The sequence below is a fragment of the Phragmites australis genome, chromosome 17 (genome assembly GCF_958298935.1).
Source record: "Phragmites australis chromosome 17, lpPhrAust1.1, whole genome shotgun sequence".
Taxonomy (NCBI): Eukaryota; Viridiplantae; Streptophyta; class Magnoliopsida; order Poales; family Poaceae; genus Phragmites; species Phragmites australis.
This window is the reverse complement of record NC_084937.1, coordinates 25348212-25476113: the sequence shown is the minus strand read 5'-3', so window position 1 is coordinate 25476113 and position 127902 is coordinate 25348212. Positions and strand designations below refer to the sequence as shown.

Below are 127902 nucleotides of genomic sequence, written 5' to 3'. Positions count from 1 at the left end.
TAGCAGAGGTTGACATGGTACTGCCACGGTGTGCCGCGTGCGTCCACCTCTACATGCATTGGTGACGAGGAAAGTTCGAAAGTCCACTGGCCTGTGCTGAATCAGTTCCACACGAACTGAAAAAACGCATCTTTTGCCTGAGGCCACAGTGTTAGCTACTATGAATTCTCCAAGTTACAAATGGTTTTTACTGGATCAACAGCTCAAGTATGATCGAACCAATTACGGGAAGCCGGCTCATTGTCAGAACCAAAAACGACTTGTGGGACAAAAGCAAAGGACACAAGTGCCAAAAACATGTGTTTGCTGTGTCGCCAAATTGAGGACACTTTTCTGCTCCTGATTGAATCTTCTTTTCTTTCAAAAAATCATCACGAGCACATGGCTAGCTGAAAAGCTCGTTTGGATGAAGTCGGTTCAGCCTGCATGGCTTATTTGTGTGTCTGCTGTTTTTACTGAAAACTGATACACGCGCCATTACAGACTCATTCCGGGACCTATGGCGTGTTTGGTTGGTGCCCTCCCAGGCGCCTCGGGCGTCAGGCAGCAGCGTCAGCCATAGCGTCCGAAATAGGACGCCTGAGCGTGCTGCCTGGCCAGGCGCGTCCAGCGAAGGCAGCAACCAAACTGATCCCTAGTACGTACAATTACGAAGCTCGAATTCTTGAAGAGATCACACTGGTGCAATTTTTAGAATTTGGTTCTTTTTAAAAACTTTTTCTACACAGAGATCTATGAGAAAATAATATCAAAAAATATACTAATTTTACAATGTCATGGTTGAATAGCATAGTGTCATGATAGTTGATGTTATGATAGCTAACACGTATGAACTTTCAAATCCAAAATAGAAGATCAATAGTGTGGCACAAAATATCATGACATCATGCAAAAAGATTTATTTTCAAAATTTGTTTTCGTGTGAGTCTGTTGGTAAAATATATTTTTAAAATAGGTCATAAATATAAAAGTTCCACCCGCACCAGCAGATTGCCGGAGCTAAACAAGGACAGCCACGGATAGTATGGGCTCTGTTGCGCCGAATGACGTTCGTTTGTACTTCAATCTCAGATTAATATGCTGTTCCTATCCTACTTAATTCCTCACTGCCTCTTACTGTTCTAATTCTGCTGTACGTCTGCACATTGTTTAGCTGCACGAATGCATTCATGTGTACTTCACAGCTCTTATATATACTTGGCGTGCTTCTGCGCTAATGCGTTCAAGTGCACGAAACAAACTACTCAACCGTATAGTTGGCTTCAGATTCTCATAGACCAACGGGGGTTCTACTCACAATTTCAAAACAGAGGGTGCGGTCTCTAAATTAGACTCAAATTTATCTTATATTACATTGCTCATGACAGCGAAATTATGATCATAGGAAACTACGTTCAATTGCGAATCCTATACTAATTTTACATCGCAAATCTAAATAGTATTAGACTAAGGGCCTGTTTGGCAGAGCTTCACCTGATTCAAATTCTCTAAAAGAATTGATTCTCTGAAGAAGTGATTCTGTGGCTGAAAGTGATTCTTAATGATTCTCTAGGATAAACTCTATGAATTAGGAGAATCAGCGTGGTCAGCTCCTCAGGAGAAGCTAATTTTTTCAGCTCCTCAGCTTCTAGTTCATTTCAGTGAATCAGGAGAAGTGATTCACTCAGGGAGCTAAAGTTAAATTCTGCCGTTTGGCAGAGCTCCTCCAGATTCAGCTCAGAAGCTGAATCTGGAGCTCTGCCAAACAGGCCCTAATTATTTGTCGAATGTTTAAAAAACTTGAATCACGTGCGACTTACGAAAAGAAATAGAGGAGCAGCAGTGATTCAAGCCTTCAAGGAGGCAGGTGGCGTAAAATAGTGAGCCCAAAACCCCATATCAATCAGTTGGAGCATTTTGAGGCAAATCCAAAGCTCTCTGCTGCAAACTTTTGAAAGAAGAGCTGGCTCGAAAGAGATTCTCCACCATTTGCATGCTCAATTGCAGGCTAGACCAACGGTTAAACTAAGGCAACAGACGTCTTGTCGAGCTCAAAAGCGGAAAGCTAGAGGCCAAGAACGTCCACGCCCCCATGTAACCCTCCGGTTTGTTGTCTCACTGGAGACTGTGCTGATTGTACGGACTTGCTATGCTTTTTTTTAAAGGCACATGAGAAACCAGCGGCGAGGATGCCAGAGGCTGGAAACTAGGGAATGTTTATCGAGGATTTTTTAATATTATTATTTTATTAAAAAATTATAAAAATAATAATTAAATTCATTAAATTACAAAAATGGATACTGAGTGCTAACTTTCTACGTGTTAGTGGGCTTAGGGACTATTAGTATGCATATGGTGCCGATAAGGCCTGTCAGCACACAGTCAGACACTGATACGATTATCGGGATAGCTAATAGCTGATAGATCTGAAGTATTCCACGTGCTGATAGATGATCTTTCTTTTTTTGTTTTTTTTATTAATATATTTTTTTAATTTGGAAGGAATCATGTATTAGATATAGCCAAAGTAAAACTCAATATACATTCGCGCAACATAAGAACTCAAACTCTTTCAAAAATGAACATCAACTATGGCTACGAAGAAGCTAAGGCAATGAGTTGCATGGATATTGAACGACCGAAAATATTTGTTGTGCAAATAGTAGTCTAAACGGCATCACAGAGTGGTTCATTTTTTTTCCTTAATCTTGGTTGGATGTAATTTTATCGACATTTCTTTATTTAGTTGATGTAAAATTATGTGAGTAATTTTTCTAGCGAAGTAAAGTTGGGAGGATACAAAATATAATTTTTCAAATAATAGTAGTTGTGAAGTATAATTATCATAGAATCTGACACAGAGTTTACACACGCTAATAAACATTACAGGGTTATGGGGTTTTTTTGTCACTGCGTGAATCGATACTAACCATAAAAAGATGACGACAATAAATATTGGTATGTACGGTACACCTAAAAACCAACATAATAGCGTGCTGCTGGTAAATCTAACATGACTTAAGAATTGAAAATAGATTGGATTACAATAGATGCTCTACTGAGTACACATATAATATTTACCCTTCATGAGGGCATCAGGGTCTATCGTCTTAGCGTGATAGGCCCTCTCCCGCTTCATTTCTCTCTTATCCTCGTGTGCTTCAGTCTCGCATGTTGGTTTGCTACCTTCCTCATGCGCTTCTCCTCCTAACGCTTCAACTGTAGTTCCTCCTGTTGCTCGTACCCTTGACGTTCATAAGCTTGCTTCCTCCACCACATGCTCATATAGACCCACCGCTTGTGATCCTTAGCTTGCTCCATGTCCAACCATCCCATGAAGTCATAGATAGGTGGAGAAGACTAAACACATGAAATAAGAGGGAAGATTAGTAAGACAGTGCATAAAATCGTATGAAAATTGCCACATGAGTGATCTATGTCGCTATACCGGTGGGTAGTCATACGATCAATGTCGAGACGGGTCGTACTAGTAGTTGGCACGCATGAAGAAGTATCTGTCATAGGTGTAGGAGATGTCATGAGACTTACGAAGCCTACAAGGATCGCCATAGAAGCACATCGGCGGTTCAACCCCGTGACATTGATAGATATTACCTGCGAACGTTATTTCTTGGTGTGATCATCTCTTTTTGTAAAAGTTCAGCAATGAGTTATTGTCACCTCTATATGGAAGGCAGAGAATCCTATGAAAACATTAGGCGTAGAAAAAATGTATTGGAATAATGATAAATCCTGACCATTTTATTGATGAAAGTAAAGTACATAACATATAAGGCTCACCGCAAGCATTCGTTGCTTGTATGTTGCTACAATACATAAGGCAACATGCACCGACTCGTACCCTATCCCTAGAAAATCTATGACAAGTTACAATGGCATGTAGTACCTCATCACTAAATGAAGTATGCCTTATGGAAAGACAGATTGTCGGGTGCAAGAAAACTTCTACTAGGTTGGTGGAAAAGATGAAGACTTCTCATTCAGATATTCCCAGTGGATATCTTAAAAGTTGCATCCATAGGGATATAGCTTCTTGCACACGTACCCTTATGCCAGTCCATATGTCATATGCCCCGGTATAGCCGGTAGGCCACACACGTATTGTGAAGGAACCTGCATGTTACGGTATATAGTGAGGTACTTATCTCACAACTCTTTATTGAGCTCTTGTAGCCTCATCTTCGATCGTTCAACATTTGCGCGCCTCATTGCCCCAACCTGCTCATAGTCTTAGTTGATGTTCGCATACTCTTCTTTGTCCGCATACCATTCGTACATGCATGTAGGCTTGTTGTACTGTTGGAGGGAAGCAGGTGAATTAGATGAAATTCGTAACACGGTAGGATATCATGTAAACTTACCCCACATCGGTACCAAGCAACCGTGGCAAGCGAGAATGATTTCTGGTGTGCTATTTTACCGTAGTCGCACCGTGGTATGCGTGTCTCGTGCGCTTCTATCTGCATCTCGATCTTCCTCTTCTTCTCCTCAGGGTCTTCATTTCTTTTTTCCTCTTCATCCTCGTACTTGAGTCTATCAAGGATGTTGCGCCATAGCTCGTAAGGGCCAATCTTGCTCTTACCCTTATTGGACTCAGACCTGGAAGCCATGAATGACATTGTGGTGAAGATGAAGTAGTCGGTCTATATGCACTGAAGTGTATTCGTCCTTAGGGTTACCCTTATATAGACTAGGTGGTGGTAGCATGTGTTAGAGATCTCAGGGAATCCAGCTATGTGTTGGAATCGAGTCACAGGCGCGCAATTTCCAGTCACAAGAACAACACATCTATAAATGTTAAGTGCTATCCCCAATAGGCTGGTACAGTATAGCAAATAGACTTTTCAGTGCTAACACTAATTGGTCGGTGCAGTCTAACCAATAGGCTTTTCACTGCTGCCACATCTATCCACTACCGTCGGGACATCTTGTATATAAACAAAACTCAGTCAATTTCTACTCACACATCTCCTAACCTCAAATTGAATTGAGGCAATGGCGTATCCTCATCCTCTAGTTTGCCCCAATGATCCACCCCCCACACCCCCATTTAGACATCTACGGTAGATATTACTATGGAAACCACAATGCTCTTCTTTGCTAGTTTTGGCTGCCATGTGTCACGTCTCAAATCCTTAATCACGCCATCAAGCATAATAATGCTTTTTAAGTATTATGTTTAATTTTGTGTAATTGTAATTCAGAATACTATTGCACTTCGTTAAAAGTCAATTGGATGAGATAAAAGAAATTCAGAAGGGAAAAGAATAAAATTCGCAGTCAAAACAGCCCCTTTTCTCTGAAACATAGGCCCCACATATGGGCCAACCACCCCACCATCCCAACCACTCAAGTGGACAACCTCACCTGCTCTCTCTCTCTCTCCTCCCTCACTCCCCATGCCCCCCACCGTGCTGCCAGCAGCTACAGCAGCCCCCCTCCCTCTCACTCCCCTCTCAAGCTCTCTCACTCTCCCTTGGATTTCTCTCTCTAGGAGCAAGGCTAAGGTATGCATGTGGTGCCATTGCATTCTCTAGCTCATGAGCTGCTCATCTATCCAATTCATTTCCATCTTCATGGTAGAATCGAGTAGTTCTTGAAGTTCTTGGCGTTTTTGAGCTTTTTGGAGCAAAAATGGAGTTTTGGGCGAATATGAGCTCTAGAGTTGTGTTGATAGTTGATGAGTAAGTTCCAGGACCCTTGGATTATCTCTAACATGTTCCCTTTAGGCTTGAAAAAGATTGCAACTCGAATCAACCAAAAATCCACTCGAGAGCAGTTTTCTGGGCTCACCCGGATATTCCAGCCTCACCCAGATACTCCGGGTTCAGCAGAAATTATTCGTCGAATTATGTTCAAAATTGGTTAGGGTTTAGAATGCAAAATGGGTTTAGAATCCTTTGGATAGAGCATATACATGTTTGTGTAGCACAGATTTGTAAAGTGAGTCGAATCACCGAGGGGAAAAGTTGTGGGAGAACCCAAGTCTGTATCACCCGGACAATCCTGGTAAGCCCGGAGACTCCGGGTAGCTGCGTTAACGAATATTCGAGAGCCTCTCCTGGAGCCTCACCCGGAGTGTCTGGCACATCCCGGATAGTCCGAAACAGCCTGGAGGTTCCGGGTTAAGTTAGAATAGTGGCCAACTGAGCGCCTTCACCGGAGGATGGCCCGGAGGCTCCGGAACCCGTATATTCTGGATTCACCCGGATACTCCGGGTCAGACAAGCAAAAAGCCGTAACAGAGCGCCTCTTCCGGAGGTTCACATGGAGGGTCCGAGCCTAAATATTCTGAACCAATCCGGATACTCCGGATGACTGTTATTTTCCGGATTTCGTTTAGATCATTTAGTATTGCATCGTTTCGCATATCTTATGCTTCTAGCATGTTGTTGAGCATTTCTACATACCTTATTGCATTCATTCATGCTCATCATTACACGCGTTCTTGTTTAGCGAGCAAGGAGCCGGAGTGGGAGACGACCGTGGTCGAAGGCGACTCCAATCTTTCATATTTTTGCGAGTGTTGCTTGGGTAACTATAGACAGCTACCTGAACAGTAAGGCAAGCATATATCATATTGTACCTTTATCGAATTGAATGAAATCTAAATATTGATAAACTATGCTTATGTATAGGTTTGCCTGTATAGGGAGTCGATGTCGGGTTTTTATGGGTAGAACCTATGTTGATTGCATAATCCCTACCTTGAATTGTTCATCTATATCCTTGTAACCTTGGTAACGTGGTAAATGTCTAAGAGTCGATCGAAATGCTTAGCAATGCATAGGTCTTCGGTAGAAGATGAGCAATTGTTCGACCGTTGTTCGCGAGCTTAGGGCTTACTACTTGTTCACGTATATGATTATGTGGATGTTGGTTGGATGAGTGGTGAGTATGAGACGAGATGTGGGCGGTGTTAGAGGTGATGTCTACCTCGAAGGAAAGTCCTTGGGGCAGTTCGGGAGAGGAACCCGGGTACCATAGACCGCTTGCATCGTTTATGGTCGATCATCGGGGTAGTTGGCTTTAGCACTTACCTTACTCACCACATGCCGATCTAATGGTAAGGCGAGCCGAATACCTTTGCAGCTGTGGTTTTGTGGGCCTGAACACCGACGGTGTGAGCGGGCGGGCTTGTAAGTGGTACTAGTTTGCTCCGGGAGTAGTTCTAGTACCGATGCGCCGAGCGATGCACGATCCACACGGTTGGGGCTGGTTGGGAAAGGTTGTCACGAGTACCCCCTTGTGTGCACTTTAGCGGGTGGCACAAGCCATATGGTCCTCGTGTCGTGTGGGTCCAGGAGTATCCCCCTGCAGGGTGTATAAACAGTTTGAACTGCCGCGCTTTCGGTCATGAGCATGCTATTATTTTATTTGCACCCGGTCGTAGATTTCTCGTTTGTGGGTGATGGTTCGAATATGTGGTTGATGGTTTGATTATTATGGTGGTGGTTGAGTTGGTTCAGTTTGCTTATATGTTCAAGTACATATGTTACATTTATGTTACAGTTTCATTTATGTTCAGTTGGTTATTGTAGGGTAGAATGGCATGTTTGGTTAAGTATAGTTGCTCACACATATATGTCTAGGTTGCCTACCGCCTATGTTTTACTTAACCTTATAGCATGTCCTTGCTAACAGCTCAATGCATAATCTTTGGAGTCGGAATATTATATACCCATATTGTGTAAGTATGACGAGTACCTTCGTACTCAGGGTGCTGCCTTTAAGTTGATGTAGGTATTGCTGCTGCCAAGGAAGAGGTTATCTTTGGCTACTTCGTGCCGGCCGATCAGGGTGACGGGCAAGAGTAGTTCATCCTACTCTAGGAGGTCGTGCTTTTGGGACGGTGCCTAAGGGCATGTGGCACCGCTCTCTCTTTTGTTGTATAGGTTTCTTCCGCTGCGTAGTTATTGTTTCCCTTTTGCTGTAAATTATTGGAAACCATTGCATGTTTAAATAACTTGTAATATAATGTTAATTACTCGCTCTTTATAAGCTATGTTGTGATGTATCATGTTGGAAGGAATGTGTTTCGATCTTGGGCACAAAACACGTGCCGGGACTACCGGAGCGGTATTCGGATTAATTGTTGAAGTCGTGATTAAGTAAATGGTCAACTTAATGATTAATTCAAATATTGTTTGGACGCCGACCATTGGCTTCGCACCATCGAGCAGAAGCTCGCTCTCCTTCGGTGCGAGGATCACGAGAAGGCGCTTTTCACCGCCCATCAACTTCAGGGTGCGGCGGGCGTGTGGTGATCCAACTATTTAGCCATGCACCCCGCCAATCATCGGGTGTCTTGGGTGGAGTTCCGCCAGACATTCCGTGACTTCTACATTCCTAAGGGTCTTATAGAGATCAAAAGAAGGGAATTCATGGACCTCAAGCAAGGAGGTAAATCAGTGATGTAGTACGTGCAGGTGTTCAACCACCTTGCGCAATATGCTCAGGATGAGGTCGACACCGACGAGCGGAAGCAATACCGCTTTGTCAATGGCCTCAACTTGAAGATGCAGGACCGACTGTCCGCACACGAGTTCACCGACTTCAACAAGTTGGTGAGTACGTCCCTCACAGTGGAGTTCAAGCTTAAGAACCACCAAGAGGAGAAGAAGCGCAAGAGGGGTCCGTCGCCTTTCGTGGGCGGGAGCTCTCAACACGCCCGCACGGAGAATCCATCTCCACCATCTCACATGTCGGCCTCGACAGCTCCATGATCGATGTGGATGGCGCGGCGCCTGTCTTTCTCCACTCTATAAGGGCAGCTTGCAAGACCCGTTGGCTCTCAAGTGAGTGTGACAGGTGGCCCCGGCGGCCTGTGCTACAACTGCAGCCATGTCGGCCACTATACTCGGGATTGCCCATATCCAAAGCTGGGAACCATGGTGACCGCTCCAAGGACACCACCTGCTCTATCTGCACCGCAGTCCTCTCAAGCTACGCACGTCCCCAAGCGTGGCTGAGCACGTCACACCACTGCTGAAGGAGTTCACGAGGGTGACAACGTACTGATGGGTATGTTGAATATGAGTTTTAATTCTGTCATCATTTCTGTAGTTGTTCTATTTGATTCTGGGGCTTCTCACTCCTTCATAGGTACGAGTTATGTTTGGCGACATGGGCTGAAAGTCAGTACCACTCCTACACCGTATGTTATAGACGCCTCCGGAGCCAAGGTTCTAGTTAACCAGTGTGTGACTAAGGCATCAGTGATCATCAACGAAATGCCTTTTGTTGCAAATCTATTGGTGATGGACTCGAAGGGGATAGACATCATATTAGGGATGAACTGGCTCTCTAAGAATAAGGTTGTCATGGATTGTGCTCAACAGATAATTACTCTAAATGGTCCGTCCGACACCCAAATTCAATTGAAGCTTGAGGGTGTCGATTCTTGTCTTTTTGCTTTGAAGGCTGTCCCCACTATAGATCTGTTGAGTATTCCTGTGGTGTGGGAATTCCTGGATGTCTTCCCGGATGAATTACCAGGGATGTCGCCCAACCGTCCAGTGGAGTTCTCTATTGATCTCATGCCTGGTGCGGCCCTAATTTCGAAAAAGTCGTATAAGATGTCGTCAGTGGAGATAGCTGAGTTGAAGAAGCAATTACAAGAGTTGTTTGTAAAGGTATTCATTCGTCCGAGCTCCTCACCCTGGGGATGTTCAACACTCTTTGTGAAGAAGAAGGATGACACTCTGCGGATATCTATTTTTCTTCTTCTCCAGCTTGCGTACCGGTACATGCCTAACTTGCTCACTAGATGCCAGAGTGTCCATCGGATGCTGATCGCACTGCCCCCTCGAATGTGGACCTCTGTAATGTGTTGATAGCGTTCAACAAGCCAACATATTGATCGTGGAGGACACACACGTTAGGCCTGTTACCAACAGCACCACTCTTTACCTACTGCAAGAACCATAACCAACTATCTGTAGACTCGTGTTCGACGAATGCAAAAGCCAAAAGGCTCAACCTGGTTCTCACCATCTACCCCGATAACTGCGATTATCTGCCCCCTATATTTGCCTATGAAGAATGTCTTGTCCACGCACATCACCGGTCGACAATGTCGACATGCCTTGATCATACAGTCGAACGACCAAAACACCTACTGAAGGACTCAATCTACATATAGATTGACAAAATTGTGAGTAGCAATACAAGTGCCCGGGTTCCCCCCTTGAATAACCTTTAGCAATGAAGGTATGTTGTGGTATGAGTCCTTATATGTGTCGAACCTCTTCTCTAAGACCTTCTGTTTCGCTCCCCATGCCATGTCATACGAAATCTCATACCCAAATATGTTGTCGATATCATTCATAATTCCTAACGAGGATATACTAGTCTTCTTCACAATATCTGGGTACATTTCCTTTGCAACAAAATCTATGGTCATGTTCCTGTGTGAATGCAAAGGTCGCCTCAAGTTGCAAGTATGCGGCTCAATAATAGGCACTACTCATACTGTGTCACACATCGGCATGAATCCATGGACTCACTACATGCAATCTTCTCCTAAACATTTTACGTTATATGAGGATTAGAAATTACCACCTTGCACTCCCTATTCTCCGAAAAACACTATCTCTTCACTGCTCCAAATGGACATTATCATGAAACTTCTGGCCTTTGGTCACCACGATAGAATCATACTCCCATGCCGACTCATGTCCATCGTTCACCGTCAACTTCTCCAATGCAAAATTTAATCATTCCTCCAGAATTTCTGCACCTGAGTCCACAAACGTGCAGAACTCATTGTCACCATTTGGTCCACAAGTGCCTCGTCCTGCTCCTCGTGATCTGCATGCATCGTGGCTTGATTATCTTCCCTGTCATTACGTTCTTCTGTTGACGTCTGTATCTCAACCAGTGCACTAGTCCGCAGGGGTATCTCCGGAAGCACACTCTCCTGCACCTCCTCATGGAAAACATTTTCACCTACTGCTTCTACGGTGCTAGACCCAGCTTCTGTCGAACCAAGATTGCTCGCTTCTACAAGCATGTAGTGGGAAAAAACATGTCTTAACATCAGTGACACAAATTGTTGTCATTGCTTCGACCATGTAAGCTCTCAGAGCTCCCACTGCCAGTCGATTTCTCGACATCTAGGAATCGGAACCTTCATCGTCCACCGCTGATGTGCTGAACTAAGTTACAGCACATTATACAGCCAACCTAACACTTAGTCCCACCACAACTCTCTCAGATTATTCAATTTTGTGTCCACACACTAGAAGTTACTCAAATCCACCCCACTGTTATATTGCATGACATATCCAATGCCGTAAAAAACCCTAAACCTCACTACAGTCGACATCCCTGATTCAATATACAATATCAATATTTCGTTAGCTAAATTTACTCTAATTACCTTACACATGATACTAAAATAACTATAAATGCTAAAATATATTGTGTCCAAATACCTAAATATTCTAACCGACAAATCCAATTTTAAACATACCGCAACCCCCTCTCCTCCGCGTGCCCCGTAACACCGCTCTCTCTCTCCTCCATGCGCCATTGCTCTCTGTCGCGAGCGCTGAGCGTTTGGGAATAAGACGAACTGATCGCTAGCCGTATAGAAATAATAGGCCTGTCGACAGGCCTGAGCTGGCACTTGTCGGTACTCGGAGTATCGACATGCAATGACGTGGTACCTGTCAGTACTCGAAGTGCAGACAGGTCTCCTCGGTCCACCAAAAGTCTTCGTGGCATCTCCGTTTCACCGAGCCCATGAACTATCGATACTCTGCATGTCGATAGATCCCCGGGTCCACTGCCACGTAAAAAGTCAGCACGCGGAGTGCCGATAGGTCTATAGTTAGCTCGCATAGCGACATGTACATATTCTTACAATTTAGTGAATTTGGCTCTTATTTTTGCAATTTTTCATTAAAAAAATTTGTTTATCGAGTAGAAATCTATAGCTTTCAAATGGAAAGAGTTCCAAGTTCTAATAAAAGAAAACTTTCAGTGAGATGTTTGAACAAATAATATCTAGCGGGAAAAATTATAGAAACCTAAACACTTAACTTGACATTGAAACTTCTACAGAAAAGAGTAGAGAAATTTCCAACTAAAAGGAGGCTCGTAAAGTTTTGAATTGACATTTGAAACTTTCACCTAGGTTTCAACTTATCTTGTCTTTTGAAGCATCTTGTTCGCCTGAAGGCATGGTTCCAACGGATGTGGATTCTTAACAACCAAGCTGGAGGTGCCGCATGTGGAGAGGGGCGTGCAAGCATTACTCCGTGGAGTCATATTAGTGTAGTGAAAACCATCGTGCAATACTTCACGTGTTGGGAAAGTAGGTCAAAAGTATTAGAAACGTACAATAAAACATAGGCAAGCAGAAGCAGACATACACAAGATAAGTATCATATGTGCAGTTGCGAAGTATTTTTTCAAGCAAATAGTTTGTGCATGCTTCTTAGGAAAAATTAATAATATTTCGTACAACCAACAATCATTAGACATGATATTTAAGGAATGTACATTCATACAAAATTAGATAAAAGTTGTCCTATGATATTTAAGGAATGTACATTCATACAGAAACAGACATACACAAGATAAGTGTCCTATGTGCAGTTGCGAAGTCTTTTTTCAAGCAAATAGTTTGTGCATGCTTCTAAGGAAAAATTAATAATATTTAGTACAACCAACAATCATTAGACATGATATTTAAGGAATGTACATTTATACAAAATTAGATAAAAGTTATGACAAAACCTAAAATCCTAGATGTAAGTCTTACAATAAAATCGTAGTACTTGAAAATCATATACTACCTCTAATCCCATATATAAGTTTATTTAGGTTTGTCCTAAGTCAAAAAATTTATCTTTATCATCAATAGCTAAAAATCATATATGTTGATAACATAAAATTGATGATACTAGATTTATCATTAAAAAAACTTTTATAATATATAATTCTTTCTATTTATAATAATGTATTTTTGAAGCATCTTGTTCGCTGAAGGCATCGTTCTAACGGATGTGGATTCTTAACAAACAAGCTGGAGGTGCCACATGTGGAGAGGGGTGTGCAAGCATTACTTCGTAAGGAGTCGTATTAGTGCAGTGAAAACCATCGCGTAGTACTTTACGTGTGGAAAGTAGGTGGAAAATATTAGAAACGTACAACAAAACATAGGCAAGCAGATGCAGACGTACACAAGACAAGTGTCTTATGTATAGTTGCAAAGTACTTTTTCAAGCAAATAGTTTCTGCATGCTTCTAAGGAAAAATTAATAATATTTAGTACAACCAACAATCATTAGACATGATATTTAAGGAAGGTACATTCATATAAAATTAGATAAAAGTTGTGACAAAATCTAGAATTCTAAATGTAGGTCTTACAATAAGAACATAGTACTTGAAAATCATATACTACATATAATCTCAGATATAAGTCTATTAAATTTGTCCTAAGTCAAACACTTTATCTTTGATCATTGATAACTAAAAAAACATATATATTGACAACATAAAATTGATACTACTAGGTTCATCGTTAAAAAACTTTCATAATATATAATTCTTTTTATTTATAATAATACATTTTTATAGATGTTACTAATCAAAATCTCATATTAAAGATCGTATTGATATCTAACGACTTATATTTAGGATCTAATGGAGTATTGAACACCGTACTAATAAAAGGCTGTACTCTAGCTTCATCTCAGAGCAAATCAAAAGCCACCGATCCACTCCAACCCAACAGCCATAAAAGTCCACAAAATATCCACCGGCCCGCTCACCTCCTCAATAATAGGAGGCACCGCTCGCCGCCTCCCCGGACCCGCCACCACCACCCACCATCACTATTGCACGACCCTGGCCTGTGCGAGTGAGCAGTGGCGCACAGGTGGTGAGTGAGTTGCGACTCGTGACGGGCAGGCGGGGCATCCCGGCGGCGGCCAATGGCCATGCATACACGGAGCCCCCCTGCACACCCAGGCGGGTTCGATAGACTTGACTTGAGACGCGTACGCCTGAAGCCGCCGTGCGGTGCGGCGTGGACGTAGCGAGGCGGGCGGGAAGGGCCCTACCGCCGGCCCCGATGCGGGAAGCCGACGCGGACGCAGGCAAGCAGGCACGGCTGCATCGATCGGTCAGCAACTGTGGCGCGCACAGCGCTGCTGCCGCGGTGCAGCGGGCGCACAGTGCCGCTGCCGTTGCTGTTCATGTCGCTGGCCCTGACGCTCGCCCGCTCGTGGCCGGCCGGCTTCGCTGTTGCGCTCGCACGTCCGCCTTACCAGGACGGGGCCTCCCCTGTGCGCGTGATGTGATCGCCGGAGACAGTTACTGTGCGCCGAATTGAAGACGGCACGGGTGGCGGACTGTTCCACCAACAAACGCGCGGCCGCCACTAACCCCGGGCAAGGCAAACGCAAAACCCCACGCCCGCCCGCGCCGCGCGTATATAAGGCGTAGGCCGGCGCAGCCGTTTAACCAGCAAGTGGGAGGCGCGTAGAACAGCAGCAGCGCTAGAAAAGAGAGCGTGGTGTTGTGGTGGCGGTGGCTGAGTGAGTGAGTGAGAGCTGAACTGAGTAGTGGGAGGGCGTGCACGAAGGGGAGCGGAGGGAAGGGAGGAAAGAGACGGCACCACCCACACGACACAGGCGCACACGCGCGCACACTGCACCAGACACGCCAAAGCGTTATTTTAAGGGCGGCGCCACCACTATTGTCGCCTCCTTCCTCCCTACTACTTCCAGTCTGAACCTTCTTCCCTCTCTCTCTTGCTTCTTCTCTCTAGCCAGAGAGGAGGGTCAGAGGGGGGCGGGCAAGAAAGCCGCCACAGCAGTGAAGTGAAATTGTAGGGTGCAGCACGGCAGCGGGTGGCAATGGAGACCGGCGGCAGCGTTGGCGGCGGCGGGGGAGACGACGTCCACGGGCTCAAGTTCGGCAAGAAGATCTACTTCGAGCAGGACGCGGCAGGCGGGAGCGGGACGGCGGGGGCGGGTGGCAGGAAGGGGAAGGGCGCGGCGGGGGCCGGGACCGGGACCGGGGCAGCTTCCTCGGCCGCGGCCGCTGCCACGCAGCCGCCGAGGTGCCAGGTGGCGGGGTGCGGCGTGGATCTGAGCGGCGCGAAGGCATACTACTGCCGGCACAAGGTGTGCTCCATGCACTCCAAGGCGCCGCGCGTCGTCGTCGCCGGCATCGAGCAGCGTTTCTGCCAACAATGCAGCAGGTACTCTTTAGACGCTTACTCCTCCAATCCCGGCCCAAATTGGGTTCCAAGAATTGGCTCTCTTGTGCCTCCAATTACTCTGTTTGGATTCCTCCCGAGCAGTGCGGGCTGCTGCTCCTGCTGCTTCGGCCTACTCTTCCACTTGTGGTGCCTTGGTAGCTAAGCTCGTCAGTGGCTCAATTAATGTACTGCATGTAGCTGTGGAGAAATAACAATTCAGAAGCCAATCTCTGCAATTGGCTCCTCTAACTTTCTTTAACTGAAAGACAACGAGTTCTGAAGATTTCTAACCAATCTCTGCACTTCTCTTCACTGATCGGTTCACAAATTCTGCTGCTGTGTTCATGCATCCGTGGTAAGTAACGTTCATAGGATGCTGGGTGTAGTATCCGTTGGTGCGCATTTGGTGGGTGTCAATTTGGTGTAAAAAATTTCGGCAAGCGAAATCTGACCAGAATAGTAAGGGACATAGTTGTGCACATTCAGAGTATCTTGTCTGAATAGCACAGATATATCAAGCCTATATTTATCTTTTTCTTATTCTACCGTAGGTAGGCTATGTGAATGGCTAGTAGTACAGTACACTAGTACATGTACGATACTATTTAATGCCCTAATGAAATGGAACAGAATGTCGGATATGAGATAAACAGGGGTGAAATGGAACAAATAAAAATGAATGAAAATTGCAATGATTGAATTTACTAGTTGCATTGATGCTGTAATAACATGCAGCAAACCAAGGGCAATTGTTATTTAGTTCTGTTAGCATGTTATATATTTGGCATTAGACCCGCTCATGCGGCTGTAATTGTGCATGCAGCCCTGCCGGCTGCCTATATATATCCTGTACATCCTATGGAATATATGCAATCAATTCCATCCACACTTTCAAGTTCAGTTCATCTGGTCACAAGTGGTTCTTGCTTGTCTAATCTACATTTGTATCAAGTGTAAGGGTACACACGCGCACATCATAGTCCTCAATGCTACTTTGATGAACTCTTTGGGGAAAAAAGATTGTGGCACGGCCATACTCACATTGTCAGGTGGCTTGTGGCCTTTTGCATCACCAGAAAAGAGAAGGTTCTGACCGTTCGTTGATAGTTTCATACAGATAACACATCACTTTACTAAGGCTTTATGCTTGTCCGCTTCCCGTGAATGATTGCAGGTGCTCTTTCCACATGGTAACCTTTTGTTTTCTTTTCCTGGGGCCCTGATGTATGGATCTAATAATGAAAGGCGTGTCTTTGGTTAATGTCGCTATTTTCAAATAAATATGTGTGGTTCAGGATTAGAAAAACACATGTGCCGCTTGTATCGATGCAGCTTTTCACGTGACATGTGGTTTGCTTTATTATTTATTGATCTGGTTCGTGTTGGTATTAAGATATAAGTTAGTAGCAGACTCTTGATTACTGTGTTAACAATTCCCCTCTTTCCATGTGCAAGCAGTTTTCTTCAGTCTGCTTTTGTTATGTAAAGTTCAATACTGTTGTGCATTGTAACCATAATGTTTGTAGGATCACGACATTAATCATTTTAGATTAACTCACCTGATTTAGAGATGCTGCCTATTTTACTGACATTTTTTTGTGATACTGCACGAGTAGTTGCCATATATAGTATATATAGGTTTTCTTGTGACACGCTTCAGTAAAATCACTTGTCAAGTTTGCACCATGAGTAAACTTTTATTCATGCCAATCACAGGTTCCACCAGTTACCTGAATTTGACCAAGGAAAACGTAGCTGCCGCAGACGCCTCGCTGGTCACAACGAGCGCCGGAGGAAGCCACCACCTCGCTATGGCCGTCTTGCTGCATCATTTCAAGGTATCAAGTGCAGCATGCTGTTGTGAATTCATTCATACTCGTGCTTTTCCAATGCATCTGCTAATTCCGCTGTTCCTCGGAACTCTTGTTTCTTCAGAACCTGGCAGGTTCAGAAGCTTCCTGTTGGATTTCTCGTACCCAAGGGTTTCGAGCAGCGCGAGGGATGTGTGGCCAACCATTCAGCCCACCGATCGGATGTCGGCTGCTATCCAGTGGCAAGGGAACCATGAACTTCATCCTCACCGCAGTGCAGTTTACAGCGACCATGCATACAGTGGCCATGGTGGCTCGGCGGCGGGGCAACCAATGCTCCCTGCCTTCGAGCTTCCGCCAGGCGGATGTGTCGCAGGAGTTGCCACCGACTCCAGCTGTGCTCTCTCTCTTCTGTCAACCCAGCCATGGGATGCTACCCAAAGTGCCAGCCACCACCGGTCCCCAGCAATGTCCACGGCCAGCGCCTTTGAAGGCACTCCGGTGACGCCCTCGGTCATGGCGAGCAACTACACTGCGGGAAGCTCCTGGACTAGCTCCCGGGGCCATGCTGAGGGCGCCAGGAACGTGCAGCATCACTCGCCGGCGCACGAGGATGCTCTGAAGCTGGTCCATCCAGGCTCGGTCCACCACGGCCACTTCTCTGGCGAGCTTGAGCTTGCGCTGCAGGGAAGCGGGCCGCCGAACCCGCCGCAAGTCGGCCATGGCACGCCCGGCACCTTTGGCCAGTCCAGCAATGCAATGAACTGGTCCCTGTGAGGACGGTCACGGACCCTTTCCCGGCGCTGCCTCCGGTCGCCACGCCATGAGACATGGAGCACTTGGGCGGCCTGATTTTGTGCGCCTTACCTTGCCGTTTTGGTTTTCAGGGTGGAAATGGAATTCCTAACTGGTAGCTCGTGAATTCCCTTCCCGTCTAGCGCAATGCGTCCATGAACTCGATCAAATACCTGATCCTATAAATGTAGAACTCAGTAGCCTGAATTATTCAACTATCAATGCTTGCCAAGTGACCCATTATTATTCCTCATGTTGTTCGGAGTCTACTTTGTCTTTGATCAATCCTCGTATCTGCAGCTTCTAAATTGTTTCAAGCAAATCTGTGACACGGCCGTGATCACACACATTCACTCGAGCAGAAAGTGAGGCCCCGTTTGGTTGCAAGAAATGTTTTAGATTCTCTGGTGATTCTTTAGAATTCCTGCCAAACGCATCAAAACGTGAAACGTTTCACCTTGAATCACCTGAAACGTTTCTTATTTTTAACACTACGAGGAGAATCACCTAAAATGTTGTTTCACCTGTTTCGAAAATCACTTGAGTCATTTTTCTTCAAGAATCCGAATCCAAAATTTCTGCCAAACATTTTTATAAAATTGAGGGTGATTCACCAGAGAAACGTTTTCAGGAAAAATCTGAAACCGAAACGTTTCTAGAAGAATCTGGAGCCCTATCAAATAAGCCCTGAGTCCGAATCCGATACGAGAAATGTTCTGGCCTTATAGAATTAGAATCGTATCCTCTCCGGAAGCGAGCGAGTAATCAGTGCTCAGTACGGTCTACGAAAGTTTCCAAACTTAGACATTGTTAGCTATAGCTATAGCTCTGTGATCTATCTAGGATCTAAAGTTTAATAGATAAAATAAAATAATTTAAATATTTATTTTTAGTTTAAAATAAAAATAAGATATCTAAATAAATACTCTCAATTTATCTATAGCTCCAACTTAAAAAAAATTCTTACAGCTTTAGCTCTGCCAAACAGCACTCTTAACCTGCACCCTCGGCCGTTCCCTGCGTCCATTTGCTATCTCCGAGGATGATCCCGACTCCAACTCGGCGTCGGGAATCGGAATCCTTGTCCGTTTCGGATACCACGTCGGCTCATCGACACGACCAAGCAACGCATAGCTCTATAAAAGTTCATGGAGAGCCGGCGAAATCTCGAAGCAGCGAGTTCGTTCGTTTGAGATGTGTTTGGCGCTGGCCATGTATGACTCGCACGACGGGAGCAGCATGGATCGACGGACATCACCGACGCCATCGACGAGGTGTTCGTGTCCGCGCCGTGCGCGGGCGACCCGGCGTGCTTCCTGCAGGTGGACGCGATCCCAATCCGTGAGTTGCTTGACAAGGCGGTGGACGCGCGACATGCGAGCCGAGGGCGGCCTGCGCTCCATCTCGGCGGCCATGTTCCGCAGCCGTCGCGCCCACGACCACCGGGCCCGCGCCGCCGAGTACCTCGAGCGGTGCAGCATAAATCTGGGCGCGCACAACGACGAGCTGTGCCGGAAGGTGCGGGCCGCGATGGACACCGGGGTGGTCGGCTTCCGCGCCTACTGCGGGTGCAACTTCTGCGTCGTGCCCGTGGCGGACGTGGACGCGGGCAGGGTCTGCGGCGTCTGCCGGCGGCCAGTCAGGGTGCACCAGCCGGCGCCGCTGGTCCGCGCGGCCACAGCGAACGGGGAGGAGAGGTGGAATGGCTGGCTACCGAGGTACAGTAGTAGACTGAACTAGACCGTAGCGTACACGAGTACTAGACTGTAGCCATCATCTCACTTATTTTTGTCCATTGATCAAGGGCGCGTACACGATTTTGATTACCAGCGGATCTGTAGCGCTGTTGTACTATACTGAACCCTTTTTCTTTCCATTATCTTTCCACATTGTATTCTTGGTTCTTATACATCATGATAGGCTATAAAAAAGACCACTCCTTGGCTTATAGAGCTGACCCGGTTCACTCTTGTAATCATATTTTCTATATACTCAATGTTTTGTTCTTGAGGTATTGCGGAACCTATTTTGGGATGATTTTCATCTATGTAAAGTTTCTTGTGTGCGAATGAAAATTCGGTGTTTATCAAAAAAAGACCATTCCTATTTATCATGTGTCTGTTTTTAATTTTTAATTTTTATTTTTAGGCAATGATTGTCACATCAACGACTCATAACTTTTCTTCAACCTCTGGATCCCACCCGCCCCCAGCCCTGGCCCCCGCCCAGTGATACCCCGCTCGCCTCGCTGCACTCGCTCCCTCGCCTCCCACCCACCTCCAGCCGTCTCCGACGGTGGCTCTGCCATCAGATCCACGACGGTCACAATGCTAACATCTCCATTTTCACACTCCCTCATCCTACCCTGGCCCACCGGCCGTCATCTACCGCTCGTGGCCGGCAATGCCCCCGCCACCTCTTCGCCCCATGCTCGCCTCCTCTACAGGGCCGGCCGGCCTCCCTCAGAGTTTTTTTTAAGCTTGGAATCCATAAGATCCTTCCAAACCCAAAAACTCCTTCTCTAACTCGTCGTCTAAGCACCTCGTTGATTCCAGATAACTGAAATTTAGAAAGTGTGTATAAAAAAAGTTAGCAGGGAATCAACAGAAGCTTCTGATATAAGCCAACTTGGTTTTGCTCTAGATTTTTTTAAGAGAAGGGCGCATGAAGCTTTATATTCTTAATATAAAGATTAGTAAATTAGAACAGGCAAACCCCTAAGGGCCAAACCGTAGGTTAAAAATAGAGTGGATATTTTTTGTTCTGTAATCGGAAAAACAGATATAGTTAGTTTTTCTCGGATATCAATACGAATATAGATAATTTTGGATTGGATACGGATACGGATATTTTTATCTAGATATCGATAAGGAAACAAAAATGATTTGGGTCGATAAGGATACGGAAATGGATATCCAGTTAGATTTAAAATGGATAATATCTGTTTTCAGATTTTTACCTGACCCATTAAAGATCAACCCTATGATCATCACCGACAGGGCAACAACCCTATGATCATCACCACGGCCCTAATTACTTAGAAATTTTCTTATGTGTAAAGTTATACTACATTGTTATTTTATTGTTTTTATACATATAATTTATTTGTCTTATGTGTGAAGTTATACTATATTGTTATTTTTATTATTTTTATACACATAATTTATTTCCCTTATGTGTGAAGTTATACTATATTATTATTTTTGTTGTTTTTATATGCACTATTTAAAGGTCTTTATCATTTGACAGATATCCAGATCCGTATTTATATTTTTTTTCTAATATTATTCATATTCATTTCAGTATTCAAAATTTCCATATTCATTTCTATTTCCAATTAAAAATACAGATAAGATATAAAATGAGAATTATCTCATTTGTATCATCTGTTTTACCTCTACCCGTCCATGACAACCTGGCCAAGCCAGATAAGAAGATCCAATAACCATTGAAAAGCCGCATGCAAGAAACCAATGAACACACATCAACAACCTTCTTCGCCTCTTGGTAGGATACAATCGCCGTCGCCATTCCCTCTGGTTGCAGGAACGTCAACACGAAGGATTATCCGGCGCTGCCGGACACTAGAAGATAGTGTTGACAACCCAGATGCAGTTCATGGCGTCGTCGTGGATGAGCAATCCAAATAGCGACCTAGAAAAATAAGCGCAACAGCACTGGGGCACACCAAATCCAGTAGCCCTGGAGAAGAGCACATGCTACGGAAGACATACCTCTCTCCGACTTTGCCAGAGAGGACGCTGGATCCACCAACGCCTGTATCGTCGGCCAGGACATCCGATCCGAGATCTTCACCGAAGAAGTCAGTAGAAAAATTATTCCCATACGTAGGGATCCTGAAGCTCCGTTGCCGGTGATTGATGGCAAGCAAACCATAGAACTAGTAGTTAAGGAACTAGGCACCTATCTATAGATCGCTTGGGGAGAATCGGGTCCCCTCACCTCCCGACGCCGCGCGGACACTGGAGCCGCCGAATGCTAGGGGGCCAGAGGAATCGTCGGTGAAGCTTAGAGCGGGGGGTTGTGCTAGATGATCTCCACTTCTTGAAACCACACCAATACGTGGTTTGGACGTGTGTGAACGAAAATGGCCTCGGAAACTCCTCTTTTGGTTGCAAATGGACCTTAGAGGTGAATTTTGGTCTGTTCACAATCCACCAGATCACTATTTGCAGCCCAACAAGAATCATTGTGGTGTTCCAAACAGAGCGAGCCGACCGCATCCGGGATGATGTCTAGTGATCCGTGTTTGGTGCGGCAGCCCAGAAAACGATGGCGCCTCCACGGCACGACAAGTCGCGGTGAAGGTGGGTGGGCTGGCTTGTTTGCCTACAGTAGTTAACCTATCAATTACATGTTTGAATGGTCATATTAGATGGACAGGAGAGGGGGACAGATCTATCGCACCTAGGTGCCTAGCCTGTGCCCCACCACGGCGGAGTAACCCAGCGTCGACGACACCGATCTACCTAGCCTCAGGATAGAGATGACAGGTGACGAGACCAATGGGTGATTGGGTTGGACGAATGGGTGACCACCCGTGGGTTTAACACATTCAAACTTGAAACAATGAACCCATTTTAACCTCATCCAACCTTTCATTACAAACCCAATCTAGCCCAACCTGCTAAGTAGGTAAACCCGATTAACAACCCAACCCGCTAAACCCATTTCAGCCCAACCCACTGGCAGGCCTACTCTCCAGCAAGTTATCATTCGTTGATGCAAAGGATAATCGTTTACTAACTTGGCTTTGTGCTGCAGATGGTTCCCTGAGTGGAGGAGTCAACAAGGAAGGGGTGGCTTTCTACAACAACCTTATCGACGAGATCATAGGCAGAGGTAATCAATCTGTAATAATTATTCTTTGCATTCATGCCGCATATATATAAATCCATCGTCAACGATAGCAATAACAAACAAAAAAGCATTGCAGGGATGAAGCCATTTGTCACAATCTTCCACTGGGACACGCCCCAGGCCCTGGAAACCAAGTACGGGGGCTTCCTCAGTGAAAACATCATGTATGTATCCAAGCACCTGCAGTTCGTCAACCACGCCATCAGGAACGGCGTGAACGTGAAGGGGTACTTCACCTGGACGTTCATGGACTGCTCTGAGTGGGGGGACGGCTACCTGGATCACTTCGGCCTCATCTACATCGACCGCCTCAACGGCCTCAAGCGCTACCGCAAGCAGTCCACCTACTGGATCGAGAGGTTCCTCAAGAGATAGATGATGATCCGATTTTAATTGGCAAGTGGCCATTACTCTCTCATCGTCATGAGCTCCATCTCCGATTTTAATTGGCTGCTGTTTACTGTTACGCCGTTGCTATTTGTTTCCACAGTAATGGGTGTTTTATGCCTGTATTCATGTGCTTATTGTACGTTGGTGTCGTTGAGTGGCCACTTGCCAGCCAATTGAAAATAAGGGAGATGCTATAATTCTATCATCTGAAAAATAAAAGATTTTACAGTCGACAGATCTCGCCCGTCGGATGGGATTTTAACGATGGACGGATCATCTTCAACATCCAGAGTGTTATGTTGTTCGCTCGCAATGCCATTCGATTCCTCCTGTCGGTGGTTCTCTAATCGCTGGATACACCATCATCGCCACCACAAGGGGTAGATTCGGGGGGACGGGAATCCTTTGACGTACTGCACGATCGCTAACACGTGAGATCCGAGTCCATATGTTGGTGAGCGTGTAATACGTCAGAGAAACCCTATCCAATTGGGGAGGGGGGGGGAGTTGGTTGAGTGGAGCCCCCTCCCACCACCAATTATTTGGAGCCATGTATGAAGGAAGGGAGAGATAAGAAAAAGAAGTAGAGAGAGAGGAAGAGAAGATGGAGAAAGAGGTGGAGCGCCTCCACCGGCCTGGCTTCCGTCCGTCATTGGCCACAACCCTCCATTGCTGGATGCCTATATATTTTTGCCCTCTAGTTGTTGTAGTTGGGTGGCCAGCAAAGGGAAAATAAAACCCACTGACAAGCTTTTTGTCGGTTTAAAATGTGACGTGCTTCCTTTCAAGCAAAATAAACCAACTTGTTATGTGAGGATCAATTTGGACGAATTGATTTTTTGCATTTAGGTTTGGTATTATACATGGCGGCTTTTGAAAACACCTATTTATTTCTAAGTTTGGATGTAACAGTTAGTAAACCGCGTATTTTTACAGCTCATGAATTCTACTATAATCTTTCAAGAACTCCTTTCTAACTAACTAGATTTCACAGCTAAAACAACACATTACATCACAAAAACCTCAAAGTGGCCATTACTTGTGACTGACTGAAACGTTTCTTTTGGCTTTCGCCCAATTTTCATAAAGAAATGTCTTTATTCACATTAAATAAAGTTTATTATTATAAAGTTTCTTTTGACTTTTGACTTAACCGTTTATTATTACAAAGTTAAATATTCACGTTAAAGCTACATCTAATTTATTGCATTACATGTTAAATACTCCCGCTGTTATTTTTTATTTGTTATTATATTTAAATCTATCAAGTTTGGCTATGTGAAAAACATATTATAAGATTTGACTTTAAAATATTATAATAAAATCATAATTTGATTAGTATGTACTGATATAAGGTTGAGAAGTAGTACTCAAGGTTACACTTCTAAGACCACGAAAAGTAAATAGGGATAAATAAAAAAGAAAGGCGGAAGTAATAATCTTTAGCAGCAAAATGGAAAATATAGGCACTCAGCTTGATCATCCAGCCCAATAGACACGACCCGGTCAACCTGCGAGCCAGCCTCAATATCCGGCCCCAATCCTTTTATGGAAGGTCTGGGCTGGGCCCATACGATTTCAGCGACCAGATCGCATCTCGGCCCAGGTGCCAAGTACCTTGAACGTGGACGGAATTTTTGGCGTTGAAGGGAGGTCCACGTTCAATGAACCTGCTCGTTGGAACCTGGCCGACCAGGCCATGGGTGCATGAACAAACAAGCAGCAGCTGTAGCAGCCTATTGCCCTAGTAGACTGGCTCTTCGCGGCAAGTTTGAGTTGCTCAGTTAGGTCTAGGATTAGCATCTTAAATATTCGATAAACTTATGTTATTTTCCTTAGGAAAATGGTTATGGTCTGAGGCTCCGACGAGCTTACCGCAGAAGCTGGAAAAAGTCAGCTCAAAGCGCAAGGGTGAAAAAAGAACGGGACATGCAGTTTTTTTTATTTTTTTATTTTTATGGATCACCCAAAAAAGCAACACATGTGTGGCCCTGAGGAGAGATGTTATGTTTGTCTCTTTTTTTTTTTCACTGGCCTTATGTGAATTAGCCATGTAGAATAGTGCATATGGGTTTAATAATGATGAGACTAATACACAGAGGATTTTTTATATTTGAACCCTTTTAAAAACATATTCTACGAATATACCTCTACAAAAATATTTTTTGAAAATAGTTCTTTTTGCATAGCATTATGACATTTGACATCGTGGTTGAATAGCACGGCTCTGTGATAATCGACGTCGTGCTAACTGGCTTGTATGATCTTCTAGTTTTGATTTGAAAGATCATATTGATAGTTACCACATCGTCAATTATCATATTATTCAACAACGGCATCAAATGTCATGGTGCTGTATAATGTTTATTTTTTGATATTGTTTCCCCATAGATCTATTAGTAAAAAACATTTTTGAAAAAAAAAACTAGATTTAAAAATTCCACCTAATGCACATGACATTTGGAAAATGTCTAACAAAAGTCAAAACATCTAAACAGCAGCAAATTGTGTGTAACATTTGTTTCGCGAGGTCATAAGTCTAGCATTTGACATTTTCACGGACAAATCCTCCTGTTATCTCCAGAATGAGTCTATAAATTTTTTTTTATGGTCAAATAGCGCAATGGTCTTAAGCTCCTTTAGTCCTTTTGCTCGAGAACCTGCTCCAAATTTGAAGCTTTTATAAGGCGTGTTTTAAAAGAAACTAGATAAAGAGAGAGGCAGAGTATGTCTTGAGTTCTACTAGCTCCTAATGGCATTGTATGTATCTAACGATTTTAGATACCGAGCAGACGTCATCTCCCTCATCTCTTCAAATTCATCATCTTCACCATCTTGACTCTCTCTTTTTCATTCCACTCCTTATCCCAACTATGACAGTATGTATAAGAGTGATGATCAGCACTAGAGGGAATAGTCGTTCTACGCGTAGAATCCTAAACCCTTAATCAAGCAAATCCATACGATCAACTAGATAAATCCCACACCAATGAAGCTCGAGATGGTTCCTCACTTGCTTGCAGTGATATTGTTGAGCAGAGTAACAATAATAATTCTGGGCGGTCTGACTTTTTGGAGCCCAACCGTTTGGCAGCTGTCCCAAAAAGGCCACAAAACATCGGTAGAGAGATCCGGAGCAGCGGATCCGCCGAAATACAAAAGCGGAGCGGAGGTCTCGCGTTGGTTCCGGCCATTCCTGCCCGCCCCCGTTTCTCTTTCTCCCTTGGCTGCTCGCCCGGAAGCGATTCCCAAATAAAAAAACCAGAAGAAAAGCGAACCTTCCCTTCCGCCTCCCGAGCAAATCCCCGTTCGCTCGAGCGAGATCAAATCGATTCGACGAGCAATCCTCTCGCATCCGCGTCGCCCTCCCCGTTCGCCGCCAAGTACGCACTGGCCTCTCTGATTGGTGATTGTACTTCTGCGATTAGGGTTCCCACTCCGCATGTCCGCGGATCAGCGGGGGGCGGTGGATGAGTTTTGCGCGTAACCGTCTCCCCCTATCGCCGCTTTAGGGTTGTTATCTGGTTCGGATTCATTTCTGCCCCCGAATCGCGAGGGCGGCGTCGGCGTGGAAGGTACGGATTCCTGTTAGGGGATGCGAAATTAGCAAGCGAATGGCGGAATGGATGGAATTGGAGTGTTCCAACATTTCCGTCAATTTTTTTTTGCTCGTACTGACTGTAATTTTTTTTGGCAGATTGGTAGGTCCCCGTTTTGGGCGGACAGATACTGGTTGCGGTGATCGTCTGTTGAATGGTGCCGAGAAGCTAGCCACTGGAGATTGGGTGGGTTTGATGTGGCTCGGTTATCTACCAGAGTGGTAGCTCTAATGGAGCAACTCGCAATGCTTGCGACGGAGTTGGGTGACTCGTCAGACTTTGAGATCGATGGCATCCACAACCTCACTGAGAACGATGTCAGCGATGAGGAGATCGAGCCTGAAGAGCTGGCACGGCGAATCTGGAAGGACAGGGTCAGGCTCAGGAGGATCAAGGAGCGGCAGCAGAGGCTTGCGCTGCAGCAGGCTGAGCTGGAGAAGTCGAGGCCGAAGCAGATATCTGATCAGGCCCTGCGCAAGAAGATGTCGAGGGCGCAGGATGGGATTCTTAAGTACATGCTCAAGCTGATGGAGGTGTGCAATGCACGTGGGTTTGTGTACGGGATCATCCCTAATAAAGGGAAGCCTGTCAGTGGCGCGTCTGATAATATCAGAGCTTGGTGGAAGGAGAAGGTGAAGTTTGATAAGAATGGTCCGGCAGCAATTGCCAAATATGAGTCTGAGAACTTGGTGGCTGCTGATGCCCAGAGCGGTGGAATTAAGAACCAGCACAGCTTGATGGATCTCCAAGATGCCACCCTGGGTTCTCTGCTTTCATCATTGATGCAGCACTGCAGCCCGCCACAGCGCAAGTACCCATTGGAGAAGGGCACTCCACCCCCATGGTGGCCTTCAGGGAATGAGGAATGGTGGATTCCCTTGGGCCTTCCCAGTGGTCAAATCCCTCCTTATAAAAAACCACATGATCTTAAGAAGGTTTGGAAGGTTGGTGTACTTACCAGCGTGATCAAGCACATGTCCCCCAGCTTTGATAAGATCAGAAATCATGTACGGAAATCGAAATGCTTGCAGGATAAAATGACTGCAAAAGAGAGCCTGATTTGGCTAGGAGTTCTGCAGAGAGAAGAAAGGCTTGTTCACAGAACTGATAATGGTGTATCGGAGATTACTCACCACAGTGTGCCAGAAGACAGAAATGGTGACACACACAGCAGCAGTAATGAGTATGATGTTGATGGTTTTGAGGATGCTCCTCTTTCTGCATCATCTAAAGATGATGAACAAGATCTGTCTCCTGTTGCACAGCCCGCTGAGGAGCATGCCCCAAAAAGAGGAAGGGAAAGGGCTTACAATAAACGCCCTAATCAAATTGTTCCTAACAAGGTAGGAACAAAAGAACCACCAAAGAGAAAAAGAGCACGTCACAGCTCCACTGTTATTGAGCCTGAGGCACAAATAGTTGATGACGCCCCAGAAAACTCAAGAAATTTGATTCCTGATATGAACCGACCGGATCAAGTAGAAATCCCAGGCATGGCTAACCAGATTGCCAGCTTGAACCATGGGGGCAATACAAGCGAAGCTTTTCAGCACAGAGGAGATGCTCAAGTACAGGTACATCTTCCTGGTGCTGAGGTTAATAACTTCGACAGTGCCCAAGCTGCAAATGCTACTCCTGTAAGCATATACATGGGAGGACAGCCTTTACCTTACCAAAATAGTGACAGTGCCTGGTCAAGATCCGGAAATACTTTTCCGGTTGATGCTGATTCTGGTTTGAATAATTTGCCCAGCGGTTATCAGACTTTACCTCCGAAACAGTCACTACCACTATCTATGATGGATCATCATGTGGTTCCCATGGGTATCAGGGCACCTGCTGATAATAGTCCCTATGGTGATCATATAATAGGTGGTGGAAATTCAACTTCTGTTCCTGGAGACATGCAGCAGCTAATAGATTATCCTTTCTATGGTGAACAAGATAAGTTTGTTGGCAGTTCCTTTGAGGGATTGCCTTTAGACTATATCAGTATCAGTAGTCCGATCCCAGATATTGATGATTTGTTGCTGCACGATGATGATTTAATGGAATACTTGGGGACATAACATAGGTAATTTCATTACATATCCATTTGCTTGCTGCTTCTTTCTCTTTGATCATTTAGTTTTATTTTTCCGTTTCATTTTCAGGTTAGGATGAGGTTGCTCGCATTTGTTTATCATCCATTTTGTCTCCCCAGAATCACCATCCTAACTTGATTATGAAGGCTAAACTTCTCATTTTGCTGCCGGTCTTGTTATTTGAGACCATTTGTAGTATGCTGAGTGATACTTGACTTGCTTTCTTTGGAAATAATGTATCCTATAGTGACCGAACTGTACATGTGGAAGGTGAAGATGCCTATGTCTTTCTGGATAAAATATCTGGTGAAGAAAGGACTAGCTTTTTGTAGTATTTGAATCTGTGATATATGAATGTTTTGCTCTTCTGCATCCTCTCTTTCTCTATTGCCTTTTGACCTCTACACAAACGTTGAGAATCCAACATTGTATATGCAATAATGAATTTTTTTTTCAGTTGAGGCATTCCTCTGTATATCTTTTCTTGTGTTTAATTTCATGTAGTGAACAAATGCTGTTTGTAGCATAACAAAGTTCACTGCTTGTGTCATTTGATGATTGTAGTTACACTGTGAAAAGTGTTACTATTACACCGTAAAATAATAAAAAATGAAATAATCACTGTTGTGCAAAAAAGTTCAGAAATGTAATATAACAGTAACAGGCCACCAACTGGTAACAATGGTGGTTATAACTAAATTGCAAGTGCCACTGGGCTACTAGCCTATATTATCCTCTTGTGCTATTTAGCACTGTCAAGTCCGAGATAACCCTGAAGATGTGTACAGTAGGCTTTTGTTGCTGAACTTTTTGGCATGGCTGGTGGTACAAATTCAGTATTTCTGAGAAGTATGAAGTTTCTTCTGTTGGAAGACCGTATATGTGTTATTGTTTCATATATCCTTTGTACTATAGGTCTTCGAAATAGTGTTATACTCCCTCCAGTCGTCAAAGAATGTCGTAAAAGCCTTGGGGGAAAAGTCCATGAGAGACTGTCGTTTGAGGTGTCCTAATCTGGTTTTCTCTCTCATTAGTGTACTTGAATGCATGCACATAACAGCTTCTACTTAATTGTGCTCTAGTGTTGGTTACTTGGTCTTGTGGGCTGAACTCCAGAACGGCAGTCTTTGAGGACTGGAGGGAGTATGTAATTACGTGATTTCGTCATAAAAGTTAACCCTCTTAGGCTTATTCTCTTTCTCTAGGCACCTTTTCTCCTATAATTTTTCTTTCACAACAAACTACATCTAGTTCACCATTTTTCTCTATTTGGCAAACCTTTTACCCTGCCAACAGTTTTCCTTCATATAATGTGCTTGCAGACTATCTCACGCTCAGAAGCACTAAGAATGTTAAATGTCAAGCACTTTTATATCACAATCGGAAACTCTTTTTATTATACTAATATTTTCAGCTGGGCTCATGGTCACAATGTTACCTAGCTGATTTAGACTTCAGATAGAGAGATCCATCAATTTATGTATTGGGCTGGTAGCCCTAAATTGATGATCTTGTTACTAAAGCAAATCATTTGTAGCTTTGCCTGTATACAATGTTACTTTGAAAATTTTGACTAACAATAGCTTTTAAAATATTTAGTTTGGAAACCTTAAAATCATATGTGTAGTTTTGTCTTCAAAAATGCTTTCATAGCATCACATATTATTGGATTTTATGAACATATCATAATAGAAAATAGTGATCAAAGCTATGCATCGGAGATCAGATCTTGTCCAAAATGTCATGTATTCGTGACTGGAGGGAGTACTAACTACTGTATTAAGGTAAAAAGGATTGCATTTACGTAATATTCCCTCCATTCACTTTTACTTGTTTTGGACATCCAACATGACCCCCAATTGGCAAATACAGACCATTGAACCAGTGACGGTTACCTTTTCTAACTGTATATTGCCAATAACTTTTCAATATACATCGATATTGAAGTATTTTTGTTATGATAAATCTGCTAACAGCATTTCCGTGTGACAAATATTAATACATTTGTGTAAATTAGTGTCGAATTTTTTAAGAGGTTGGATGCACGAATTATAGTACATAATTACTCAAAAGCGATTCTTACATTTTCTCCTGAACTGTGAAATATTCTGAAGACGAATGAGTTTACAGAAGCTTCAGGGGTGCACAGAAGTTGATGAATGATGACTATTGAAAGATTAGTAACTACAGTGATTGACAGTTGCCAAAGTAAGAAATGTATAATCTTTGTCTGATAACATTATCCACAATTGACAAATTTAAGCTAACATGTCTAATTATGGACTACACTGCAAGTGATAAATCAAAACCTTAAGCAAGCAATATGGCAGACTTGTGGGAACAAAATATCAAGGACATATTAATTTGTAAAGTTAAAATGGGCGCAACCTATTATCCTAAATGTCAGTTTGGCTACTCCAGCATTTTTCCTCACATGATTGTATAGTGCTGACTGCCAAAAAAAATAAAGTCCTCACATGATTGGGCAAATATTAAACTTGAAGAAGTAGATTTTACCTTTTGAATATTTCTTATATATTGCAGATGAACATTTGGATTTATTTGTGTTCTTCCACAAAGTATTCTCTTTTTTTTGGGGGGGGGGTGGGTGGGTGCGTGCACCTAATCCAATAATAACCACTGGATTGGACTAGATAGGTGTTTCTTCAGTTTTGATATGCATTAGCCCAAACATAACCAGATAACGCTAACAACTTTGACCTCGACAATACAATAAAATAAGGGCACTTAAGTTGGGAGTAGTTGTTTGATTGTGATAAATATTTTGTAAAGAAATTCTAGGACACATTACAGCCTGTAACTGTCAGTCACTTGTTTCTGCTTTATTGTCAAAGTAAAAAAAAGAAACATGTTGCTTGCTTTACCACTGAAGTTTCACAATGATACAATAAAATAAGGGCACTTAAGTTGGGAGTAGTTGTTTGATTGTGATAAATATTTTGTAAAGAAATTCTATTACCCATTACAGCCTGTAACTGGCAATCACTTGTTCTGCTTTGTTGTCAAATAAACAAAAGAAACATGTTGCTTGCTTTACCACTGAAGTTTTACAGTGATCCCAGCGTTCGAGTGTGTTAAGAAATAAGCCATCAGCGGAAGTAACGGATGGATCTATCGAGATGATACACACAATCACAGACGATACCAGGGGCACGATATTTGTTAACAAGGTTCAGCCGAAGCCTACATCTCGGGGCATGACTACAAGCGCTCATTCCTAACTAGCAACACCGGCCGCTTCCCAGGGTTCCCACAGACTCGCTGCCCTCCTGCGAACCTGTCGCTATGTTGTCATGGTTACAAACAACAACCCTCTTCTCATATTTATGAGGAGTCCTACTAGGATTCTATTAGAGTCCTACTAGGATTCCACCATGTATCGCTAATACAGCTCTAAGTTCTATACGTAATCAACTCCGTACGATTATTCGACACATATCCAACAAACTCCACCTTGACGAATAATTTGCCATCTTGAAGCCATCATGCGTGAACCTCCATGTACACCGGACTTGAGTTGTCGCATTTGCCGCTCAACGAGAGCTGGCTGATGAGTTTTACTTAGACTCACCACCTTCTAGAGACTCTGCTATCCCTGCAACTTCAGACTCTATGACTCCACTTGCAACAGAGCATATTTCTCTTTTATCAACACAACCTCTTTGAGCGAAATCAGATTTCTTGTTAGCCTTGACACATGCCTGACTCCCTGAAGCACACAACTCTATTATAGATCTTGATTTTGATAGCACCTTACTCTAACAGCACGGTAGCCCACGTCGTCACATAAGTAGATAAAACCAAAATCATCAGACTTCATGAAGAAAAAACCGCTCCCTGTTGGGCGTCATATGAAAAAACCAACTGAATCTGACATCCACACTCCCAATTGACTGCTTCTTGATATTGAGAACTTTACTGTTGCTTTCTAAGTCACACATAGAAATTGACATATTAGCATTGCTCCATTACCTGACTGTTTAGGTTATGATTCTCTGACGTCTTACACCGTAGCCTCCTGCAGTCCTAGACCAACCAAATTACTCCAGTTGCAAGTAAAGATCTCCACAATCTATACTTCCTTCCAATTCAGGCCTTGAAGATTCTTCACGCCCATCGATCCACACTTCAGAAATCCGTACGCGTACAACTCGAATCGAGCCGCACCCTTGCTGATTTGGAAACACGTAAGCCCTCTCCAATGCCATCATGCATCCTGAGCTCACGCCACGTGTTGCCACGCCACAGAGAATAAGCACCACCAGCCCTCACGCTCCTATGTCATTGTTGTCAGTCTCTTCATCTCCGCTACCTGCCGTATGACTGGCCTGTCGCCACCAGCCTATCCGCCCCGCACCACGGTATGTTCACCCTCCAAGTGAACTGTCCGTCAGCCTTCCTCGGACTGTCTGCCATGTGCCCGCAAACTGTCCGGCCACCACTCTCGAACTCTTATCAGTCGCCGTGTGCATCACGACAAAACACCATCGACAGTCAATGCTCATCATCGAGCACCGTAACACCGGCCTGAGGTCTGGTCAACTGGTCGACTGCCTCTCCTCATGTCGTGCGCCGCTCGACCTCCACCGGCCACGCGACCGCAGCTAGCTTCCCACATGTGCTCCTGTGACCATCAGATGATCACCCCACGCCTGCCCGCAAGCTTCCTGATCCTCTTCGAGTCCACCGTGGTTTCGGCCTCCGCGAATCTCACCTCGCATCCGTAACTCCTCGACGACATCTGCGTTGTCCACAAAAACGTCATTCGGATAGTAATCCTAGCCGCCGCTGACACTCACGTCAACCCGCCGCAGCTGTACGCATACCGCCTATGCGCACCAGTCGCCGCTATACTCCACCTTGCGCCGTGTCCGTCCGCACTGCTCGTGTGTTTTACAACGCCTTGTAGGAGCATAATCCTCGCACCTCCACGTGATCTTTGATGCAACGTCTCTAGATCCAATTCAACCATAGCTCTGATACCACTTGTTAGGAAATAAGCCATCAGCGGATGCAACGGATGGATCTACCGAGATGATGCACACGATCATAGACGACACCAGAGGCACGATATTTGTTAACAAGGTTCAACCGAAGCCTACATCCTCGGGACATGACTACGGGCGCTCCTCCCCAACTAGCAACACCGGCCGCTTCCCGGGGTTCTCTAACCTGTCGTTATGTTATCATGGTTACAAACAGCAGCCCTCCTCTCATATTTATGAGGAGTCCTGGAGACAGGAGTCCTACTAGGATTCCACCATGTATCGCTAATACAACTCTAAGTTCTATACGTAACCAACTCCATATAATTATTCGACACATATCCAACAGAGTGTAAACCCTTACTCTCTTTCGTGATTTTGTCATCTTGACTTACAAAATATATGATTTCTTTCCTTACCGCTGTCCAGTGACTAAGTTGACATGTCTTTGTAATTGTTCAATAATAAAGGTAGAGATCAAGCCACGCCATGACTGCTGTTAATCTTTTTAAAATTCGAACTGATGAAGTATTGAGATAGAGATATGAGGCGTCATGTCTGGTATGCTTGCTTTCAGGAAAGACAAAGGGAAAATCATTCTTTGTCCAAGTTGGAGCAGTCATTTCTACGAGATATTTCCTGTACTTGTGTAAGGCGAACAATATATCTTTCTCACAATTTCTGAAGTGGTAAAATTAAATGTTACATTCAGCAGCTTCTCAAGTCTCAGCTCATGCATCTCACCATGGAACTTCGGGTTTGTTTCCCTATGTGTTTTACTGTTGTAGTTATTTGTGATGTGGAATCAGTCTGGTTTTGTTTTTTAGCTTTGTTCCTTTAGCTATGTTCTTTTGTATGAAAGATACAAGATTTATCTCTCTTGGCCTAGGAGTTGTTGGGCTGCGGTTTTTGTGCACAAAATGGCAGGAGCCAACATTTGTGGGGTCCTCTAATCATAATCCTCATGCAGCAATTCTGTCACATGCATGGCATGCCTGTTGCGCGCTGGAGCATAAAGCGATCAGAGTTTCAGAATTCAGAAAGACTGGACCAGGGAAGAGCTCTGGCGAGCAGAATATAGAGCTGTGAAACGGGGTGTCAGGTAACCGTTTGACTTCTACCTGGAAATATTGTACTGTACTGGCATGCTCGACAGCCGTAGTTACATGAATCTTTTGTTCTTGCAGAAAACGGGATGACCCAAGGATGTAGGAAAAACAAGAGTAGAACCTTTTGCTTTTCACGTCCAGTGACAAAAGAGCATCTCTGCTCCTATCGAGGTGAGTCGCTAGGCAACTGCAATAATGATAGTATGCATTTCTGAATAATGCTAGTATATATATTGGGACTTCTTCAACAGACTCTTTTTTTTAATCCTTCAACCGAAAAAGAACCTCGGTTTGAACACGGAACAGCCAGGCTAAGGCTTCAACGCTTCTTTTCATCTTGCACGTCAGCTGAAGAAATAACGGATGGACTAGTCTGCACAGTTTCTTTAACCGCTCGATTGTTCACTGAATCATTTATTCTCACTACCTTCTCAGCAGTAACAAATCTTTGTAGCAGAGATGAGTAGATGACCATGCTATTAGGCCCTTCTCTGATCCGTCTGTATGTTTGGGTATCTGACTATCGTTAGACAAACTGGAAACTTTCCAAATACACTTTTCTGGACTATGAAACACCGCGAACAAAACGGTAATCTCATTTAACTTTCTTTTGCACCATATATAATGTTTTCTAACAAAGTAGCAAGCTGACGAATTTCCTGTTTCCTCGGCATCAAGCAGCAGTTGACGTACGGCTTCTCTAATCTGGATCACATGTTGTAAGTTTAAGAGGCTGCTTGTGACCACACAGATTGTTCCAAGTCTCTCCAAGTGACATGAGTAGCAAACTATTCAACGACTGAAAAGACCAATTCTCTACACCAAGCGAAGAATAATTATAGTTGCAGAGGAGCTCAGGAGTTGGCATATCGAGATCGCCAATGTCAAGATGTCATACATACACACACCACCCATTAATTTCTTCAGAATTCCTTCTCTCGCCCATCAGCTCTGATCACTCCATGCCAGGACAATAGTTTCTTTAAGCACAGCTCCATTCGCTTTTGTGCCAAGCTCATGTAGCATTTCGTGACAGTAGAATTTCTCTGGGTTTTTTTTCCCCAATGGAGGATTCAGATGTTCAAGGGAAAAAGGGTACAAGGCTCGGCTTGGAACGCGAGAATTCTATCCGATTCTTTAGAGAATTGAACTGATTCCTACGAACTATGTGAAAACTGGATCTTTGCAGAGTCTTATCCGCTAAGACTTGTTTCATTTACTTCGAATTGTTTGAAAATCCCGCGCTCCAATCGGACCCTGAGAAGGGAATTTCTGGGGAATTTGGAGCGAGAATTCTTGGTTTATAACTTGTAAGTACGCATAAATGTATTCGTAGGTACAATTCAATGACTTGTAACGACATATAAATTGCTACTTATAGCATTCCATGTACTCTAATGAAATAAATAGTACCCGCAGTATTTGATTTTACTCGACAAGTCTGTAATGTGAAAGTAAAATCCGAAAGCGACCGATGGGACAAATTACCAAGAATTTTCACGAACTTTTTCTGCCAATGCATTACATTAGGACACATTTGGAACGAGGAATTTCAAGGGAATCTCACGGAAATTATACCATTAATTTTCAAGCGAAATTAATGTGGTGTGATGAGAATGAGGCGAGGATGCGGCCACGTAAATGTGGGGAGGGTTCGTTCAACAGACTGATGATTTTGGGAGATGGGACAGTATACGTGCCTCGAGAGCAGCAATTCAGCAGAACAGAGCATTCACATACAAACTCTTCACCGAACTCTCTCTCTCTCTCTCTCTCTCTCTCTCTCTCTCTCTCTCTCTCTCTCTCTCTCTCTCTCTCTCTCTCTCTCTCTCTCTCTCTCTCTGCGCCTGAGGTGCGTGCATGCAGCTCCGGTTTTGGACCATGGCCAGGCGGGCGGTTCTTCTCGTGTCCCGTTCGCACTTCCGTCAAGCTATAGAGGATAGTTAAATGTAACTCGGTATGTTTGTGTACAAGTACAATTTATCTTGATGTTTATATCTAATGCTTATCTATTTATTATTATTTATTTTATTTTATAATTTTTTTCATCTATCATTTTAATATTAATTTTAATAAAAATAAACGGTATTGGTAAACCACGCCTCCCAGAGATATCACCTTGTCCTACTCTTTTACTTCTCACCGTGTCTTTTATTATGTGCCTTTTCCGACTAACTTTCCATGCACTTTTTTTTTGCACCGGTCCGTCGAACTGCCGACTTGAAAACTGTTTTGCTACGTAGAATGAACGATTGACTTTTACTGAAAGTGAAAATGGGAAGAAACTTCCTTAGAAAAAGATAAAATGGGGAGAAACTCTGAAGGGATGCCCTTTCCTCTGCAACAATCCCCATAAAAAAAGTTCTCTGACATCTGTGAGAAGGATATGTCTGCCTCTCTCTACAGCATTGCATTGCGTGGCCTACGTGCACTCTATCGGTTGTTCCGAATTCCAATAACTCTGAATTTTTAAAAATACATTGGACATGCTCTATCAGAGGGTGGAAAATGCATATAAAGAAAGGACAAGTATTTCGGTGCAAAAGGGAGAGAGCAAATTAAAGGCGGCAACGTCTTCTTCACCTGCTCTCTCTCTCTCTTCTCTCTCTAGAGTGGGTTAACGGAGAGGAAGGGAAGAGAAAATAAAGCCGGGCTGATCATTAGATGCAGCGAGCATGGAGCCAAACAGAAAGTCTGTTTCGCCATCAATGGCTCAACACCTTCCTTCCTGGAATCCATAGAGAGGAATGAGGCTAGAGATATATCAGCAAGCATTAGAGCACTAGAACACAACTACTAGTAAGTAGTTTGTTAGTATTAGATAGCTAGGTTCCAAGGGCCATCACAAATGACTAGAGTCCTAGAAAGATTTGGTCATGAGGTAGTTCGCTAGAGTGGAGGGATAGAGGTGTTGCTTGGCCGCTAGCCTCTCAAGTCAAAGCGTATTTAGGTCTCTGGCCGGAGTGGAGAGATACACGTACGTGTATGTCTAGCAGCTAGCCTCCCTCTCGGCGTGTGCGTGTCTGTCGGTGTGCGCCTGCAGCAGCAGCAGCAGCAGCCCTTTGATCGATCCCTGTGAAAGATCGATGGTGAGTGGCAGCAGCCTCAAGGAGCAGCAGCAGGAGATGAACATCTCCTTCGGGATGAACCACCATCACCATCACCATCACCCTCTTTCCTCGTCTTCCTCTTCCTCCATGCATGCCGCCGCCGCCGCCGCCGCGAGCTTCATGTAAAGTTCACAACTTGATCTCTTCAGCTGGTTTGCTTTGTTCTGGTTCTGCTAGCTTGTTCTTGAATTCTTGATCGATGGGTATCTCGGAATTTGATTTAGTCGGTGTTGGTCATGCCTTGTTTGATCATCTTTATCCATCGAATCGTTTCGGTTTTGCATGCGCTGGTTTTGAGTTTTCTTTCCTTTCTTTTCTTCTGATGGGTGTCTTGGAGTTTGATCTAGCCGGTCGTGCCTTGTTTGATCGATTGATTGTTTCGGTTCTTCGCTGATTTTGAGTTTTCTTTCCTTTCCTTTTCTTGTTATGTTTTTTTTTCTTGACAAATCCACTAGCTCGTTCTAGCTACCTAGGAAGTGCTGGGCACCGGCCTTCTTGCACTGAATTTTGCATGCTGATGATTTTGCCTTTGCGAGCTGATGGAAAATTAATTCTTATGCTTCTGCCTTTTTTTGCACTGAATTTTTGCATTTACTTGCGTTTGCACTGATCTTATTTGGTTTTGCTTTTTTTTTTTCCTGAACTCTTGTGGTTCTTTTGATTCTGCAACAAATCTATTGCAGCTCTTCTGCTATTCCTTAAAAAAATAATTGAGTGATCGTTGGACTATTTGTGATTTTGATATGACAGACTGGATTTGATTATTTGATTTCTTGTTCTTCCTTCCTTCTTCTAAGAGGACAAGAGTGGTAGATGCATGGTTATTAAACCAACTTTAGATTTAAAATTTGGCACTTTTGTTATTGCATCCACATAGTTGAATTGCTAGATGTGAATTAATTAACAGCTCACTATATAGTCTTTCATTTAAATCTTCGAGCCAAGGGCACTAATTGTTATCAGAACAAGGTAATTCAGGACATGTAACTGATATATTCCAGCCCATTTTTAATTTTATTTTTATTTCAATGAGCATAGCTTGCACACATGAAATTTCGAGAGTAGCTAGCTATATTTTCTGGGTTTTCAAGTAAATGCTACAAGCTAGAGAAGATTCCATGTTATTCTCCTGTTCCCATCCTGCAGAGGTTGGACCAGAGATAAAAATATCTGATACACACATACATCGGCTAGCTTATAGCAACATGATTTTCATGATGATGTATGGTGCCTGCCTCTCAGTCCTCAAATCCTGTGCATGCAAACGCATCTGTATAAATGTTACATCAGTTATTACAGGTGATTTCCTTTTTGTGTTGCACAAGCAGGAGCAACAAGGAGGCGTCAGGAGCTTATGACCATCTGGGAGATCTGGACCAAACGTTGTTCATGTACCTGGATCACGGCAGCCATGGCGCCATGCACCAAGAGCAAAGGCGTAAGTGTATCTGCATGCGAGAGCTAGCGTTTGCAGTTATCTGACCAGAATTCAACTGCACTTGCTGTGTTTTTGGCCAGTTTTGCAGGAAGTCAAATGCAGAGCAGTGATCAGCATTCAGCATGCAGTAGACTGTAGATCGAGTAGCCGTCACTGGGTTTTTTTTGCTGCATTTAGTAGTAGTACTACTAATAGTAATAGCAGCTAGGCCCAGAAACATATGCGATGGATAGACGTACGCACTACGAACGATACGTAGTGCGTAGCTGCAGGGATTCCTCCGATCCTCACGATCGATCGGTGCATGCAGATGCAGTGCAGAAAAGAGCATCCTTTTCCGGAGTCATGCATGTGAGATCAGAAACGATCGACGATATGGCCGGCCGGCCGGTCGGCGGGCCTGAAGCAGATTCTCAGGTACTCCATTTGACCAGGATCTGCTGCAAATCTGCAGCACTTTGGAGGATCAGGGAATCGCCGGCAAGAACATACAACATGCTCAAAGTCCACGCATGATGCCAACAAAGCACCCCCCCCCCCCGTCTCTCTCTAGCTTTTGCCTTTTTGTTTCTTACTTCTTCTCCTTTCTCCCCCCCCCCTATCCCCTCCTATCTCTCCTCTTTCTCTCTCTTCCCCTACCCCCGGCCGGTCGGACTGCGACATGTAACGGACTGCTCAATGATTTCCTGGCGATCGAGCTGCATGTGCCCGAGGCAGAACAGTACACGCAGAGGGGATGATCTCCAATTCTCCATCCAGTACGCCAGTAGCTGGCTAGTGGATGTGGATACAGTTCTCTCTCTCTCTCTCTCATGCATGCCCTCCTCCCTCTCCTCTCTGTCTCTCTCCTGCAGTGCAGCATCTGTGCATGCATGCATGTTTGACTCGATCCTATCCACTTCTCTTTCGGTTTCGGTACAAGCACGCCTTAGCTGTGCACATCCCTGCAGTCCCGTATCTCTTTCGCGTCCCAGCTTTCTCGTGCCACTGCTGGACTGGCACTGCCCAGCCCAGCCCAGCTAGTATTGCCATGATTGAAGACTGTTCCTGCTGCATGCTGCATGCAACGCTGCACAGCCTTTCAAGCTCTTCTTCAGAGTTCACTAGACATATATATATGTGTGTGTGTGATGAGAGTATATGGCCATCTCTCTCTCTCTCTCGCCCCAGACTCTCAGGCCCTTGCTTTGTTCTTTGTCTTGTTCATGGATGCAGAGACACTCAACATCTTCCCTTCCCAGCCCATGCATGTGGAGCCATCGCCGAAGGTACAGCAACCACATATCTCACATTTGTTGAAGCACTCATTGTCTTCTCTCTCTTTTTTTTCAGATGCACGATTGCTACTTGGTTGTTTGATTTGGTATTTTAATCTGATTGGTAGGGGGAGATTAGTTTAGTTCTGTCCCCAGGGACGGTGGGATCCAAGCAGCCTAGGTCACCGGATCACCATCGCCATCAGCAGCAAGCAGCAGCCATGGAGGAGTTGGCAGGGAGCAGAAGGCAGGATCACCGCCACCTGCAGCACCAACCCTTTGCTGCTGCTGAGACTGCAGCAGCAGCAGCAGGGATCAAGGATGTGAAGCCGGTGGCCAAGGTGAGTGAGTAGTTTGGAACTACTACGACTTAAATCAGTGGCAGATCCATGCACACACAAGCACATTTTGGATATTATATTATCTTAGTCTCTCTGATTTAACTAATGCGCATTCCATCGATCTCTTGGTGGCTGTAGAAAGAGCACAGGAGGGGCGCATCGACTGCTGAACGCGACCCAAAAGTAATGTATTGTGACACTCTCGAGTCTGAATTCTTGATAAATGAATCAATTATGGATTCTACTGTGAAAGAACACTACTAGTAGTCAATGTTGTTGTGCTGATTTTGTTTACTGTTTATACATCACCCTGTAATTGGCACGTGCAGACGCTGAGAAGGCTGGCCCAGAATAGAGAGGCAGCAAGGAAAAGCAGGCTAAGGAAGAAGGTGAGTGAATCTATATATAACCGACACCAAGATAGAACAGAAAAGACAATAAACAAGTGCCGATTCGTTCAAACGAAAAGAAAAGAAAAGCAAAAATCAAAACCAATCAATACCATCAGTCAAATTATTATTTCCTCGATTACGCTTATGCAGATTAATTCTGCTTCCCTTCATTGTAACAGGCTTACATCCAGCAGCTCGAGTCCAGTAGGATCAGGCTTGCTCAGCTCGAACAAGAACTGCACACTGCAAGAGCTCAGGTAAATTAATTAACTAATTAATTTAACCCAATGCATATATTCATGGACCCTTTCTGAAGTAAGTCTGAACTAATCTCTACGCAAATATGTATTCTGAAGGGAGTTTTCTTCCCCAACAGCAGCCTCCTCGCCGATCAAGGCGTCGCCGGCAAAGGCGTCCCCATCGGCGGCATCGACGGGCTCAGCTCAGGTATTACGCGTCCTCTCCTGTCCATGCATGCACATGGATTAGTTCGCACACATATATATATACCTGTGCTGACTATGTAAGCTGTCGGTCATGGATCAGAGGCGGCAATGTTCGACGTGGAGTACGGGCGGTGGCAGGAGGAGCACTACCGGCTGATGTACGAGCTGCGGGCGGCGCTGCAGCAGCAACTGCCGGAGGGGGAGCTGCAGATGTACGTGGAGAGCTGCATGGCGCACCAGGACGCGATGGTGGGCATCAAGGACGGCGTCATCAGGGGCGACGTCTTCCACCTCATCTCCGGCGTCTGGAGAAGCCCCGCGGAGCGGTGCTTCCTCTGGCTCGGCGGCTTCCGTCCGTCCGAGGTCATCAAGGTGCGTGCCTGCCCCTGCCTGGCGCCTCACTCTCGCACTGCATGCATATTCTACTTTAACATAAGGGGGGAAAGGTATATCTAAAGGGTGTTAGTTTTATAATGAAATTAGAAATTAAAAAGGTAACTGAATATGCAAGGAGAGGACGTGTATGAACTTATTGCAAAAACATTTGCCCTGGTATTTGTGACAAATTAGTCTTTTACATGGGTAAATTTGTATGTGTGGATTCAGGAATAGCAATGCATATAGTTATTTATCCTTACCATATAATATTTTTGAAATATTGCCTCTGATAGATATATATATTAAATTAGATATATTTAAATTGGAGATGTGTCATTTTAAGTCACCTTGTTAATTATATATTAACACAGAAGGGTCCTTTCCTGCTGTTCTCACTAAAAAATTGAACCCGAAACAGAAAGGTTGTCTAAACTTTCCTTGGTCAGCAAAACAAAACCTTGTGTCAACTATGTCTTAATCAGATACTCATGTCACACCAATTTCCATTTGGACTTGAGCACAAGAATTAAGATAGAGATACAATGACCCTATTACGCATCCAAACATCTAGAACTCGATCCTACATTCCTACTCATCATGTCACACTGCAATACCGCATGCGTTCAAGCCGTGCAAGAGGAGTTGGTGCCTGGCATTGCCTAGCGCATGGGTTCAAGTAGCATATCATGGGCGTTTTCCGGCTTCGGCAGTGCATGACGAGGGCCAAAATCCTCCGGTTTCCAGCAACGGACAGCGGAAGCCTTGCCCTCGCCGGCCGCGCTCCATGAAGCTTCCCATGGAACCGGACCGGGCGATCTCCAGGGCATTAAGTTTAAAGCAGCTAGCTCCCTGGGCCCTCGTCAATCTGTGTCGATCGATCCGTGCAGGCATGCTCCGCCATATTCGCGGCGCATGTATGCAGCACGAGATCTAGGTATGAATTTCGCGGCTGTAGTAATGCCAGGATGAGCAACTCGATCCCTGTTCTGTCTTTCTACTACTTGTGGAAATGGGGACAGATTTCAGGCCACGGCTGTTGGCTAGAGCCTAGAAGCAGAAGGAATCGTCGAGTGTTAATTTTACTGGTCGCTTGTTGAAGTAATATTACCATCCAAACTTTATCGACAACTAAGCTTTTGGGTGAACTGGACGGTACAAGGAACTCTCGCTATGAAAAGATTATGAGTTCGATATAGGCCTAAGCAATTTTAAATAAATACAAAACTATGACAAATTTGTGGTCAAGCTAAATTTCTCACTCCCTGGACTTACATGTGATCATCGTCATGTTAGTGGGTCCAAATGTAAATGGAACATATCCATGTACCTCATGCATTGTCAAGATGCATGCTCGTTCTGTGATTCTGTCAGCCTGTCACATCTACATGGATGCATGCATGCTCCTGGTCACGTATACATGACGAATCGCTCTTGTTGGATCGATGAATGTAGCAGATGCTGCTGAGCCACGTGGAGCCTCTGACGGAGCAGCAGATCGTGGGCGTGTACGGGCTGCAGCAGTCGGCGCTGGAGACGGAGGAGGCGCTGAACCAGGGCCTGGACGCGCTCTACCAGTCGCTCTCCGACACCGTCGTCTCCGACGCGCTCAGCTGCACCTCCAACGTCGCCAACTACATGGGCCAGATGGCCGCCGCCATGAACAAGGTCTCCACCCTCGAGGGCTTCGTCAGACAAGTAAGTAACCCCAAAGCATGCCTCCATCAATTAGTTAATTATCTTGCTTCAGTATTACTAGCACTCCTAATTTTCTGTCGCTGTAATGGGTTAGTTAGAGCTGCAACCAACACAAGGACCGATCAAGCACTTGTATATTCGTTAGTTGAAGCGAGGTACATTGGAAGGTGGATGGTTTACCTAATTATTTGAGACTGACAGTGCACTTGATTAATCAGATTAGACAAAAATTTAGATAATGAATCAGATTAAACAATGCTGCGCATATATGTAACAAGCACGCCAGGTGCAGGTCGGCCGGCAGAGCAGACGCATGGATTAGGTTCTGAACATTAAAAAGCACTCGCATCCCAAAAACGGAGAACCAGTGAAGGATTAGCTAGCTGGACGGTGCAGATGTGAATATAAAAATCTGCAGGGCTAGCAAACAGCAGAACTTAGCTTGTTTATAGGAGGATAAGACACACCAGGTCTTGCTCACTGAACTTTCCATGTTTGGGTAGGTAACCTTGATCACACATTGTTTGGCCTCTCAGAATATATGACAGTTTTAGGTTTAATTTTATCCATAAATAATTTATGAATATAAACTGATAAACTAACATGTTCATATTATCATATATGAAAACACTACATATGTCCAGATCTATTATACTTGAAATTAGGAACCGCGGAAAATAAAATACGAGTAACATGATTTTTATGTACGGGTCCTGCGTTGTGGAGTTTACTGAAGATGCTGATCGCACCATGTTGATGGCACGATAGATCTTACTGATGATGCGCTGAATTTGTTGACGATGACAACGGACGACGCCTAAATGACCGGAAAGACGAGCCGTAGTGAAGAACTTAGCAGTCGCAGAGCGCTTCTCAAAAATCTTATTCGTTCTCTCCCGGTGCAGTATCTTAAGAGTAATGGTTTTGGAGACATGCTTTCTCGATTGCCGGTGTACGTCAATGCCGGGATAGAGTAGACTACAATGACAGTGCAATAGAAAAAGAAAGAGGCAAAATCCTAACTCTTGTATAGACTCACGTAATAAGAGTGTTCCCAATTTAAGAAATACTATCAATTAGCAGTCTATTTTTTTTTCACCTAATGAGGTGGAGTCCTTACATATATAAGGAGAAACCCCTAACCTTCACATCCATTAGCAATATGGTACTAATAAAAGGTAAATCTCATCATGTGTCACCTCTCCACAATGTAAACCTTTGAGATTTGTTGATAATTATTATACAGGCTCCACCCCTATAATTTTAACATGGCCGCCCTTCACCTGCCCATGGCTGCCACAAAGAGAGATAGATGATCAATGGAGATGTATATTCCATATTTCCGTGTCGCTCCTGCAAGTTGCAATGCGTTTACTGTTAATTAAGCCGCCTGTCGATCATTGTATATACATAGATTAATCATATATGAATCCTAATATGAAATGCAAATACATATATAATACGTGGTGGCTGATTCTGGTGTGACGACGGCGAAACGTCAGATTTCGATAGATATTTGATCTGTCCTTAAATTTAATTTATTCTTGTGTGTTGTGTTTGTTTGGCTTCTGATCAGCATGCTTGCATGATGAACGCGTGATGCAGGCGGAGAACCTTCGGCAGCAGACGCTCCACCGGTTGCACCAGGTCCTGACGACGCGGCAGATGGCGCGGTCACTGCTGGCCGTGTCCGACTACTTCCACCGCCTCCGCACGCTCAGCTCGCTCTGGGTCACCCGCCCCAGGGCGCCGCAGGAGTAGCAGGGCCACAGCTAGTCGTCGTCGCCGTCAGCTGATCATCGATCGCAAGGACGCACGCACGCATGCGTCCATGCATGGAGCCATGGACGCATGCATGGTGTTCGTTCGTCAGTTCAAGGAACAGACCAGACCTTGCAGGTAGTAGCTAGCTAGTGAAGACTGAAGAGAGAGTGAGATCGAGGAATCAAAGAATGTTAGTAGCGACTGTCGTTGGCTGCTAGTAGCTAGCTATAGCTAGGTATAATCGATCGATCGGTCGGTCGGCTGGTCGGGCGACGCGGCCGATTGATGATCTTAATTAGTTATGTTATCACCAGATGCATGCATGCGTTTCCTGCAGGGTCACCGGCTCATCTGGGCACAGGATAACAGTGGCCAATGCCTCAATGGAGTACGTGTGATTGATGCGCGCGCGCGCGCACATGCATCGTAACTACGCCACCGTCTCTCGTAGCCTCGGGGTTGTCATCGCCGTGTCGCGCCACCGCCGCCGCCTCCATGCCTCCAGCTCTCGCCTCTCGGGAGTCGGGAGTGCCACCACTGCCGGGGGCGGCGTAATGTTAGATAGGTTCGGAGTCCGGCCGTTGAACCCGACATCCTAACCTTCGCCTTCGCCGGAGACAAAGGCGGAGAGGAGTGCCGTGCACAAATCTTTTTTTTTAATGGTGGAAGCTTTATTTAGACAAATCTTCATTTTTGCGTGCACAAATCCGTACAAAAAAATTCACATGGTAGGAAAATTTAACTGAAATACTTCATCTGTTTAAAAAATATAAGCCATATTTTGTTTTGAAAAGTCATAAAAATAAACTTTAACCATTAATTTTTTTAAATATGTTATCAATTACTATAAAATTAACATCATATTAAAAATACTTTGAAATACACATCTATTGAAATAAATTTTGTATACTAAACATGTATACAATTTAACTAATTATCGGTCAAAACTGATAAAGTTTGATTTTTTTAAAAATAAAATACGGCTTACCTTCTTGAATAGAGGGATTATTTAAAAAAAGAACTCTATTTCTCAGCATTCCTATCGAACTATTGTTCTGTGACACCAGTGGCTTAGTTTTTCGAATCCGCCTTGTGACCAGTTGCGATGAAAAAAGAGACGACTACACGAGTGGTCAAGCTGGCACATCTTAGAAGAAGTACCAAAAGTTAAATATGTCTCTAAGTTTCTAGTGCATGAAAACTCGATTGAGTTCAGATGATGGGTGTAAACGTCCATCTTCTTTGTCGGCGGGTTTTCTTTTGTTGGATTCTCCGTCTTCGAGCTTAGAGGGAGGTTGGAGGGTGATAGGTTGGCCTGACGGAGGAGATAGGCACCGAGGGCATGGTGGTGAGGCAGCGGGGATGCTGTTGGCTGCTGGTGGCAGAGGGCCACTGGATGGGCTAGTGCTGAGGTGGGGTGATAGAAAGTGTAACGTATTTGTGTGTGACGTTGTAGAGCTGATCAATCGTAGTCAGCTAGGTAGTTGTAGGTCATGCCGCACATGCCGGCTCAGACCTCGTCTAGCGGATTTGAGACCTGAATTCAGTTGTAACGAGTGCATGTAATCTTGTGTCTATAAATGAGATCGATCCAATCAGGGATCTGTGTTTTTTGGCAACTCTTTTATGGTATCCAGAGCCACGATTTTCTTCCACGATTAACCATGTCCTCTTCATCACAATCAGCCAACACCAATGCCTCTGCATCATGATTCATGTGAAACTCATGCAAGACAATTACCTGCTTTGGAAGACACAGTTCCTTCCGTATCTGAGAGGGCAAGGCCTCATCGGCTATGTCGATGGATTGATCTAGCGTCCGAGCCAAACCATTGGCGTTTTAGCTGAAGACGACGGCGGCACTACTAGGCGAATCATCCCCAATCCGGAATACAATGTCTGGTGCACTCAAGATCAACTTGTTCTGAGCATCATCATTTCCTCTCTCATCAAGGAAGTGCTCGGCAACATTGTGGGCATGACAACTACAAGCGATGCGTGATCGATGCTGGAGAAGATGTTTGCATCAACCTCGTGTGCAAGAGTCATGCAAATACGCATGCAGCTTGCTACGTTCCAGAAGAAGGACATGAGCATCACTGACTACTTACGCAAGATGAAGCGGCTCGCCGATACCCTGTCTGCCATCGGCAAGCCTCTCGAAGACGAAGAATTAATCTCGTACATGCTACGAGGTCTCGGCAACGAGTATGATCCTCTTGTGATGAGCATTACCACACGGGCTGATTCATACACCCTTAGCGACATCTTCACGCACATGATGAATTATGAGATGCGTCTCGAGCAGAACAACTCCATTGGTCAGGTATCTTCAGTTAATATTGTTAACAGAAATCAGGGACGCACCTCTGGTGGTAGGAACGGCTGTGGTTGTGGCCATGGTGGATCACCGCGTAACTCTGGAAGCCGCGGTGGTCGCGGAAATTCTGGAGGAGGCCAGCCAGATCAGAATGGACAGGGAGGAGTATCTTGTCAGGTGTGCAAGAAGATTGGCCATGATGCATTAAGGTGCTGGTACCATTTTGATCATTCCTACCAGGCAGATGACTCTATCAAGGTCGCAGCAGCAGCTGCCGGCAACAACTACACCATGGATCCAAACTAGTATGTCGATACCAAAGCCACTGACCACATCACGGCTGATCTCGAGCACATGACAACCAAGGACCGCTACACCGGCAATGATCAAGGTCAAGTCGCCAATGGGGCAGGTCTGTCTATTACCCACGTAGGATGTTCTTCTACTGCTGGTTTATCCCATCCTCTATACTTAAACAATATACTTCATGTTCCTAAAATAAATAGACACCTCATCTATGTTCGCAAGCTAGCAATCGACAGCAATGCAATTGTTGAGTTTCATCCTAACTCCTTTGTTAAGGACCGAGCAACGAAGGCTACGCTCCTCGCCGGTAGATGTAGAAATGGTCTCTACATGCTTCCTAATAACTGGCCTAGTCAAGCCCTGTTGTCAGCCAAAGTGACACAGGAACAGTGTCATCGACGACTTGGTCATCCTGCCACCCCAGTCACACTTCGCATTTTGCAGGAAAATAATATTGTTGTAGCCAAAGAAGTTTCTTCTTCTTTGATTTGTGATGCATGTTAGCAAGGGAAATCACATCCGCTTCCCTTTGCCTCCTCCTCTCATGTATCTACAGCTCCACTACAAATAATTCACACTAATGTCTGGGGACCGGCTCTTCCATCAGTCAACAATTCTAAGTATTATGTTTCATTCATTGATGACTACAACCAATATATGTGGATTTATTTATTAAAGTGTAAATATGATGTTGAGCATGTATTCCTTCAGTTTCAAAAACATGCTGAGCAGATGCTTGGTAAGAAAATTTGCTCGGTGCAGTCTGACTGGGGTGGGGAATATCATCATTTACACAATTACTTCGATAATTCTGGCATTGTTCATCGCATCTCATGCCCACATACCCACCAGCAAAATGGGACTACAGAGAGAGAGCATAGGCACATCGTAGAGACTGGTCTCACTCTGCTAGCTCAGTCACATTTGCCTCTACGTTTCTGGGATGAAGCCTTCAATACGACATGTTATCTGATCAATAGAATGCCCAACCAAACCATTTCTAATGACACACCCATGCACAAATTATTTGGCACAAATCCAGATTATTCCCTACTCAGAGTTTTTGGCTGCGCATGTTGGCCAAATTTGTGGTCATACTATGCTAGAAAACTCAATTTTAGAACCAAACAGTGCACCTTCTTGGGTTACAGTGCCTCTCACAAGGGATACAAGTGCTTTGATCCCTCCTCAGGCCGGGTATTTGTGTCTCGTGATGTCATTTTTGATGAAACTCTGTTCCCTTTTGCCATCAGTCCACCTCAAATATTCATCCACCTACTGCCTCTCATCATCCTACACTGTTACCTATGATGGCTAGACCAACTCTCTACACCGAGCAAGCTCTCATTCATTCTGCCACTACCTTTCCTTCCACTGAAGCAGTAGTAGATTATCCTCATGCATGTAATAACTCACCTAATCCTGTTGTTGACTCTGATATTCCCAGTGCTAGTGTGTTCCCTGCAAGGATGTTGCCTGAAGAAGCTATTGTTAGTTCTGATGACTCTCATCAGCTGCTCGCTTGTGATGCCAATGGGGCAGAAGCCCGTGTTCTTGACATTGTAACACAGGAACAACAGAGTCAGCATCCCATGCAAACTCGTCTTCGTGACAATATTATCAAGCCAAAAGAATTTACAGATGGTACTGTTCGTTACACAACAGCTACTGTCACTGACAAAATTCCAGCACAATCTACTGATAGAGGTCTGAAGAACCAGAGTGTAACTGAACCTCACAGCCTTCGGGAGGCCATGACTAATCCAGATTGGAAGAGAGCAATGGATGTTGAATATACTGCACTCCAGAAGAATGAAACTTGGGATCTTGTACCATTCAAGAAAGGGCTGAACTTAATTGACAGCAAGTGGGTATTTAAAGTGAAAAGAAAGGCTGATGGTTCACTAGACAGATTCAAGGCGAGATTAGTAGCGAAAGGGTTCCGGCAAAGGTATGGTGTTGATTACCTTGACACCTACAGTCCTGTGGTCAAACCCACGACAGTCAGAATAATTTTGTCTCTTGCTGTCTCACAAGGTTGGAGCATGCGACAGATAGATATACAAAATGCCTTCTTACATGGCTACTTGCAAGAAGATGTGTACATGAAACAACCCCTGGATATGAAGATCCAACTAGACCAGATCATATTTGTTGACTCAAGAAGGCACTATATGGGCTAAAACAAGCTCCTCGAGCTTGGCACTCTCGGCTCACTGGAAAACTACAGGAACTGGGATTCAGCTCTTCCAAGTCTGACAGTTTGCTATTCATTTTCTGACGACAAGCAACAACAATATATATGCTCATTTTTGTGGATGATATAATCATAGTAAGCTCTTCCTCCACAGCCACTCAGAAGTCAATTCAAGAGTTGATGAGTGAATTTGTTGTTAAGGATTTAGGGTCAGTGGAGTATTTTCTCGGCATAGAAGTTGTTTAGCAGAAAGATGGAGTTCTGCTATCCCAATAGAGATATGCACTTGATCTGCTCAAAAGAGCTAACATGAGCACTTGCAAAGCCATATCTACTCCCATGGCAACTGGAGAGAAACTATACAAAAGTCAGGGCGTAGTGCTGAAAGACAGAGAACAATTTCAATATTGAAGCATTGTAGGGGGGCTGCAATATCTGACGGTAACTAGACCAGACATGTTCTTTGCTATAAATCGTGTGTGCCAATTTATTCAAGCTCCTACTGACATTCATTGGACAGTTGTGAAGAGAATACTTCGGTATGTGAGAGAGACAATCAGTCAAGGTCTCAAAATTTAGAGATAAAAAAACACACTGATTAGTGCATTCTTGGACGCAGATTGGGCCAGAGGTCCTGACGATCGCAGGTCCACCAGCGGGTTTGCAGTATTCTTAGGTTCAAATCTTGTGTCATGGAGCTCTCGCAAGCAGGCCACTGTCTCCGGATCGAGTATCAAAGCTGAGTACAAGGTAATAGCGAATGTGACTGCAGAAATGATTTGGATTCAGTCACTACTGAAAGAACTGGGTGTGTTTATGTCTAGACCACCGCTGCTGTTGTGTGATAATTTTGGAGCAACATATCTCACCGCAAATCCAATGTTTTATGCAAGAACTAAGCATGTTGAGGTTGATTTCCACTTCGTTCAAGAGCAAGTGGCGTGCAAAGCAATGGAGGTGCGTTTTATCTCTTCAAGAGATCAACTTGCAGACATGTTTACAAAACCTCTGTCTCGAGCACCATTCCTGACAAACTGTCGCAATCTCAACCTGAAGATCCACATTGAAATTGAGGGGTACTGATAGAAAGTGTAACGTATTCATGTGTGACGTTGTAGAGCTAATCAACCGTAGTCAGCTAGGTAGTTGCAGATCATGCCGCACATGCAGGCTCATACCTCGTCTAGCGGATTGAGACCTGAATTCAGTTCTAACGAGTGCATGTAGTCTTGTGTCTATAAATGAGATCAATCCAATCAGGGATCTGTGTTTTTTGGCAAACTCTTTTATGGGGGAGACAAGTCGATTGTCCCGGTGATAAACAAAGAGAAGGTGAGGTGCTGAAGGTAGAAGACGATCTCTGGTGTAGCAAAAACGGTCTTATTAGATTATTATTGTGATTTTGGTGATTAATGATAACATAGTCAAAGAGATTAACATGTTTGTCAAAAATATATGTTAGTAGGTCTCATGGATGCAATACCTGAAGAAACCACCAAAGCCTAGATAAAGTTTGATTGAATTAAAGAAGTCTTACAGAAAATAACTACACCGGATAGTCCAGTGATACCAAAGGCATACAAACCAAAGCATTTTCTAGAAGGGTGGAAAACTGAGATAAAATCAGTTTGTTCTCACCGGAAGGTCCGGTGCTCAGGAGTTTGCACACACCGAAGTGTTTTCAATCAGAGGAGGAAATAAATGACTTGACCGGACAGTCTGGTGATCTATGTGCTTCACACACCAGTGTATTTAATAGAAGCTCTATAACTGCCAAAGATTGAAGATCAATACACCGAAAGGTCCGGTGATGAAAAGACAGTGTACACCGGAGTGTTTTCTAGAACTCAGAGAAGATAAAGTTATACACACCAGAAGGTCCGGTGATCAGAAGATCATTACACCAGACAGTTGAACAGTGAAGAAGTTGGCTCGATCAGGCTCAAGTATACACACTAAATAGTCTGACGATAGAGATGAAGTATGCACTGGACAATCCGATATTCAGAATAAGTTTGAGTGTAGTTCCAATGGCTAGTATCCACTGATGTACACACCGAATGGTCTGGTGCTTGTGCTACTATTGTCATCAGATCATCCGATGTTTATAGTAAAGTTGAGTCGTTGGAGCAACGGCTAGTCCGCAGGGTTAAGGCTATATATACCCCTCCACTCATCCATTTGAAGTGGCTGGAGTCCAGAGAAGTCTATATACATTTGAGAAGACATCCAAGACACCAAAGTACTTAAAGTATTCATCCAAGGTAATTTAGCATACCATTATAGAGTGATTAGTGCTATTAGGCCTAGAAATAAGTGTTGATGGGTCCTGCAACCTAGAGAGTGGATCAAGGAGTGATCCAACCGTGTACCGAGAGGTATGCTGGCGTCTTTGGAGTCTTGGTGACTCGCTGGTAACTTATTGACTCTCTGACTTAGTATGGAGCAGTGGCAAGAAAATTATGCGGGGATATAAGCTTCGAAGTGAAGACAACACATAAGTGACCAGAAGAGATGTTAGCGGTGAGACCTCGTCTTGGTGGCTTGGTGACTCATCGTGCTTGAGGCCTTGTCTTGGTGATTTGGTAGCTCAAAAGTCATGATCGGAAGAGATTTGGCGACCAGGAGCATATACTTTGTGGAGCACCAACGTGGACTAGGGGTGGATTGTGTGCCACCGATAATACGAGATAAAAATTCCTTGTGCCGAGTTTATCTCTCTATCTTATTTACGTTTTCGCATTTCCATACTTGCAATTTACCTTGCTAGAGTATGTTGCAATCCTCTTAAGCGATAGAGTAAAGCACATTTAGATAGAAATTAAGATATATTTATCTTGTGAAGTTTTTTGAGCTATTAGTTTTTAAGTGTCCTAATTCACCCCTCCTCTTAGGATGTCACCGTTCCTCACAATTAGTATCAGAGCCTCATTTAGATGTTCGGGGTTTAACCGCCTAGAGTTGTGATGTTCGGGGTTGGGATGGATACCCATAGCGCTCTACATTTAGATGACACTAATTTTTTCTGATGAAAAATTCTAATGACTTGTTATTTGTAAGCTAAAGATTTAGATGTTTGGAGAATCATCGAAGAAGGGATGAGGCAACATCTCACAAACAAAAAAGATAATTAGATGTATTAGCAAAGAGTATACTTTTATCATCTTTATGTATTAATGCATTTAATTGTGCTTATTATCTCACCAATGCACATGATATTTGGACTAGTCTCATTGAAATACATGAAGGCAGAAAAGATGCGTGCAATAAAAAATATCATGTGTTAGTCACTAAGCTCAATAGCATCAAACAACTTCCCCATAAAAATATTAATGATATGTACTCCCTTTTGAATATTCTTTTCAATGAGATTAATAAGCTAGGTTTGACACAAATTGAAGATGCTCAAGTGGTGAGAAGAATACTTCAAGCTCTTCTTCAAAGTACAAGCTAATTATCTCCATCATCTATGGCAACCATGACATGAGTAAGATGACTCCTAGCTAAGTTCTAGGCAAGATCATTGCTCATGAGATGACTATGAATATGAGGGTTGGAGCTTGTACCTCATCCGACACCAAAAACCTTGTTCTCATAAGCAAGCAAGCTCGATACCAACATACGAAGGCAAGGATGAGGAGATAAGAGCAAGGGTCAAGCTTAAGCGAAAATGATGGTGATCAAGATGAAGAGAGCGATGAAGAGAATGATCAAAGTACCTCCAGAGATGAAAAAAATTAATCCTAAGATGGCCAAGCTTATGTTACAAGTAGAGAAGAATATTAAGAGGATTAATGCCAAGATTGATTATCTAATCTCCTTAAAAGACTTGGTCAAAACAATTAATCATATCAAGAAAGAGAAGAAGCCCATGAACAAGGAGACAAAAGCAAGAAGCAAAACATTCGCAAGCATAGAAAGCGGGTGAGCGATGATGAAGAATTGAGTTCAAGTGATAAACTCACTATCCTCTCCTCCAAGAGAAGCTCTTTTTCAAGGCCGTCATCATGCAAGTCATCATCGCGCAAGTATATGCTCAAAGGTATAGATAGCAATGTAAGTGATGTAAGTGATGATAAATCCGATGATGATTTCTCTTCCCATGAAGAACTTCTTGATTTGATCAATGAGCAACAAAGGACCTTAAAAAAATAAGCTAAATAACTTAGAAAATTCAATGCCATTAATGACATTAATGCTACCTTTGTTTCTAATTATGAACAATTATTGAACAAATTCAATTTACTAAACAAAGAGTATGAAAAGCTTAAGGCTAAATTTAAGTGTATTGAATCTTAAACTAAAGTTCCTTTGAAGCAATCTACATCTCTCTTTAATTTAAAATCTAAGGTAGATGCTTTCATTTCTTGTGATGATTTGATTGATTTATCTAGCTCACACATTTGCAATGAGATATTAATTGAGAATGTTGTTGTAAAAATATCTAATAAACTCATTGCATAAGAGAATGATGAGCTTAAGAAAGAAGTGGAGAAGCTCAAGAGGGACTTGGCAAGATTAAAAGGCAAGAACTATGTCTAACCTCCTCAAGATAACCATACTACCATAGTGAAGAAGCTTGCGTAGGGGTTCACCATGATATGCTTCAAGTTCCTTAAAGAAGGCCACAAGTCCTTCTAATACAAGCAAGATAAGAAGAAGATTAAAGAGAAGAAGAAAATCATGAATCTCTCCAACAAGACCTTCAACATCTACACCAATCTCAACTATAAGACCAAGATCAAGAACAACCACTACAATATTAAGAAGAAGAAGAATTACAAAGTGGTTGCAAAAACGGTTGGGAGAAATGACCGGGTATTTGGGTGCCCAAGGAAGTCATCACCAACATGAAGGTGCCCCAATCGGTTTGAGTTCCAAAGAAAACTTGAAGTCCACAAGTCAGCTCGGGGAATTGGAGACTTGGCTCATAAGATGAAGTGAATGTTCAAGCGAAGAAGCCAAGTGTATAAGATTAGGCGTATTAATGAAGATCGTGATCATCAAATACCCAAATCTCCATCCAAAGGTAAAAGAGGTAATGGAGCTAGATGCAAAATCTTTCAATTATTGTAGGTCATGTGCATTACGTAGAATTGCAATGCCTCGATTCAACTTATTGCAATGTCTAGTGTAGATTTTTCATGGTAGGTTGCTTGTGTTTATCTCTTTCTTATGAGCAAACTACATGATTTATCAGTTGCATGTTACTTATATGGCACTAGTTCTACAATTGGTATCTTTTATGTTCTATGAACCAATCTATAGGATGTCCTCCTCATTGTTATCAATAACAAGTGCATATCTCTCACAAGTATTCAACACTTGCATGCACACATTTAGAGGAAGTATATCCTATGTGTTATAATTTTGAGACTAACATGTGTTGCTAGATATATCTTTTTAGTCTCATGGAGCAATCAACACGTCCCTAGAGGTATGTAATGCTTAAAGGCTTCAATTGGTATAATTATCAATCTATTTATCATTTAAGCTATCTTCATACATGATATGACTTAAACTTTCTACCTCTACTTATTATCTAGATGTGCATATATTGTTATATTTCCACAAGTAGTATTCATAAGTGAGTCGTATTATATGTATACACACATATAGGAGAGTTTAGATTATATCATGTGAACTTCATGAATTATGATCCTTGTTTGTCCTTTTCAATTGATATCAATATCTTTTATCCTTACAATTAGTATATCTATTAAATTGGTATCTGTCGGTGTATCGGGAACCAGGGGTCCCTGAGTCCCGAGGCCAGGCCAGCCATCCGCCACGTGTCGCCATCCCGCGAGGTCCCTCCTGCGGGGTGAGGAAAGTTCAAGTCCTGGGAGAAGATGCTCGAGGCCACAGTCCCTGGTTCCCGAGCACCCCAGTTCCCCGATGATCCGTAAAGTCTAAGTTCTGGGAAGAAAGTGCTCGGGGAAGTGCTCGGTCACCCCTGAGCACCCTAGTCCCCCGATGATTAGAAGAGCTAAGTTCCGGGAGAGAGTGCTCGGGGACTGCGTGCGGCAGCCCCCGAGAGCTCGGTTCCCCGAGGGTCAGTGTGAAAGTGCTCGGGAGAGAGTGCTCGGGGCTGCATGTGGCCGGGTGAAAATCCACCCTGCCCTCGGCCTCGCCGGAGACATGAAACCTGACCAACTTGCTTTTATTATTTAGTCCTTACAAATTCACAAATCACAAATCAGAATTCAGAAGGCACAACTAGCTCTTTCATAAGCTTACAAAGTCACAGTTCACAAGTAGATAACAATTCACAACTTCACAAGTCTCAACTACGATAACTAAGCTAGATAATTAGATAAAGATAACATTGTCCAAAAGCTCACAATCACTATGATAACCAAGCTAGATAATTGGATTGTTTGGCTCTTGCACACCCTTACAAAATATGATTTCCAGAAACTCCGAAACAAAAGAAACACATGCATGAATCATGATGCATTCATCAGGTTGTTCCACAGCTTGTAAGGGTAGCGGAAAGTGTATCTAGCCTCTAAGTGTGATTTTGGTAATTAATGATAATATTTATGGATGAACAATATTGTTAAGAATTGTTAGTAGGTTGTTCCATAGGTGATGCATAGAGAAGAGATATGCATCAAGATGAATAAGCTCTAGGTGATGCTCGGATAAGTGATGATAATACCTATAGAATAACAATTCTGTTGAGAATTGTTATTAGGTTATTCCATAGGATATGCATAAGAAATAAAATATGGATTCATTGGAGAATGATATAAGATAAAAAGAAATGCATTATTGTCATTGAGCTCTTAATGATGCTTATGAGAAGAAGGAGAAGCTCAAGAAGATCGGCGATATGCGTGAAGGCTAAGTCACTTATGGAGACTGAGTGGCTAAAAGTACAAGATTGTCAATTACGTTTTATGAATTAATCCATAGGCTTTGTGCTTGAGAGTGAGTTGGGGTTAGGTTCCATAAGAAGTAATGAGTTTAATTAAGATATTCAATACGCCATGTTGGAAGAGCAAGATCAAGATAAGCTTAGTGGACAACTTTCATGCTTGAATGCTTATAGTTCATGCCTCGGTGGTGAACAAAGTGAAGAACGTGAAGATGCCAAATACGAAGTGGCTTTTTTATGATAAGACGGTGAAAGACAAGCAATACTCGAGTGCGATCCATCCGATGGTGAAGGGCAAGCAAATGGCTTGGTGCCGAAGGACTAATGCGGTGGTGAAGTATGAATGAAGGCTTTGCGCCAATGGACCATGATGTCGTGGGAAGCTATGTGTGATTCGCATCAATCACATGAATATCAAGAAAGGAAGCGGGGATGAACATCGTCATCATGCTTAAGTGAAGAGTTGATGACAAGCTTTGAAGAGTTACGAGAAGCATCGTGACCTGGATGATGTGTTCGTCAAGTCCGATGGGATTGCTCAAGGCAAAAATATAACTAGAATATATTTTCTAGTTTTGTCGGTCTCAAGGAGTTTGGTGGGAGACTGGGTTATAGGTATGCCGCACTGTCAAGAGGTGCTGTCGAAAGCGTTGCTCTATTATTGTGTCGAGTGATCAAACCATGTGCTTAGTGCGAGATGAGTTTATGTTAAGAGTCCGCTTTAGGAGTTTGGTACTAAAAGTGTGAAACTAACTGAGATGGGTTTCATAGTATTTCTAGTTTGATACTATGCCTTTGAGATCATAATTTTTGTTGGGATAGGTAGCCCTTTGAATAAGCTTTCTGTAGAGTCTAAAATAGTTGAAATCGGACTTCGAGATCAAACATTATTGCCGTTTTTCAAAAGGTCGGTTATGCTAAACTTGGAAGTTTTGGGTTAGATCCGGAAGTTCCGGTAGCCGGAACCTCTAGATAAGCTCCGGGCAAGAGTGCTTACGGTTTGGATTTTTTAGTTTAACCCAGAAGTTTTGGATTGATCCGGAACCTCAAAATTCTAGTTTCCTACATCGGAACCTCTGGATTATTTCTGGATTGTGGTTTTTGGGTGCTCTTAGTGTACGGACTTGGTAGTTCTGGATGGGTTTGGAACTTCTAGATTCTTGTGATCTTTATCCGGACCATTCAGATGGATCATTTTGGGGTCCTCTGTTGCCTTGGTCTCGTGCCAACTTGGAAGTTTCGAGTTATACCAGGAAAATCCGGGTTAGGCCAGAAAGCTATGTAACAACTATTTTTCGACCGTTGAGATTTTTGGGACCCAGAAGTTTCGGGTTGTACCCGAAAGTTTCGGGTTGTGTAGAATCTGCCCAACAACTAGTTTTTTGAGAGTGTGGTATAAATACCCCTTGTCCTCCTAGCATGAAGGAGATTACTTGGATGGCTTTGTGCTAGTGGTTTGAGGTGTTTTGAACTTGGTTTTTCATCTTTGAGTGCTCCCTCTCCCTCTCTAACAAGATTTAGTGAGAATCAAGCCTTGGTGGCTTAATGAGTAGAGAGAGAGGTGCGAGAGGGTGTGGTGCTTTGGTAGCCCATGGATTACCGCATAAGTTCCATGTGTTTGAGCACTTGGCGTTGATCGTATGCCAGTTTGGGAGTTTGTTACTCTTGAAGCTTAGAGCTCCTAGGCGGCTAGACATCGCCGGCCAGTACCTAAGGTTGTGGTGTGCCGTGAGAAGTTTGTGAAGACTTGAATTTTGTCTCCACAAGAAAAAAAATCAAGAGTAAAAGTCCAAGCTCAAATGTGACTGAGCTTGGTTGAAAAAATGGTTGAAAGAGATTTGACTCAAGTGTTACAGAGCCTATAGCGACAATAATCATATTAGACCATGATTGTGATTTTGGTGATTAATGACAACATAGTCAATGAGACTAATATATTTGTTTAGAATATATGTTAGTAGGTCTCATGATAAAGTTGGACTGAATTGGAAAAGTTACAGGAAGATTTGCATCATCGGATGGTCCAGTGCTCTGGGTGTTGAACTCACCGGAGCATATTTGGCAAAATAGAGAGAGGCTTGATGACCTCACCCGAAGGTCCGGTGATCAGAGAAGATACACACCGGAGCATTTTGTCCAGAGAAGGTTGCAGCCATTGAAGTTTAAGATCAAAGCACCGGATAGTCTTGTGATCAATGTGTTGCACACACCGGATAATGAACAGTGCAAAGAGGCAGAACGAAGTTCAACACAACGGATGGTTCGGTGATGAAGGTTGTGCACACCGGAGTATTATTTCCAGAGAGGCTTGCATTGGCTCGGTTGATTGAAGCCAACTCACCAGATAGTCCGGTGATGAAGTGATGTGCACCGAATACTTACACCGGAGTAATTTACATAGAGAAGAAGAAAAAGGCTTGGATGGCTCAAGATAACTCACTGGATAGTCTGGGTGATAGAGATGAAGTATACACCGGAGTGTCCGGTATTCACAGAGGCTTTAGTGGGGTTCCAACGGCTAGCTTGTGAGAGTGTACTCATCTAATGATTCAGTGTTAGTACTATTGTTCTTAACGGATTATCCGGTGTTAACAACTTTTTTTAGTTGTTGGGTTAACGGCTAGTGCGCAAGTTTTAGACTATAAATATCCACCCACTGGGCCATTTGAAGGTGCTAGAGTCCAGAGAAGTTTATGTATACCTGAGAACACATCCAAGCCACCAAAGTGCTCAAAGTGATCATTCAATGGGATTAAGCACACCATTAGAGAGTGATTAGTGCTTATAAGCCTAGAGAGAATGTTGCTAGGTGATTGTTACCTAGAGAGTAGATCAAGGTGTAATCCAACCTTATACCAAGTGGTATGCCGACACCTTGAAGTCTTGGTGACTCGTCGGCAAGTTTGTTTACCCTTCAACTTGGTGTGGAGCGGTGGCAAGGTGATTGTGCGTGGACACAGAGACTCTTACCTTGGTGGCTCAAGCTCCAAAGTGATCATGACCGCAAGTAACCAGAAGAGAGGCTAGTGGTGAGACCTTGCCTTAGTGGTTTGGTGGATCGTCCGGGTGGAGGCCTTGTCTTTGTGACTTGGTGGCTCAAGAGCCTTGACCGGGTGTCGACTGGAAGCATATCCTTTATGGAGCTCCAACGCTACTTGAGGTTCCTATGTCTCTGTTGAGGGGCTCAGTCATACTTGAGACAATCTCTTTCAACTCTTTCCCTCACCAAGCTCGATCACACTTGAGCTTGGACTTTCACTCTTAATTTCTTCCCTTACGAAGGTGAAATCTAAGCCTTCATAAACTTCTTGCAGCACACCATAACCTTAGGTGCTTACCGGTGACGCCTAGCCATATAAGCTCCAAGCTTCAAGAGTAACAAACGTGACAACGAACTTCTTGCCGATGAACTCGAGTGCTCGAGAATGGAGTTCAGCTCACTTGCACTCAATATTTCAATCTTTCAACCTAACTCATTTTTCTTCTCAAATCTCATACTAAATCGGAGAGGTGAGAGCTCTAATAGCTTTGACTTTGAGTATTTTTTGGAGGCACCATCACTTCTAAAAGGAGGGGGTGAGGGGGTATTTATACCCAACACCCAAAATTTAGCCATTAAAGCCAACAAATAGCACAATTCGGAATTTCCGGATTACTCGAGTTAGACCCACCCAAGGACCCCCTATCTGGATCAAGTTCGGAACCTCCGAACTGATCACAGAATCTAGAACTTTTGGATTGAAACTTCAAACCATGATAGAGAACTCCAAACTGGATGTCATCCGGAACATCCGGAACTTACGGAATAGCAGAGCTGGCATCTGAAAAACGACGATAACTTTTGATCCGGATATCCGATTTTGATGATTTTGGACTCTACGAAAAGCTTATTCATAGGGCTACCTATCCCACCAGAAAACATGATCTCAAACATATTGCATCAAAATTCATAACACTTTGAAACTTGATTCGAACACTTCCACATTTTCAGCACTGGACTCCTAAAACAAACCCAAGTTGAAAACAGGTTCCCGGTGCTCGTGAGTATTTTGTGTCTCTCACTTTTGGGTTTGTTAGATACTCTTGAGCACTGAGGTATGTCAAAATGTTCTACATTTCATCCCTCTAATAGTGCGGCACACCTATACTCAAATTCAAATATAAGACTAGTTTGAACTCATGAGCCTTTGAATACCTCCAAATACTGCTTCTTTCTTTCAAACCTTGAGGGTTGCTAACGTTCATATAATATTCACTCAATCTCTTCTTTATTCTTAATGTTATTAGTGTGAATCACTCATAGCTTCTCATGGGCTCGCATAGTCCATTGGTGTAAAACTTTCACTCACTCTTCACCACCGCATTAGTCCTTCGGCGTCAAGCCTTTTGATTACCCTTCACCACTGGATGGTCCATTGCAGCCGAGCATCGCTTGCACTTCACCGTCTTGCTATAGAAAACCACTTTGTATCCAACATCTTTGATTAATTCACTTCATCATATATGGACTTCAATCTTTGTTCTTCACTCTTGGCAAATTGGATATCTCAATTTAACTCATGTCTTTTTATAGATCCTAACCCCAACTCACTCTTAAGCATAAAACACATGTGTTAGTCTATAAAACTTTATTGACAATTTTATACCTTAAGTTACTTAATCTTCACAAGTAACTTGGCATTCATGCTTATTGTCAATATCCTTGAGCTTCTTCTTCTTCTTCTTCTTCTCATGAGCATCACCTATATCTTTGATCTTCATGGCATTCCTCAATAAATCCATGTCTTATCACTTATACATCTCTTATGGAATAACCTACTAACAATTTTCAACAATATTGTTAGTCTATAGGTATTATCATTAGTTTACCTGAGTATTATTTAAAGCTTATTCATCTTGATGTATATCTTTCATCCATGTATCACCTATGAAACAACCTAATAACAATTCCTAACAACATTGTTAGTCCATACATATTGTCATTAATTACCAAAACTACACTTAGAGACTAGATGCATTTTCACCAGCTCAACTCCAACCACCCTAGAGCCCCCAGAGAGCACGGTGAGCATCCTCAGTGTCTTCTCTAGCTTTCCCAGCCCTCTTGTTAATCTCTTTGAGCCCCCACTGGTCCGACGCCATGTACAACGCCTCTGTCGCTCATCTTCTCCATCGTCGGTCACTGGTAGAGCCCAAATTCGTACTGAGGAAAAGGAAAGGAGCACCTCGCATTGCTTGGATGGAAAGCCCAAAACTAGAGGAAGGAAATGCACCCATCAATTGATGAAAATGGAGAATAGAAACCCGAGATCACCCCTGGATTCTCTCTGGTCGCAGAACCAAAACCGACCTCGGCACCTCTGAGCTATAAAAGGACCCCCAAACCCCCTCATTTGCATCCCAAAGCCCTCCGCCAGTTGTTCCTTTGAAATCCCGAGCTCCATCGCCGCCTAGGAGCTCTGTCGCTGAGCTCCCGCCTCCGCCGCATCCCCTCATCGTTGCCAAGCCACCTCATTGCCCTCCAATGCCAACACGTCCTCCAAATGGAGTCGTCATCACCCCAGGATGATTTTTCTCCGCTTATCATCAGGTTCTGAGCCATACTGCATCGTCTCCGCCTCTCTCTGACAAGTCTGTGCCACCCCGGGCTGTCGTCGAGTCGCTCCAAGCCGTCCCGACGTCAACGTGTACCCCCAATGGGTTCACCATCGCCCGACGACCTTGCTTTGCCGCTCGCCGTTGCCATTCGACCACTGGAGCCCAACTCCATCGAGATCTCGTGGCTGTGCTACCATGCCCAGCCGCCGTCGATGCCATCCCAAGCAGAAGAGAGGAGAAGGTAAAGCCCCACCGTTCGATCTGAAGTCAACTACTAGGATAGATCGCCACACATACCTCTTCAGCCGAGCCTAATCAGCAACTCTTAATCCGCGTCAGCAGCCACGTCAATGTGCTGCGTCTGCGAAATGCTACCAACAAGGCCGGTTGAGTTGTCACCATATAGGACGAAACCACCATTAAAATCGGTTAAGGAGGTAAATTATATCGGTCTAAATATTTTACGGGGTAAAATATCTGGTTTTGTGGTTGAGCGAAAAAATGGACTTGGACAATAGTTAAGGAGGCAAATGGACTTTTTTCCAATAAAAAATCTTTCAAATTCAAATGGGCCGAGTCGTATAACCAGGCCTAGCATCAATTGAAATGGGCCGATCAACATGTGCGGTACGTGATACAGGCCCCTTTGGTTGTAGGCTTAGAAATAAAAACCGTTCACTTCTCAGCCTAGCCTGATCCCAAAACAACAAACGGACAACAAAGCCCATCAAGCCGGACGCTGGCTTACAAATAGGACCAATCATGGATCAGCCCAGATACTAACCCAAATATATTCTCTATTATTTATTATATAAAACACGAGAGGTTCCGTGCTAGTTCCTCCCATACTCTATTATTATATAATAAAAATATCTAAAATCTAAATAATTTACTTATTTTTATCATTCATTCTCATCCTTAAACCTTCCAACCTCGTTACCAGTTACGAATATAAAATCCGTTTTACTAATAAAAATAAAATAAAATTAGAAAAGAAATTAGCAGGTAATCTTCTCGTATTTTTATGATCCTAGATATTGCTCTCCATATATTCGTTCGGTGGTACTATTATGGTATATCCATATTTTCATACTTTAAGTTTATGATAAATACTACTATATTTAATATTATATTTTTATTCTAAAACATAAACATTTAACTATTTTTCTTAAAACACCATTACAAACTGTAAACGCGCGTATATATTTACACTATTATACATATATATTCACATAACTTTTACTGACCATCAGAGGTATAGAAGTTGAATATTAACGAATTCACCGTAGACGCTTTGCTATTCACAGTCACGTTGCCGACCATAAAAAGGTTCCGTCTCGTTGAAACGCAGAAGAAGCAAGTTTAAGATTGAACCTGGGTAGGAGAAATACAAACCCAATTTGCAAATTTAAGATTGAGCCTGCTGGGTAGGAGAAATACAAACCCAATTTGACAAGCGCACCCCGACCCAAAAAAAATAAAATAAGCAAAACACAGTCATCCGGAGCAAAGCAACGCGAACCAGAAATATCTCCTTCGCTTTTGCGCTTTTGCACTTTTCCCCACACTCCACGCCACCCCCTTCCCGAGCCGGCGATGGCGATGGCTGGGGCTGGCGGCGAGGCGGAGCGGGTGGCGGCGCTGCTGCGCAGGATAACGGGGGAGGGCGGGTTCGCGTTCGTCGCCTCCGCGGAGAAGGCGGCAGCTGGGGACCTCCGGGCGGCGGAGGCGGCGCGGGAGATGGCGTGGGAGCAGCTGCACTCGGGGCCGTGGAGCGAGGTGGGCGCCGCGTGGAGGGACGCATACGCGCTCGCCTGCCTACACGTGGCGCGGCTCCGCGTCCGCGGCGGGGCAGGCGGCGAACGGCCCGCTGCGCTCCGGGCACTCGACATGGGGCTCATCATGGGGGGAAGCCTCCTCCGCGCCGACCTCGAGGCCGCCGTCGCACGCATCTCTGCTGAACCGTGTGGCGGCGGCGGCGGCGCGGAGGCCGTCGATGAGGAGGACGAGAGGTGGAGGGAGGGGCTCGACAGGAACCGAGACATCGCAGATGTGAGATCGCTACTGCCTTCGTAAGGTTTCGTGTTTGTGTATGTGCTTATCTGTGTCGATGTTTGTCTAAATCTGAATCGCGCCAAACTTTTGGGGGCTTGTTGTAGTATGCCGACTTTCCATTTAAGTGCACTATAATGTTAGGGAAACAATTGACTTGCTTAGAGAGAGTTGAGCTTGTTTCTGTGAAAATTAACTGCAACTAAATCAGTCACGCAACATTTTTAATAGAATGAGTGCAAAATGATGGGTTACATTGTGAATATTTGGACATAGCTACGATCAATCCTATAAAAAGATCCAGTCGGGCGACGGCACGCAGGCACGGTGCGGCGCATGTGTCGGCCTCTGATCCCGCACTACTGCGGCCGAATCCACGGCCGAGGATGGCGCACGCGGGAGGACGGGAGTCCGGGTCAGATCCGTTGGCCGGTAGGGGGAGCTGATGACAGGACAAGCCAGGGGCGACCCCGACGGAATCGGCTGGCAAAGGGGTTGGACGCAGGGCGGAGCCGGCGACGTGTAGGCATGGATCCGCCCGATAATGATGTAGGCGGGGGAGCTGGCAGCAGGGGCGACCCCGTGAGGGCGTCCACTGTAGATCTAATCATGATCGTGCCGGATGAGAGAGAGAGAGAGAGAGAATATATCAGGATGAGTTAAGTCGTCCAAAAAAAGAAAACCTAGCTCTGATACTATGATAGGAATAACAACTTGTATTCAATGGTAACCCATGTGAGCAATATATAGAGTACATGAGGAAAAACCTAAACTAGGGTATTACCATAATACCCTTGACTATTATACCCTTAACAAAGTTAAGCTAAATCATACCAAAAGTTGTGGGGCTATTTTTCATGGAAAGATCAATGCAGGCTGTATTGAATGGAATTTGTTTCTACGATTAATCCATTGCTTAGTTGTTTTTTGAATTTGTTGTTTGGAACTTTGGATCGATTTATAATTCATTGGTTTTGTTTCAGGCCCTCAAAATTCTGCCGGCACAGTCTTTATCTTGCAAGAAAGTCGAGAGGCGATCATGTATTTCCTTGGAGGAGTTTATATGTAATTATTTTTTACACGAGTCCCCTGTTATAATCAGTGGCACCATCGATCATTGGCCTGCAAGGACAAAATGGAAGGACATTAAATACCTCAAGAAGATTGCTGGAGATCGGACTGTTCCTGTTGAAGTAAATGCTTCTCTTTACACTTAATGTTGAAAGACTATGGAAACAGGCTGTTTGTATTTGATTAACTTAATTTCAATGTCTTCTCTTTGAGTGAGTATGTGAGTACTATTTTTTTCACTATACAAATGCATCTAAGAGATCAAAGAAATAAATTGTAAAACTCATATCCATGCCCTTTTAAGCTAATATAGTGCAAATAAGTGTATCTAAACATGATACTCAATACTATTACTTGTTTGTATAAGCTGTTTACATTGGAATTTTATCTCAAGCACGCCTGTTGTCAAGTAGCATTAAGTTTATCTTAAAAAAAATAGCATTAAGTAACAGTAGCACAGATTCTATCCTGCATTTGTCTTTGCATTGTATTAGTCAACACTGTGTAAATTGACTTTACCATATGTGCAATATTGAGATATGTAACACCGAGCTTTTGCCTTGGAAATCGAAACACTGTGTAAATTGGAGTTCTTTTAAACCTCTCTTCACATATGTTCATTTCATTTTCAGCACCATGTTAAAGCTCCAGCTGTACAAACTTATTTTGTTGAAAGAATTTGGTAATGTGATACATGTCCTTTTAACATGTTTAATTAGCTTTACTTTGCTATTAATCTTTTTTTTCCATATTTCTTGAACCATGCTAAATATCTAACTATTGCACGCAATGGAACCAATCTTCCTAAAAATGTGAGTGGAGTTTTAAATCTATGTAGTGTTGTTCCATAAACGCAATATCTGAAGGACTGAAAATGCTAGTTATTAAACTGCAATGCACTAGGATATTCCAACTCACGAGAAACACATGTTTTCTTGAATTTTGTAACAGTTGATTGCTTCTTACTGATTTAAGACTGCTGGTTAACTGAAGAAACAGAGCAAACCTTTTTTTCCTTGTATTGATTGTGCAATGATTATTTTCAGTGCACTTATGAAATTGATTCTTGCCAGGTTGGAAAAAATTATGTGTGTAGTGAGTGGAAGCAGGAGCTTATCACGTTTTCTCAGTTCCTTGAGAGGATGTGGTCAACTGGTTGTCCATCGAACTTGACATATCTAGCTCAGCATCCATTGTTTGAGCAGGTAGCCAATCTGTCATTGTTGATTCTCTAGTAGATTGCCTTTGTTCAGTTGTAGATTTTACTTCATAAGATTGGACAGATAAAAGAGCTCAGTGAAGACATAATGGTTCCTGACTACTGTTATGCTGGTGGAGGTGAACTCCAATCACTTAATGCTTGGTTTGGTCCACATGGGACAGTGACACCATTGCACCACGACCCACATCACAACATCTTAGCTCAGGTATAGCATGTGTACTCATTTTTCCTTGTTGGTTCCAGTGTCAGTTAAAAACTAGTGTACCTGTAATTTGAATTTTGCTCTATGAACAAATGTCAACTTTTTAAGCCATAGTTTTGCAAGGAGATATCTCCAATCATTTACTTGGCAACTATATGGTGAAAATATCTTGTAATATAACAGTTTTCTGTTATCTAACTATGTTAACAAGTGGTCTTGGTTTTGTTTTAGTTATCAGTTAGTATACAAGTAGCTTTGCCAATTTGGTCTCTCATGCATTTGAATTAGGTGTTATCTCAATGTGACAACAATATGAGTCCTCAGAATGGTCAGATCGTTAAGTTGGCCATAAACACTGCTTACCTTTCATAATTAAATACCGGGTAAAGATATTGGCGAATGGCTTTTGCTGGTGGCTGCCTGGTTCAGTGGTTCTAGATGTTTGTAGCTTAACATTTTCTCATAACTGTTAGCAGTTTCTTTATCTAAATTTATCAGCAGTTATTGGTTGACACTTGTTAGTTTCTCTTTTACAGGTCTTGGGCAGGAAGTATATTAGACTCTATCCTGCTTCCATAACTGAGGACTTGTATCCACACACAGAAACTATGCTGAGCAATACTAGTCAGGTACGTGTAATCTGTTCAAGTAGATATGTCTTTTGAATGAAAGACATTGTTGCAAATCATCATGATGTTACATATAGTTTTGGCAGTTAAAGATTCGAAATGCTGAATTTTCGGATTTTCATTGTTAATACTCTCTTCTCAATAAGTATGATATTGCAAACTGGGCCTACTTGCTAGTGCATTTTGATGGCCTAAATTAGAAAAGTTTCCATGCTCCCCTCTCCAGGTCATTACCTTTTCTCTTCACCTGTGTCTCAGCATTTTGTTTCCTGAAATTTGTTTTTTTTTTGTTTTTCTATTTCGGTACCTGTTGTGATCAGCCTCTGACAGCCCTGGTAGTTAGATTAATATGAAGATACTATGTTTGGTAGCCAATCTGTTATTACTTTTCTAGGACTGCTCATTATTATTGCTCCTTATGGACTATGGTCCATTTATCCACATAATTCTTATTCCAAAATTAATTCATTTTACTCAATGTAGTTAAAATGCACTTTTGTTGTGCTAATAAATGTCTATGTAGGTAGATCTTGATAACATCGATTTGAAGGAGTTCCCTAAGGCAGAGAGCCTGGGCTTCATGGATTGTATATTGGAGGAGGGTGACCTGCTTTACATTCCACCAAAATGGTGGCACTACGTTAGATCTCTCTCTACCAGTTTCTCCGTTAGCTTTTGGTGGCGTGCAACAGTTCAACCTTCAGGGGGTTCATAGCGTCATTCTTTTTTATCTCCCACATATCAGAATCAGATTGCAGAAGCTAAAGAAACCTGACAGGATCCTTCGTTTCAGGTGACATCTGCTATTGAATGGATGTAGGCATGCTATTACAGATATGCATTGTTAGTTTCACCATAGCGATTCAATTATTGAATTGCTTATATACCTCTTGTAACGCTGTTCATACTTCGTTGTGTTACCCTCTGTTGCTTGAAAGTTGATGTCGAAAGGGTCCAGCATCGCCAGCTTCATTTTGTTTTGAAGGAAGTATATGGTCCAACGTGATTAAAGTAAGTATATGTTCCAACGTGATTAAAGTTTAACATAGAAGGTTGCCGTACTGTTGTGGCCAGCGGACTTGTAACCAACCAAAGACAGTTTCGCATTTGCTGTACGAAGAGCCCAGTTGCACATCACTTGCCTGCCTGTAATCACAGGCATTGCTTGTATTCGGTGACCTGTACATGAAGTTTCATGTGTAGCGATGTGCAGGCTTGCCTATGAGTTCATGACATGGTTAACATGTAGTAAGTGCTTGAACAAGTGCACAGCGTGTTCAGAATTTCATATGGGATGTGAACGTGGCGTGAGAAACGGCCACCAGGTTCTGATTATGCCCTGGGCTTGGTGAAGAGGCACACAGAGTGGCGCCTGAGCTCGTGAGCGTAGGCCTTGGCAGCGACGGCTGTCAGGACATTGCTAGGCTTGAGGTTGTTGTGCATGACCGGCGGCTCGTGCTTGGCGTGGAGGAATGTGAGTGTGTGCACCGCATGACGGCTGGCGAGCCGCTTGGGCCAGTTCAGGAACCTCCTTTGCGGCAGGCGGAGTCAGCTCGGAGAGTGTGCCCTGTAGGGAGCCCTGGGGTGTGTACTCGAAGACAAGGAGGAACGGGTGCTCCGCGGCGGAGATGATGGAATCGTAGGAGTAGCCGAGGAGGGAGTCCGGTAGCGAGGTGATGAGGTGGAGCTTGTGCGGCGACGCGCAGGTCTTGACGGTGGTAAGGGAGGCATTAGGGAAGGTGGCGAGGTAGATCGGCGAGGCAGTGCCACAATCGATGAGTCGGGAGGCATGGAACCTGCTCGCGGCATGGTGCGGCGTGCGATGGGAGTAGCGATGCAACAGGCTGATCGGCACAGGTGGTGGGGAGAACATGAGCGCGGGTTGTCATGTGCGATGAGGTGATGGGGATCACTCTCCCTTATCCTCTCTCCCCTCTCTGTGCTAGATGGGCATTCGGGCCAAAATAGAATTATTGTTACATCATTAATTAGTTGAAACACTTCACAAGGGGATCCCTCACAGCCTCTTAGCCCTTGCGCTCAGAGTCCATCGTCTTCATCTCCACTCATGTTCCCGCAGCTACCCTTGTCACTCCTAATGGCGTCTTGCACCGGTAAAGAGTTAGATTTTCCCAAGTTCAAGTGCACTACGGCGAAGTTGAAGTAGATGTACGATAACTATTTGCTGCTTCGCCACCTTTCTTTGGGGTATCGCCCGAGGGAGGACGTGCTTGTCCCCCACAAGGGGGAGATCGTGTTGTTTGCCTCTTCTTTTTTGGCCAGCCTTATGCCGCTCTTTTCTGAATTCTTCACCACCATCATCTCCTTTTATGATATCTGTCACCTTCACCTCAATCCCAATTTCATCGTCATGCTGAGCATCTTTGCTCACATGTATGAGAAACTTCATTGGGGTCGAGCCATGCCTCGATCTCTTCATGTATTTTTACATGACCAGGTTGCAGATCAGGCTGGCCACCAGGAGCTATGTATTCCGCCTTCACAACGACATCGCGGGCTCCTACCTTGAGATAGGTCTTAAGTCGTCGTGGTCAGGCTAGAGGAAAGAATGGTTCTACCTCAAGACGGAGGATTCCTTGGACAACATTTGCGTACCGAACAGACCAGCATAGGTCTATGAGAGTTGGGGCAACTCCCCCGTGACCACTCCGGAGATGTTGAGCCTCGTAGCCCGGGTCAAAAACCTCGTGAACGCCAGGCTGACATGATCAGATGTTGTCTGTGACTTCATCAAGCGCCGGTTGTGCCCTTTGTGGAAAAGTGCACATCCAGCATATATGTATACTGGGAGTGACGACGTCACCAAGGAGAGATCTCTAGGTAACATCACAACCGCTTTCATGGCGCTCATTCGAGTGGTGTGTTAGTATCCCTCTTATGCAGATCTCCCTGATGAGTCTGTCGAGTCACGGGTCAATTCCTCATGGCGGTAGCCCCGAGAAAGGATGGCCCACTGCGAAATGCTCCTTCATGGTGCAACCTCTCGTCAAAGAGGGCTCAGCTCAGATTGGTATGTTTGGCATTTTCTCGGAACTTCCATCTCTAAGTATTCTCCTAGGTCAGGGTTTAATAGTTTGCGTCACTACAGGGTCTTCCCGAGGTTGATGTCTTGCGTCTAATAATCGACGAGATCATGGAGACCGCCCAGAAAGTTGATCTCGCTGCTAGCATGCCCTCTCCGTCACCCAGCGCCACCCCAAGCGGCCACCCATCTGGTCATGATGTAGGCCCAGCTGGTCGAGAAGGCGACAGATTGCTCGGAGTGAGGCAGCGGCCGCGGGCGATAGTTCTGTATGCAGCACCGATCTGCAAAGGGTTGACCAGCATTGCCTCGACTAAACTCACTCCGACCAGACTCGCTCCAACCAGACTCGTTTTAACCAGGCGCGCTCTGACCAGATCAGGAGCGGTCAGGCCACTGTTGGCCCAGCGCTGACGTAAGAGGGAAGAGACAGGTGGAGGGCCCGTCTACCATGAAGGCATCTAAACGTGCTCGTGGGACGCCGAGCTCTAGCGATTCGACTACTAGATTATCCTCCCCGACCAACCGACCCAACGGCTTTATGAGATTCAGGCTTGTGCTCAGCACTCTACCACCATGGTAAGGTTTCCGGTTAGGCGCCGACACCTCAAGTTTTCTTTCTTTTTCTGATTTCGTAAATCTGTTGTCAACGCAGGTCCTCGACCCCGCTCACGACCACATTTGTAACTCCTCCACCTGTACCTCAACAATATTTTTTGGCCCCCTAGCCTGTAGCAACTCTGACCTCAGGAGCATTGATCATAGCTCCCGCGCTTGCTCAGCTGGTCATTGAGCCCATTTCGACCTCCGACCTACTCTCTATGGCCACTTGCTTCCTAGCCTCTATCCACAAGTTGATTGACGATAAGGAAGCGACAGCCAACAGGTGCGTTGAACTGGAGAGGCAGCTGGCAAAAGAAAAGGAGGTGAAACTCGTGCTCCAACAGAAGTGTGGTGGGCTCTAACGAGAAAAAGCCATGCTCGCCGCCGAACATACCCAGCTCAGGGAGGACGAGAGAACCACTCATAGTATTCTCCAAGATGCATTTAAGGCTTTCAAGGAGCCCCTGAGGAGCCTCGATCTACAGATCATCGAGTCGAAGGACCCATGCACATCCTAGGCCTGGGCCTGGGCCTATGCCACCAAGGTTCTCTTAGAAAAGTTTTTCAATCTTCTGGGTATTTTGGCGGCGAGGGGTTCCGACGATGTGGCACAGACAGTAAGTGATGCGGCAAGGTACGTCCTCCAGTGCTATCGCAGCCGTGATCCCAACTTCAACCCTGAACTCACTCAGGAGGAGGTTGCAACAGCGGGGCCTGTTGTCGAGGAGAGACTGCAGGAGGAGTGCCAAGGGGCGGTGGACTATGTGGGATCCATCTTCTAGGTGGAGGCCGCTGAGGAGTAAATATCAAGCTGTAATTCAGGGTTCTGTATTATATTTGGATGAAACTTTTTTATTTCTCTGATGGGTTTTGTTGTTGCCGCCCTGATCGTAGAAGCCATGAAATGACTAAAACTCCCTTCCGCTCTAAGCCCCCGACCGCACCTACCAACAACGCCCACGACTAGTGCCGTCTGGAAGTGGCGCGACCAGAACTGGCCGACCCACCTGCTCGCCCTTGAACCCCTGACAACACTTATTGAAGATTTCGTTGACCGGCGTATCTAGGAAGCGGTGGTCGAGTGTGAGCTGGGATTTACAGTCGAGTGAGGGAACTTGTAGGGTGATCTTCGAGGTGTGTCGGTCCTACCACCACTTAGCCATGCATTAGTCCTAGGTTAGCCGAGTGAGACCCAATTGGCTGGCTTCTGTGTGATGTGAAACATTTCATTGACCAGCCTGTCGGGCGGAGCTGCTCAAAGCGGTGGAAATATTTCTATGATCGCCTTAGCTAAGCTTTTACACCCTTCGACTCACTGCTGCGGTCCGCCGATGTTTAGGTTCACCCAATGCCTGTGTGAAGAACCGTCCAACATTATTCTAATTAATCATCAGCAGGATTATTATTCATAATCACAACCTCGATGATTAATCAGAATATCATCTCGGTAGTCCCGACACGTGTTTGTGCCCAAGATCGGAACGCATGCCTTTCCAACATAAGCAATTATAATCAAACTTAATAAAGAGTGAGTAATTAAATCATATTACAAGTTCTTATCCATTTACAAGTTTAACAATTTACAACCAAAAAGATCTAGGATAATATTAAAATTGATCAACTCCTAGCCAAAATAGAAACTACGCAGCGAAAACAAAAGCTAAAGATAGCAAAAGATGGGTGAAGCCATATACCCTTAGGCTTCATCCCAAAAGCGCGACCTCTGAGTAGTTTCCTATTCATTGCTGCCGCTAGCATCGGCAGGCGTAAAGTAGCCAAACACCGCATCTTTCTCATCTGCAAAACCTGTAGAGCAGCTGAGTACGAAGGTACTCGTAAGATTTAATATATATAGGGTATATATAAATAACCCGACTCCAAGGATTATGCAATGAACCATTAGCAAGGAAAAATGCCACAAGGTTGATTAAAACATATGTGCCTGCAACCGAGACACATATGTGTGAGCATCTAAACATAACCAATAACAAAAAAAAAAACCCTACAATAATCAACTATACATAAATGTAACTGGAATCATCATGAACATATATGTAACACGAACCATCTCCACCATGACCAACATATCCAACCACAATCCACAACTCGTGACTCTACGATGGTGCACATGGACAAAAGGCATGCTCATGACCGAAAACGCGACAGTTCAAACTATTTTTACACCATGCAGGGGATACTCCTTTACCCACACGACACGAGAACCATTCGGCTTGTGCCACCCGCTAAAGTGCACACAAGGGGCACTCATGTTAATCTTTCCCAATAAACCCCAACTATTTGGATCGTGCATCGCTCGGTGTGGGGATATCTAGAACTACTCTCGGAGCAAACTAGATACCCTTACAAGCCCGCCTGCTCACACCGTCAATGTTTAGTCCCAAATGATCATAGCTACAAAAGTATTTGGCTCGCCTTACCATTAGATCAACATGTGGTGAGTACGGTAAGTTTTAAAGCCAACGGTGGCCAATGGTTGGTGCTTAAACAATGCAAAACGGTCTTTGATGTCTGGGTTCCTCTCCCAAACTGCCCCGAGGACCCTCCTGAGCAGAAAACACCCTCTAACACTGTCCACATTTCGCCTCATACTCACCACTCATCCAACCATCTCAACATCATAAATATATTCATAAACCAAAAGTGAGTACTATGCTCGCGAACAACGGTATCGCCGTCGCTCGACTTCTACCGAGGACCTATGTATTGCTAAGCATATCGAACAACTCTTAAGCTATACATCAATAACATTACCGAGGCGACAAGGATGAGGATAATCAACAACTCAAGGTAGAGGATATGCAATTCAACATAGGTTCTACCCGAATAAGCCCGACACTTGACTCGCTAAACATGTGACATACACAAGCATAATTTATCAATTTTAGACTTCATTCAATTGAACAAAGGGTGCAATATGCTTAGATACTTGCCTTGCTACTCTGTCGGTTGCCTGATACTACCTGTACAGAACTCACAAAAGTGCGGTAGACCGATGTCGTCTTCACTTGCTTAAACTGTCATATCAACACTCTCTAAAAGAAACACGGGTGCAATGCATAAATAAACGAACAATGCAAAAAGGATGCAATTTGCATGCTCAAGTAATAGTAGAGCGCTACGACTCAAAAACATCTGCAAAGGATTGCTAAAGGATTAGGGTTTCGAAGTTTGAAACCCTGGATAAGCTAACCTAATCTCACCTTAGCCTTCATAGGCTGGAGATGAGACTGGCCTCGGGGTGGCGGTCAGACCGGCGGCCAGCAGAGAGTTTTGGCCTCTGGCTGTTTGACCATAGGTGTGGTGACAGTTAGACCATCCACCAACAGTCAGAACGACCCAAGTGACGGTCATACTCCCATATAAGTTTTCAACTTGGATTCTTCAGTCCCAAACTGGTGGTCAGACTGGCCCTAGTGGTGGTCAAACCGCTAGACCTTGCCGGCTGCACCTTTTTGGGGTTGCCAGCGAGGATTCTGGCGAGACCTTCGACAACAAAGGGTACCAAAATGCTCTATGGGACTAGTGGAGTGTTTCTAAAGTGATTTGGACATCATTCACCGAGCTAAACTCAAAATGCCCCATGGATTGGATCTAGGCTAGGTTAAACTTAGGCCTAAATGACACGAGGGTCGAATCAAGCTCGGAAATAATGGGGAGACGGAAGGGGATAGCTCACCTCAGCGTATGCAAGCTTTATATTGGATTGGAATGCTTCGGGGAGGCTCCGATTCGCGGATTGGCGATTGGCTCCCGGAGTGGTGGTGAAGCTTTGCGGTCGATGAATGGGTCTCCGGCGAGGGAGAAGAGGGGGAAAACTTAGGGAAGCACATGCGACGATGATTATGCATGCCTAATTATGTAATTAGTATTTTGGGACGTGACAAACCTTCCCCCTTAAGAATAATCTCGTCCTGAGATTCAACAAACATAGGGCGAAGGTGACAGAGATGAAACAGAAAGAATTCTCCCACTACTAGAAAAGAATTACATCGGACATCGTTGAAGGAATGAAAAGATAGATAGCGGACCCTCTGTGAACTAGCGGTCAAACTGAGATAGTCTCGGTCAGATCGCGGCTTGGTTGGACCCCGTGTTCCACTGTTAGATCGCAAGTCATTTTATGGTCAGACTGCCTACCAACAGTCAGACTGGCAGGAGCACTGGTCAGACCGGGAGCCAGCAGAGAGCAAAAATAAGCTCATCCCGCTTCGAGTTGGATCGACTTCGAAACACAACTCTTTAAGACTTGACTTCCACTCAACATGGCGGTGAACACATACATGCTAGACATTCCAAACGTGTAATATTACAACGACTTTTACAAACTCTCAAAGAGTTCGGGATACTCGGAGCGGATTTTATCTTCCCGCTCCCACATCGCTTCATCTTCGGTGTGGTTGCTCCATTGGATTTCGATAAAATTAATCGAATGCCACTGAATTGAACACATATAGGTGTGGAGGTCCACTAGGGCTAATCCCGGAGCATCCTATTTACGCCTAAAGGTGATAATGTAGCTAGAACTATTCTCTGAGCAACGGGTACTCAAGATATTGTGTTTGGAGAGGTGTAGATAGATAGGACATAGTCTTGCTCGATCAGTCCCCTGAAGCAACAAGCAAGGGCATACCTCTATAAGCGTATTATGCCCATAACAACTATATGATATTACCTCTACAAACCTATTACACCCACGACACCATAGGCCAATAAGCTAAAATGTCACAACTACAAAAGGTATTCAGCTTATCTACCATTATATCGACATGTGGTAAGTACGGAAAGTGTTAAAGCTAACTACAATAACGGATGATGCTTAATCGATTCAAGCGAGCCTATAGCGTCTGAGACTCCCTTCTCAAGCCATACCTATTACCCGCCCGAATCTCGTCTCATCCTCCCTTACATATCCCATCATCATCATTGTATTTATAAAAAAAGTAAGCCATAAGCTCACGAACGATGGTCAAACCATTGTTCGACTTCTACAGATGACCTAAGCCTTGCTAAGCATAACACATTCATTTTAAGTTAGACCATTAAGTATTATTCCCCGGATTATAATAGATCAAAGGATAACAATACCAAGGAAGGGTAATGCAACAATTAGGATTTACTTTCAAAATCCCGACCTCAACTAACTATCATGCGTAATATACATATAGCATACTTTATAAAATTAAAGAAAGCATATGATCCAAAGTAATAGGTGCAACATGCTTAGATGCTTGCCTTGCTCAAGTGATTCACACACAATATCACAAGCAGATTCCACCTCAAGAATACCCCTTTGCTCTCTGGTTCATCGATTGCTAAAAGAAATAACAATGCTTCATAATTAATGTGACGAAATGCTATGATACATACACCAAATGGCATAAAAGTTGAATAGGATATGAGGTACTGAGTAAAGAATATGAGGCAACAAGAATCATATGAATTGAAGTATGAAAGCTCATGGTATAAAATATTTATTTAAGGAATTATCAATGTAAAGAATAGTGGGGTCCTTGGTGGGCGGACCCTCGCCAGTATGATATCAATAGATACCGTAAGCCACGTTTTTTCCGGAACCACAGTCTTCCCGCACGACCAGTCGACAACTGCGCGGCCAGTCAGTGACCACGTAACCCGACACTCTGACCGGGTTCCGCGACCAGTCCCCAGGTCGCAGGAGCAAACCCCGCAACCAGTCTCCTCTGGTCGCAGGGTAGGTCTGTGCCCTAGCAGTCTAATCACAATAAATGCTTTTTCATTTGAGTAGTTCCCTTCCCCAGGTCCCCCTTTCGGTCATCCACGGCGTGGTCGGCGCAGAGCGGTCGTGACCCGTCCCGTAGCATTAATCACTACGGGATGGCCTGACAAGCGTGACAGAAGTTCTTTTGCAGGTGCACAGGCGACGCGTGGGGATGGAATAGGACAGTTCAGACGACCGGGATGACGCAGGCAGTGGAGTAATGGGACAGGCTCTGTGGCGACGTAGAGCAAATGGGATACGTTCGCTTCTAGTAATGATAGATCTAGGTGAGTAGCTCGGGCTAGGCCTGAGTCTATGTCTCGGTTCATGTGTAAGTACTCTCTCCCTTTGATATATAAAGTGAAGAGTACCAGACTTGTTGAGGAGGGTTCTTTTCGGGGCTCAACAAGGAAAGGACTGGGTAAGAAGAGCATGGGTAACTGGCTTAGACCATATAAAGAAGATTACACAGGATGTAGGACTATTACCCTAAGGGGAGCCTGAACCGGGATAAACACCGGTATTCTTGTGCTACACACACAGCCGGATCCAACGTATGCTTTCCAAACAAAGATCACGCACCCATCATCCGATACACCACGAAATCACTGTCAGGGATTTACCCTCGATAGGTATGTTAAAAAAGACCATAATTAAGCTACCTATCAAGATTAAATGAGCTTCACAATTTAAACAAAATTTTCATACCAAAATATAATTTTCTTAGATAGCACTGATCATAACATGGATTGTTCAAGTGGTTTCATATTTTTAGGACATGATATTAATTAACTATGATCTAATTAAGCTAAAATATAATTAAGTAATTATTTATTTATTTATTTATTAAAAGACATTTTATTGGGTTACAATATTTTGTACATATAGTTCATCCTCATACGAAGCTAACTCAATCGGTTTTATGATTTTTGGAGTTCATATGAATTAACTACGAAATATACAAACAATCAGCAAAATTAATAAAAAGGAAAAAAAGCGTGATAAACAGTAGAATCCGAGGGGTCCAGGTTGAACTCGGAACCTTTGAGTACCGGATCTTCCGGGTGAACCTCTGGGTGGAGGTCCTCTGTTAAAAATTGCTTGGATTAACCTAGAACCTCCGGGTTGTAACAAAACACAAGTTTTTCGACGATTCTTTGACTAATTCGACTTGCATGTTAAAGTTTAATCCACATAAGGATGTATTGGCACTAATGTATGGATTCTAGACCTAATTTACCCAAGGTCTTGTTGGAGGGTGGTGGCCTTCGATTGGAGAAAAAATCAACAGGAGAAGCTCGGAGAAGCAACAAACGGACTGCTGAAATTGTAGGACAGAGAGATGACAAAACCGATTTGCAAATTGTGAGAATTTTTGGATGGATAGAGAGCTAAGGAGGTGGGAAATGCCTACCTTACTTTAGCTTACTTAGGGCAGATCCTTGAGGAGAAAAGAGAGAGTTTGAGAGGGAAAGAGGGAGGGGGCAGTAGCTCTGTTGCTCTTGTGGCTGGTTGGGAGTGAGAGGAGTGAGAGAGAGATGGTGCTGCTGGTGGAGCCGAGTGGGAGAGGGAGAAGAGGGTGGGGCCGGCCAGGGGGTCTCACTCGTTAGAGAGAAGCTAATTTTAGCTGCAAATTTTTATAAAAAAACATGAGCAGCGATTATAATTTCTAAGCGAGACTTAACTAAATGAAATTCTAACATCGGGTATTTTAAAAATACAAAACCATTATCAAACCACTATTTTAATTAACAAGCAAATTCAAGATGTTTATATTGTTTATGATATATGATTATATTTAATGATATAATTAAGAAATTAAGACATGACACTAGCGTTTGATTTGAAAGGACCGAAATTTGCAACTACTGTGGATCACTGTAGATCATATACCGAGGATTCCTATCCCACGCAATCACAGCAAAGAAAGAGGAAGAAGGTAGATACTGTGTGGACCGTGGAATCGAGGAAAAGCAAAGGTCCATGGAACAAAAGCCGAGGCCTTGCATTGCACAACAGTGGCCTAGTACTCATCCGCGGCATGGTTCAATTTTTACCGAGCTCCAGCAGTTAAAAAATTTGCTATAACCACGATAACCGCTAAAAATTTAAATAAAATTCAGACAAAATTTGTTTGATAAAATTTAAAATTTAGAAAAAAATTTATGAAATTGACCTCTCGGTAACCGGTCGAATTGAACCAGTTACCGAGCGATTTTCTCGATTTATCGAACGATTCTATCGAATTTTACGCATTGTCGGTAACCGCTCTGTTTTCTCGATTTATCGAGTGATTTTCTCAATTTTTAGTGAAGTTAAAAAAAATTAAAAATTATCTCAATCTTGTAAAATCAATAACTAATTCATCTGAGCTTCAAATCAAGTGAAATAAATTTTGTTGGTTTTCTTGTAACATGATCTACATGATAAAAGTATTTATATTCATAAAAAAGTTCAAAATTTTCTGTGAGAAAATGTATTTGTTAAACCAGGTTAAATGCATAGTTTACTCTTTACTAATAAAAAATCATGAAACTAATTTTGCTAGTCTTCTTACATAATCCTATGCCTTTTAAAAATACATGAACTCATGAATTAGTTATTGTAATATGCAGGATTGTGTAAATGTATTGTGACTAGATTAATTCATAACTGATCCATCACACCTCAAAAATTAGTGAAACCACTTTTATTAGTTTATTTATGATTTACGTAGAAAAAAAATAATAGTAGACATGAAAAATTTAATTACTATGCTGTTTCTTAACGTATTCATTTTATGCTTGTGAACTTTATAAAAATTATAGAGAAATTAATAAAACTCTAAATAAAATGAAATGAATTTTAAAGATCCTCTTAAGATACGTTCCACACAAAAAAATATGTTTTTGCATGTTAAACTTTTCTTTAACATGAGTTAATAACTGAGCCGCACGCTTTATTTTTTATTTTTCTCAAACTTCCTCCCTATAGAATATAATACAAACGACATTATTTTTGAATTTTTTTCACAGAATGTCTTAGAATTGTGTCTAGTTTTTTTTAGAATGTTTTTATGATATTTTAGAATGTTTTTTATTTTTTTCAAATTTTTTGAATTCAAATTCGGTTACTGTTCGGTTTCTGAAACCGAGCCGGACCTAGATACCAGATTATCGCACATTTTGATCGGTTATCGATGAATTTTTGAACCCTGCATCCGCCTAGTAATTTCATAATTCCATAAACATATATTGTATTTATTTTTATAAAAAGGTCCATATAACAAAAGCCTAATCTTTCATAATTTTATTATATTTTATAAAAAATATAATAAAAAATCTTCTATTATATAAAACACGAGTTATTTCCTGGGTTATTTCTTTCCCTACTCTTCTCTCATTTAATAAAAATCCCTAAAATTCAAATAATTTAACCATTTTTTCTCCATCATTCCTGTCTTGTATTCGGCTACGGATATAAAACTGGTTTTACTAATGATAATAAATTAAAAAAATTATGAGAAAAATTATCAGATAACCTCCTATTTTTCGAATCCATTTATAGATACCGTTTCTAACGTATTTATTGGACAAAACTCTCATAACACATCTATATTCATATATCTTAAATTTATAGTTAATATTATCGTATCTAATATTTATATTTTTCTTAGTAACTTAGCTAAGTATCGGTTAAAAGTCCTGGGAGACTTCGCCGAGAATATATGGCAGCAAAAGACAGACATCTTGGCCGGTTTCTTTTGGCATCAATTGCTCAGCAACTTCCTGCCAGTGTTATGCGTCGCTGCTGCATCTGCATGCACTCGCTGGGCCAGCCGCGACGCGGAAGGCGCCACGGAAAAGAAGCCAGCACCACCACCGTCCTGACCGATTCATCGAGCTGGTGCTGTGATCTGTCTGATGCGGCGATGCCTGTGTTCGTTCGTGTCCGGGCCGTCTCTACGAATTTGAGGTCTCTATGTGAAATGCAAAATAGGATTTTAAAATTGGAAAATTGATATAACCAAAACATATTTTCACTTAATTATATAACTTTAATACATATTATTTCTTACAATATTTAGGAATATATCATATATTAATGTAAAAGAGTAAAATAGTACTAAAACAATAAACTAACCTCATATTCTACTGAAAAACATCATATTTTTAGTATTTTTTAAAATAAAATCTTCAATTATATCTTTATATTTAATCTTCTCTAAGACATCATTTTTAAATGATATTGTGATCAATCTATTAAGTCTTTCTTATATCGTAGTAGAACGCAAGTAAGACTTTAACCACTCGAGTTTAGAAAAACTTCTTTCCGCAGATACAATAGTCACAAAAATAGTTAATAAAATTCTACATGTAATAACGGTTTTGCTAGCTTTTTTCCCTCTGATTAATTAAATACTTAAGTAAGTTAATTAGGATTTTTATGATCCCAATTATTTAAAGGCCCTATACGAGTGCGCATCCTGTCCCTGCTACTCGACGGTCCTGGTTCGTGTGCCACACAACGCAGCCGTTTGCAGCTTTCCTCGACAGGACAGTTCACCGCGGGCACAGTATCACCGTGTGCAGAGCAGGTCTGCAGCGAAAGGGTGGACAGGACAGTTCGCGCCACTCGGGCGGTAAGCCGTCAACCCGGGAAGCTTTCTCCTCCTCCCGTGCGAGAGTTGCTTGCTGAGCGCTGGAACGCGGGAATTTCGTAGGATTCCCGCGAGATCGACATGATTCCTGCCCAATTTCTGTGAAATTCATGCGCTCCAAACAGGCGGTCACTGTCCGCTCACTCGTCATGTTAGTACCATTTCTTGCAGTGTTATAGGTTACAACGAGGTTTTGGGTATGGTGGAAGAAGAAGAGAAAGAGGATAAAGAAGAATAAGAGGAGAAGAGAGGAGAATAGAGAAGAAAAGAAAAGGAGGATGGGAGGAGGAAGAATTTGAGGGTGGGCAGTTGGGCACCTTACTTCGTGGCTCTGGATTATCACTGGTCTTACAGATTTCTGTTGCAATGACAGACCACTCGGCACTTGGTTTCTACCTTCTTTTCTGCAATACGGATGCTCATTTTTTTTCTTGCTTAGCAGTTGGAGTTTCTGCTGCAGCAACACTGATGATTGAAGGGAGGAGCAGGTTAACAACATAGCCTAACCCACGGTAGACAGAAAGGACTAGGAGTTCACATGCGTCTGTTGACACGCTCAATTTAAGGGCTAAGCCACCTTCTAATATACACCATTTGTCCTGAACAACAATCCAGACAAAATTAACATTCTAGGCCTGAACAACAATCCTCATCCTGCTGTCCAAGCTGTTGTTTTGTTCCATGCTTTGTGCCAAGACAAAGGCATCCTTGGGGTTGCCTACCTGGTTTCGTTCTCTTGCTCACTGGCCTCTTTGCACATACCTTTTAAAAAAGAGCAAATGGGACACAAGACAAGGAAAAAAATTCACATCAGCGTTTAAAGGGGGAAGATACCCTCAAAGGTGTTTGGTTTAGTCCCTTTAGGCTTATCTTTGTGCACCAAACAGTGAAAAGTACAAACCTTTTTTGCACGTATTTTTGTAAGTGTAAATATTTTAACATGGTATACGTATACGAATCTTTTAACAATTTTTGTAAAGCACACATATCAAACAAACATAAATAAATGTATCTAAAACTAAATGTAGAATCACATTTCCAAAGATATGCTCAAAGTGATTGACTCAGGTTCTCTAGGTTTCACCAGGCTAGTCGCTAGTGGCCATGCCCTGTGGGCTGTGGCTTGACAATGAGATGTCCCATCCTGTTCTTCCGTTGGAAAAGCTCTCAAGGGTGTAATAGAGAAAAGAAAGGGTAGATCACCTTTTTGTTGGTTGTGTTGTCTTTGGCCAAAACATTTCTCCCAAATCTTTTGCTTGTTGATAATGTAGTCTAGTGCTCAGAATTTTCGGATTGGCCATAGCGCTAGGACCTTGAGCTTTGCATCTATATGCACTGACCTTGTTCCCAGGTTCTAATTCAACTTGCTGACTTGGGCTTGGGATCTTGTTAACTTTTTGCAATCAACTTTTTCACTGATCACTAGGCTCAAGACAACGTCAGGAAGAGCATGCTTCTAGAGATCGTCACCTCCATTAGATAATCAAGAAAGGGAGAACTTTGGAATTCTCCGGCTGATTAGGAACAATAAGAATGTTTTCGTCCTATCACCTTTTTTCTTTCTGAAAAATGGCTAGACTACGTAGTATGGCAGGTAATGGCAATTTCCAGGGACTCGTTTATGATTTATCGTTCCGGTGACGGGGAATGCTATATGAATCTTCGGGATTTAACTCAAATACAAACTTTTTTTAACAAAAAATAAAATTTAATCTGATGTCGAGAGCTATAATTGGACGATGCCCTGCATCTGCAAAACAGACCAGGGAGGCAGCAGAGCAGGAAAGCCTGCAGGGCATCACTACAGCAGTTTCATTAATTCTGCTCATTTCATAACCAGTGGGGAAGAGAGAGAACGACTAGTATTTGGCCCACCCCCACTGCCAACTACTCCAAAAATTGTGAAAATACTAGACTAAATCTAAGGTTATCTTGTAATCTCTATTTTAGTTTACTTGTCACTAGACTTGGCAACAGAGCGGGTCAAAGCCAGTGCAGCGAGAACATACTAGACCCGAAACCCAATACGCAAAAACCTAACCGACCCTAAAACTTCGGGTGAGAATTCACTTCTGGTCCCGAACCCGACGATCACGGGCAGCGATTCAGCGGCGAGCGAGAGGGAGCGGCGACGGCGAGCAGGCAGGAGCGACGGCGGCGGCGGGTGTGAGCGGTGGCTGTAGGTGGGAGCAACGACGGGAGCCAGGAGCAAGGCACATGCTAGGGTTATGGAGTGGGGTGGCGACTAGGCCGAATGGGTCGGTTTGAGCAGCTGGGCCGACATTGTGATTTGTTATCGGGTGCTCGCAGACATCCACAGATGAAAAACCGCTTTTGCACCCAACCTAAATATTTATCGGGTCCTTGACCCGTGATTCCCACGGGGCAAATTCTACACCCACCCCCGACGTCTAAAACCCGCGGAGACCCGACCTGCCTCAACCCGTTGCCCGTCTTACTTGTCATTGTCTTTTACTGTAGCAAATTTAACTAAGTATTTTTTTAAAAAAAGAATTTATAGATACTTACTAGTAAAGTTTTTTTAATGATAAATATAATAATATAAAAGTTTTAAGTATCTATAATTTTTTAGAAAAAAATGTACCATCAAATTTGCTGAAGTAAAAGTGACTGAAACTGAGACGGTAACAACGAAATTTATATATATAAAAGTTCAACTTCTAGAGATTCAGATGATTTTTTTGTGTGTTTCGTACAAGAATTACCATCACCAGTCAAAAATAAGTGTTCTCTCTCAAGAAAAAAGAGGTTTAAAAGTGCTCAGAAGATGCTGCTGGGCAGGCACGGTCATTCTCTTGAAATGTGATGTTCCCTCCACCACTTCACCTACCTCTCTACAATAACATCTCTCCCAAGAACTCCCTGCTACTATTCCTCCATTCCTTCTCCTCACTCACCCGTGCCTCCGCCTCCCACTACGTTTCCAGAATCACAAGAACTCGCTCGCCCTGCAGCAGCAGCTGCTTTGGAGCCAAAGGCGCAGCCTTTGACCCGACACTCGCCACCGTCGCCACGGCCATGGCCGCCGCCGAAGCCTTCGACCCAGCGGCGCCGTCCCCCGCCCCGGCCACGCGGCAGGATGTCCAGGACGCCATCGCCAAGTCCGTCGAGCTGCGCCAGCTCCACGCCGCCCTCCTCCAGCACGGCGCGCCCAATGCCCGCGCCAGCCGCAGCCCGGCCGTCATCCGCCTCCCGCCGGCAGCGTCTCCTGCGCGCTCCAGGATGGCGGACGAGGAGTACCCCGTGTTTACGCCGGTGAACGCACTTCACTGAATTATCATTTGCGTGATGCTTCGATTCGTCCCCTGACAATGGCGTTTCTTGCTCGGTTGACATGTTCGGCCAGGCCTACGATGGCGAGGAGCACGTGGCCGTGGCTGGACTGAACCACATTTGCCAGGACGACAGGAGCTGGTCGGAGAACTGGGCCGGCATCGCCCTGGACCCCGGCAGCAGCGACGCTGCCTTGTCAAACTACGATGGCCTCAAAGCCTTCTCTTCCTCGAACAGCGAGGTCCTCTTCCCTTCCTCCAACGACCACCGTCTCCGGAACAGAGGCGCGGTGTACAAGATCCACCCAGCCTTCCTGCACTGGGCGCAGTCGACCGACCGTTTCCTCCCGTCCGCCGGTCGGGCGGCGGCCTACACGTCGGAGCTCAAGCTGCCGCCGGCGACGTGTAACAACACATTCCGGCCGGCCAAGATCAGCAGCAGCACGGTGCCACCGCCGTCGGTGCACTCCCGGACGAAGCACAGAGGGCCGCAGATCCTTTCCTGGATCTTCCCCAAGTCGAGGAAGAAAGCCAAGCCGCCGGAGATGATGTCGCCGGCCGCCATCGAGTGCGAGAACATGTCGCGGCTTCTGACGGAATGGGGGGCGCTGTCTCTCGACTCCCTCAAGAAAGAGCTCGCTGAGGCCAACGCGCACCGGGACGCCGCGCTGCGCGAAGCTGCCGAGGTGAGGTCGTCGCTGGGTGAGCTGGCCACCAAGCTGGTGAGCTTGGAAGCGTACTGCTCGGAGCTCAAGAAGGCACTGCGGCAAGCGACCAACTCGCCGTCCGTCTCCCGGAGATCGACGAGATCAATCGACGCAAACCGAGAGCTCCCGATGCCGGTCAGCCACGACGTAATGGTGGAAGGGTTTTTGCAGATCGCGTCGGAGGCCCGGCTCTCGGTGAAGCAGCTCTGCAAGGCGCTGATCCAGCAGGTGGAGGAAGAAGCGGACGACGATCTGTCCGACAAGCTGAATCTGCTCCTCCGGCCGTACCAGCTCGCGCTCACCGGCGGCAAGCAGCACTGCTCGAAGGCCGTGCTGTACCATCTCGAGGCGATCATGAACCAGGCCATGTACCAGGACTTCGAGAACTGCGCGTTCCAGCGGAACGGGTCCCCGAGGTGCCTCGACCTCGCGGAGGACAGCCGGCAGAGCTTCGCCGCGTTCGTCGCGCTGCGCAACCTGAGCTGGAACGAGGTACTGAAGAAGGGCACCAAGTACTACAGCGAGGACTTCAGCCGGTTCTGCGACCGGAAGATGAGCGGCGTCGTGGCCATGCTGGGGTGGTCGCGGCCGTGGCCCGAGCAGCTGCTGCAGTGCTTCTTCGTCCCCGCCAAGTGCGTCTGGCTGCTCCACCTGCTGTCGTTCTCCTTCGGCCCGCCGCTGACGATCCTGCGCATCGAATATGGCCGTGCATTTGATCAAATGTACATGGAAGACATCCTGCTAGACAGGCAACAGGTGCAGAGTCCTTGTCAAGTGAAGATCATGGTGATGCCGGGGTTCTACGTACAAGATAGAGTGCTTAAGTGCAGGGTCCTCACAACTAGATCAGCAGCATAATTGTGCCTCATGTCTTAGCTTTCTTTGACCGATAACTAGTGGTTTTGTAACAATTTTTTCTTATGTTCAGTTCATAGGTACAGAAATGTTGAACCGTATGTTTCCCGGTAGTTTTGGAGTATACAAAACGTTATTGCATCACAACATAGTGTTCAGATGTTATGCAAAGCCTCATTCTTGATTTTGCCAGAAATCCAGAAAGGTTCTGAACATTTTGTAGGAGGCGTCTGCGTTTCTGTAGTACGAAATTGAGCGGAGAACTATGAGAGATCAAAACATACATATGCACATCAGATGGCAGGATGATAAAACTGAAAATTGGAATCCCACCCAACTGCTCTCCAATGGGAGATCATCCATTCGACACCCTCGAGATGACCAGCAGTTTCGACGCCTCTGTGGGCCCGTTGAATACATGTTCACGGAACCCTGACCTCGTTGAGCTTTCTATTGCACTGTACCATTAGTGAAATTGCACTTTACCAAAAATATCATCGTGTGCCAATGATATATGAGACCACATCTCACCTGTCATTAACATAGCTCAATAATATTTTAGCAAATATGGATTCACTGGTGATATTTTGACAATTTGACCCATCCCTTGTCATCCTCGACCACTGAAGATACGTAGTAAAAGTCTGAAAAAAGAAAATATGTTAGTAGTTTCCGTGGATAGTTCTAACCGCTAAAGTAATTTCTTATCTTACCATTACTAATTCGAGACTTGAGCTCTACGATGATCTTTGAATGATCAATGCTAAGAAAAAAAGAGAAATCCAAAAAAAGCTAAAAAAACATCCGACCTTCAATTTTGTGAGCCCTAATAATTATACATAACAAGATCTATGGTTGATATTTGTGATATGAATATAGAAATAAAGTAATACAACTCTAATATATCTTCGTACTACAGATTATGAGCGGAACCAAAGGGTAGTTTTTGCATACCCAAAATTACCCTAGATTTTGACCCAAAAATTTCTTAGCCTATTACAAACGAGAAAAAAAAACCCATGGAGCACAACCGATGCCCTATATAGCATATAATACTCTAGCTAAGTACCCGATTAACCCTAAGCGACGGAGGGTAGGCGAGAGCGCAGCGGGGAGCGAGCAGGCGACGAGGCAGCTGCCTTGTTAGATGCACCAAACTGTGGAGGAGTTGCAGCCGTGAAGAATCGAGTTGTGGCTAGACTTGTTGCTTAGATCAGCCAGCGAAGAGGCTCGGAGTCAAGTTGCTGCTCATTCACCAAGCATTTGCAGTAAAAGAATTTAGCTCTCGGCCTCATCAGTCGCCAAGACATCAACTCAAAACCGTTGAAAGGTCAAAGGTATTAATTCCCTAAGGCCCTAACGGTAGTTACCAACTATTTATATTGTACTTTTGACAGATTCATTCTTGTATATTGGACTTGAAAATTTATAGTATCTAATGGGAGCACCCAACGATGAAATCTTGGCTCCGTCGCTACCATAGATGAACTCAATCCAAGTATGTCGCTCATGATCTATCAGTTCCTAGAAAAGAAAGAGATGTATTCAATGTCACTACTACAGAAAGAGTCATTAGGGCCGTCTCAAAAACACTATCAATTATAATTTTTGAACTAGCACTAATAATTTATGACTATCAATACTGATTTATGAACCGGTACTAATAATGAGTATCAATGTCGATCCGTAACAAAAAATCGGCATTGATACTCATACTATCAGTGCCGGCTTTTTTTCATGAGTTGACAGTATTGCTGTTTTCTAGAGAACCAAAAAAAAATCTACCGAAAACGAGCCAGCTAGATGCACCTACATTCCATTCATCTCACAACAGTGTATATTACAAACACAAATCAGATGCACAAAACAAACATTTGCACAAACCAAATCCGATTATCACACACATAAATTGGATGCACAGAACAAGCATTTGCACAACACAATCCAATCCCACAGTAATCCTAAACGAGGAGAATCCCATCAATAATCACAAACATTTGCACAACATTTGCACCGATGCGAGCGAATCTGTGACCCTGCTCCGCTCATCTAATCCCATCAATAATCCTAAACAAGGGGAGAGAGAGAGAGAGAGAGAAGGGAATTAATTTCACAACACGATCGAATGGGGAACAAAAACAAATCCAACTTTGCAACATAGAGAAGGGCATGTGGGCACAGGAGCTGCGGAAGTAGGGCGGTGAGTCGGCACTGGCCAAAGGGGGCTGAGGAGGCCGGTGATGCATGGGCAGGAAGTCGCCTCGCGCACGCGGAGGAGGGAGGTGGGGTATTGTGGTGGGGAGAGATTGGAGGTGAGGGTGAATGTGCAGGGACTTAGTAAAAATCAGTGAACATCAGGATGAGCAACAGCCAATTTAATTAAAATTTTGGGTCCAGTCCTCCCATCAGTGTCGGTTCGAATTAAAAACTGACACTGATAGTATCAAGAGCTGACACTGATACTGAGTTACGAACTGACACTGATACTTCATCAAGCGCGGGATATTACGAACCGACAATGATACTTCATCAATGTCAGTTCTGATCTAGCCGACATTGATGACCCGACATGGATGATATGTTCTATTGTAGTGTGTATAGGTAGAGTCCGGGCAGTGCATAGCTGCTTGGCTGCACGTTGGTGCAAACCCAGGGCGGGCGGGGGTGCATGCATGCCTGGATTGTTTAACATTATGTGATTAGCCTTCAACTTGCTAGCTCACAACTTTCTTTTTCTACGTTTAACATTCTAGCTATTTTTCTCTCTTTGTTATATTTTTTAAAAAAATTAAAGTTTGTAGCCTCTTTACCTCTTAGTAATAATGTTATGGGATTATGGATATAGTTATTGGAATTAAAAAAGTGCCGGGAAATGAAAGGCTCCATGTAAGGCACAATCAACTTGATATAAATTTCAATAAAAAATTGCAAAGTCTATTCACTACTACAGAAACCCCTTTTACTGCTGCCTGGTAGACCCCCTTTACTATCGGTTTTCCAATTGGTAAGTGGGCAACAGACAGTGATAATCCCCGACTATCACTGTCGACCCGAGACACCGGCAATGAAGGTGATTATCATTGCTGGCTCAAGGCTTCAGCTGGTAATGATGGCCGTGGAGTCACTGCCAGCTGGTGGTTTCGGTCTGCAGTGATCCCTAAGGAATCACTATCGGCTGAAACCTTGTGTAAGCAGTGCTTTGCCCCTCTCTCTCCTCCCTCCCACTCTCTCTCTCTCTCCCCCTCCCTCCCCCTCTATCTCTCCTCTCTCATCTCTCCATCTCTCTCAATCCCTCTCAATACATGCATACAATTAGAAGATGTAAGACCCCGAACCCGGGATCTCCAATGCCTCCTATATCAGTCCCTAGATCAAGTAACTGATACACATAATATAACAGTTATAGTATCATAGTCAAACTCCATATATAAATACTAAGGTTTAGAGTACAAAAGATTTATAAACCATACAATACTTTACAGACTTGACCGAACGGCCAAAAAAACACATAGCGAAAAGCAAGGACCCATAGCCACAAGTAGCTAGGGTGCGAACGCGACTTCTACGACTACTCTTCATCATCGTCTGCACCTCCGGCGAAGTCAGCATCGGCTTCCTCATCCGAAAGACAACAAGAGTACGGAAGGTAATCAGCAAGCCCTATACTACTTCAAAGTGTTGATAAATGCATAAAAGGATAATTTAAGGATGAGGCTTCACGGTTTTAGTTAGCGCAAAGCAGTTTTATGTAGGTATTCCATTATATCATCTACTATTGACCTTAAAACAGTTTGAATAGTTCAAAAACAAGGTAACAAGCTATATCTGAGGGTTTTCGGTTCTGGGAAGGGTTACACCTCGCTCTGCAGTCCCTATCACATCTGGTGTACCTCTAGTACCACGCATCTAGTCCACACACTCATTCATCAAGACACACGCACCCGGAGTCTAGTCAAAATAGTTACTGTTGTCGTATGTCTATGACCGTGGACACGGTTATTTAAATAGTTTTACACTCTGCAGAGGTTGTACACTGTACTCACGTGATATGCTCAGCCTCCAAACTATTGTAAGCGGAGGAGCGAATCATGCCGAGACACTTCAATCACCTTTCCTGTCGGGCTTTTCTACGAGGTACCCCAAGTACCAGAGGCTTTGTACTGAATACCAGCCCCCCTTTTAAGCTGTTGGCCGGTTCTCGAAACATTCAAACAGATGGACAAATGGTCACTTAACTCCTCACTACTCCCCAGCCTCCTAGTATGATGCATAACCTAGTCCGATGAAAGAAAAGTCAAGTCATGCCCATACATGACGTATGGTTGCACGGGGGTGCCTAAGCATGACGGCGCAATGACTCGGTCCTTAAGTGGCCAGGCCAGACATTTTCATTGGCAATGAATAACATCAGGTAACTCAAGCCCCCAAGAGCATCCTCCCTAGATGACCACTCTACCTACCCGCGCCAAAACAGTTTCACCCATTTTTTGCATATCACCCTTCATATCTCACACGACATCAAGAATTTTACAACCATCACAAAATTCACAACCATCAAGGATTCGTGGTATATGAGTTAACATTGATAATAGTAAATTGCTATCTCCGAAGAGATGTATTTTAAAAGCGACGTCTTCGAAGAGACGTATTCAATCCTATGCATGCTAGATATCAAAGCGTCGTCCAACGTTAATATATATAACAGTAGGGAAATCCTAAGATGATATATATTCTGAATGATGATATTTAAGGCACGACAAGTGTTTGATAGGAGTAACTACCATAAATAGTTTGTAAAAGCGCAATACATAGCACATGAGATAATAAATCAAGTTTTAGTTAATCATGTACATTATCTGAAAATATGGGTTCAATATGATCAAGAAAATAAGACTTGCCTTCTCTGAAGTTTTTTTTCAAGGTCTTAATTGTAGTAAGGATCCTCCTCGCTCCTTATACTTCCCGCACAGCACTCGCAGAATTCTAGCGGTTTTCCAATTGTGACTACGGTCATTAACGGACTATACTAGGGAAGAATCAATAACACTAAATGGAAAGCCAAATGAGCCCTAATGGACATCACAATGTGATGGATAGATAAATCTCGAATTTAGATAAATTTCAGCGAAAGAATTTCCGAAATCGGAGCAGAATAGAGAAGTTATGACTCCTAGAAGATTTAATCTAAACTTAGATCGGAAAAATACGAAATTGCACTATTCATATGTGGGACCCACTGAACAATAACCGGGGACTACATGAACAATACTCGGTTGGGCCGAAATGGGCTCAGATTGGGTTTGGTCTGGGCTTAGATGGGTCAGGCCGAGCTGCATAGTATCGGGTTGTACAGTGCCTGGCCCACTCGGGTTTGGATTGGTTGATTTTGAGGGCTGTGGAGCTAGGCCGACTCATTGGGGTGAGGCCCATGGCAGCTAGGATGGCCTGGCAGGCCAACGACGCATGTGCCAAGCCGCGACTTGCTCGGCTGAGCTACGCAGCGTGCGAGCCAGCCCAGTCACTTGAGCACGTGCGCGTGCAGGCGTGGAGTGGAGCGTCGTGTTTGGGGGAGGGGACAACCGACGGTGAGTAACAGCATGGCGGCAAAGCAAAACATGGTTGCACGCGGTTACACGTGAGAAGGAAGCACGGGGATGGCTTCATGCTAACTAGGAGGCTTCGTGATGGGGATGGGATGCTCACCGGGAGCAAGAACAGCAACGGACACGGCGGTAGCTGGCGATGCGTCAAAGAGACGACAGTGGTGGTGCTCGGTCTCTGGTTCGGATGGCTTCTCATCAGGCTTCTAGTCGATGGAGAGCGGCACATGGACGGTGGCGTCCTCCTAGGGCTCCTCAATAGTTTACGGAGGAAGAACATCGACGGATGGGGTGGCGGCGGCGGATTTTAGGACGTCGGTGGTGAATTGGAAAAAAGAAAAGAAAAGGAGAGGGGCCAGGGCTGTGCCTTTTATATCCCCACGGTTTGACTTGAGGCTGTGCCAGGCTCGTGACGTCTTGCAATCATCGGCAAGTAGAGCGGCGGTGAGATGGCGAAGTGGCGCCCACCTCATTTCACGTGGCATGGGTGCACTACGCCGTCCATGCATTCGCGCGAGCGCGAAAGTCGCACAACTGCAGGCGCATGGGCAGCGTGTTGTGAGGTAGAGAGAGAAGAGAGGGAGCGAGAGAATGGGGGATGTCGCAGTGATATTTCCCAGGGAGGGAAGGGGCGTCTGCTGTGGTGGCAAGGAGTGCAACGCAACGTCGCGTTAGAGAAGAGGGAGATGAAGGTGCGAGAGGGTGGCCACGGGATGAGCGACACGTGTACGACCGAGCTCACATGGGGGCATGTGTGGGTGGGCAGGCCAGCAAGCGGACGAGCAGGCCAGAGGGGCGCGCTTGCTAGGCTGAGCATGAGATGAGGAAGGGGGAAGGGAGTCGGGCTGGCTGGGCCATGCAGGAGAGAAGGAGAGGAGAAACCGACCCGAGAAGAGAAAAAAATTAGGTCTGGTGAAAAAGAGAAAAAGAAATGGAAAAATGTTTTTGGAATAAATTCAAATGAGAGATTTGAATTTAGATTTGACTTTGGATTATGATCAGTTCAATTTGAAATATTTGAATTATGATTTGGACTTGGATATTGATTTTTGAAAGAGGATTTGAATTCAATTTGATCTGAGCTGAATAGAAACTAAGAGTATATTCGAACTTTAGAGACATTCAAATTCTAATCTCCACACAAAGAACCATAAAATCAATAAACCAACTGTATATGCACTAATCCAATGCATGGATTATTTTGAAAATAATTCTAGTGCATTTCGGAGTACTTAGCGAATTTAATACATATGAATATATGCATACTGGTGTGTGTATACACACACACACACACATATTTCCTTGATTTTATTTGGTTTAATCAGTCACAAAAAATTAATTTGGTGTGAAATTTGTAACTAACTGATTTCTAAAACTCAGTATGTTACAGAAGGTAACCAAAATAATTAGAAGATAATGATAATACATTCATACAGATTATTTACAAATAACACACAAATTCAACATGACCAAAATAATTAGAAGATAATGATAATATATACATTCATACAAACACAAAAGCAGTTCACATGCATGCATAAGCTATATACAAACACAAAGTAGTTCACAAGTTAACATGCATGAATCCAAAGTAGTTCTCCGATTACACTAATTGAACAAAGGACTACCACCCTACCGCTTGGGCTTCTTCATCGCATTTGAGGACGATCCATGATCACCATACTTCCTATGTTTTAATTGTACCATTGCAAAAGAGCTATCTTTAATAAACACCTCATTGTTGTCTGGGTCTGGTTCCATTCTGACTATCTCATTTATCATATAGAGCCAAACAATATTATTGGTCCCAAAACGCTTGCCCTTGTTAAGTAGACGATGATGATTAAACCTAGTCTTGCAATTCACAAATATATCTCTATTTTCATGGACAATAATAGAGAAGTTTTCTTAAGGGATGAAAGATCGGAGAACATGATTCACTAGATAGTAACAATCAATAGTGGTGGCTCTCACAGCAGTGAAAAATAAATAGTGGTGGCCCTCACAGCAGTGAAAAAATAGATAGTAACAATCAATAGTGGTGGCCCTCACAGCAGTGAAAAATAAATACTCGACCTTCCCACGGATTATCAACTCAAGCATAGGAACAACACCATCCCCTAGGAGCCTAAGGTCAGTGAACAAACCCATAGCGGTGCGGGTGGCTCCTAGTCTTCCTCCTCGTATGTGGGGTCGACGGCGGTGCGGTCTCCTGGTCCTCCTCCTCCTCAGGGGCAAGGGCGGTGTCAGCTAGATCAAGCAAGTATATGTTCTTAGCAAGTAAATATAAGCTAGATTAAGCAAACTTTTGTTCTTAGCATGTAAATATAAGCTAGATCAAGCAAGTATATATCTATTCTTAGCATGTTTTGAGTATCATGATAGAGCAAGATCAAGCATAGGTGCATATGTTCTCAGCAGCAGTGAAAGATCAAATCAGCCTCTAGCAAGAAAAACAGTAGCAATTCATGTGTCATGACCATAAACAATTGAAACCACAACATTAAACTGTAGTAAAACTGGAGAGAATTGATGATCTTAATCATGGCTCTCATAATCATTATTCTAGTTGGCTCCAAGATCCGACGGGTCATGCTGCCTAGCTAGACAAATAGACTACTTCATTAACCGGGCAAAGGGCGCAATGCACAAGTTATAAAAGGTCCTCTATAAATACTGAATTGATCAATATATACTTTGCACAGTTGCATCACAACATAATGTTCATATGTTATGTAAGCATCTTCCCTGACTATGTCAGAAACCTACAAAGGTTCTGAACATTTCTAGGCAGGCATCTAAGAACTAGAGAAAATCAAAACATACATATGCACATTAGATTCCAGGATGACAAAACTGAAAACTAGATATCACACCCAGCTGCTCTCAAATGAGAGATCATCGAGCCGGAACGACAGATCCCCCACATGGTCCTCTTCAACGTCTACTCTAGGTTCAATGCTCTCCACAAGGTTTTGGTGTAGTTGAGGGGGCACTGAAGGCGGGGGCAGTGTCGGAGACCGGAATATCCTCTCTGCTGGACCGGTAGGCTTCTCCCAGGCAAGCAGATGTAGCTGGATGGGGCGCACTGCAAGGCGGTGCAAGGAGAGCTTTTGGCTGAGGGAGATGGTGTCGAAGCAACGGACCGTTCCTGAATTGGAGATCATCCAAGGGAGGACCTTCTCATTGGACACCCTTGAGATGACCAGCAACTTTGATGCATCTTTGGCCCTGTTGAATAGATCACGGAGCCCTGAACGCGTTGATGGTGCCTCGCTTTCCTTGTCGTCGTCGACCACCGAAGATACGAAGATGAAACCCTGAAAGAAAGAACTATGTCAGTAGGTTCCATGGATAGTTCTAACTGCTGGAGTAGTACAAAATTGTCGGCGTTGTGTACAGTAGCTAGTGAAAGAGGACCTCTTCAGTTCGGCTGATGGCAAAGCCAAGCCTCGTGTCACCTTCTTCAAGTGGGATCTCCAGCAGCAATTCTCCTGCTATGGAGCTGTACCAAAGCCGGGCAGCTTTGACCACACCAATGTCCACTCCATGGTAATCCTCAAAACCATACATCGTCGCATTAGTGATGTTCGACAAATCGGATAATGAACCTGAATTGACAGTAGCAGATGCTGTCTCTCCAGATATCTGCACACTTCAGAGTGTGACTGTGAAGACAAAATTTTGAGAAGAATCTTTCAAAAAAAAAAGAAATTCATAATGTGAGTAGGATTTGAACAAATTGACTGTCCATTTTCTAGGCTTGGGTATCTAAGTATAGTGAGTTGCAAACTAACTGAATGTTCATTTTAGTAATTGGCAACCTACACCGTGAAATGTCTGAATTAGAGAGCTTGTATCTGCACCTTGGTGAGAAGAGCTTCACTCTGCACATTCATGAAATCAACAGGGATGCCCGAGGCCCGCGAAGAGTAGAGCCATGCACAGGCACGCGCCAGGGTATCCTCAAAGGACTCGTAGCGACAAGCGTTGCAGTCCAGAGCCTTGGGAAGGATGAGCATCGAGAGGTAGCAGCAGGAGTTGGGCATGCGCAGCGTGTCGCGCATCTTCTTCTCCCATGGGTACGCGACGTACCCATCCTGGAGTTGTGCCTTGCTCAATGCTGATTCAACTCTTGTGCTCCTCGTGCCTTCATGCAGAGAGAGATGTCACGTAGTGTTTAGATAAGAAGTCCAGAGTTCATAAAAAACCTGATATAGTCATACAGTATGTTAAGTACATTCAGGAATTAAAGCATCATCGTCAGTGTTCAGAAGAAGCAGAGATAATGAACCCGTCAGAAATCACAAATTCTTCGATTGCAAGATGAACGGCTAGACATTGCAAGAAAACGCTATCAAGCATAAAAATTTATACAGATGCAGGTCATAAATTTTCAGACTTGAAACCAAATGAAAATGATGACAAGTTGGTGTGAAATATATTATATATCTGTTAGTCTAAAGTCTGAAAGCTCATGACTTTGATCTAGATGCACGTTTTCCAGACAAGTTTTCTTCCCAGTAGAAAAGAAAAGAAATTTCCAAACGAATCAAGAAGCAATAAATGATGACTATTTTTAACGACCTTTAGGTGAGGTCAATAGTCTAAGAAACTAAACAATGCCATATTCCCCAGTTTACTATTACTTTTATCCCTTTGCTACCTTCAATTTTTCGTTATGTAGCTGTCACTCTGATAATTAATAGCCATAAGCTCCTTAGTTCTTACAGTGAGATAAAAGAAATAGGGATATGGATATATCATAAGCATTTAGCAAGGAATTAGGCTTGTAACAATGCACTGAAAGATCAGCTTATCAGAATATTCTCAGTCTAATTTAAACCTCAGATTTGACAGGAAACTTGTCTTTTCACATTTTGTGTGAAACATACGTAGAGGCATGCATATTGAAAAATCCGCATCAACACCAAACATCCATAGCCAATGATTTAATCACATTGACGCATTAGTTGAAAAAATATCTTTTTCAGTCCTTGATTCTGCTTAAAGCGGCATTTTTTTGCTGAATTCAGTTGGAACGGCAAAGAAAAGCAGCAATGATGAACATGCAATTTTTCAGAGTGATGAAACAGAACAGGCAGCAGTTACCTTGCCAGACGAGGCACTCACTCTCGAGGCGGTCGACGAAGCCGAGCACGTAGTTGGGATCGTGCAGCGACCGCAGCAAGTACTGCTTCCTCCCGCTCCCACCGCCGCCCCCGCCGGTGCCGGCGTGGTGCGGCACGATGCAGGCCTGCAGCTCCCTGCCGCCCCGCACGCGCACCTCGACGGACGTATCCCCGCGCTTGAACGCCCTGTGCAGCGCCTTGTGCAGCCCGGCGCGCCCGCCCTTGAACGGCGCCTCGAGCTCTAGCGCGGCCACGCCGCCCCCGGCCCCGGAGCCGTGCCCCACGCGGACGGCCTCCACCACGTCCCCCTCCTGCACGACTCCCCCTCCGCCGCCCCACTCCTCCGCCTTGGAGCTCCCCGCCACGCACTCCAGCGCCACCACCTGCGCCTCCCCCCTCCTCCTCCTACTCCCGTCCTCCTGCTCCGCCATGGCTCCCAACGAGTTCCCTCCCTTCCCTGCCCAGGGTCACCTCGCGTGGGTTGCTTTATCTAGTGGGCGGCGGCAGTGAGGCGCGCGGGGATCTGCGGCTGGATTCCGCTCGTGACGGGGATCTCGGACGCGCCGTCCTGAATTTCTCTTCCTCGCTGCACGGAGCGGAAGGTTTTAAGAAGGGGCGGGCAAGTCGCCGTCGCGACGAGTGGCGCGAGCGCGCGGCGTCCATTGCCGGCTGCAGGGGTGGGGGCCCGCATGTCGGGGAGAAGAGGCTGCGACCTAAACGTGCATGGATTTATTTCGATCTGCGGGTCGCGGGTCCTTTTCAGGTCGGTCGTGCTCGTGCAAGGTCTGTTTTCTTATCCTTCTTCTTTTCTTTTCTTTTTTTGGATGGAGGCCTGTTTTTGCATGGACTGCTGCTGTTTATGCAAGCAAAAAAAAAAAAAAGCACGAGCATATTGGTCTTGAAATGAGGATCAACAAAAAAAAAAAATTGAAACTTTTCAAGAAAAACACTTGAAATGAGGATCTATTTAGACAAGGACATTGCATATTCTGTTCATAGTCTCACATGAATCTTGACAGTTTTCATGTCCTTTGGAAGGAGAATCAACAAAAAAAATCAAAACTTTTCAGCAAAAACAAGCAGCATATTGGTCTTAGAATAAGAATCTATTTAGCCTAGAGCTCGGACTTAGTTGTACCATTTCTGGACAGCCCATGACACGAGTTTTGGCATGACCTAAAGCACGGCACGGCCAGTGGCGGATCCAGAAATTGGAAGTTGGGTATTCCCAAGCAAAAAAATCATCCAATCCAAAATTACCAAAAGTTCATAGTAGCATAAATTAAAAATATAAGTTTTTCAAACTAAAGATGTTCCATACTTTCATGTAATAAAGGGAAATTGCAAAATAGTCACCACCAAGATTTTCTATGACAAGCTTAGTAGTTTCTTTGGCAGAACTATTGAATATTTGGCGGGATAGTTAGTTTACAGTTATTTGGAGCATTCTTCAAAACTAACTTGCTAACTTCTTCAAAATTTTCTACTAGCCAATGTAGTAATTAAAGGAAATTTCCTCTATTAAGTGAATTTTTACTTTTGTCATGTCCACGACAAGCCAAACCTTGACGCAAAAGAAACTCCAAGTATTTTAGTGAATAGGTCAAATGTGACATATATAGAACCTTCTCTTGTTTGATGGTGGAAGCAAAGTTCTCAACAATTATTGCTTTAGGTGTAAGGAAGGAATTATATTTCTCTTGAGCTACATTGTGATAACTAGTCATTTCACCATAATATTTTGCAACCCTCTTTCTCATGTACGAATTTCTAAATCCTCCTTTTACAAAAGCATCTCCACTAGAGCAATTAGTTTTATGCTTGAACAAATAGCAAACAAAACAGAATGTAGCATCTAGTTCCACACTATATTCAAGCCAACTAAAATCATCAAACCAAGTAGCAATGAAGCGTCGTGGTTTACCACTAATTTTCCATACATGAAAATCATGGCCTCAATGCAATATATCCCTTTATCACTGAGTTCTGTTCATTGACAACACAACCTTTGATGGGAATCCTCTTTCTGGGATCATGAGAAAGAAAGTCAAGATCATAAATAGCTTCATCACTTGATTCATACTCTAATTCATCACCATCTCTGATAAGGACAAAGGGGAAGGTTCTGAAGGATCTGTCACTTCTGTGCTTGCTATCTCAGGCTCATTACTAGCTATCTCTGGTTCGATTGGTTCAGGCACTTCTCTTGCTATCTCTGGATGAACGGAAGGGATACTTTGATCTAGAGCTTGACTCTCAATAGCAATCGACTGTTGCGTTGATGTGGAATCTACATTCCATGTCTTTACAGCTCTTTCCCACAAAGATTTCAAATCAATTGATTTCTTCTTCATTTTTCAATTCAAAGCTCTATTACGATCTACATGAAAATTAAAAACAAACGCACCTAAATAACAGTACTATTTGTGCAAGAAAATTAGGAATTGGGGATTCTCTCATTCTCAAATTCTCGCTTGCTATAGTGCTGCTCCTGGCTATTTTGCTAGAATGTTGGACCTAGGTGTTGGGCACGTCGCGCACTTGCGTTGGCTGGTGGAGCGCCTGCCGCCGCCGTTGCTCCTACACCCCTTGCTGACTGCCCGGCTGCAGGCCTCACTAACTGTCGCACTGGTCTGGTGTCGGTGTACCGCTCGCTGCCAGCGCCCCGTGCGGCCGTGTCTAGGGTTTGGGAGATTTGGCCATTTGGGGGAGATCAGAAACAAGAATACGAGAATGCAAGGTAGGCAGGCAGAGGCAGCGAGTGCCAAATTGGCCAATTGGGGACTTGGGTGGAGGAATGGGGACTAGGCCATCGACCTGCTGGTTGGTTTGCTGGGCAACAGGGTAGGTAGAGTTGTTGGGTATTTAGGCTAAGGACTCAAGAAACGAAGGATATGGCCCAACTAGAACTATACACATGTATATATCTACTGTATACTTAATTTTTTTGCCAAAAGAGTTGGATATTCTTAGGAATACCCAGCATCATATTGGATCCGTCAGTGGGCATGACATGAAATATTTTGGACTGGGCCGACACAACGCGAACACAAGGGTCGTGCCGTGCCTATGACCTTGGCACGGTGGGTGTGCCGACATGACACGATGACTTGGCCGTGCACGTGCCAACACGACACAAAAAGGCACGACACAATCCACATGACTATTTTTCTGTGCTTATCCTCTAATCTCTCTGATACAAAATGTGAGACACTAAGAGAGACGTGTGAGCATAAAAGATACAAGTGTGAGATGGTAAGAGATAATTATATAAATTGTCAGACGATACGAGCATGTGTGAGCATGAGAGATACAAGTGTGAGATGATTAGGGATAAATATGTAAGCATTGTCATGCGATATGGAGCACGGCCGTGCTTGGATCGACATGGCACGACGACAGCACGGCGTGCCGAGGGCCATACTTAGACCTTCCTAGAGTTGACTCATGCCGACACAGTACGACACGATGGACTGATCATGACTAGTGAGTATGAGATGACGTAGCACGAGGTATGACAGAGCCAGACCGTGCTGACACAGCATGACCCAAGTCCCAACACTAATTTAGATAAGGACATCACCTATGCTCGTTCAGAATCTCACATACACCTTGACAGTGCGTGCAAGATATTGACTATTGCCGCTATCTAAGGGTTAGAGGCTTCTTGTTGGAGTTGTTATAAGGTTTAGACTCTAGATTTGACGTTCTACTTCGCTTAGATCTGCGAAGAGAGGTAAAGAACGACGAAGGGTGCCTGAGCTGAAGAAGAGACCTGGTTGCATTGTCTTTATAATTTCTTTACTTCTTCAAGGCATCTATGTAATGAAGATGTATTTCTTTCAAACTTAATATAATTTCAGTCCTATTCGGAGGGGGAAAATGAGAATCTATTTGTACTTGTCGCGGCTGCAGCGTACTGTTTGAAACTTGAAATAGCTTGGCCGGCAGAGCGCTGGCTCGCGCAGGCCACTCTATGCTCTGTTTCTATCTTACGTTGATTGTTCGGATCCGTACAGGTGGGTTACGGATCCCATTTCTAGTTTCCAACGCCAGAGTTCTACAACGATCCGTACAAGCTACAACACGTCTTGAGCTTCTATGAAATGCTTAATTTTGAGCTCGAAATTCTGCGAGAAATGGGGGGAAAAATCCGCGTTCCGAAGCCAACCTTTGCTCCCAACTTCACCCAACTGTTCAGGACGACCTGAACATTGCCAAAATCCGGGCGAGGGCTACCTGAAGAGAGACGCTGAACTGCAGGTGGATGATAAGCGACTGAGGTCTGGGAAGAGCTGCACAGCCCGTATCCAAGGGGTCACGGTACCAAGCAGTGAAAATTTCTCCCTTGTATCTTGCATCCAAGGTGATCTGAAAATTTCTCCGTCACGATCAAACCGTAACTGCTTATGTGTATGTCCCTCTCCCAATGTATCAAGAAACATTATTTAGATACTTTGGTCCCACTGTGCCCGACTGGTTGGTATTTGTAAGATGTTGATCACCCTGCAGGGCGGCAGTTGAGAGGTAATTCCGGACGTATCTGATAGAAAATTGATTTTGCTATGGAAAATTTTCTGCCGAAACGAAAGCAGAGGGGCCATACTATAATAAGATCAGAAAATAAAACTATTCGCTATGTTAAACTATTTCCGGCGTATGAGCTCCAAGATTCCGCCAGATAAATTAATCCACTAATCGATAGATTCAAGAGAGGAGAGACGCTGACTGTTAAGATCCAAATGACATACTATACATCGGAGAAGATACCAATGATGAAGCTAAGTAGAACGAAATGGTCGACCTCATGACAGACATAACTAAAGTATGTAACTAGCACAGCTTGCATCAATTTTGTTTTACCAGAAAGAGACAGGAAGCATCATTTGGATGGTTCATCTATCAATATGGGCATAAGCCACCAGCTTCGTCGTTTCCAGCTCTGAAATGGCATGAGAATAGATTGGTCATTATTGAAAGCCACTTTTTCAAAGCAAAAGGAGGAGCTGCTCTGTTACAGCAAGGGGGGAATGAAGCTTCTGATTGTTACTACAATTAAAGAAACGCTTTGCTATCATATTGGTATCAACTAGCGAATATTTCTTAAACGAAATATGCTAGATCCCTAATAACTGGCCAAACAAGAAAAGTACATGCACGGTTTCTGTTTCTCTAGATGTGTCATCCTAGATGTCTTTGGGATGCATTGAATGGATTGTTGGGGGGGGGGGGGGGGGGGTCAGCGAACAAACAAATATTTACAATATATCAGGAAATATAATCTTGGCACATAGTTGACTCTTATTTCAGGATTTCCTAAAAATGGAATCTCAGTATACTATATTTTTTATCTTGCTCTTTTTTAAATAAAGAAATTTCTGTTGATCATGACAATTGACAGACTCTAGCAGCAGCAATGCCAATGGTGATGGAAAGCAAGCAGCAGAAAACCATCAAACAGATGGAGGTGTTAATGCAACAAAGATCAACTGAAGCAAATAGACAGATTTGCTAGTTCAGGATCAGCAGGAAAATTTAATAATGCAGTGTACCTATCAGGAAATAACTTCTTGCTGGCTAAACTCTACACCCATCTCCTTGTAGCTTTAATCCTTGAGTCTTGCTGAGGTTGCCGTCTAATCCTTTTAAAATCTCCATTAGAGGATGTATGATGCTTCTGTCTACCAACTGAATTTGTTTCAACTTTCGGATTTATACGGATCTCTTTTAATGGGCTAGTTGAGCGCAGCTTGCAAGCTGATAAATTTTTTGATGGAAGAGATGTTTTTGTTACAGATACTCTACAACTTCCTTCGGATTCACAATCGCCTGGAGTGCCAACAACAAGAAGATGTTCATCAAGGTAATCTCTTGGTGCAACTGGAGACTCAGAATCTGATGATGATGAGCTAGTGCTGCTCATATCGTACAGAACATTGTTTGACATCACCAGCAGATCAGTGGAGATTTGACTTAAATTGACAGAAGATGCTCTTTTAGCCCTTGATAATTCAACAACCTATAATTACCAAAGACAAAAGAACATGACAAGTTAGCACTTCACCTGAACACAAATGATCAACAGATTACAATGTATGTACAAGGACTTGGAAGAACTTCTTACCATCTGCTTCAGAGCTGCCATGTCTTTCTTCAATTTAGAGATCACCATGTTTTTCCTTTTAAGAATTTCTTGCAACTCTGCAATTCTCTACATGCAAACGGGAAACAAAAAACTGACTAAGAATAAGTTACTTGCAATGTTGGCACCAATCGTAGAGACATTATATACCTTGGCATCAGCAGTACTAGATGCATGTGCAGCTGCAGCCAGTTCCTTTATGGCAGCATCCTTCTCTTCACATTCCTTCTGAAGATTATATAATTGTTGATCTGCTGCCAGGGAACTTAGCTGGATACAATTTGCCCCAATGTCACCACTCAACACAGTTAAATGGGAGAAAAAAGAGTTTTTAAACTTTGATCATAGTACTCCTGGTGACTTAGGGAGCTCAGAACAAATGTTGATCAAGAGTACATATACCATGGTCATAATCAGGTGTATATGAATAGCAAAAATGGTGCCTTGAAATGACATTACACAGAAACAAGATGCATCCACCACAGAAAAGTGTAGGCCTGTAGCCAGTAGGCTTATTTACCTGATTGTCCCCATATATCTGGTTATCCACTGACGATACAACACTCCAACAAAATTCTGAGAGGTCTGACATCCGGCGCTCTTCGTGTTCCACGAGACATACAGTAGACCTATCAACTACATCACTCCTAGCATCATCCGTTCCAGAGAGATCCTGCACGATTGCCCACCGTAAGAAAATGGAAGCAAGGAAAACATACCTCATGGCACATACTCTCTGTAAACAGGTTATACCTTTGCCTTCTGATGAGTCTCAGCAGCCTCCGGCTTCACGCGCAAACAGCATCTAGATCCCTCTTCATCTCCTATCTTCTTGCTGCCTGCAACCTCATTCCTTTCCCTTTCGGTGGAAATGTAACTATCGCACTTGACGTACTGCTGTTGCAGGGAGTTCATCTCGTCGAACAGATCATCCAGCTTCTGCTGCATGCTTTGCAACACCTCATCCTGCATACCCAAAACATTATTCGCGGAGTGGTCACCAAATATCTAACCAACACACAATCGATGAGATCAATGGAGGCAAACCCTAAGGTGAATCGATCGCTGGAGCTGCTCGATGCGGCGGGCGGCGTTGGAGCGGGAGGATGCCGCGGCGACGGTGGCGACGAGGAGCACGCGGTGGAGCGGGCTGAAGAGCTCCCACGCCACCGCCTCATCCGGAGGGAGGCTCGGCGCGGCCGCGGCCGCGGAGGACGCCTCCTCGGCGCCGACGAGGCGGCCCTGGAGGGAGACCCACGCGTGCCGCCGCGGGGCCGCCGGCTCGCGGAAGCGGCTCGCGAGGGCGCAGCGACGGCGTGAGTAGGGCGAGGGCGAGGAGACGGACACGCGGGAGGGCGGGGGGTCAGGGGGAGGGGTCGCCTCACCGGCGGCGACCATGGCGACGAGCCGACGAGAGCGGAGAGGGTTTGGAATTTGGAATTGGGGATTTTTGTGCGTTTGGGCGGGGGTTTTCAATTTTCCTTTATTTTAGGCGTTCAAAAAGATATTTTTTTATGTTTTCATCCGAAACTGTATCCGGCCCACTTAAAAATTGTATCCGTTTGGCCCAACTAAAAATGGATCGCAATTATTCTTCACGATCGGATCGGCCAACGTCGTAATTGGATCGGTACTATTAATCGCGGTCTGCCGGCCCACCTTGTAAATGAATCACGATAAATAATTATGATATGTTGGATCGCTATTATTAATCCATGGAGTCCCTTGTTAAGAACTGCACGTCTTCTAATGATTAGACTGTATAAAACGAAATATATGTCTCAAACGATTAAGAATAGCGGTCGTTAGTGGGGTTAAGATTAGGGTTGATTTGAAGGTAAGGTTCTTTCATCGTCGAGCTTTCAAGAATTTTTGGAGAAGGAGATTGGTGCGGTGGAGAGGCTGCCCGGTGGAGAAGGTGGGTGTGAGGTAAAGTGGTGGGGCGTCGTTAACCACTAGCGATAGAGGAACGTTAGATAGGTCCGTGCTGAGGCGAGGAGCTCCAAAACGAAAAGGTTAATGTGACGACGAGGTATAGTCATGAATCTAGCAGCAGGGCGTCGTGGGATACAACAGGAGGAGAGATACGGTGGGAGAGCACGAGGTCCACTTTACTAGGTCTAAAGGTGGTTAAGTGGGTCGAGTCAAATGAGCTGGCACGAAGCACGGCCATTTCGGTCTGACCTAGGCACAACATGACATGGTGGCTGACGGGCTAGGCCGGTACGGTACGACAGCATGGGCCGTACCTGGGTCGAAGCCGCGGCACGACGGGTCAGCATGATACAACCCGTTTAACTGTTTCTATTTTTTAATATCTTATATAATTTGTTTAGATCTAATACTATATAGAATATGTGGTGTAATGGTAGTGTATTTGACTTCCAAGCAAAAAGTTATGTGTTTGATTCCGTGTCTAAGCTGAAATCGTGACACGTGAGTCGGCACGACCGGTCTTAAGTGAGTCATAACTGAATTGGAATCGTGACACGTAGATTGATATGATATGATCTATTTAACTAATATGTCTAAATAGATCGTATGTAGATTGTATCTCAATGGCCCTAACCTACCGGATCGGACCGTCCACTCATTTGTCCGTCCAGAGGGTGAAAAAACAGCCCCAACGTTGAGATCTCCATACGTCCCCTGAAGGTAATTAATAAAAAGGCGCGTGTAAAATAGCAACACCTAAGAACTGCCGTCGCACGCGTACACGATTCACGCATGGAACACTCGCACACCCCCGCCGCGGCGGAGGCTGACGGCGACGCCTATCGCATCCGGCCGCTCCAGCTCGCGGACCTCTCCAAGGGCTTCTGCGACCTCCTCGCGCAGCTCTCCCCCTCCCCACCCCTCACCGAGGACGCCTTCCGCGCGCGCTTCGCGGAGCTCGCGGCGCTGGGGGCCGACCACCTCGTCCTCGTCGCGGAGGACGCCGCCACGGGCCAACTCGCCGCCGCGGGGGCGGTCCTGGTGGAGCGCAAGTTCATCCGGCGCTGCGGCCTCGTGGGCCACGTGGAGGACGTGGTGGTGGGCGCCGCCACGAGGGGCCGCGGGCTCGGGGAGCGACTCGTCCGCCGCCTCGTGGAGCACGCGAAGGGGAGGGGTTGCTACAAGGTCATACTTAACTGCACGCCGGAGCTGAGGGGGTTCTACGCGAAGTGCGGATTCGTGGAGAAGAACGTCCAAATGGGGCTCTACTTCTGATCTAGGTTCCACCTTCTCGGATCACACTCCCTGTTTATGTTGTCTTCAATAAATTCCTGGATTGATGTAGTGCGATGGGGAAGATCTGTAGGTTCAACGCATTTCTTCGAATAACTGTTGTAATTGCCTGTGTGAGCTAGTGATCAATGTGGTTTGTAATGCATTGCCTCAACATAATTATGTTAATGTGTGACACGTTTATTCAATTGTAATGGAATGTTATCCGAAGTTATGGTAGATCCCTTACCAGGCTTGCAAAATGTTTGCCATGAGTAGAAGTAATCTCGAATAATATTTCAATTTCATATAGGAGGAAGAACCTGGAAAAAAAAAAGAGAAAGATATTTCTTTTTTGTGAGTTTGGACCTTGGAGCTGCCAAAGCGAGGGAGAAGCTAAATATTTAGCTTTTTTTTTGTGATTATGTGCCAAACGGGGCTCTACTTCTGATATAGGTTTCTTGGATCACACTCCCTGTTTATGTTGTCTTCAATAGATTCCTGGATTGATGTAGTGCGATGGGGAAGAACTGTAGGTTCAACACATTTCTTCGAATAACTGCTATGCAAGGTTCGAGCGTGATGGAACTCTCGTGGAAGCCAAGTAGTGTTTATTGGATAAGATCGGTGACAATAGTTGCAACAATTCATGGGTTGAGTGAGCAGGGTCACACAAATAGGGAGAATAACTAATTGTTTAGTGACACGCATTGGTTTGTGTGTACTTCTCAGATAAAGTGGCCGGTATGTCGTTCAAGATATTTGCATTCTGCACGATTGGAAAATGAAGACTGCTCTAGACAATACAGAATCAACATTGATCAGAAGACAATAATTAACGATGTGTGAACTGATCTTCGAGCTGTGCTATAAAAGATTTTATGTATTTGTTACTGCTGATGGTATGTTAGACAGACTTAACCAGCTAATGTTCTTCCATTGCTAAAACGAATAATGCATGTTAACCAGTTAATGTTCCTTTTAGGATTGCCTTTTGCAATTCTTTGAGACAACTGTGCTTGTCCAACTTTTTTGTGGTCAAACTTTTGGTGATAAGTGGTATGTTTAGATTAGTGGTATGATTTGAGTTTAAAAGATCAGGGCTAGAGTGGTTTGTGCAGGAAAAATCAGCTGTTATGAAACGAGCACTCCTTACTCTTATATATTATCATGCCTTATTCTATTTTCGTGGCTAGTATTTCTGTTCCAACTATTAATTGAAGCAGAATATCTGACGTGATCAAGGGGAATACGAGCTTACCCTTGCTTCGATTTAGTATTTTTCTTAATCTAGGTAACTGGACCTGCAACTTGGAAAAATTTGAATCTTAAGCTCTGTGTAGCAAGATTCAATCATTCAAGTAGGATATTTCACAATGAATAGTAACCTTTACTTTAATGATGTCTCTTTTGTCTATGAGCAGTTGAGCATGGTTTTGAATATTGTGCATTTTTTAGATCATTGCTCCCAGTTTATTTTAAAGGAAGCTATTTCATCACAACAAATGAACTATACCTCCTAAAAAATCATCTGGTTGAGCTCATCTCACTAACTTCTTGACATTCGCCACCTATGAAATAGTTCATCCATCCACACACAGAAAGACACCTCCACTAGGATCAGTAATCAATTTCAATGGAAGCAAGTCATATCCCGAGTTCTCCAAATGCAGATTAATACTGCAAAGGCAAGCGACATCAACTTAGGCTTGAAGTTGTTTGCAGGAAATTGGACTGCTTATTCCTGCAATGCTTAGGTCCAACCGGAGCCCAAAAGATAGCAAGCCAGAAGGCATAAAAAGAAAAAGAAAAATCTAATTTTTCAGCCCCAGTGCAAATGAAGACATCTCATTGTCAGGCCAGTTTGACAGCTCCCTATCTTGATATAAGGTTTTCTATGGAAGTCGTTAAACAGATTTTGAGAATGATCTAAATTTGTAAAAGTCAGCACTCCGCACTGCACAGTAGTCCATCCATCCACACGCAGAAAAAGGCAATATATGGATTAATCATAAGAGCATCTCAAACCTCTGTAACCTTTATGGATGCTTGTATAGGAAGATTCAGAGACTTCGTTTCATCTGATTCCCCAAAGTATAGCCCTTTTTTACTTTATTTCCTTCGAGGCGCACTTTGATATCTCTTTTTCTCCCGCTTTTGGTCTATGAATGTGATTCATGTGGCTCATGATCGGAACTGCAGTATTGAGTAGTAACTTATTATTTGATTTTTGTGCTCAGTTATGTCAATTATCCTTCTAAGTCAGGTAGCTGCATATTGTCAGATCAGGACAAAGATGGCCATTTTCTGATTGTCAGCAGGCAATTTTAAAGAAGTCCTCATGATGGATGAATATTCCGTGATTGTACTCCACCAGTGAGTAGGGGGCTGTGGGAAGAACAAGTAGAGAGATTTTCCACAAAAGGGTAAGGTGAAATGATGCCTGAACAGTGTGAAGGTCATATAGCTCAAATGGTGGATGGTAGTGGATCCCTGAATCAGCTTGTGCTGGACTGCATCTTTTGCCTTCTTTTACCCTTACCTAGTTCTCTACCAGGTTTCCAAAATCCAGTTGATCAGATTTTTTTGTCACAATACTACCAACTGATAGCCTTATCTCTGAATAAGCTATAATGCTTTCTGAAACCTAGACTTCAGAGAGCCTAGTGGACAGGAAGAACTCTATTGTTTAAAGTTCAGGCTTTCAAAATCTTCTATAGACATCTTTGATTGCTTCTTGTTTCTGTCACAGTTGAGTATCAGTATAGTACCCTCTCTTTCATGTTTTACTTACAAAGGTCGTTCTTTTCTGTTCATGCCATTCTGAAAGATGACCTCTTTGGCTCTATCATGATGCAGGTGCAAGTGCGGCTGGCGTGACGCGGCATCAAAGTAGAAGTTTTCTCCATACGTGGCCTGAAGCCTCGACCTTTTCACATGCAGAATCCCCATGGTAGTGGAGGCATTATTGGCGATTTTGCAGGCGCAGCATCACCTGCGCCTGGCTGAACCGCCATGATCCGTTGCGCTCGGGTGCTTCACTGGACGAGCTGTTCCATCCCAGATCTGTGCCGCAGTTTCCTTTTTCCCCAATCAAACCCGGCAGGCCCGAGGTATCTTCATGTGGCCAGCTCTTGTGCTGCTGCTGTTTAAGCTGTCACGACTGGCGCAGCGCATTGCATCTTGGAATGTTGGTGGTGCGGTGGTGGCCGTGGCAACTTTGCTGCCGGAATGCAGTGGGGATGAGCCAACTTTTAACTGGCCTCCACTGTTGCTGTTGCAGTGGTTTTCTCAGTCATCCTGCCCACCTGTTGTGGCACGCTCATGATTTCCTATCTCTTTGTGCGTTTCAACTCCTCCGACTCGGACCGAACGTATTTCAACTCCTCATGATTTCGTACGACTGGTAGGCAATGTGAGATTCTTGTACCAGAGCCAGTTCACGACAAAAAGAGTACCGAAACCGTTTCCGTACAACCTTTATGCTTCAGTGGATCTGGTTCGTCTCAAGCAGTCTGAAAGGCCGTTCGATGATAAATCATCTGTTCGCAGTTCATCCATGAGACAAGACATCAGGTGATGCTTGAGAACTCTCAATGTGTGAATCATCTCCCTGCATTAGCAAAGATGGTCTGCAACTGAAGCTTCCAAGCATCAACTAAAGCCGTGGAGAGAGGCGAGCGAGGTCGTGCCGCTCGATCCCCTGCACGGCTGCATCGCGCGCGCGCGGCCGTGCGTGGTCCGGGAAGCCCACGCTCTCGATCGGCGCTAAGCCTAAACGGCAAATGATTTGGAGCACGCCGCGGCCGTGCGGTGCGGTCGGCGGGCTCCTCCGCGGTGGCTCGCTTCCGCCCACCGCATCGGCGGGCACGAGGGGAGGCGAGCTCGGCGCGTGGCAGCTTTTCGCAGAGGCCACCGTGATCGCCCGTGTGGATGGCGGGTGCACGCCACGCGAGGAAGATCTGGTTGTTGCGACTCGTCCAGATGTTCCAGCCGATCGAGGAGGATTATGATCTCCCGCGATCGCACCCGGGCTACAACATCTCATGAGTTGGTGCTGGCCAAGCCACGATAATTGCAGCACCCGGGCCGTGTGGCTGACGGCGTGCTATGCCGGCCGGTGACGACGGTGTAACAAAGCTGGGGAAATGCAACTTTCGTATGAGAGGGTGAACCCACATGCTCTCTCATATTTTATGATTTTTTATTTATTATTTTGATATAAATTTCAACGCTAGGATAACCCATACATCCACAAGCAAAAGCCTTGCCCGACGTTTGGCCTAGGTTAACAATAGCGACGCTCTCGGGGCTGATTCCTCCTTGGAGGGGTTTGTCGAAGGTGACCCTCCTTCCTCGTTGTGAGATCTCTCGGGTGAAAACCATGTTTGTGTTTGGACGGGGCGATGGCGACGCTTGAGGTGTCGTTTTCCTCCCTTGAGGCGTCACTTTGGAGGATCCCACGTTATATTTCTGGTGGCCGATGTCTTAGTCATGATGAGTGCTTACTTTGATGACGATTATGACGATTGTGACCGCTCCGGGCCTCGAAAGGGACAAGTTGTCGGCAAGACCTCTGCTCTTTGGCAGAGGTCAAAGTTGCTGCGTCAGGGCATCCGACGAGCTTGGCAACAATGACAGTCGTGGTTGTGGATAGGGGCGCGAGGACATCTAGTCGGAGGCTGAGGTCCGTTTTGAGAAGTCGATGCTGCTTCGTTGTAGCGTGCGACAAGCTTAGTAACGATGATCCGTTGGTGGACTCCGCGTGTGTTGTTTTCGAGTGTTGTGCACTTTGCCTGTTGCGTATCGGTGGTTCTGAATCAATCAATCATTTGTAAAGATTTCTGAGGTCAATTTTCTTTATAAATAAAATCAACTCTCTTCTTTTATATTAACATCGATATTATTGATATCATACTATTTTTTCTTCCCAATCCACGGAACACAACGGAAGTTTGTTGATACTGCTGGTGCCATTTGGATCCGTGTTTGGATGTTTGTGACGTGCGTGATATCACCTCTGACCTCTGTCTCGCCGTACTACCTCCAATATCCTGGTGTGTACATATCATGTTGTCTTTTGGTGTCCACGATCCATCAGCTTTTATTTCCATTTTCTTTCTCACAGTACTCCCTCCAATATCATATACCCTCTCCAAAAGTAACCAGCAGCAATTCAGCACTCTGAGACCGTACTTCACTTTGCACGATGACTACCAAAGAAAGCAAAGAAGCTCCGCGCCCAGATCCACGCCGAGTCTCCGGCTCCGCTCCGCTGGAAGAAGAAACAAAAGCGCCCGTGGCTTTTGAGATTCGGATGGGCGTGTTTGCTGCGGCGGCAGAAGAGGAGACGACAACACAGTCAGAACGATTTGTACTGGTCCTCTGTTGTTCACGGAACCTGTCTGCCAGGTCCGCTCTCAACTCAGAAATCTCAAACTAATCCCTGCGTGCTAAAAGCCCAAACAGATACTGTAAGTATTGGTTGTGTAAAATACTTGAAAATGTACGTCGCGAAACCTAGGCCCCATAACAGCTGCAGCAATACTACCTGGGCAGGGGTGGAGGGAGGGGGGGGGGCGCTCCAGCCCCAGTGGCAGAGGCAGAGGCACCAATATGAGCTATGGCCCTCTCCATGGCCCGATTTTGCTGACCCATGTGGCGTAGACTCTTGAGGCATTATTATTGTCGTGTAATATGGAGTATTTGTGTAGTGAGATATTTATCAGCTCCCTAATATCATTTTATCATATTTGTATGTGGATTGTGCCGGATGATTATATTTAGTGTCATATAATTTTATTATTATGTGAATTATTTTGATTCTATATCATATATTATTGTTTATGATACCGACTCTATCATACTTTAAATTTAATCATGCCTCCGTCACTGCTAACCCTTATTTGTTAGAACTCCATTGAAAATTGAAAGCGGAGAGAGTAAGAGGAATGAGAAGAAAAAGAGAATGAGGAGGTGAAGGTGAAGATGAAGATGAGTAACCTGTGAGTAAAGGAAATGAAAAGAAGATGATTATTCTGGGAGAAATTCTTTTTTGGACGCGGGCGAGACAGAGGACGATGATGCCGGTGCAAGATGACGACGAACAGGATAGTGTTAAATAACGCTGCAGCCTTTTTCTTACCATAGAGGGAAATGCAAATATGCAATGCAGATTGCAGACAGACAGACAGTTGCATCCTGCTGCATGCATGCACGCACGTGTAACGGAGACAAGACAAGGCCTGTACATTTCTGATTTTCACCTCCGATGCTTTGTAAGAACCAACTGATCAACCTCGCAACTATCACTGACATGTAGGGCCTACGTATTAGGCGGGGGCCTTCTCGTCAGTGGCCTGCATGTACAAACCAGATCTCATCTCCATCACTCTGCCTCCTCAAATCATGCTGGCTGGTAAGTACACAGGCACTTCAGCTGCTTACAAGGACCAAAAGAAAAAAAAGAAGAGGTGCCGGTGCAGATGCTTCTCCGGGCCTTGCGGGCATGGTGCACTGGTGCACTGCACCGTGACGCCGGCGACTTAACTGGTGAACTGGTTCTGCAGCTTGCCGGCGGAGCAGGTGCAAGTAGCGCGGCTGTCGTTAAACACCTGGAATGAACAAGAAGAAAATCGGTGATTTTGAAGTTCCAGACTACTACTTGTCAATACCCAGAGAATCGGATTTAGGTGTCCGATTCGTTAAAGAAAACTTGAACATAAAAAATACAACTTAAAATCTAACGGTTTGACAATTTTTTTTTTATATGACTGCCGGTGAACACCAATAATCTGCATGCACCTGCTTAGTTAATTCTTAATTCATTAATTACAAGGTGTAGTTTGGATAGGCCTAATCAAAGTTACCCCTGCCCTCAACCATAGGGCAAATCTTACATTATCGAAGCATTTCTGATTGCTCAGGACGACCCCGTAATCAATCGTGTGCATTCAAGTGACTATCAAAAATCTTTGTTGAAAAGAACGGTTTGGAATTGGATGTGACGATGTGTGCATACCTTGACCTGCTTCTGAAGATCCTTGATGTAGTCGACGGCCAGGTCCAACATGTCAGCCGTGTTGGTTTGCTGCAGCGAGGAAGAAAACCAAACGTAACAGGTCAGGTCGATTAGCTAAGCCGGCACAGGCGTCGCCGGCCGTGTATCGGGCTATCGATCTTGGGGTTTTCTTCGGTTACCTTTTCCATGTTGGGCACGAGCTCCTGCAGCTTCCGTATCCGCTCGCTGATGCGCGTCCTCCTCATCTGCGCGGGCGCGCCGTCAGATTTCAGACAATGATGACGACATGGATGTCTTGATCGAGCTCAAAGAGATGGAGGGCGGGGTGTTGGGCTGTGCGACGTACCCGCTCGGCGATGCTGCGGGGGTGGGTGGCGCAGCCGCGCTTGGCGCGGATCTTGCAGGGGACGGCGTCCTGGAACTGCAGGAACTTCTCGATCGCCACCATCTCCGCCGAGGGGTTGCCGTTGCCGCTGGGCAGGCTGAGCTGAGGCGCCAGCTGCTGCCCGTTCTGGGGTGCGTGGGCGGTGCGGTCGGAGCCGGCCGGGTGGCGGGGGCGCTTCACGCCGGACGTCGGCGACGGCTCGTCCCAGCCGGACGAGCCGCCCATCGGGTACCTGGGGACGCCGCTGTAGCCGCGCGCACCGTTGCTGCCGGCCTCGGGGCTGCTGCCGCCGTCGAGCTCCTCGCTGCCCATCTCCGAGATCTGCGACATCACCGAGCCCTGCCGGGACGAGAAGCTTAGCTGCCCCTTGAGCCGCGCGTCGCCGTTCCTGAATCCGTCGCCCATGCCTGCCCGGAGCATATTCCCGTATCCTGCAAGCGGCGGCGCATTAATTGCGCGCGCCTCGATCACTTCCGGAAATGGAAAGCTAGCTGGCTAGCTAGCTAGCTCATGATTGGTTTGATATACTACTTCGGGAGAACCAAGAATGGTACAGGAGGAAGCACCAATTACCGCTGTCCATGTTCAAATGGTTGAGGAAGCCGGCGGGGGAGCTGCTCTGACGGAGGAGGCTGTTGCCGGCGGCAACGGCGGGCTCCATGCCGCCGGAGCTGACGGTGTGGTAGAGCCCCTCCATGGCGGCCATATGCTGCTGCTGCTGCTGCGACTGGTACACGAGCTGCTGCTGTGAGGCCATGGACGCGGCGTCCTCGAGGAAGTGAGCTGCCGCGGCGGGGCGGGGAGGCTTGCAATCCCGGATCTCGGAGTGGTGGCTAGCCAGGAAGCGGGCGAGGGCCGCGTCCGCGGCCGTGTCCGGGCGGTGCCCCGCGGCGACGGCTTCCGCCGAAGGGAAGTCCTGATCCCCACACATCACCTCGCCGAGCAGCGTGCTCGGCGCCGACCTGTACCGCAGCAGGCCCGGGGTGCTCATCTGCGGCGCCGGCGTCCGCACGCCGGAGGCTGGCTGCGGCTGGACGGCTGGCAGGTTGAGGTCCTTGGGCACCGTCGCGCCGTACATCACCCACCTCACCTCCCCAGTTAATTCCACCTCTCTCCCCAGTTAATTCCACCTCTCTCTCTCTCTCTCTCTCTCTCTCTCTCTCTCTCTCTCTCTCTCTCTCTCTCTACGCAAAAAATCCAAGCAAGTAGTGGAGTACAACTCCCGTAGCACGGAGGAGCAGAACGGAATCGGATTGGCCGCGGTGGAATGTGAAACTGATCGAGCGGGAGGATGAAGAAGGGGGGGGGGGGAGTCAGGGACCGGGATCAGCCAGTGGTGTGTCGGGGACTGTACAGATAAGGGAAGCGAGGGAGGCAAGGTGTTGACTGGGGAGGCGTGTGGGTGTAGCAAGTTTAGCATGCGGGAGTGAGAGCTCGGAACTATTTATAACGGCGGAAGCCACTGGAAGCAAGGAAGACAAGTGCCCTCGTGGCTGGGGCACGCTCTTCCGATTTCTCTTTCATTGCTATTTTCTTGCTCCCTCCGGTTATCGTTTTGACAGCAACACAGTCAAAGACGTGCTATATTGAGCAAACATTATTAGTATAAAGATACGTGTAAAATATAGCAAGGTTGTTGTATTATTAAACTATTTTTTAAAATAAATCTAGTTGTGCAATTTTCAAAGTCCAATCAAAATACTCGAAAAAATATCTATGTCAATCCAAAACAATTATCTTACTGTAAACCTAGATCTATAAATTGACATCTACGAGTACGCGAGGGAGTCTCTAAGGGCCTATTTGGTTGGCGTTCACAATTTGACACATCACAAGTTAGGTGTGTCATATCGAGTTAGACATATGCTTGCTTCGTTGTCGCACTGTTGCGTGCCAAACAATGTTAGACGTGTTTAGAGAGGTTCGCCACAGTGTTTCCCACCGAATGTTTGGCGAACAAATCGTTCGCCACTGGTTCGGCACCACGCCGAAGTTCGCGCTACGATTACCGCTTAGGAAAAAAATGGTGTGCACTCTTGACGCGAGTACCTCTCGGTGGTGCGAACGGACGTCTGGATATTTCTCCACCGCTCTTGGACAACTCCTGATCTTATCCTTTCTTCACCGTTGGGGTGCCCCATTCGCCACCTCACCCGGTGTGCTCCTCACCCGCCTGGTGCATAGGCGCACCTCACTCTACGATAGTAGAGAAGCCAGTGAAGAGTGCTCGCAGTCGGGGCTGTGGGGCTTAGGTGAGCGGCGGGGCTGGGGTTAGCCGCCGACCTTGGATTCATCACTGTTAGTCTGTGTGCAATGACAATCGGCCGTTCGCCCGCCCGTGTGCGCCTGCTGGCTGCCAGTGTACGCCGATCGGTCGCCCGAGTATGTTGACCGGCCATTCGTAAAGAGATCTACTCTACGGGTTCAGACTTCAGAGCCATTTTCATACACTTGTAAGATCTTATTTGCCATCTTAATCAATTCAGGAGAAGATCACAGAAAAAAATCATAGGGAGTAGGATCCAGTGCCTTATTTGATAGATAACTATCATAGAAAAATAGTTAGCATTTTACTCTAGGTGTTGTGTTGATTGATAACTAGCATTTAGCATCTCGCTATGTTCTTGCTCCCTGAATCCCTGTCATCTTACAACGCATTCAAATACGGGGCAATCTTCTTGACCAATTCACAAGTGGTTGCAATTTGTAGTTACACAGGTTATTGTCTCCCTAAACTATCCCAGCAATGCTAATTCAGTGATTGTACGAATGCTTCAAAGAACTATTAAATAGGGATTGTTTGGTCCATCTTTAAATTTGTGACTACTACATTGTAGATTGTAATGATTCATCTATGTTGGCCTTACATATCTGTGTTCTCATAGTTATTGTATCTATTTCAGTTGTAAAATCGTTGTGCCTCTAAGGTAAATATGTACTACTTGTTAATTTATCTTAATTGTTCATAGATGCATCACTTTGTTATGCATAAAAATGTGTAGCTAAGTGGTGAATGCTAAGTATCTGATGATTAGATGAGCTGATAGAATGCTTGCTATTGTGAGGAACCGTCCAAATAATATATTAATTAATTATTAAGTCGATTATTTGTGTAATCATTACTACATGATTAACCATAATATCACTCCAATAGTCCCAGCATGTGTTTTGTGCTCAAGATCAGAATACACACCTTTACAACAAGCACATCATCACAAGATATAATAAAGAGCAAGTAATTAAATTAAGTTACAAGTCTTTAAGTAGATTAACTTTACAACTAAAATATAAATCGAACATTGTTAGAGTAGCTACGGAGTGGAAAGAGTTACATAACGATAAAAGATGGGTAGCACCATTACCCTAAGGTTGCCACCCCAAAATAACAACACTTGAGTAGAATGATACTACTTCTGCTCGTCGCCAACATCGACGAGCGTAAAGTAGCTAAAGACTTAACATTCCTTACCAGAATAGCAAATGAAACACATGAGTACGAAGGTACTCGTAAGATTTAATCCATAATAGGCACTTATAAATAGCCTCACTCCAAAAAGAATGCAATTTGGATAATTAGTAAGGACTCAAACCACAAGGTTAAGTGAATTTCATATGCAAGAGTAATTTCGACTCATGTTTAAGCATCTACACATAACCATAAATAACATTCTATGCTGAGATCATTACCATACCATAATTATAACTTGAACTATCAAAACTTCAATAACATGACCATACATTTTCCAACATACAATCATAGACACAACTGGAACTCTATGATCAATGCAAATGGACAGAAGTGTGCTCATAACCAAAAGCACGGCAATTCAAATTGATTTACACCCTGCAGGGGTACTCCATTACCCATACGACTTGAGGAACATACGGCTTGCGTGACCACACAGGTCCACACAAGGGGTGCTTATGTCAATATTTCCCAAATAAACCCCAATTGTTTGAACATGTGCCTCAGCATGCGGAGGTCATCTAGAACTACTCACAGAGCAAACTAGATATCCCTTCTAAGCCTATTATGCCGATGACACCCGAGACTAACACGTCAAAAGATCACAGCTACATAAGGTATTCGGCTCATCCGTCCCATATAAGGATACGTGGTAAGTACGGACAAGTGTTAAAAACAACTGCAACAACAGACAATACTTAATTAATTCAAGCAGGCCTATAACATCCGAGACTCCCTTCTCAAGCCATTCCTATTGCCCGCCGAATCTCGGATCATCCTCACTAACTTACATCATCCTCCATTATCATTATCTTTGTGATATAAAGTAAGACATAAGCTCGCGAACGATAGCCGAACCACCGCTCGACTTCTACCGAGGACCTATACCATGCTAAGCATAACACATTCTTTTTAAGTTAGATAATTATATGACATGAACAACTTAGGTTAAAAAGTATCAAACGATAAACAATATCAATGGAAAGTAATGCAGCAAATAGGATCTAACCTAAAACCCGATATAAGACTCGTTGATATGCAAATATACATAAAACATAACTTATCAATTGATACAATATATGATCCAAAGTAATAGGATGAAAATGGTTAGATACTTGCTTTGTTGATCAGCTTCATAAGAAGAGGAAACAATCTTCGATCACGTCCGCGTCACCATCCAGTCCTTCGTTCACTAAGAAGAACGCATGCAATGATGAGCATAAAAGAGATGCTATAAAAAATACTATAAATTTTAATGAGGATGTGGTACTGGATAATGAATATAATGCAATAAGAAACACTCGAATTGAAGCACATATGCTCATGGTATAAATAATTTATTTAAGGGCTATCAAAAAGGATAGTAACTAAACTAGATATCAAGGTTAAATGAACTTCAACAATTTAAACAATATTTCATAGCAAAGTATATTTTTCCTAGATAATACTGATCAAAACATGAGTTTTCTAAGTGGTTTCATAATTTTAGGATATGGTATTAATTAACTATGATTTAATTAAGCTTAAACATAATTAATTAATTAACTAACTATCAAAAAGTATTTTCTTGAGTTATAAAATTTTAACATGTATTTAATACTCATAAAAAGCTAACTAAACTAGTTTCATGATTTTTGAAGTTTGTATGAATTAATTATAAAATTTACAATCTATCGGTAAAGTAAAAAAAGAAAAACATCTGATAAACAGTACAATCCGGATGCTCCGGGTTGAACTCGGACCCTCCGGGTTCCAGAGTCTTTGTGTGAACCTTCGGGTATGGGTCCTTGAGTATTTTTAGTTAGGATCACCCAGAACCTCCAGGTTGAACTTGGACCCTTTGGGTTCTGAAGTCTTCAGGTGAACCTCCGGGTGGGAAAGAAATTGATGGAAGAAGCTCAGAGAAGAGATGAACAAGATGCTAAAAATTTCAAAAAAGAGAGGTGCGACGAAATTGGTTGCCAATCCTTCAAATCTCCATGCATGCAGCAAAAACTTGGATGGCTTGGAAGCTAAGGAGGAGGGGGATGTAATGGTATAACATGCATACCTTCATTTAGCTTCCTTAGGGCAGATTCTTAAGGAGAGAAGAGAGAGTTTGAGACAGAGGAGGAAGAAGGAGCAGTTGTCCTCTCTGCTGGTTTGGGCGTGAGGGAGGGAGAGAATGAGGGAGGAGTGGGGCTGCTGCAGCCCAAAGAGAGGAAGGTGAAGGTGGTAGGGCCAGCCAGTTAGGTGGGTCCCACATACAAGAGAGGCAAGTATTTTCTGGAAATTTGATTCCTTCTCTCCCCTTTCTATTAGTCCAAATGAAGTGACTTAAGCTCCAAAAATTATACGAATTTTTATGACACGATTACAAAATAAGAGGAAACCTTTCTAAAAGGACTCAGGCCTCACAAATTAGAGCATAGAAAGAGACTAGGACTTGCTACTTAAATGAAAGGATTTCGACCTATAACGCATAAGCGGAGGTTAAACTAAAGAACTTTTACGTCAGGTATTTTCAAAAATACATAGAAATTATCAAGCACTATTAGAAATGACAAATGCTCAACAATACTTAACAAATAAATATGATGCTCATGATGCATGATTATGTTTAATGACATGCTTATCACTACTACATGTGGAGGAAAAGGTTGGTCACTGCTCTTGCCTTGTGCCTAGTTAGTTACTCGTATTTGATTGAAATGCTAAAGAGGGAGTGAGAAGGTGTTACATATGGCCCCATATTGCGTAGAGATATTTCACGAGAAACACAGCTACAACATTTATATAATGGAATTGAAGCCCATTGTATTTATGAGTTGCACATGCAAAAGTCAGTTTTTCGTAGGCTTTGTAGAAATATCAGTTCACGTGGTCTTTTGATGGACATCATTAAATGTCATAGTGGAAGAACAAATTGCTATGTTTATACATGTTGTAGGTCAAAAATGGTCTAACAGAGCTGTTCATTTTAAGTTAATTTGATTGGGTGAGACAGTTAGTAGGTACTTCAATGCCGTTCTAGATGCACTCGGGCTGCTTGCTAGAGAACTCATATACATCAGAACCATTGACACACATCCAAAGATCACAAGTAATCCAGATAGGTTTCATCCTTACTTTGAGGTACAATAATCATGAAACTCTTTTAGCCAGCTCAAATTTAGGTGAGTGGTGTGTTAGTCTAATGAAACATTATTTATCTTTCTTAGGATTGCATAGGAGCCTTGGATGGTACTTGGTGTGTTAGTCTAATGAAACATTATTTATCTTTCTTAGGATTGCATAGGAGCCTTGGATGGTACTCATATACCAGCATTTGTCCCTACACACATGCATGATAGGTTTAGTGGTAGAAAGTCCATTCCAACTAAGAATGTCCTTGCAACTATTGATTTTAACTTGTGATTTATCTATATTCTTGCTGGATAGGAGGGATTAGTACATGATTCTCATGCCCTTCAAGATGCTCTAAGTTGCTCCACTAGTTTAAAAATACCAAAAGGTAGTAATTCACATTATAGACTAATTAAACAATACATTAGTTCATCACTAACTGTAGGGAATATGTTCATGTTGTAGGAAAATTCTTTTTAGCTGATGCTGGTCAAAAGACAGGGTCTTGTTTTCTCTCAAATTTGAAGGCTTCAGCTGGAGAATTTCATTCAGATAGGGCTGTAAAGAGTTCTCTTCATAGCTTGTGAATATGTAGACTGTAGAGATGCACATAAGAATGGTAGAACATAGATAGGTCTTGGCTTCTGTTTGATGCATGATAGAGAATGCTTCAGCTGATGCATAAAACAAGAATAATCTCATTCATATATTGTAGCAATGTTAGTAAAAGCTCTATCAACGTTCATGATTTCTTTCTCTGGCTAATCGAAAAGGTAGAAACGAAGTAGGATTTTGTTGCAACAACTCAGTGCAGATTTTATTATTCTATTCCTAGCTTTGCTGAAACTAAAATGTGAGCACTAGATACAACCCTGCGCTGTCAATGCTGTGTCCACATGCTATGTACTTACTTTAAGTGGTAACCTTATCACTTCATATATTGAGGTGAATATACTCAAGTTTGGCCATGGATCAAACACTTGCCACATATATTTGTTAAACTTGTGGAACCTTCCCTGGCAGCAATCTAAATAGTGGCCTCATTCAGACTTATCATAACTAAGTTTAACATGACAATAAACCAAACAGCTCAATTTTATCATAAAATTGGCACGTAACTACTCTAGCATATATCTAATCTTAGTTGTGGCAAACCAAGATCACAAACCAAATAGGCCCTTACTTCTGACTTTTTTTTTTCTTTAAAGCCACCGAAATGACCTAACTTCATTTCAAATTTGATGGAACTTTCATGCATAAACTCTCAGACATAATTTGGTCGAAATGATGGAACTTGAATGAGGATGATATTTCGATAAAACCCATAGGACACTGAAAAAATAGATCAAAAGTCTTTTTGTGGGGACCAAACTTACGAATTTCCACGAAAATTTGCCGAAATTATTTTCTCTAGTCTGACAGGACGTTACGCCGTTCTGGTGACGCTACTCCAAGGCCCAAGCAAGAACCATGCATCCCGCGGCCCGGCCCGTTACACGCGAACGTGGAACCTCCGCAGCCACATATCGCCGTGGGACCACCGAGACCAAATCTCCATTCACGAGGGGCGTGCACATGTGTGCAAGCGAAGCCACTGCCACGCGATCTGCCTGCGTGTCGCAATCTTCCTCTCCTCACTGATATGGTTGGTTCGTGAAAAGCACTTAGTAAATTATAGATGGTAAAAATTGAATTATATAATTTATATAGATTGGTAGAAAATAGATTATTAGTTTTTTATAATCTGGAGATTGGATTGTATAATCTGTTTGTTTGTTTTAGCTCGAAGAATTCTCAGAATTAGATATTTTAACTTTAAAAAATTATGAAGCTAGAGCGGTAGGTACATCAAAAATATTCGGTGAGTTGTTTTGTTTATATTTTAGTTTAAAAATAAATACTTAAACTACTTTATATTAACATACAAATTCAAGATCTGATGTGAGCTGACAGCTAGAGCTCTGCTAATATGGATTAAAGTTTTGCTAAAATTTTGGTGAAATTTCACAAATTTTGGAGGGGATGAAATATCTAATTTTGGATTTTTCAGTGACACGTGAGACCCATAAAATAGAAGACAAAAAATGATCGAAATTTTTTTACCAGCAAAAAAAATTGTAAAACCAAATTAAAATCCCTGCCTGTCAAATAGAGCCTCGGTTTTTATTATATCGGAGTCGGGAAGAAAATATTACTGTACTTATCAATTATCACGTTGATCAGAGTTGCTAAGTTTGAGCAAACTTTGACCGCTGCATGAGAGACCATCTCGAATTGGGATCCAAATCCCCTGTCTGCACCATCTATCCGTTATCTAACGACTTACTGTGGAATGAAATCACCGTGCTTTTACTTTACCATAAAGTTAGAGGATCTAGTTCCCTAAGTAGGTTCCTACCGTTCATGCCTTCGGTTCACCGAATTCAGGCGTTGTCACTTTTTATGGGGATTTTTTTTCTTAACTCCATAAGAAAAATGGATATTGTGTTTCGAATGTAAGGATTCCGCGATAACTTTTGAATAAAAATTAAATTTCATGAGAAACCTATACATTTTTCACTGGGAACATGTATTTTATCAACGATGAGCTGCTGTAGCAATTTTTTTAAGAGGATCTGCATATCCCTTCATGAGTCTTGGTCCTACTACCCTCAACTACTGCAGAATACGTTGGATCTAGCTTAACCAGCATATCATACTGACAAATTAAAATCAGGTGCTAATCAACTAGTACCAGCCTACCAGTCATCATCTTCCTCGATCGATGTGCTACACCAAGCTCTCCCAATTTGATTCAATCCCAAGGAAGGAATCAACCGAAACCCCATCCCTTTCGGCCAACGCATGCGACCCTGTGGCTGTGAGCTCCACATCTGCGCCAAATCCTGCCGTTCTTGGTTCTTCCCTGGTTCCCCCACATTATTCTATGCTAAGCTTGTGCTTCACTGTTCAGTTACCCATTATCCCATGCACGGGAAAGCGAGCAGGAAGAAGAATAAGAAAAGCAGGCGTGGCTCCCCGGTTTCTGCTGCGGATCCGACAAGAGACAAAAACAGCAGCGCTCGTCGGAGCTTGGAGATCAGCGTCCCGGGGCATAAAGGGTGGGAATCGGAGGTGATACGGTTGGGTTTGAGCTTGACACCGGCTGGGTTCGGGTAGAGCAGCAGCCACGAAGGTTGACCGTGCAATTTGGGTGACAAGAGAATAGTATATTGTGCTATTCCTTCTTTTCCTTTTCTTTTCCTTTTTGTTTTGAGGCGGGTGATTCGCATCAGGCTTGGTACTAACAAATTCACCAATTTAACTCCCATAATCTGATTCACGGCCAGGAACATACGAGTCGATGTGCATGATTTTTTTATATCTCTATTGCGTTAAAAATAATTCTAGTTTTATTTATTCTTAACTAAGGATAAGATCTCTGTCATTCAATTAAGAAGAGGAGAATTACACTGTCGATAAATAGCCTCGTCGCAGATGGGGTGGCAACTAAAACAAGAAAAATAGATCTCACCCAAGTTCACTCTACATTGCGCACACTCATTTCCAATACTTGAAACACAGAAGAAAAAAAAACATAATTTTGTGACAAGTCATTATACGACCCATTACTTATATAGCCTCAGATCGGGATTGGATATTAACATATCATCAGTGAAAAGTCATAATATTACCCGTCACTTATCACATTATTGACGGGTCAAAATTACACCCATCATTTATGAACAGGTCTCCCTGCACTAATCATAACCGACTAGTCACTTATGACTAGGTCTCCCTGGACCGTAAGACTTATAAGTGACAGGTTTTCCTGCAGCAGTCATAAGTGACGAGTCATGTTACGACCCGTCACTTATGACTTGGCATAGGTGATGGGTCTCTCTAGGTCGGTCATAAGTGACGAGTCATATTACGACCCATCATTTATGAAACTAATAAGTGACGAGTAATCTTATGACCCGTTACTTATGATTTAGCTCTGTTATAAGAGCTGACTAGCTACTTTGCGCGCCCAACAATTACAGAACTCAACAGTACTGCACGCACAATAAATTTGACGAATTTCTTCGGTTACGCTAGAGAGACTCTAATATCTTGTTGATTTGAAGGTCTTTGAAGGTTTGTATCTCCTCCTTTCATCCTCCTTTGACCTCTATTTGGTAGATTTTTTTATGCTTTGAGTTGTAATCGACTAATTTGCATCTTTATCCAAAATCTTAGTGCAAATGAGTTATATTTATGTTAGATTTGATATTGGGTTTGCCTGATCTACCGTGAAATACCATAGATCTAGTGTAATTATATGGAATTTTTAATCACATGCTTAATCATGCAATTAAGATAATTGTTAATAAAGAATGAATGTTTTTACATCGTAGATAGCAGACATGAGTTAGATATACCTTGATACCCGGACTTGTCCAAAGTACCTGAGTGGGGTGAAGTATTCCATGAGTGCTGTTTTGGCGGAGATATGAAAGATCATGGTAAAACAACAATGTATTATTCATGTCACGATTGCTGAAATGATAAGAAGTTCTTGAAACCAGATAATGTTCATGCACACTTGGTCATATGTGGATTTAAAGAGAATTATACATGTTGGAACAAACATGGAGAGGAATGCCTTAATGAAGGAGAGATGGATTGGGACCTCCAAGCTGACAGTGTGGATCAAGGACTTACACCCGTGATATGGATCATGACCTCATGGATGAGGACATATTAGGTTTCGATGATAACGATCTCGAGGATTTTGTGGAGAATGTGGACCAGATGGTGCGGGATATCGAGTGACACGACGAATATAATAGTGGCGAGTTTGCTAAATTCCAGAAATTTATGCGAGATTCCAAGACGCCACATTATCCTAACTGTAAGGAGAAGTACACGCGGCTATTTGGGGACCTAAAGCTTCTACAATTGAAGGCAATCCATGGTTGGACTGACAAGAGTTTTGAAGCATTGTTGGATCTGCTAAGGGACATGCTACTGGAGGGAAACCTGATGTCCGAGGGCGTCTATGACACAAAGAAGATAATTTGTCCTTTAAGATTGGAAATAGAAAAAATACATGTATGTAAGCATGATTGTATCTTGTTTCTTGGAGATTATGCAGAGATGGATAAATTCCCCGTGTGTGGAACCCATCAATATAAGCGTAGAAATGATGGTGGTGACGGGGATTATCGGTGACATAGGAACCAGGGGTCCCCGAGTCCCGAGGCCAGGGCAGCAGAATGCCACGTGGCGCCCTCCCTTAGGTATTATCTCCCCGAGGTCCGAGAAGGCCAAGTTCCGGGAGAGAGTGCTTGGGGCTATGAACAGTGGTCCCCGAGGACCCGAGTTCCCCGATGACCCCAGAAGACCAAGTTCCGGGAGAGGATGCTCAGAGCCATGAACAGTGGTCCTTGAGCACCCGAGTTCCCCGATGACCCGAGAAGACCAAGTTCCAGGAGAGGGTGCTCGGGGCTATGAACAGTGGTCCTCGAGTACCCGAGTTCTCCGAGGACCAAGAAAGGGCATATCTGGGAGAGAGTGCTCGGGGCTATGAACAGTAGTCCCCGAGCACTCACAGTTCCCCGAGGACCTGAGAAGTCCTTCGCCGGTGGTCCCCACAGGGGCTCGGCGGTGAGGTGTCAATTGGTGAGAGGCTCGATGCTGCATTTAAGATGGTGCGTGGCCTATCACTTCCAACCACTCCCCCCACGCCTGCTGTCAGTCTCTGCCACTGCCTGGCAGGGAGGCGTGAGGATATTTAATGCGGCGGGTCCCATCGCGCGTCATCTGGCGCGCCTCAGGATAACGTCGCAGGGCTCAAGCCGTATCGCCTGCCGCTCTGCTATGTCAGGCTCGCTCTGACCGGGCGGGCACGCAGGGCTGCTCGGTGGCTGCCCGGCGGGCCCTCCCCGCTGCACCCTCTAAAAAGCGGGATGATGACGACAGGACTGGACGGTGGCGCATTTTCAACCCTCCCCGTAACATCAAGCTGCAGCCCATGACGGTTGCTTTTCATTTATGGTGCCTTGGAACTCGCACCATCCTTTCTGGGCACGCTAACCGCCCCGACGGGTATAAAAGAGGGGCGGGCTCCCCGGAGAAGGGAGGAGGAGCACAGAACAAGAACTCTAGATTGATAGACTGAACTGAGAAGATCGAGACACATAGAAGACAACGGTTTCTTCAAGACCGAGACAAGCTCACGAAGCTCTAGTTTTAGACAAACATCCTTGTAACACAAGAGATCCTCAGAGAGGCATTACCCAGAGCATTTATAGCATACATACAGGAGTAGGGTATTACGCTCTGTGCGGCCCAAACCTGTCTAAAATCCGCAGAGCATTTATTTCCCACTTACATCTCATTTACGCCCATTTATTTCACGTACGAGGTGATTCAGAATCATCCTCCCAACCGAATCTCAAAGGGGGTCCCTCCGGATCCCCGCTTATGGAGTTCATCCTCCAACAGGGATGAAAGCAACAAAAGTAAAGGCTCGCTTAGCAAGGTGGTGTGTTATTTCCCTATAATTTCTCGTCTGAAGTGACTGTTTGCCAATAGAAAGGAGACCCAATTGGTACGTTGGTATAAGGAGGGTCGTAAGAATGACGAAATGATGTGGCACCTGACTGAAGAATCTATAAATATTAGGTTTGCTATAAGCACAGATGTCATGAATCCATTTAGTAACATGAGAACCTCACATAGCACATGGCCTGTTGTATTATCGATCTACAACCTTCCACCT

The 127902-nt window shown here is 44.2% G+C and overlaps 10 protein-coding genes and 1 non-coding gene across 19 annotated transcripts; 8 read left to right on the top strand and 3 right to left on the bottom strand.

Annotated features, from left to right (window-relative positions):
• The first annotated feature begins 14439 nt into the window (after positions 1-14439).
• On the top strand, positions 14440-18078 carry LOC133897871 (squamosa promoter-binding-like protein 17). The gene is made up of 3 exons (XM_062338699.1): positions 14440-15223; positions 16940-17061; positions 17159-18078. The coding sequence occupies exons 1-3, from the start codon at positions 14877-14879 to the stop codon at positions 17809-17811; spliced, it is 1122 nt and encodes a 373-aa protein (XP_062194683.1). The 5' UTR covers positions 14440-14876; the 3' UTR covers positions 17812-18078.
• A 4274-nt stretch (positions 18079-22352) lies between these two features.
• Positions 22353-23198, top strand: LOC133896719 (beta-glucosidase 29-like). Its single transcript, XM_062337320.1, has 2 exons — positions 22353-22692; positions 22787-23198. The coding sequence occupies exon 2, from the start codon at positions 22789-22791 to the stop codon at positions 23083-23085; it is 297 nt and encodes a 98-aa protein (XP_062193304.1). The 5' UTR covers positions 22353-22692; positions 22787-22788; the 3' UTR covers positions 23086-23198.
• A 3076-nt stretch (positions 23199-26274) lies between these two features.
• On the top strand, positions 26275-36301 carry LOC133897188 (ETHYLENE INSENSITIVE 3-like 3 protein). Of its 7 annotated transcripts, XR_009905869.1 has the most exons (7): positions 26275-26675; positions 26798-28773; positions 34367-34546; positions 34760-34891; positions 34977-35069; positions 35337-35487; positions 35580-36299. XR_009905869.1 is itself a non-coding variant. In XM_062337814.1 (4 exons), the coding sequence occupies exon 3, from the start codon at positions 26930-26932 to the stop codon at positions 28766-28768; it is 1839 nt and encodes a 612-aa protein (XP_062193798.1). In that variant the 5' UTR covers positions 26275-26483; positions 26613-26675; positions 26798-26929; the 3' UTR covers positions 28769-28773; positions 28853-29237. The 7 variants fall into 7 exon arrangements, 3 of the variants coding, with proteins under 3 accessions (XP_062193798.1, XP_062193799.1, XP_062193797.1); XR_009905870.1 differs by having other exon boundaries at positions 34367-34891; positions 35583-36301; XR_009905868.1 differs by having other exon boundaries at positions 34367-34891; positions 35580-36300.
• Positions 36302-37490: 1189 nt separating this feature from the next.
• Positions 37491-45887, top strand: LOC133897966 (transcription factor TGA2-like). 2 transcript variants are annotated; one of them, XM_062338805.1, is made up of 11 exons: positions 37491-38130; positions 39337-39446; positions 40662-40714; positions 40831-41043; positions 41182-41226; positions 41373-41432; positions 41615-41692; positions 41792-41882; positions 41982-42253; positions 43715-43954; positions 45560-45887. In XM_062338805.1, exons 1-11 carry the CDS (start codon positions 37985-37987, stop codon positions 45713-45715), a joined length of 1464 nt encoding a protein of 487 aa, XP_062194789.1. In that variant the 5' UTR covers positions 37491-37984; the 3' UTR covers positions 45716-45887. The 2 variants fall into 2 exon arrangements, with proteins under 2 accessions (XP_062194789.1, XP_062194788.1); XM_062338804.1 differs by having other exon boundaries at positions 43712-43954.
• A 1986-nt stretch (positions 45888-47873) lies between these two features.
• LOC133898018 (small nucleolar RNA Z247) lies at positions 47874-48012 on the top strand. Its single transcript, XR_009906037.1, has one exon. It is a non-coding gene; the product is annotated as a small nucleolar RNA Z247 (small nucleolar RNA).
• A 16509-nt stretch (positions 48013-64521) lies between these two features.
• LOC133897647 (lysine-specific demethylase JMJ30-like) lies at positions 64522-69186 on the top strand. Of its 2 annotated transcripts, none has more exons than XM_062338441.1 (6): positions 64522-65074; positions 66058-66267; positions 67219-67350; positions 67429-67572; positions 68106-68198; positions 68726-68973. In XM_062338441.1, the coding sequence occupies exons 1-6, from the start codon at positions 64619-64621 to the stop codon at positions 68744-68746; spliced, it is 1056 nt and encodes a 351-aa protein (XP_062194425.1). In that variant the 5' UTR covers positions 64522-64618; the 3' UTR covers positions 68747-68973. The 2 variants fall into 2 exon arrangements, with proteins under 2 accessions (XP_062194425.1, XP_062194424.1); XM_062338440.1 differs by having other exon boundaries at positions 64524-65074; positions 68722-69186.
• Positions 69187-85063: 15877 nt separating this feature from the next.
• Positions 85064-87199, top strand: LOC133897475 (IRK-interacting protein-like). Its single transcript, XM_062338207.1, has 2 exons — positions 85064-85517; positions 85609-87199. The coding sequence occupies exons 1-2, from the start codon at positions 85068-85070 to the stop codon at positions 87097-87099; spliced, it is 1941 nt and encodes a 646-aa protein (XP_062194191.1). The 5' UTR covers positions 85064-85067; the 3' UTR covers positions 87100-87199.
• An 8030-nt stretch (positions 87200-95229) lies between these two features.
• Positions 95230-98466, bottom strand: LOC133896592 (uncharacterized). Its single transcript, XM_062337191.1, has 4 exons — positions 97809-98466; positions 96563-96846; positions 96117-96344; positions 95230-96016 (listed from the first exon to the last, which is right to left on the bottom strand). The coding sequence occupies exons 1-4, from the start codon at positions 98257-98259 to the stop codon at positions 95567-95569; spliced, it is 1413 nt and encodes a 470-aa protein (XP_062193175.1). The 5' UTR covers positions 98260-98466; the 3' UTR covers positions 95230-95566.
• A 4062-nt stretch (positions 98467-102528) lies between these two features.
• On the bottom strand, positions 102529-105427 carry LOC133897590 (uncharacterized). Its single transcript, XM_062338378.1, has 7 exons — positions 105018-105427; positions 104724-104936; positions 104491-104643; positions 104121-104240; positions 103953-104039; positions 103381-103847; positions 102529-102770 (listed from the first exon to the last, which is right to left on the bottom strand). The coding sequence occupies exons 1-6, from the start codon at positions 105366-105368 to the stop codon at positions 103413-103415; spliced, it is 1359 nt and encodes a 452-aa protein (XP_062194362.1). The 5' UTR covers positions 105369-105427; the 3' UTR covers positions 102529-102770; positions 103381-103412.
• A 1223-nt stretch (positions 105428-106650) lies between these two features.
• On the top strand, positions 106651-107386 carry LOC133897355 (glucosamine 6-phosphate N-acetyltransferase 1-like). Its single transcript, XM_062338065.1, has one exon. It carries the CDS (start codon positions 106698-106700, stop codon positions 107178-107180), a length of 483 nt encoding a protein of 160 aa, XP_062194049.1. The 5' UTR covers positions 106651-106697; the 3' UTR covers positions 107181-107386.
• A 5905-nt stretch (positions 107387-113291) lies between these two features.
• LOC133897452 (transcription factor bHLH130-like) lies at positions 113292-116047 on the bottom strand. The gene is made up of 5 exons (XM_062338185.1): positions 115157-116047; positions 114545-115014; positions 114378-114443; positions 114199-114267; positions 113292-113791 (listed from the first exon to the last, which is right to left on the bottom strand). Exons 1-5 carry the CDS (start codon positions 115659-115661, stop codon positions 113723-113725), a joined length of 1179 nt encoding a protein of 392 aa, XP_062194169.1. The 5' UTR covers positions 115662-116047; the 3' UTR covers positions 113292-113722.
• Positions 116048-127902: the final 11855 nt, after the last annotated feature.

Excerpts from the sequence above, each read along its gene's own strand:
- LOC133897475 (XM_062338207.1), top strand. The coding sequence starts at position 85,068 with ATGTTCCCTCCACCACTTCACCTACCTCTCTACAATAACATCTCTCCC. Across the intron at positions 85,518-85,608 it reads AGTACCCCGTGTTTACGCCG|GCCTACGATGGCGAGGAGCA; the intron begins GTGAACGCACTT and ends ATGTTCGGCCAG.
- LOC133897188 (XM_062337815.1), top strand. The coding sequence starts at position 26,930 with ATGGAGCAACTCGCAATGCTTGCGACGGAGTTGGGTGACTCGTCAGAC.
- LOC133897966 (XM_062338804.1), top strand. The coding sequence starts at position 37,985 with ATGGTGAGTGGCAGCAGCCTCAAGGAGCAGCAGCAGGAGATGAACATC. Across the intron at positions 41,883-41,981 it reads CATCGACGGGCTCAGCTCAG|AGGCGGCAATGTTCGACGTG; the intron begins GTATTACGCGTC and ends GTCATGGATCAG. Across the intron at positions 42,254-43,711 it reads GTCCGTCCGAGGTCATCAAG|CAGATGCTGCTGAGCCACGT; the intron begins GTGCGTGCCTGC and ends CGATGAATGTAG.
- LOC133896592 (XM_062337191.1), bottom strand. The coding sequence starts at position 98,259 with ATGGCGGAGCAGGAGGACGGGAGTAGGAGGAGGAGGGGGGAGGCGCAG. Across the intron at positions 96,847-97,808 it reads TGAGTGCCTCGTCTGGCAAG|GCACGAGGAGCACAAGAGTT; the intron begins GTAACTGCTGCC and ends CTCTGCATGAAG. Across the intron at positions 96,017-96,116 it reads CCATCAGCCGAACTGAAGAG|GGTTTCATCTTCGTATCTTC; the intron begins GTCCTCTTTCAC and ends TCTTTCTTTCAG.
- LOC133897355 (XM_062338065.1), top strand. The coding sequence starts at position 106,698 with ATGGAACACTCGCACACCCCCGCCGCGGCGGAGGCTGACGGCGACGCC.
- LOC133897647 (XM_062338440.1), top strand. The coding sequence starts at position 64,619 with ATGGCGATGGCTGGGGCTGGCGGCGAGGCGGAGCGGGTGGCGGCGCTG. Across the intron at positions 66,268-67,218 it reads ATCGGACTGTTCCTGTTGAA|GTTGGAAAAAATTATGTGTG; the intron begins GTAAATGCTTCT and ends GATTCTTGCCAG. Across the intron at positions 68,199-68,721 it reads TGCTGAGCAATACTAGTCAG|GTAGATCTTGATAACATCGA; the intron begins GTACGTGTAATC and ends ATGTCTATGTAG.
- LOC133896719 (XM_062337320.1), top strand. The coding sequence starts at position 22,789 with ATGAAGCCATTTGTCACAATCTTCCACTGGGACACGCCCCAGGCCCTG.
- LOC133897871 (XM_062338699.1), top strand. The coding sequence starts at position 14,877 with ATGGAGACCGGCGGCAGCGTTGGCGGCGGCGGGGGAGACGACGTCCAC. Across the intron at positions 15,224-16,939 it reads TTCTGCCAACAATGCAGCAG|GTTCCACCAGTTACCTGAAT; the intron begins GTACTCTTTAGA and ends TGCCAATCACAG. Across the intron at positions 17,062-17,158 it reads TCTTGCTGCATCATTTCAAG|AACCTGGCAGGTTCAGAAGC; the intron begins GTATCAAGTGCA and ends TTGTTTCTTCAG.
- LOC133897590 (XM_062338378.1), bottom strand. The coding sequence starts at position 105,368 with ATGGTCGCCGCCGGTGAGGCGACCCCTCCCCCTGACCCCCCGCCCTCC. Across the intron at positions 104,644-104,723 it reads AGACTCATCAGAAGGCAAAG|GATCTCTCTGGAACGGATGA; the intron begins GTATAACCTGTT and ends GCAATCGTGCAG. Across the intron at positions 104,241-104,490 it reads AGATATATGGGGACAATCAG|CTAAGTTCCCTGGCAGCAGA; the intron begins GTAAATAAGCCT and ends AATTGTATCCAG.
- LOC133897452 (XM_062338185.1), bottom strand. The coding sequence starts at position 115,661 with ATGTACGGCGCGACGGTGCCCAAGGACCTCAACCTGCCAGCCGTCCAG. Across the intron at positions 115,015-115,156 it reads CCATTTGAACATGGACAGCG|GATACGGGAATATGCTCCGG; the intron begins GTAATTGGTGCT and ends CGCCGCTTGCAG. Across the intron at positions 113,792-114,198 it reads ATCTTCAGAAGCAGGTCAAG|GTGTTTAACGACAGCCGCGC; the intron begins GTATGCACACAT and ends TGTTCATTCCAG.